Genomic DNA, 142,425 nt, shown 5'->3' on the forward strand with positions numbered 1-142,425 from the left:
AAGGAAAGTGGCGAACAAAGTACAACCAAGTTCAACTTTTTGTGGCATGACAAATGTTGTGTCTCTTAAGTTGCTCCAATACAAACTGGAAGTTCACACATGCGACTGCAGTATGTCACGAGCTGTGGCGACACTTTTTTTGCGTGACGAAGCGGGCTTAAGATTGTACAACAACTCGATGTCAAGTATATTTGACGGTAGCTATGTGGTTCACTCCTACTACCCATCTTGCAGACGGATGTGACCTGTGCCTTTTACTAAGAACTAGCATGGTTTCTTGTTCGAGGGGCGGATCGTAATGAGAAGAGAGGATAATTCAGCAACAAAATCAATACAGTATCCTGTCACTTCACCTCAAGCCACCGTCAGGTTTCTCGGGAAGAAGGTTTTGATGGCTGAAGTCATTCGTCCGTTGTCGATCAAGTGAGCCCACGCCCATTCCCTCTCGATATGCGGCCATACGCAGATCTTCATATTTCATTTCGTCATGGTTTCCGTGGTTGATTTCAGTTATGTTTTGTTCGTTAATTGTTATAAATTGTTTCGTTTCGTTACTTCTTTTGTTAAAATGTATAATAAATGATGAAAGATTAATTGAAACAGTGAGACAGGAGACTGAATTATACGACATGAGTGCACTAAATTAGTTGCCCTGTACTACGCTTAAAAGTGGATTTTTATACATACCACTATGGCATTTAATATTTAACAATGAAATGGATTGCAGTATGCTTTCAGGTTGTAAAGTGAAAAATGTATTGTAGCTAGAATCACATTGATTAGTACGTCGAATTTATGTATAGTTGTCGGGCATTTGTAGCATTTGGTAACGAAGTGGACTGAAACCATCAGACACTGCAAGTTCTTTGCTTAAATGTTTGATTGTGGCGGACTTATTTTTAGTAGCTCTGGATTGTGTGCAAAACAGTTTTGCAAGCATCAGGGGTCAATATTTGTGTGGTTTCATCAGCTAACCCAGTAGCAGTACAAATAAGACACTCGAACTGTTAAAATCTTCATACAAAGCTTAAAGAAAATCTATAAATCTTGAAGGGAAAGGTACTGAGGGAGATACGACTATTGCACAAACGTTTGCATTGGCCTAACAACTAAACTTAACCTTAAACAAACCAATATTTCACGGTGATGGCAGCGTGTAACACTGTGTAACTTTTAGTGAGTCTGGTTGCAATTTGGCGTAACATATAAAAAAAAGAAAACTGATTCTTCGACTTTCTAAAATATAAAATCCAGATTCCTCCTCCTCGAACTCATATTTTTCAGACCTTCAAATGTTTTTGTTTTTTGCACTTCTGTCTTCCTCCTCAAATATGTATCCTATCCCTGCAAGCTGAAAAGTATTTGAATCGAATAACAGTAATTTTTGTACAAATGTGAACTCTGTGTATATGAACTTTGTGCACCTCGCGCGTGAAAACAGTTGAACGCAATTCCCGCGAAAAAATCAGCTGCGGACAGCTATGCGAGCTGATATCACATGACTTGAGTTGGCTTGTCGCATGGAGGTATACCTCCATGGCTTGTCGTGACTGCTCTGACAGCGTCAGCCAGTATGAATCGGTATAATTACTGTTACATTTTCTATAGCTGTAAGTGTGTGAAAGATTTTTGGATGAATAAAGAAATAAATGTTATATGTTGACAAATAGAACGCTATAAACATTGTGGTTTGAGAGACCAACATTGCATGAATTTGGGTTATATGCGGGCAATAGCTAGTTCACGAGTATGATGTAACAATTGTGAAACTAAAAATGACAGGTATTCGAAATGCCTACGTTAATGAATATAATAAAATTGTAAAAACCAATTTGTAACTGCAACAGCATTTGATGTTGGCTGCCTTGGATTGTGCGTACCAGCCAGAGATCACTAATATAAACTTATTTAGTAAGTATCACTGATGTTATGTGAATGGGAACCGGATTGTAGATTGTAAACATGGCAGCGCCTGTAGGGATTGATGGGCTGGATCCACCGCAGAATCCTGATACTCACGGAGCTTCTCATGGCAGGCTTGATCCCCAGTTTTCACCTCAGATGGCAAGCCACCACATATGTGAAATAAATGAAAGTGACATTTTGAATTGTTACTTTATTGTTAGAAATTCAGTGTTATTGTTTGCTTTATTTTAGCCTTACCGGCTTACGATGGAAGAAGTAAGAGTACTAAGACAATGCAACCGAGATAGTTTCTATCAGAGATCGTTACCTTTCGCAACAATTTTGGGTGGTACAACCTATTTAGCCGTGAAGTCAGGTGAGTGTAATTGTCAAGAGTGTGTTCAGATGAAGTAAACAATAGTGTTGTCACATCACGAGAGAGAAAATATTTGCTGTAGCGCCTAAGGAAAATACTGTCATTGGTAAAATAAAGCAGTTTTTATCAATTTCGTAACAGTTTCGTCAAGTTACATCATTGTGAATGTGAGTTTACTTCGTAGTCTAAAACTATCAGAATGTTCTAGAAACTAACATAGATTATTTTTATTAATTTACGCATACAGGGATTATCTTACAATGCTGTAGGATTTGCCATAATAATAATAAAATGAAAATAATTAGCGCGAAATACACAGGGCCTACCCACAAAATGTAAAAGTATGCTTTTATGGGGGTAGAACAGGTTGAAGGGCGTGCTCTTCTTGAAAGAATCATCCAGCATTTGCCAGATGTAATTTAGGGAAGCCTATGTCAGGATGGCCGAAACTCTACTGTCGGTTATGAGGTCAGTTTCAAAACAGCTGCTCTCCTTCAGTTTGTATGGTTCCTATTGTACAGGTTTTTTTAAATTTATTTATTTAGTCCTTCAAATCCTATATGTATAGAATATATACAAGGATATTGGACATGTTTAGGTATTTACAAGATAAAATACAGTATGTATTGCAATCCTAAGGACTAGATATTGAAGTAATTTAGCAAAGATTCATACATAGGTACAACAAACATTACAGGCAACATACAAAGTAGAATGTTAATAATGCATCTTTATTTTTGTTGTTCGGCTCTCATATATTCTGTCAGACTGTAAAAACAATGATCAATTAAATATGCCTTTACTTCAGCCTGAAAACTACAGAGTTTACCTATTGATTTAATATGGTTAGGTAGCTTATTGAAAATCTTTATCCCAGTATGTAGTGTGCCTTTTTGGCACAATGATGTTCTCACCTGTTTCATATGAAGGTCAGATTTTTGCCTTGTATTGTGTGCATGTATATCTTCATTTTTTAGTAAGATATCTGGGTGTCGATCGATATATTGTTTGATGAAAACTGATGTTTCGTAGATAAAAATGCAAGGAAGAGGAAGAACTGGCAGTTTTTTTAATTTGGGTCTGCATGATTTTGTATTGTTTACCCCTTCAATAATTCTTAGTATTCTCTTTTGCATCCTGAAAAGTTTAATTTTGTTGTTGTATTGCCCCAGAAGATGATGCCATATTTAATTACAGAATGCACATAGGAGTAGTATACATTTAACAGGCTGGCTTTGTTGCAAGAAGTTTTTAAGATCCGTATTATGTAACAGGTTGTGCTTAGTTTTCTTTGCAAATATTCAATGTGTACCTCCCATTTTGTGTTGTTCTGGAGCCAGAGTCCCAGAAATTTAGTGCTGGCAACACTTTCAAAAACTCTGTCCCTGAGTTCTGTTTCTATGTTTGGGTGGTGTCTTCCTTTTACATTATAGAAATTCAGTGCTACTGTCTTTTCTTTGTTTATAATTAGCTTGTTGTTGCTGAACCACTGTTCTACACTGTTCATTGTTTGGATAGTGGAGTCTTTTAGTTTTTCTTCTGTTTTACCACTAATAAGGAAGCTTATATCATCTGCAAATTGGAGGGTAGTTTGGCAATACTTGTTGTACATAAGATCATTGACATAGAGGAGAAACAGAATGGGTCCTAATGCTGATCCTTGAGGGACGCCATATTTCACATTTTCATATCCTGAATAGTAGTAGCTGATTTTGTTATGGTCAATATGTTGCACTTCAACCACCTGTTTGCAACCACATAGGTATGTCTTGAGCCACTCATTGGATATACCTCTAATTCTTAATTGGTCAAGCTTCTGCAGCAGGGCATTATGGTCAGTGACGTCAAAAGCTTTAGATATCTCAAGACATATGCCTGTCACAAACTCACTTGCATCCAGTTTAGTATAGATTTCATTAAGAAATTCAAATATTGCACTTTCAGTTGAATAGCCTTTCCTGAAGCCATGCTGTGAAGGAGAGAGAATTTTATTTTTATTTAGGAAATCAGACAATATCTTATAAAAAAACTTTTTCTAAAATTTCTGAAAATACAGCCAGTAGGGCTAGTGGTCGATAATTTGAAACACATACTGGATTTCCTTTTTTGAACAGTGGTTTTAGTTTTGCTGTTTTTAAGCATGAAGGGAAGGTTCCTGATACCAATGAACTGTTGCAAAAATGTGTCAAGGGTTCAACTAAGGCAAGACAGCATTTTTTAATAATTGCATCTGGTATTCCATCAATTCCACATGAGTACCCTGTTTTCAAGGTTTTTGTAACTGATAAAATTTCTTCAGTATTTGTGTGTAAAAGGAACAAAGATGTAGACACATTTCTCATTGATATTCCCACAATTTGCTCTTGACAACTTACAAACATAGTTTTGCTCTTCATTACTGCACAGATCAAGTACACTTGCTGGCGACTCCAGAACCTTAAACGTGCTTCAATAGCCTAACTCCAATTTGTCCAGAAACCTGACTCTGTGCCCATAAACATACTGGTATGCCTCATGCTTGTATTTGTACTTGTCTTCATTTCCTCCTGTTAGTCAGCTGGAAAAAACTGACTCAGCATTCTCCCTCGTCCCATAATGAGTAACTCAGGAGAATGACAATACATTACTGACCTCCACTAGAGAACTCAATAGGCCTACATGATTTTCTTGTAAAAACTTTGTAATATGGCAGTGTGTTGCAGTTATCTCCTTTCATCATTAACCAGTACTCTGAGTCCACCATGTAGTCCTTTAGTCTGTGGTATGCATCACTTTTGAAGTCTGTTTTAACTGCTTTTTATTATATTTTAATAATGTGATTCAGCTCCTTGGGCTATTTAAAATACAGTTTTTTCCCTGATGGAAAAAGCTTTTGATGTTTACTTGTTTTCCTTTGGTGAATTTAAGTCTGAACTGGTTCCTGTTCAGTGATTATGTAGAGAACTGTTAGCGAAATATTTGGCAATGTTTTTTCTGATATGGACACAGATTGATTCATGTACTCACTTGGTACAATAAGGATAGCCATTTTCAACTGTTTTATTCAGTGAGCCTGACTGATACTTCTAGATAGTTATTATTCTTAATGTACTTTTCCTGCAGTTTAAAAAATGTTTCCATGTTTTTTATCTTCGATCCTAAGAAAAGAATCACATAGCTAAAAATACGGTGTATGTAGGCACAATATGAGTGCAAGACATTGACTCACAAACTGATGGTAGTACGGTAGAACCCGACAAGCAATTACTGATTAGATACTGTTTACTCAATAGACTTGTAGTGAAGAATTCCTTGAGCATATATAAGATGATAGAAAATGAAGTAGCTATAGTTTGATAGGTTACATCATCACAGATGTCAGCTTGATCTTACTAATAAAACCTAAATCTCGTAGAAACTGATAGCACATGAAGGAGTAGTTAGGATAGGCCGACTATTCTTTCTGTAGAATTGAATAACTTGGTTGCTTGCTGTTAGGGGATCCACAGTTTGTCTGGCATTTACCAAAAGGGGTGTGTGTGTGTGTGTGTGTGTGTGTGTGTGTGTGTGTGTGTGTGTGTGTCAATGTCATACATTGTAATTGAACAAGACAATAAAAGTTCTGATAAATTAGATAAAGATCTCCGATAGATCGAGATGACAGTTAGTCGTCCTCCACTGAAATGCTGCACAGAATCTGCAGAATCACTGCCACTGCCATGGTTAACTTGCATTTCTTCCCTTAGCAGATTATCTTCACTCCCATCTATGCATTTGTTACTCTGCATGTCTTAAAGTCATTTACAATTGATGCACTGGATACGCATGTGCAAGGGGCCTGAATCCATTATGTAATTAGCGATAGGCCTACTGAAGGCTTCATCAGTTTACCAGTAAGTGTCATGGCTTGACCACCTTAAAGTAACTAATAGGTGTACAGCTGCTTCAGATCTTTAAATGGCTCATTCACCAATGCATCTAACACTTCTTGTTATGAAGTCGTGCCTCCTGGAATGATGACAAGATCTGTGTTCAGTTTTAGTATTCCTGCTTTTACTGTGGGTGTCAGATGCCCCTTGAAAGCATCAGGGATCCACATCTTAGCCTTCTGGTCCAGTGCTCCAGACTGTATGGAGCCAACCTGCAACGAACTTGTTAATGTATCCTTGAAATGAAATAAGACACCAGGCAGCAGCTTTTCCCATTTCAATAATTTTGAAATGTCCACTCTGTGGGCCACTGAAAGTTTTTGTAATTGGCTTCACATTTTTCAAACATTCTTCTTTTCACCACTTCCTAAAATTGGCTTATGTCACTCCACACTTCCTTGAAGCTGCACAATTGTTTGTTCTTTCTGCATGGTGAAAACCATGATTTTGAAATTTGCATCATAGCAACACCTGTTGAAAAACTTTATTTTAAACTATGTTGTTCCACGCTACGATCTATTGCACACTTTACTATGTGGTTTAGAGGTGTGATGTCCAAAGTAAAATATTTGTCTCGACAAACAATTAATGCTATCATACCACAATGCTCTAAGTGCATGTATAAGTTCAAGGCTAAAGTAGTAGATGTAGCACAGAGTAGACTTATGGCTTAATGGAAGCTCAATGTTTATTTTGTCACGAAAAGAAACTCGACATTATGTGCCATGACTGCAAGAAGACCCCCGACAGCTGGGTGTGATATTTCAGGAAATAACCTTGTCTTGAATTCAGAGATATATGTTTATTCATAAGTAGTGGTGATTTTACTAAATGAGCACAGACTGCAGGCAACAATACCTAAAGGGTAAGAAGCAAAAGAGTCATAGGTGCATATGGCCTGAAAGTCTTTCCAATGAAGGTATACCCACTCTAAGGCTGAGTTAAAAGATCTTTAACAGTGCAGATTTCAGTGATTTAAAGTGCACATGAGAACACACCAGGGAAGTTGGAACATTCTGTCTGTACTATTGTTCTAGCTCTGCACTCAAGAGAGCGTTGAGTGTGATGCACCATTATATGGTAGACCTTTGCACTACCAAAGGCATGTGTTTCAGAAGGGAGGCACAGTCACCTGCAGTAAGTGCAGATATGCCTTGTTGTGGGGTATTGTGGAAGAATGATTGGTCACATGATGCTGTTAACAATAATCCTTTCCCACCCATCAATGCTGAACCAGTATTGATGGTTCGCTGCCACCAGGCCTGGGGGATTCTGTGTAGTAAATATGTGGGTTTTATGAAGGTTGACGATATTGCCCTTTGTAAAGATAACCTCATCAAAGAACAGGATGGTTGACAGAAATCCCAGCATAATGGAGGCCTGTGCAATAAACCATCAACAAAACCTCTGCCACAGTGGCAGGTCTGTACTTAATAAGGGCGGCATTCATTGTAAGTAATATAGATAGTGGCAGTTGTCGTGGGAAATGTTCCACACAAGTGTCTGGCTGACCCCAAGCTGGAAGGCCACCTGTCTATGATCACTGTTAAATATCTTTTGTCTCTACCTTAAAGTCAGTGTACCTCCTTTGGAATGCAATCCCGGCCTTATTCCCTCAGGTGTCATTTTCTGCAGTTTGGCCTCATTTTGCAAAAGCACCCAGTATACACGTATTAAATCTACTGTACATAAAGATGTTATGGATCTATTGAACCCACAAGTATCGGATGTTGGCTTTACCTTCCTCAGCTAGTCTGGGTCAGGGCCAGTGGCACTCACTGTGCTATTTATCTACTGATGGTAGGTTGGCATTGTGTCAATTTCAGGTAGCAAATGGGACGATACTTTCATGTAACAGATGAGAGATGAAAATATAAATTTCTAGCATTCTCTTCTTTGCTGTTGTCAAAAAGTTTGACTTTTTCCAAATATGTCATGAATTACAAGGTTGTGGCTATGTTGGGACCTAACAGTACAGCTTCAGTTGCAGCAGCTGAATATTTGTAATAAATATTTCCACAAATATTCAGCTGCTTTTTAAAATATGTCACAATTTACAAGGGTGTGGTTAAGCTGGGACAGAGACAGATTAAATTTATTATCGTCATTTTCACAATTATTTGATCGCTTTTTTGCCAAGTATGTCACAAATCGAGGCTGTGGTTGAAATGGAATGTGAGGGTTTGGTTGTGAGTTAGCAAGCAAATAAATGTGAAAGCTAAAATACCTCATTCCGGTGACACAGATCTGTAGCTTAACCCAAGGCCGAGATTAGGTTAAAATGCAACAGTTTTACTCGCACAAAATAAATTTAAAATCTGTGTTGTGACACAAATTTGAGTATTTCGTCCAAATATCACAAATTAAGAGTTTGTAGTTAGTTTGGGACCTAATACCAGAGCTTAAATTAAATTTATAATCTTAGTTATCAAAATATTCGTCTGTTTATTCCTCTTGTGTTAAGATTTTGGAGGTTGTCGCATATTCACATGAGAATGTGACAATATTATATGAAACACGCCGTCTGCTCACTGCTCTCTCATTGGCTATATAGACCCAGTAGGTAACACACCCTCTTTCTTCCCATTGGGAAATACGGAAGCGTCCGATCCCGCCCGTCTGCTTTGACCCATGATGTCACAAATATGGCGGAAAGACCATAAACCACGATTCCAATATGGTGCATATAAAGTCATTACATACAAATTAGGACGACGAAAATACATCAAAAAACAAACACACACACACATTCCACAAAAAGCCTAATGACACCAATGGGACAAGCGCGGGAAATAGGGGTTTTTTTGGTGGGGTCAAACTAAATATAAACAAATTTCGACACCCACCCAAACAAAACCACGCAAAACGACGAAAAAAACCGACATCACAAAACTCCCCAAATACCACTAAACACAATATCATCTGGAATCAGACACGTTCCTGGATCTATATAGCTCAACAGCAGCTCCCGATCTCAAATTGGGATCGTTCACTTCCCTTAACCTGTTATCCTTAAGACATCTCCACATACAGCCTTTCCTGGTCCGACACGCCGGAACTTTAAGTAAGCCTCATTTCTTCACGACATACTGAACACTTCACGACTTCATCCAAAAATCTGAATAGTTGAAGAAATTTTATTAGAGACAACTCACTGTCCCCCATCATAGCCGACAACCGAAAACTGTTGACCCTGTCAGTCATATCCAAACCTACCAAAGACATAAAAAAAGCAATTTACCAAAATTCACACACGACGCCACACTCGCAAACCCAAACCAAAAACATCACTTAACACACCACCAGAGAGCACCACCGATCGCATCAAAATGACACCTACTAACACGCTACTCTCACAAACTAAATTACGCGCCGTCATGACGTCACACACCACAACAGCCTTACGTCACGTGTTAGAGCCGACGCGTGGGATCGGACGCTTCTGTCGTCCCTCAGAGTTAGCGCTGACAACATTGCTGCACTAACTATTTAAGTATGCTACAGCCCTGGTCTAGACATTTACTGCTTTCCTCTAATGTTGCTTATAGAAACTGACTGAATTTGAAGAGTGAGAATATTTGAAGAGTGAGAATATTTGAAGAGTGAGAATATTTGAAGAGTGAGAATATTTGAAGTATGTTTTCTATTGTGTACATATAGTTGCTAAAATTGGACAAAAAATTGTATCATATCCTCCATTCATTTCTACTACATAACAAAACATACCTGTAACTATACATACTACTTCCCGTGTTTGTAGGTTACTTCAAGGCTCACCCTCGTTTCGGTGCCACCCCAAAAGTCATTGTGGCAGGCCTCTTGGGTTATTTTGTGGGGAAAGTATCATACCAGAGCAGATGTGCTGAGAAATTGATGCAGCTTCCCAACAGTCGCATTGGAGAGGCTCTAAGGCAAAGGAAGAGACAAGGAAATCAAGAAATGTGAGGACAGGTTTTAACTGTAATTTTTACAATATACTAATTGGATAAAAAATATACTGTAATTTTGAGCATTAGTTTGCCGTACAATGATAAACCATTTCTAATGATGACTCACCAGCTTGTTATTATAAGCTCATTATTTGTTTGATGTTTTGTGTACTGTTGTACTATGCCAGTCTCTTTAATTATACTTCGAACTGTAGTACTTGCTTCTAAATAGTGCTCTCTAACACGAGGGCAGAATTAAATAGAACTAGGGGGAAATAATGGGTTGTATGTGTGAATAAAGTGTCCGGTACCATGGACTGACAGATATGTGTAATCTACAAGCAATGGTGGGGGGAGGGGGGGTTTATGGTCACCATTCCATGTAATTTGATAAATTACATATGTATTTTGAGTCATCTACATGTAAAGCCATATTTTGCTAACCAGTGGCCACTGTGAAGTGCTTGGTAGAAGATAATTTCCATTGACCACAACTTGGGATTTCTTCCTTTCCGTTCACATAATAGAGTGCTGGAAGAATGACTGCTTGAAAGCTTTTGTGCATGCTGCAGTTAGTCTTATTTTGTGTTATTGCAGGCCATACAAGAACAGTGTATATGGGGCTGTAGTACATGTATATTCATTGCTTCATGCTTGTTCTTGAAACATTGTAAGCAGACTGCTTTCACAGATTAATTTCTGTTACTCTCTTAGACTGTCTATTAGTTCAGGTTTTTCAGCATTTCTGTGATGTTATTGTGTGAGCCAGATAATTGGAAGTTAGAGATTGAACAGTTGCATGTAGATGAATTCAATTTAATGTAACATAACTAAAGAAAGGGAGAGTAGCTATATACACAATAAGTGGAGTGAAGTCACAGGCCATACACCACAGTGAATACCACATTGACCACCTAATTTGAATGCTGCACTTCAATAATAGACTTGGAAATATACAGTACAACAGTTCTGACAATCTGTAGTAACAGCAAAAAGGCATAAAGGAGTTACTAATAATACTTAGTTGAAATAACTGAGAAACGATGGTATGTGGTGATTTCAATAGAGAGTTCACCTTAGATAGTTCTGATCAAGGATACCTGGAGTTACGTTCGTGTGACTACCTCAATAACATTCCCAACAAGAATGGGACATAGTGCTACAGTGACTGATAATTTATTTGTCAGTATGTCTTTACTGAAATAGATGTTAGCCCCATAATATGTGGTTATTTGTTGATGATGGTCAAATGGCAACTATAAAGCATTCTCATCAGTCATGTTAAAATAAGAAAGGAAAAGGAAAATTTCACAGATTTCTAAATGGTTACTTAGTTTCACCATTAAGAGTGACTTAATGCCATGAAAAATTAGTAGTAATTCACTAAGGATACACAGTAGACAAATTTATTTTCTAAAGATATTATTACAACCTTATGAACCCAGTTATTCCTCTGCAACATGTGAGGGGCATTGCAGTGGAAGCAAAGAGAAAGCTTGGTTGATTTATGGGATGAAAATACCATGTACTAGAGAGAGAGAGCTTTATTCAGTGCAAAGGGCTAGCTCTAAGTAAGGCTTAAAAATACATTACAAGCAGCAGTATTGTAGAATTCTTCAGTGTGTTCTGAAAAAGCCATACACTATATACTGTCCTCAAAAAATTTGAAATTAAGACCAAGGCAAAGACAATTTGGACATGAACTTAGCAAGGCAAATGATATTAAAGTGCCAGATAAGTATAGCAGTGAAACAAATGGTATAAAATTAAAATCATTGGCTCCTAAACTCTTCATATCTGTAGCTGAAAACACAGGAATAACAAAAATATGTCCATCAAAAGCAAACCCCATTGACTTGTTTATGTAGGCAATCCATACTCCACCATCAGAGATTAGTATTGCCAACTCATCGCTTTGAGAGATCATGAAAATCATTGGTCTCAAAAAAGTAGTTACTTTTCTGTGTGTACTGGTATCTCAGTCAAAGTACTAATATCTTGGGCTGACTTTTTTTGTGTAATCCTTGGGTTAACTTTGTAATGAGTCTGAGTCAAGGTGCACTTGCTGGAAGAGTGAAGTATGCGCTACAGCAGTATACAAATGTGGAGATAAGCAGCAGATCTCTAATAATAAGCTGAGCATCTGACCTCTAATTATAATTTTCACCTGCCTCAAGATGACTGGGTGTTTGTGTTGTCCACATCATTTCATCATCATTCATGAAAGTGGCGAGATTGGACTGAGCAAAGGTTGTGAATTTGTACAGGCACTGATAAGCGTACAGTTGAGTGCCCCACAACCCAATCATCATCATCATCTAATTATAAACCAATATCCCTCATTCCATGTTCTAAAAAGTTTGAGAAAGTAGCTCACAGCAAACTATTAAACCATCTTTCTGAGAATAACTTCTTTACAGCAGCTCAGTTTGACATAGGAATGCAGTGTATGATGATGAAAACTCAATTATGGAAGAACTAAGCAACAAAATTTATCTTGTTGGAATTCTGTGATTTTCCATGTCCTTTGATTATGTAGATCATACAATTCTGATGGGGAAACAAGACTGGTGTGGCATCTTTGCATGGATGGAATCATAATAATAAAAAAAGACTCTTCAGTAACAGTAATACCTGCTGATGACATTAGTAAATTGATAAGAGGCCCACATGCAGCTGCACCAGACACAGCAGGGGAATAATGGAACAGGTTTATGATTCGTTTACAGAAAACAGTGAACCGTTAATCTTGCTGAGCTCGTATTATGCAATTAGAGATACAATAAAATCTCCTTTTTACGCTTTTCAACAGACCGACTCAAAAAAGTGTAAAATACAGAAAAACATGGAGACTGCCAACTTTAGTGTTTTAACCAGTATTGCTTTACATGCAGTATTGAACGTAGTTTTATGATGATTATCAATAAGAAGCAGTACATTACATGAATATCTTTTTATTGTATTTTCACGAAAGGGTATTGCTTGCACCTTTTATTTTCGCCATTGGACATAGTTGGAACGAAGAAGGAAACATGCATTTGTTTGTGTTAGCACTCACCCACTGCCTTCGTGATTTCCACAAATGTGCCTTAGTACCATGCGACTCCTGGCTCTTTATAAAAATTAAAACTGTTCTTACAGGATAACATTTTGACTCCATTCCTGACACTGAGGGGTCCACGACAGAGTAGCTGAATGCACTTCCAAATGAATCCTTCCAGAAATGTTTCCAGTCAATGTTTGGGATCAGTGCATTACTGGCCAAGGACAGTACTTTAAAGGAGATTAAATCAAATTCCATGTACTTTGTTTCTAATAACATTATTTACCATAATTTCTAATCACACCTCGTATGTGCAGATAAGAAATTTTATGTGTCTGTTAAAGCCTGATCGGTACATACAGCACTGGGTGGACAATTCATGCTAAGTCGTTCCCCAGTGACCACTCTCAATGAGTATCAGCACGTCAGCTATTACAAATGAAAGTTTCTCTCTTTTGGTACTAAGGAGGAATTTTCTGTCTACCATAATGTGCAGGTGGCAGAACAAGAAATAATATCTTATTGGGAACTATGTGGTTGCCAGACTCTCAAGTCAACTGTCAAAGAACGTTATCGTCCAGGGTGCCAGAGCCACACCTTCTGATGTAGTTGGTAAATTCTCTAAGCTTTCGTGCATCTATACATCTGTTATGAAAGGATACTATATCTATGGAGTAGGAAGCCAGATATGGGTCCTTAGGAAGTTTTGGTAGGGTGTTGCCCTGTTGGTTCATGTTGTTGTTGTTGTTGTGGTCTTCAGTCCTGAGACTGGTTTGATGCAGCTCTCCATGCTTCTTCATCTCCCAGTACCTACTGCAGCCTACATCCTTCTGAATCTGCTTAGTGTATTCATCTCTTGGTCTCCCTCTACGATTTTTACCCTCCTCGCTGCCCTCCAATACTAAATTCGTTATCCCTCGACGTCTCAGGACATGTCCTACCAACCGATCCCTTCTTTTAGTCAAGTTGTGCCACAAGCTCCTCTTCTCCCCAATTCTATTCAATACCTCCTCATTAGTTATGTGTTATACCCACCCAATCTTCAGCATTCTTCTGTAGCACCACATTTCGAAAGCTTCTATTCTCTTCTTGTCCAAACTATTTATCATCCACGTTTCACTTCCATAGATGGCTACACTCCATACAAAAACTTTAAGAAACGACTTCCTGACATTTAAATCTATACTCGATGTTAACAAATTTTTCTTCTTCAGAAACGCTTTCCTTCCCATTGCTAGTCTACATTTTATATCCTCTCTACTTCGAACATCATCAGTTATTTTGCTCCCCAAATAGCAAAACTCCTTTACTACTTTAGGTGTCTCATTTCCTAATCTAACTCCATCAGCATCACCAGACTTAATTCGACTACATTCCATTATGCTTGTTTTGCTTTTGTTGATGTTCATCTTATACCCTCCTTTCAAGACACTGTCCATTCCGTTCAACTGCTCTTCCAAGTCCCTTGCTGTCTCTGACAGAATTACAATGTCATCAGCGAACCTCAAAGTTTTTATTTCTTCTCCGTGGATTTTAATACCTACTCCGAACTTTTCTTTTGTTTCCTTTATTGCTTGCGCAATATACAGATTGAATAACATCGGGGATAGGCTACAACTCTGTCTCACTCCCTTCCCAACCACCGCTTCCTTTTCATACCCCTCGACTCTTATAACTGCCATCTGCTTTCTGTACAAATTGTAAATAGCCTTTCGCTCCCTGTATTTTACCCCTGCCACCTTCAGAATTTGAAAGAAAGTATTCCAATCAACATTGTCAAAAGCTTTCTCTAAGTCTACAAATGCTAGAAACGTAGGTTTGCCTTTCCTTAATCTTTCTTCTAAGATAAGTCGTAGGGTCAATATTGCCTCACGTGTTCCAACATTTCTACGGAATCCAAACTGATCTTTCCCCGAGGTCGGCTTCTACCAGTTTTTCCATTCGTCTGTAAAGAATTCGCGTTAGTATTTTGCAGCTGTGACTTATTAAACTGATAGATCGGTAATTTTCACATCTGTCAACACTTGCTTTCTTTGGGATTGGAATTATTACATTCTTCTTGAAGTCTGAGGGTATTTCGCCTGTCTCATACATCTTGCTCACCAGATGGTAGAGTTTTGTCAGGACTGGCTCTCCCAAGGCCGTCAGTAGTTCCACTGGAATGTTGTCTACTCCCGGGGCCTTGTTTCGACTCGGGTCTTCCAGTGCTCTGTCAAACTCTTCACGCAGTATCATATCTCCCATTTCATCTTCATCTTCATCCTCTTCCATTTCCATAATATTGTCCTCAAGTACATCGCCCTTGTATAGACCCTCTATATACTCCTTCCACCTTTCTGCTTTCCCTTCTTGGCATAGAACTGGGTTTCCATCAACACTCTTGATATTCATAGAAGTGGCTCTCTTTTCTCCAAAGGTCTCTTTAATTTTCCTGTAGGCAGTATCTATCTTACCCCCAGTGATATAAGCCTCTACATCCTTACATTTGTCCTCTAGCCATCCCTGCTTAGCCATTTTGCACTTCCTGTCGATATCATTTTTGAGACGTTTGTATTCCTTTTTGCCTGCTTCATTTACTGCGTTTTTATATTTTCTCCTTTCATCAATTAAATTCAATATTACTTATGTTACCCAAGGATTTCTACTAGCCCTCGTCTTTTTACCTACTTGATACTCTGCTGCCTTCACTACTTCATCCCTCAGAGCTACCCATTCCTCTTCTACTGCATTTCTTTCCCCCATTCCTGTCAATTGTTGCCTTATGCTCTCCCTGAAACTCTGTGCAACCTCTGGTTTAGTCAGTTTATTTGCAGTTTCTTCAGTTTTAATCTACAGTTCATAACCAATAGATTGTGGTCAGAGTCCACACCTGCACCTGGAAATGTCTTACAATTTAAAACCTGGCTCCTAAATCTCTGTCTTACCATTATATAATCTATCTGATACCTTTTAGTATCTCCAGGGTTCTTCCATGTATACAACCTTCTTTCATGATACTTGAACCAAGTGTTAGCTATGATTGTTATGCTCTGCACAAAATTCTACCAGGCGGCTCCCTCTTTCATTTCTTAGCCCCAATCCATATTCACCTACTATGTTTCCTTCTCTCCCTTTTCCTGCTCTTGAATTCCAGTCATCCATGACTATTAAATTTTCATCTCCCTTCACTACCTGAATAATTTCTTTTATCTCATCATACATTTCATCAATTTCTTAATCATCTGCAGAGCTAGTTGGCATATAAACTTGTACTACTGTAGTAGGCGTGGGCTTCGTGTCCATCTTGGCCACAATAATGCGTTCACTATGCTGTTTGTAGTAGCTTACCCGTACTCCTATTTTTTATTCATTATTAAACCTACTCCTGCATTACCCCTATTTGATTTTGTATTTATAACCCTGTATTCACCTGACCAAAAGTCTTGTTCTTCCTGCCACCGAACTTCACTATTTCCCACTATATCTAACTTTAACTTATCCATTTCCCTTTTTAAATTTTCTAACCTACCTGCCCGATTAAGGGATCTGACATTCCACACTCCAATCCGTAGAACGCCAGTTTTCTTTGGTTCATATTGGATCTCATATTGATATATGCTCAGAAAATGGGCCCATCTCTTTAGTCTTAGCACTATTATTATTATTTTTTTTTTATCTCTCTCAAAGCCAGATCATTCTGTGTCAATTCAGACAGAAAAATTCTCACCTACCATCTCAGATTTGGGTGAGACTGGACTTACTTGTTCTCCTGTTAGCTATTTTCGTCTCTCCATTTCCATTTTATAGCACTACAAAGTGCATAAGTTTCATTGGTTTTAACATTACCATGACACAGATTGACACTTGCAAACATTTGGAAATTATATTACCTCATTTACCATTCAGATTGTAAAATTTGATGGTAATATTCACTGTAGTATAAGGATTGTAAAAGAAAAGGGGAAAAATACTCATACCTTTAAATGGAACAATTAAGACAGGAGAAGAAATGTATTTTTATCTAAGTAGTTTATATTGAAAAAGACATGGTTTCTACATTACACTAAATACGACTTGAATGGGAAAGGGTAATCTCTCATATTCTTTTTTGCAAAATAGCCTTAAACTATTGTCTTTTACTTAGAAAAATAAAGTTAATGGAGTGATTGCTCTTTTGTTGTTTTTTCTTTTAGCACCAGATAAATATTTTTAGTTTTTGCTTGAGAACTTAACATAAACTATTGACATTTCAGAGGTCCGAAATAATGTGGGGTTTAAAATGTAAGTGACTGAACTGATAAAAGGAACAGGCTCAACCAACAATATTGAAGAAAAAGTTAAAGTTTATTCAGTTTTTTAAAATAGCAGTGCTTGTGGTAAACATAATTTGTTTCAGAAACTTTTTAATATTTTCTCCATAGAGAACACACACTCCTCTGAAAATTCATAAGTTCTTCCAGTGATGTTTTAAGTGGTTCAACAACAATAAGCATGTGAACTGGAACCAGAAAATTTCGCCTCACTTCTGCCAACGGAATGACGATAAAAGATCTGAAGAATGCATGAATTGTACAGCAACATCATGTCCTGTCGTATTTAGTTGAATGATTATCCCAAATTACCACATATTACAGTATTTTCAAGCTATGTACATATCTTTATGCGATGAAGTTTCCTTCTCATGCAGAAGGTTGACATCCGCGCAGTCTGAAGCATCTTGTCGTGGTCCACATGGCTATCCCCCCCCCCCCCCCCCCCTCCTCGGAGGTTTGAGTGCTCCCTTGGGAATTGTTATGTTGTCCTTAGCGTAAGTTAGAATAAGTAATGCATAAGCTTAGGGACCAATAACCCCAGCAGTTTGGTCCCATAAGACCTTACCACAAATTTACAATTTTTTCCAAGGTTGACAATTTATTCCTTAAATTATCTTTGAAGATGGGCTCCACATCACTGCTGATCTCCTTTCTTCCAAGTTTCCTAAAGAATCTAATTATTTAAAGTTACCAGTACCAAGGGGAAGTGCATTGGAAGTGGATGACAGAATGGTGGAAGGGGAGGCTGTGGGGGAGAAGGTGTGGATGTAAGATGAGTGAAGGTAGGGTCCTGTAGCAAGTTGGAGGTGGGTGAGGGGCTGGGCATTTGTAGCCAGGAGGATTTGTAAGGACAAAGGATGTGTTGCAAGGGCAAATCCCCTCTATGTAGTCCAGATAGCATGGGTAGTGAAGCAGCCAGTGAAATAAAATTGTGCTCAGCAGTATGTTCCACCTCTGGGTGGTCAACTCTGCTCTTGGCCGAACACCAGTTTTCCTGAACTGCATACATGGGAATTATCCTTGCAACATATCCTTCGTTCCCGTAATGTTCCTGGCTTCAATCTCTACTAATATTAGGATAGAGGAAAGTTTACAAAACCTGTAGGAAGTCAAATATTGTCTGCATTAGATAAATTTCTTTCAGCACTTTAGTGTTAACATCACCAAATTAAGTTTTATTTTATGTCTGAAAAGTCCATAAGTCTGATACATTCCTCCCTTGACAAAATTCATGCACTGCCTGGAATCAGAGGTGTCCATAATTTTGAACAGAAACATTGTTTAGGAAACATGGAAACAAGGAAGATCAATAGTGACAGGGAGCTCACCTTGAAAGATAATTTAAGGAATAAATTGGCATCCTTTCTAGAGAAGAAAACTGATCCCATAAGGTAATTTGGGATAATCATTAAACTGAATACAACAGAAGGTGATGTTACTGTAAAGTTTGTATGTCATTGAGAGCTCTCACCTTCATTTTTTTGGCCCAAGTGAGGTGATATTTTTCTGGTTCCAACTCTTCATGTGTCCATGGTCATTGAACCATCTAAAACACCAACTGGAAGAATATAACAATTTTCAGAGGAATGTGTATCCCCAGCTCAAAATAATATTACTTTTGCACATTACATGAACTGTGTGACACGTTTAAAAATTAAATTAACTGTAATGTACTTTTAAATATTGTTGGTTGTGAGCGTGTTTCTAAAAGTTCAGTCACTTACAATTGGAGTTTTACCACCAATGTATTGTTCAGGTCTTTTGAAATTTCAAGGTTTATTTTAGGTTCTCAAGAAGAAATTTAAAAAGTTTCTTTTCGAGCTGGCCGGTGACCTTTCGATCTGTAGCCCTAGCCTCTTACCGTCTGTCCAATGGAGTGTGCATGACGACCTGTGTGGTAGTGACCACTTTCCGATCTTTCTGTCACTGCCACGGCGTCACTCTTCTGGGCGCCCCAGCAGATGGGCTATGAATAAGGCTGACTGGGACTTGTTTTCCTCCACTGCCGCTATTGAGCCTCCTCTAATGACGACATTGATGCGGTGGTTCACTCCGTCACCACCGTCATCGTTACTGCCGCAGAATCTTCCATTCCCCGTTCTTCTGGGTCCCCTCGGAGGAGGACTGTACCTTGGTGGTCACCTGAGATCGCTGAGGCGATTAAAGATCGCCGGCGGGCGCTACAGCGTCACAAGCGACATCCCTGCATTGAACACCTCATCACCTTCAAACGGCTGCGTGAGCGGGCCCGCCGCCTTATCCGCCAAAGCAAGCAGGAGTGCTGGGAGCGGTATGTGTCCACCATTGGCCTCCATGTCTCTCCATCGCAGGTCTGAGCCAAGATCCGACGCCTCTATGGCTATCGGACCCCTGTCAGCGTCCCTGCGCTCTCACTGAATGGAGCAGTTTGTACAGACTCCGACGAAATTGCCAACAGCTTGGCAGAGCATTTTGCTCTGAGTTCCGCTTCTTCCAATTACCCACTGGCCTTACGCTCCATGAAAGAGCGGATGGAACGTCGGAGCCTTTCTTTTCACACCCACCATCCTGAATCTTACAATGTTCCATTCAGTGAGTGGGAATTTCACAGTGCCCTCGCCGCTTGTCCTGATACCGCTCCTGGGCCAGATAGCATCCACTGTCAGACGCTGAAACACCTTCCAGTGGACTGCCAGCGACGGCTCCTCGACCTTTACAACCGCATTTCGGTTGAGGGTGAGTTTCCGTCGCAATGGCGGGAAAGTATTGTTATCCCCATTCTGAAACCTGGGAAGAACCCTTTGGAGGTGGACAGCTACCGCCCCATTAGCCTCACCAATGTTCTTTGCAAGTTGCTTGAACGGGTGGTGAGCCAGCGGTTGAACTGGGTACTGGAGTTACAGGGCCTTCTGGCTCCGTCTCAGGGTGGGTTCCGTAAAGGCCGCTCCGCCGCCGACAATCTGGTGAGCCTGGAGTTGGCCATCCGTACTGCCTTTGCCCGCTGTCAGCACCTGGTCGCTGTCATTTTCGACATGCGGAAGGCGTACGATACGACATGGCGTCATCACATCCTTTCTATGCTCCATGGATGGGGTCTTCAGGACCCTCTGCCGATCTTTACCCGCAAGTTTCTGTCATCTCGTACCTTCCGCGTGCAAGTCGCGGCCTCCCATAGTTCCTCCCGAGTCCAGGAGAACGGGGTACCACAGGGATCTGTCCTCAGTGTCTGCCTGTTTTTAATTGCAATAAACGGGCTTGCTGCAGTGGTGGGAAATTCTGTTTCTGCATCCCTGTATGCTGATGACTTCTGCCTTTACTACAGCTCTATTGGCATTGCAGCTGCTGAACGTCAGCTATAGGGCACTATCTGTAAGGCACAGTCTTGGGCTGTAGCTCATGGGTTCCAGTTTTCGGCAGCCAAGACCTGCATTATGCATTTCTGCCGGCGACGCACTGTTCACCCGGAGCCACGGCTTTATCTTGACGGTGCACTTCTTGCTGTGGTGGAGACACACAGGTTTTTGGGTGTAGGTTTTGATGCCCGGTTGACTTGGCTGCCTCATATTCGGCAGCTTAAACAGACGTGTTGGCGGCATCTAAATGCTCTGAGATGCTTGAGCCACACCAGCTGGGGTGCTGACCAATCTACCCTGTTACGGCTCTACCAGGCGTTAATCCAGTCCCGTCTGGATTATGGGAGCCTGGCTTATGGCTCAGCTTCCCCATCTGCATTGCGGGTGCTGGACCCAATACTACACAGCGGGATACGACTTGCCACTGGTGCCTTCCGCACCAGCCCTGTGGACAGCATACTTGTGGAGGCAGGTGTCACTCCACTGCGATTGAGGCGGCAACATTTACTGGCCGCTTATGCTGCTCATGTTTTTAGCTTGCCCGGGTATCCTATCTATCGTCTACTATTCCCAGAGTCGCACGTCCATCTTCCAGAACGTCGGCCCAGGTGTGGATGTACGATCGCGTTCCGCGTCCAAGAGCTTCTCTCCGGGCTTGGGGCTTTACCTCTTCAGACTCCTTTTAGGGCACCTCTGCGTACACCCCCATGGTGTATGCCTCGCCCTTGCCTTCAGCTGGAATTGGCACAGGGCCCGAAGGACTCAGTCCCTCCAGAGGCCTTCCGCCGCCGCTTTCTTTACCTCCTCGCAACGTGTCAGGGCTCTGGCATTGTTTACACTGATGGCTCGATGGTTGCTGGTCGTGTCGGTTATGCGCTACCAACGTACCCTAGAGTATATCCGCTCCTGCTCAGGTGAGTCCTTCGTGATCTGTAGCGATTCCCTGAGCGGTTTACGAGCTCTCGACCAGTGTTTCCCTCGTTCTCGTCTGGTGATGGCTATCCAGGAGTCCCTGCATATTCTTGCCCGTTGCGGCCGCTCTGTGGTCTTTGTGTGGACCCCCGGTCATGTTGGTATCCCGGGCAATGAACATGTTGACCGCCTGGCGAAAGAGGCCACGAGTAAACCATCTGTGGACATTGGCCTCCCAGAGACTGATATGAGGGCAGTCTTACGCCGCAAAGTTTTTGTGCTATGGGACGTTGAATGGCGCGAACTGACCACGCGTAATAAACTCCGTGCTGTCAAGGAGACGACAGCTGCGTGGCGGTCATCCCTACGAGCCACTCGCAGGGACTCGGTAGTCCTTTGCTGGCTCCGTATTGTCCACTCCCGGCTGACACACAGTTATTTACTGCGGCGGGAGGACCCTCCTCTATGTCGCTGTGGGGCGGCTTTGACGGTGGCCCACATTTTGTTGGCCTGCCCCCTTTTAGCTGTGATCAGGCAGACATTTGCGCTGCCTGATACGCTCCCTGCCCTTTTATCTGATGACCCTGCTATGGCTGGCTTAATTTTATGTTTTATTCGGGCAGGGGGTTTTTAGTGTTTAATCTGAGTGTTTGTTATGTTCTTTTGTGTTGATTACGGCCATTGGCCTACGATGTTAATCTGAGTTTTTAATGTGTTTCTCGGTGGTTGGCTTTTCCTTTTTTGTTTCTATGGTCGGCCAACCACCGTCACACTCTGTGTGATTTTAGTTCGTCTTGTCTGGTCTTTGTCTAAGTTTCTCTTGTTCTGTGTCGTCTGTGATCTATTCTGTTACTCGTTTTTATTCTCTGTGGGTGTTTTTAGTATTTGGAAAAAGGGACCGATGACCATAGCAGTCTAGTCCCTTTAATCCCACAAACCAACCAACCGAGCCGGCCGGTGTGGCCGAGTGGTTCTAGGTGCTTCAGTCTGGAACTGACCGCTACGGTCGCAGGTTCGAATCCTGCCTCGGGCGTGGATGTGTGTGATGTCCTTAAGTTAGTTAGGTTCAAGTAGTTCTAAGTACTAGGGGACTGATGATCTCAGATGTTAAGTCCCATAGTGCTCAGAGCCATTTTATCTGTTGGGAAAATAAAGGGAACATACAGCATATCAGTCTTATTTTCCTAACTGAAAGACCATGCTTTGAGGATTATGATGCAGAAAAGGAAATTAGAGATTGTCCCTTTCCATTTATGTGATATTCAGTGTAACGGAGAAACCATGTTTTTTCACAAAGTGAACTACATAGATGAAAATATACAGTTTCTTTCCTGTATTGATGGTTATAGTCACAGGTATGAGGCTTTGTTCTTTCTATACTATAGAGTATAACCACCAAATTTTACAATTTAAATGATAAAGAAAGAAATGGTAACTTACTTTCTAAGTGTTAGCAAGTGTTGTTTTGTACAGCCACAGTGTTAAAAAAGACAAAACTTCCAAAAGTTGAAGTGCTGTAAAAAATTTAAATAGAAATAAAATGGTAAAATTTGGTATGGTTACTTACGTCTATAGGGAGAACCAATAAGCTGTGTGATACAAATCTGTGCAACATGCTATCATGAGTTCCTAAAGTCTCAGTTCTAGCTTTCTGCTCGATAGGCATTTTGTGCCACGGCAAGTTGTAAAAATCTTGACTGCTTGGTGCTCCACAGCGCTCAGATATTTATAATAATAATAAATAATAATAATAAACAAGAAGTGGTGTATGTATGAAGTCTGTAGCAAATCCCACTTTATCTGCAATGGTTTTGCAGAAAATGTTCCTTATACGCTTAAAAATGAAAGTTGTCGGAAACATGGAGGAAAAAAACTTTTTGGTCTTCAATGCAGCTCTTTTCTTCTAGTATGATCCTTCTGGCATGCCCTTTTGCCAGTATCCTCCACTGACGTTACACACATCATCAGTCTTTTTCAGTGAAGCAAACTGCATCAAATCCTAGTCTTACAAGAGTCCCGATTCTTCCAGTGTCACCATCATTAAACACCAAACAGGCATCATATGAGGAATTTTAGCAACAATAGCTGAGCAAAATGTTTTCTTAGGGTGTATGTTCCAAATGAGGTTTCGTGTTCCGTCATGTATGCATTTCTGTAGTAAATCGTAATTAATCACGCGGTCAATGTGCTCATAGCCTTCTCTACTCTACAAGTGTCTTCCCTGATGGGAGGAAGTAATAAAATATTGCAAACAATGACAGAGTTGTGTAAAAAAAGGATCAAGTCACAGTGCATTTGTTGATACTAGTTGGGTTTTACACCATTTGTTGTACAAATTAAATTATGACAAATGTAGACCAAATTTCCAACATGCTACAGAACTTTCTAGTTAAAAAAAGGAAAAAGACTTATTTTATCTACATCCCTCCTTAAGTCTATAAATCTTTAAACATTTCGTGCTATCTCTGATGATGATTTTATCATCATCAGTAATATTATTATTATGTCTCACATAAGTTATTTAATGCCAACATTGTCATATGCAACAGATTGTGACCAACTTGTCACAGTTGCTGGAGTTGAAACACTATTTATCATAGTACAAGACTTTATATGAGTTGTGATAAAGTCCCTGCCTAGAAGTAAGAGATATCTTTTGAAGAGACATGGTGTAAACTACTGCTTCAACCCTTTGAGGAAATGAGGTTCAGAAAATACTGTGATTCAGGAGGCGAGTAGTTCATTCTTGTTGAGTAATTATCTTTCATGTAAACCTTTTGAAAGATTGAAGATACCATTTTTTGGTGTTGCAGACTAACAATGGATCCAAGTTTTGGTGCTGGAGTGTCATTACCAACATTTGGAAGTTTGGATACATTCTCAGACGTAGGGCCACAACATGACTTGGATTCTGGATATCCAGTGAGTGAAGGGTTAGATGATACATACAGGCCAACTCTTGACTGTAAGTAGTTTCTGTATTTTCATGGATTAATGAATGCATAAAAGCCTGTTTATTACCTTTGTGATTTCTTCAATTTTCTTAATGGAGTAGAACATTTTTAATCGGTACAATGCATGGAATGTACTACAAGCATGTGGATTTCACCTTGTACAGCTTTTCCAATTAAATACCAGTCTCACTTTAATGTTTTCAGCTGGATCCTGATAACCATGTTATTTCCTGTATAAAAAGTCTCCCACAATCTGGCAATGGGGTCCTGATTTAGTAGCCAATGATCAGGTCAATCTCTTGTTATTTGTTGGGAAAACATACACTGGTAATAATCAGTTGCAGTTATATATAGAAAACAATATAAACTATTGAAGCATATCTGTAGAGAATAGGTTTACATTGATTTCGTGATTAAATTTTACTTTGCAGTAAATTGCAGAGGTTACTTTATGTCAAACTGGATCTTCTGATAAAGGCTTCATAGAAAGAAAGAATATTTGACCCTCAATGAAAAATATTTTGTGTTCAAATATGGTAAGAAAATGAGTCACTCTCATTTCAGTTTGTCATTCCTTCAGTGAAGAACCAACTAATGAGTTCTAGGTGAAGGCGGTGTAGTGTAATGTAAAATCATTCATAAGAATGAAGTTACTTAAGGACTGCACCATCACAGGTTCATCTACCGTGAAGTACAAGATACTAAATTTAATGACAGAGGGAGATGTCAAAGTGAAGTTAGATTTGTGGGTTTGATGTGAACGGAAGAACAGAGACCGCCATCAGAAGTAGTGTGATCTGGAATATTATTGTAGATTTATTGAGAATAGGCAAAATGAACTAAGTAAGAATCTGGAACCTGATCATAAACAGTAGAGGGAGGGAGGGAGGGGGGGGAGTAACAAATAGGAATGAATAAGTATACGAGAACAATTACATCTGAGACCAAGTGAACAAAACAGTATAACAAATAAATCTGCAGTTGTGTTTTAAAGAAGACTGTTCCTTAGAAAATGTCAGGTACACGAGATAACAATTGAAGGCTGCTTGCTGAAAAAGAGGAGAAAAATGTCCATGAGCAAGGTTGTGCAATTTTAATACACTGGTCTCACATTCACGAGCAAGACTGTTCAAATTCCTGTCCCACTATCCAGATTTAGATTTTAGATAGTCATTTCATATGAATGCTCATATGGTTTTTACGAGGATGTGCCCAATTTCTTACCCCATTTTTCTCCAGTCTGAGCTTAAACTCCATCTTCAATGGCCTCAAAGTCAGTGGGATATTAAACCCCAATGTTGCTTCCTCTGACAGGTTTACATAAGTGGAAAATTCTAGTCTGTCCTCAGTGTTCGGAGACAGTGGTTGTTGTGTGCGAGTTGTGGTTGTGTGAATGTGTGTGTTCTCTACTTCAGAAGGAGGCCTTTTGGCCGGAAGCTCAAATGTATAGCATTCTTCTTGTTGTGCTTGTCTGCAGCTCAACTCTGTATGGTCAGTAGCAATGTACCCTTTTTGTAATGTTGTTGTTATTCCATCCCGAATTTTCCATTGTGGTACAATACAAAATACTGATAAAGAAACAAAATGTTGTCAGCCTGTTGGTCCTATTTAGGTACATATTTTCAATATGTCTTAACTGGTAATGAATGCATTTGCACGATTCATTTGTGAAGTATGCTGTTTTGACCATATTGCTCTTGCCTATGAATAGTTATCATGGCTATGTGCAATAAATGTAGATTATCATATCCAGTATCGTATCTCGGTCATTGCAAACACAGCAGAAATACCCATTTTCAACAAATTAAAATCCTCCTGTACTTAAACACCACACTGCCGTGTTTTCTAATCATTTTCTGTATCAAGAACCTGACTTTGGAACAGTCTTCTTCAAAATATTAGAGAAATTAAAATCCCTTCAAACTTCAGAAGATAGATAATGGCCCATATATCATATTAGCTCTCTCTTCCATATTCTGGTCTGTAGCTCACTCTTGTTCAACCTTCCCTCCCCTTGTCTACAGAGTTTCTATTGAAAGTCTCTTCTTTCGAAACAACCATTGTCAATTTCATTTCACTCTTCTCCTATTTCATTCTCTCTTCCATTTCTTTCAGTACCAAACAAGACTTCAAAAGTGCATAATTGATCAGTATCATTCTTAATGGCTCCATTAATTATTATTATTGTCATTGTTATTATTATTATTATTATTATTATTATTGCCAACTATTATTTTTTATTAATAATGGAAATAATTTTCTGATCATTATGTAAATTTTGTGTGTGTTATTCCTCGGCAGATGTAAGAGAGGGCTCTTAAGGCCTTAATCTGATCAAGCTAAATAAGCGGTAAATAAATAAATAATCTGCTTATCCTTCAACATTGTCACAGATTGTGACCATGTCATATATTAAATGTGCAAAAATTAAAGCTAGCCTCTCTATAGTTTATTTTCATTTGTGTTTTAGCACCAGCATTTGAAGAAGAGATGCCTCTGCCTGAGGCACAGCAGCGTTCTACAACATATGAAGAACTACGTAGGAAGAACAGAGAAGAATATGAGCAAAAGAAAACAAAACCATACAGGTATAGCAAGAGGTGTTTCAAGAGTTTTGCGTGCAAAAACCACTTAAAGAATGTGGATTAAAATGTTTCGTGCTATGTATTGGATGACGAAGCATCAACGTGTTAACCCTCATTTCATAAAGATTGGGTTTCAGTTCTGTTCTTTTTCCTTTATCTTACTAATAATAAGAAGTAACAAAGAGTATAATATTCTCAAGAAACAAATTCACTCTTTTAGCTGCCACCTCTCTCTACTGGCAACCCATCATTTTCTTCAGTTTTAGTTGATAATTGAAAGTACATCTACATCAATACTCACTAATCACTAATCACTGTTGAATCCATTTCAGATGGTACTTGATATTATATGTCATGTTAAGGTTTCTTTCATTTTATATTTGTAAATGGAACATGACAAAAATGACCACTTAAATGCCTCTTTGTACACTTTTATAGTCTAATTACGGGAACAGTTCATAGGGAACTCTAGTGCATTCGTAGATTTTTCACTTAGCATTGTTCCATGGAGATTTGTTAGTAGGTTTTCACAGGATGTTTCGGATTATAATTCAGTTGTCAGTTGCAAATACATTTTTATTTCACTTTACTGCTTTTGAAAAATTAATTTGTCGTCTTCAGAAGCCTACAAAATAAGGAATGTTATGAAACTTCAGACCTTGGTTATACATTTATGCTAAGTACAAAAAAAAAGTGCATTACAGAAACTTAACTTAGTATTGATTTAGTAGATATCAGTATCTTCTTTGTAGAAGCATGATGCCATGATATGTCCAAAAATGTGTATATTACATGTGATTATATTAAACACAAATTGACAAATAGATGATTTACAGAACTAAATCATCTATGTACATGTCAGTCTGTTGTGCCAGCAGCAAGGAACATTTTATAAAAGCTTGTAAAAAGTATAATTAAGGTATACAAGGAAATTGTATATAATACTTGTGGAAAAAACATAGCACATAGTTATTATATATAAAGGGAATGGGCTAATTTTCACATTTTATGAGAGATGCTGTGCACTCAAAATAGTGTCTATTTTTAATACAAGTTGATCATTCAACAGATCTTGTGAATTGAGGTGGAAATGTTTATATATTTCAAATTTTTCTAAAAAGTTCATTTTGTAGCCCACGCGAACTATACGCAAAATTTCCATGTTGTGCAAGGATGGAGGAGGAAGAAGGTGTTTCTAGATTTTGAGATACTCTGCAAAAGTTGACTTACGTGAATTCTCACTTTCTTTATTGAGTGAGTGGTTCAGTTACTGTGAATTATCAATCTGTTTTTAAATCACATACATACATATTTGGATGTATCGTGGCATTGTGCTTCTGTGAAGAAGATACTGACATCTACTAAACCAATACCAAGTAAGTTTCTGTAATACACTTCTTATATTTTACATAAATGTATAGCGAAGGTCTGAAGATTTATAATATCCCTAACTTTTTAGTCTTCTGAAGATAACAAATTAATTTCTCAAAACCAGTAAAGTGAAATAAAAATAAATTTGCAACTGATAACTGAATTTTATTCTAAAATATATACTACAGTTGCTGAAAAATAACAGTTATGAATAAAGTACTTTCATTTATAGATGGAATATATTTTCCTCTTATCTTACCAATTAAACAAAGTATGCCACCCCCCAATTGAGCCTATGTGGTCATTCCATTTCATATATGTTCAAACTGTTACTCCCATTTATACCTGTTAAGTTAATTGGTTTTAGTTGTAACTCTTTGGTACTATAGTCATAGAATACTATGGTTTTGTAATTTGTGAAGTACATAGTTTTTCATTTGTGAACATTTGAAGCAAGTTAGCCATCTTTGCAGCTTTTTGATACCTTATCAAGATCTCAGCAAAAGTTTGTGTTTTTTTTTTCCCCTTTCAATTCTTTATAGACAACTGCTTCACCTGGAGACAAAATATAATCTAAGGATACTATTGATATTGTCTGTCAGGTCACTTAGATATAAATGAGCAATAAGGGTCCTAAAACACTTCCCTGTGTCACAATTAAAGTTTCTTCTATATCTTATCTGTAGCCAAGATAACATGCCCTTTCTACCTAGAAATCCTTGACCCAGTCACAAATGTCTTTCGATACCCCATATGATCATTTTTTCATTAATAAGCTCTGATCTGTATGGAGTCAAATGCCTTTTGGAAGCCATGTGTATGATAACATGCTTGGATGGCTCTTAATTCTAGTTAGCATGCCATTCTCCATAGACTTGTTTGTAAATGAGGGACTGATGACCTTGTAGTTTTGTTCCTCAGTCCCCATTTAACAAACTGTCGTAAAAAGAACAGTCCCTTGTTTCTTCTTACCACATAAACAGTGTGTAATTTGTTGATTTTATTTCAGAGGTATAACGGGTACTGATGAAGTGCCTACTGTAATTCGTCAACAAACACCATTGGAGGAACAGGCACCTAAAAGACCTACACCACCACCTTCATGGAACAAACCAAAAAACAAATATGGAGATGTGTGGGAAGAATAACATGTAGGTTGTTAATTTTTTGAAGAATGTTATTACGTGTGTTACTGCTGAGCTATTCTGCACAAAACCATTTTACATTGTAAGTATCGGTAGAGAATATAACAAGTCTCCTTGAATACACAGTATTAGATTAAGTTGAATCTGAACGTTAATTCTCTGTTTATGAACTCGCTCTCTCTCTCTCTCTTTCTCTCTCTCTCTCTCTCTCTCTCTCTCTCTCTCTCTCTCTCTCTCTCTCTCGTTTTTATGGCAACACTTGTATGGTGCTGTACTCAAACAACCAGTTAACTCCAGGGCTGCTGCAGACTAACAGTGTTACGTGGCCTTCAGGCTTTCCAAGTAGATTTGTTGCATATGCCACCCAATTTTCAGGTCTGCTGTATGACATATTGATCTCACAACATTTCATCATTTATGCACATACTACTTTCTCCAGAATCAATTTTCTGAACTGTACAAAAGATGACCCTCTTTCCTAAAAAATGTGTAACATCCAGGTGTGTGTGTGTGTGTGTGTGTGTGTGTGTGTGTGTGTGTGTGTGTGTTTGTAAGTGGGGAGGGGAGATTTGTAGAGGATAATCAAAGAACAAGTTATTACTTTAACTACTAGCATGTGGATTGATATTTCATACGTCTTACAAAGCAGTCATTCGAAGATCCGTCTGGGATTAATATCACGTACCTGTTCTTCACAGGTGCTGCTGGTCCATTTAGAGTTGTTGAGTGATAATAGTACGTATGATCAGGCTCTTGTTCAGTCCAAGTGAAGTGACAAATTGGAGAGCTTATGTAATGCACTCTGCCTCCCAATGGAAAAACAGATGTGTTTTGAGAGAGAGACTATTACCATGCTGCTATGGTGCTTAGAGATCATAATAAAATTGATGTTACTACTTGTGTACGGTTGCTCAGTTATTTTTGACATGTTAGAGAACATTTAAGTCACATCTGTCCACTGCATTTGCACAGTTGTCATTAAAATGTTGTTACTGTTTGGTGTTTCATCTTATGGGAGCGTATGATTGTTGCATGAAGTGAGTGGCTGAATAAAAGGAATTTCAAAGTACTGATTTCTTCAATCAATGTGGTTGTAAGGAAGCATTCCTGTAAAGTAGCAGCTACTGTTTAGCAGCTTACTGTTTGTTTTATTTGAGAAATGATAGCTGGTCTGAAAATGTTTCTGTAGGTCATCTATTTCTGGCTAGCACCTTTAAACTTATAATGATGTGCAGTGTATTTCTGACTTGTGCCAAAGTGTAATACCTGCCTGGCACATGCATGTATCCTTCAGTAGGGTTCAACGTAGCATTTACTTTATCGGATCTTATTTCATAGCTATTGCTAAGAAAATTAGAAACTAGGTACCTAAAAATGTAACATCTATGTTTGATCAAATTAGCATCTAGATTTTGGAAACAGGCGTAGAAAGTTCAAAGAATTTATCTCTATTATCAAAGTGTATTACAATCAATAGTTGTTAGTTGATTCATTAACTACTATTGTTCCTCCAGTAACTTTGAAGAAAGAAACAAAATTGACACTTGACAACTGAAAAATAGTGTTATAATGAGGTAAAATCCATTCATCATTATTATTTGATATTGTCCACGATAAACTCGGACCAAGTGTGTCAGTTACATCATTCTAAGTTCAAATAGCAGTCAAGATACTTATCAGATGATTTTTATTGTTCTGTTTTAGCTGCATTTCAACAAGTCTTGAAAAGACAATAGCCACTGGAACTGCATGTCATGTTATACCCAAAAATAGAAAAAATCTCAGCTTTTGTTTCTCTTAGCACTGTTACTTAAAATCACATTCACTGGCTCAGGTATCAAAGATAAAGACTCAAACCTTGTTTGGATTTGAGTCTTATATATTTATTTATCATATGATGATACAGAGCTTGGATCAAATACATAATTTTAAGAGTATACTGTGTAAGAAATGACAAGCAAAATACGGGTACAGAATCAAATGTCCAAAGTATTATGCTAAATTATGTACACATTACACAAGTTCTTAGCCTTCTAAGTCCAATCTGTTGATACAGTTGAGCCCTTCAGGTGATGCGTGGTGAATGTCATTTATTGATCCCCCGAAGACTCGTTTCAGGCAGTCACCAACAATGTGATTTATTGTTTGCGAGGCAGCCCCACAGTCACAATCTGGAGATGTTGCTTAGCCCCATTTGTGCTTTAGATATCTGCAGTTCCCTTGTCCTGTTCGGATGTGGTTGATGGTTCTACACTGGCATCTGGGGAGTGTGAAACTGGCATGAAAGGCTTTCCAACCAGATGACCGTTGAACACTGACGATTCTTCCCACTGACTTCTCCATACTTTGTTGATGTTAAAGTCGGAGGCTGCAAGATGTTGTGCAGTCCACCAAGTTGGTTTTTTTGAGTTCAGATCGTGATGTTGTGCTATTAATATATTGCTGTGTAGGGGTAGCTAGGGGTTCTTCTGAATGTTTCTCCAGATCTTCAGGAGAGCATCTGATCTTCGTAGAGCTGGAGGTTGGATGTTACTTAAAACCGGTAGTCTTGCAGTTTGAGTGCTATGTATGCAGCCTGTGATAAGTCACATTGTCTGGTTGAGTTGCACATCTATCTTGCTACAGGAAGCACGCTACATCCAAGTTGGACAACAGTATTCAGCGACAGAGCATGATAGTGCTAAAGCAATTGATCTTAAGGTTTGAGTGCTGCAACCCGAGGAGGTACCAGCAAGTTTCTGTATGATATTATTACGGGTCTTCACTTTTGTGGCCATGTTGGAGAGATGTTGTCAGGAAGGTAGAGACTCCGGTGTTATTCCGAGGTACTTCATTGTGCTGCAGTACTCCAGGGTTTGTCCACAGAGTTTAACTTCTGGTTTATAGTCAGAGTGTCTGTTCTGTAGGTGGAATACTGAAGTAACAGTTTTCTGAGGGTTTAGAAAACTGCTTGAGTCTTTGCTTCTCAGTTGAGTAAATTTGCTTTTTGCAGAATTAGCTGCTTTGGCATCATGTCTTTGAAAGCAGCTTGTTGTAATGTAGCTATTGCATGAAGTGATTTTTGTATGGCTGCAGAATCTTTTCTTTCCTATGTGATCCCAAAATTTAGTTTTTCAGAGCTGTTCCAGAAAACAAGTACTTTTGCACATACCTCCCACACTACCGAGTGCACGATGGTTGCTCATGCACAGTTACACACTTCATCGAGAACAAAGTAGCCTAGCCATTTTGTTTCATTATGTTAACATCGGAAATCATTATTTGTCCGTAATCACAAACAAAATAATTGAGTGACCTGCCAGTGTGAAATTCATGAGATAAGTGAAACTTACCAAGAGAATGATGAGTGAAGGTGTGGTGTGAAATTGGACTAAGGTGTTTAATGAAGGAAGGAAAAATTTCCACAATGAGGAGTGCATCTACTGTCTTTGATCACTGAAGAATTGGTGTGCTGCATTTATGAATTGGCGAATAACAATTTATGATGTGATGTGTCAATCTACTTTCAAAACACTTCATGATCTTTATTACATGCAATTGTTACTGAACATATGCACTACAAAAAGATAGTGCACATGGTGGGCACTGCAAACAGTAACTGACAGTAAAAAAGGAAAATGCTGGGACCAGCCTTTTGAGGTTTTTTTTGCAGGGTTATGTGACAGAAGGAAATGATATTTTGAAAAGGACTGCCACAGGCAAAGAGACACAGATTGTTAAAAGACACCTGAAAGAAAATGACAGTCACTGGAATGGCTCCCTGAACCAAGAAAGCAATGCCACCTCTTTCTTCAAGAAAAATAAAGTGCACCATGTATTGGGAATGTGAGACTGGGGTGTATTTTCCCTTCTTTTCCTGTTGGTGTTTATTTTGTAAGATTTTTGTTGTGGCGTAACAAGCGAGCTACGCCACACTGAGAAGGAAGCCGAAAGGCACACGTACACACACGCCGACTGGCGTCAAGTCTGGAACAGGATACGTATTGAATACTATAAAGAAAATGCGTAGCTTTGGAATATACTTAACTTTTAATGCTTCCTTTGGTACATCTCTCTTGACTATACAAATGAGACTCGTAAGATACATGCACTGATACAATTGGCGCCTTGCTAAGTCGTAGCCATTAACTTAGCTGAAGGCTATTCTAACTGTCTCTCGGCAAATGAGAGCAAAGGCTTCGTCAGTATAGTCGCTAGCAACGTCGTCGTACAACTGGGGCGAGTTCTCGTACGTCTCTCGAGACCTGCCGTGTGGTGGCGCTCGGTCTGCGATCACACAGTGGCGACACGCGGGTCCGACATGTACTAATGGACCGCGGCCGATTTAAGCTACCACCTAGCAAGTGTGGTGTCTGGCAGTGACACCACAATTTTTGGTGGGTCTTATACCAGCCCTAGCGGGAAGTTGTGTCCGTGGCTGATATAACAGGGCAATATTTTGCCTACCCCAATACACCGCCAGATGAAGATAGTATTATCTTTATCCTCTCTTCATTTTTGGTGGTCCAGATCCTTCTGTGACACCTTCCTGTCGATACAACTGCACTGAAGATAACTGGAATGCTTCCACAAGTTCTCTCTATTGCACTGCTAAATAAATAGCCACATTTCTCACAAACAGGAGTACATTTTGCCCAACATTTTCATTATTACTTTCCACTATGCAGCTAACAATTGCTACGGTAACATCACTCCCTTGAGTACATTCAAATGTTCATACACGCATACTGTAGGAACTGAGAGAAAAAACCAGAAAAACAACTGCCACTCTCCAATTGTTCATTAAGCCCTGGATGGTGCGTCGTTTACTCCATGGCTCTCGGATTCAGGCACTTGCTGCATCATGGCGCAAATGACACCCAGACGACCAGTGGTTACAATACCATTTCTGCTGGTCCCCTTCTTGCCAGCTCCACCACTACACCAAATTGACTGCATAGAAGAAAGGAAAATACACAGTTTCCCATTCCCACTACATTTATCCTTACCAGTTTACTCACAAGCATATCTTGTCGACAGCTTTCCAATGGTGTGTTGGGATGTTTAAAGACATAGAAGAATTTACATTGAATGATACAGAACAAAAGGTGTGATTACTGATTTGTGGTGGTGTTTTCCTGCATGACAATGTGTGGCCACATACTGCACATGTAACAACTATTGTACTTGTAACAATATTATGAGAAGGAAGGTTGTCACTCCCCATATAGCGGAGATGCCGAGTTGCAGATACGCACAACAACAAAATTCTCACAATTTTGGCCATTGAGACCTTTGTCAACAACACACGCACGCATGCGGACACAAATGGAAACGCAACTTACACACACGAGTGCAATCTCAGGCTGTGCTGGATTAATTTTACTGGGAACATTTCTGTCACCCTCCTTACAGTCTGGCTCTAGTTGCATCCGACTTACATTTGCATTTGTTTCAAACAATCGTGTTGGAAGAACATCCGCAACTGAGCATGAGTATTATAGCAGAGGTTTAAAATACCGCTTCAGTTGTAAGTTACTTTATTTTCACACAACCGGTTTTGGACTGTTATAAGCCCATCCTCAGATGTCATACTAGAAATAGCAAAAGACGGGAGATAATTTTCACATGCCGCAACACACATGAAAAACAAAAACTTTTAAAAATCATTTTGAAACTGCCAGTTGGGCTAGGTTTTGTGAAACGGATGTCAATGTGCAAGTGGCACCAGACAGTACTAGGTAATATATACAAATGGTATCATGACTCTTAAGCTGTGCTGCGGTCCCTGAGCACCACGTGTACCAGGTGTGGTGTGCTGCCTATGAGCACAGAACAGGGAGTAGCGGATGCGAACGAGGAGGCAAATTGGCAAACCGGAGTGGCAAAAGTGCTGCAATCTGTTGACGGAGAAAAGAACGCAGGACCACTAGCCCGGATGTTCAAAATTTGAATTTATTGGTTTACATTTAAAATGAAAGAAAAAACAAAAAAATTATATAAAAGATGTACGATATAAGCTGAAGGTGCATTATGCGTAGTAAAGGAGCGTATTGAACAGGTTGGTCCAGAACTGTGGTAAAACACAGTTTTTTTGTTTTTTGTGTGTGTTGCAGCATTTGAAAATTATTTCCCATCTTCTGCTATTTCTGGTACAACACCTGAGGATGTGCTTACAACAGTCCGAAACCAGTCATGTGAAAGTAAAGTAACTTGCAACTGTAGCAGTATTTTCAACCTCTGTTCCATTTTGTTTTCTCATCTCAGGAAATTTTTTGCTGTCCAGACTTTGCTAGTGATGATGAAATAAAGGTAAACATCCAAAACTGGTTTCAGTCACAGGTGGCCAAATTCGGTGAAGTGGGTATGTTGCAGTTAGTGCCAGGATATGATGCCTTAATTTGCAATGTGAATCTGTTGAAAAGTAGTTTAAGATCTGTAGATTTTTCTGTAATAAAATACAAATGAAAACAAATTGCTGATATTTGTTAGTTACATTCTTGATCACCTTTCTAGTTTTATCAAGTTTTGGGTATAGTTTAAGTGTAATGTCTGATAGTTGCGAGACCTTGAGGAAAATTAAATTTCCACCAGCTGACTACCATAATCTTTCACAAAAACCATGTGGGTGTAAATGCCATTTTCATCGTCACATCCCAACACAGGTTCTCTCACCAGTTTTGGATGAAAGTGTGGCCTTCATGGTGTAATCACGATGTCACTACAGTGTGGTCTGAGATCTGCTAAGTTAACTTTAACAGAGTGGGAGGGCGAAGATCTCCTCGGATGCTTACACCCAAACCTCCAGATGATAAGACTCTCAGATCGGTATCAAATGTTGTATGTCAGTAGAGTATCAACTGAAACACCAATTTAGTTCGTGCTATAGGCTGTCGTGTAGTAGAAGGTGCATAAACGGTAATTAAAAGTAACAACGGAACTAAGAAGCACAGGAAAAGCATATCACTGAGTCAGTGTTTTGTAGATTTCTAATGGGTGTGTTTGTAGAGCACATGGTTGTCATACCAAGGGTCCTACATTCAATTCCCACTGATGATTTTTTTAAATCTGATAATGCATGAAACTGTTGTATAGGAGAACATTTTCCTAACTTATAAAAGGACTTTTCGGAGTTTGTTGCAATGTTTCACGTTGTTAGTTGAAAGTAACAAACACATAGAGTACATTTGTGTAGGTAGGCATGGTGTTCTGTTGCACATGTCCATCAGAACTCCACACCTATACAAATGTACTCTGCAGGTTTGCTGTTTTCAACTAATGAAGCGAAAGCAGACTGCCAAAAGAACATTGCTGTCAACTCTGAAAAGTCCTTTTACAAGTGACAAAAATGTTTTCCTGACTGTCTTGGCTCTCGCACTGACCATTTTCAGGTACCCTTGTGAGACTTTTTCCCATAGAGATGTCACCCCTCCCCCCACCCTCATGGACTGTTCACTGTTCCCCAACTGTTCCAAAGGTCTTCATAAAAATTCTTCCAGAAGATTCTCGAACATTCCTGCTGGTGCTCGAGGGTGCTGTCTTCGCATAGCCGTTAAGGACTCGCTGCTTCTCAGCAGGGTGTGAGCAAGTGTGATTCCATTTGGAGTGCTGGCCCACACTCTGATGTCCACGTGACATCATGCCTTGTGTGTTGTTATTAGTAAAATTTGTCTCCTTTCCTCACAGCTATGTGACTGTTTGCATTAATAAAATTTTATAGCCATGACAACATCATTGTTTTAAACTTTGTATGAAACTTTTAGTAGAGTTAATAGTCTGTATTTATGGCATTTAAAACATGCTTACAGTATTTGGTAGCAACTTTCCAAATAGAACAGTTAGTAATTATTAGTAATTATAGCTAATGGAAAGAAAGTTTTACCTTCTTTATATTGCCGTTTCTTGATTACATTTTTTTGTGGTCAGTAATGCTGACTTTACAATGATTACTTCATTTGAGTAAGACATAGTTCTTGTACAGCATTTACCCAGTAAGTTGTGTTTATGTGTTCAACAGTGCAAAATGATCAGAATGTATCCCGTGATGACTTTTAAAGTTTCGTAACAAGAATTATGTTTAAAGCACTTTTGCAGACATATTCACAGCATCATAGGCCACATTATGTTCATGTGTTGTATCTAGTATTATACAGGAACAATATTATGGGAAGGATAGATTGCTCACATAAAGATGTTGAGTAGCAGATGGCCCATCTGCAACTTAACCTCTCTGCTATGTGGTGAGTAGCAATCTATCCTTTCCACAATATTGTCATTGTTCCATCTTGTATTTTCCATTGTTTGATTATACAGAAGCAGTTTGTCTTGCATTTTGTAGTTCGGGGAAGCTTACTGCGGCAGCGAATAACTTGCATTCTTATGAGCTTGGTACAATGAAAATTCTGCATAATGCTTTTGACGGACGACAGTTTCTGTATAGGGGAAACCGCTACACTGAGGTGACAGAATGCTTGAGATACCTCCTAATATCGTGTCAGCCCTCCATTTGCCTGCTGTAGTGTAGCAGCTTGACATGGCATGGACTCAGCATCATTGGAAGCCCCCCCTGCGGGTCCGGGGATTAGAATAGGCCCGAGGTATTCCTGCCTGTCGTAAGAGGCGACTAAAAGGAGACCATCCCCCTCACGGGGGTAGTTAGCGCCTGCGTCCGGGGACGGACGGTTTCCCGACCTATAATCGTGGTCTTTTTGGTTTTTCACTTCTCGTTTCTTCATTCCTTTTGTTGGTTCCTTTCTTTGCTCTTCTCCACTTCACTGTCTTCCTTACTCTTTCCCTTGACTTCTCCTTGCCTTCTCATTGCCTTTTTCTCCTTGCCTTCTCCTTGCCTTCTCCTTGCCTTCTCCTTGCCTTCTCCTTGCCTTCTCCTTGCCTTCTCCTTGCCTTCTCCTTGCCTTCTCCTTGCCTTCTCCTTGCCTCCTTCTCCTTGCTTTCTCATTGCCTTCTTCTCCTTGCCTTCTCTGGTCTCTGCCTCGGCGTTTGAGACAGTCTGTCCTCTTTCTCCCTCTCTCTTCTTTTTCCTCTTCTTCCTTCCTCCCTGTGCGTGTCTGAAGGCCGACCCACGCGTTCGCACGCGTAGCCGGTGACGGGGTAACGCGTAAGTCCCCGCCCTGGGTAGACATGTAAGGCACGCGCGTACCCCCTGGTAAAGGCCAGGCCCGGGGAGGGGTGATTGCCTGAGCTGATACCTTCTGACCATGCCGATTGGTCCCTCCGTCTGTTTCTCGGGAGGTGTGACCTGAGGTGTAAACATTCACCTAAGGCGGGAGTGCCCTCTGAGAGGGTCCCCACAAGGAAGGAGCGCGCCATCGGAGACGCTGGCAATCATGGGGGATTCCTCCGCAATGGATTCTACTCCATCGCTTTCGACTTCGACCCACAAACGGAAACGTGACCAGCCAACAGTGACAAAAATACTACCGCCTGCCCCACAGTTCCTCGTCGTTTCTCGATCTGAGGAAGGCAAGGATTTTTCCTCCGTCAACCCTTTCGTTATCCAGAAGGGCGTCGATGCCATAGCTGGATCTGTCAAATCTTGTACCAGATTGCGTAACGGTACCCTATTACTCGAAACTGAGAGCGCCTTTCAGGCACAAAAACTGCTTCGGGCCACACTCCTTTACACATTCCCTGTCCGGGTGGAGGCTCACCGAACTTTGAATTCGTCTCGTGGTGTGGTCTATACTAGATCCCTCGACGGCTTGACTGACGAGGAGATTCAATCTTTCCTCGCTGAGCAGGGCGTGACGGCTGTCCATAGGGTCATGAAAAAGGTCAACAATGACCTTGTACCGACCCGGACACTTTTCTTAACCTTCGATAGTGTTAAGCTGCCATCGCGCATCAAGGCGGGCTACGAGGTCATTTCAGTTCGCCCCTATGTCCCGACACCTACGCGCTGCTACCAGTGTCAGCGTTTCAATCACACTCGACAGTCTTGTTCCAATGCGGCTAAATGTGTCACTTGTGGCAGGGATGCCCATGAGGGTGACTGTCCACCTCCGTCTCCTCGTTGTGTGAACTGTCAGGGTGACCATGCCGCATCCTCCCGCGACTGTCCTGTCTATAAGGAAGAACGCTGTATCCAGGAAATTCGAGTCAAAGAGAAAGTGTCCACCTCGGCTGCTCGCAAGCTATTGGCTAGTAGGAAGCCCACGCTGCTCCCAGCGGGGAAATACAGCACTGTCCTCGCCTCTCCTCGGACTACCCGGGAGGTAGCAACCCAGACATGCGATCTGACCTTCAGCACCACGGTCGTCCGTTCGGCCAGTGCTAAGATCGCGCGGTCGACGTCTCCTCTTCCTCCCATCACCCCACAGACACCAGCCACTTCCTCAGCTTCTGCTCAGTCGAAGACCCCGAAGTCAGATGCACGGGCCTTCAAGAAGGAACCATCCCGTGCAGACTTCCTCCGTTCCTCGACCTCCCAGCCTTCGACCGGTACTTCCACCAAACGTCCTTCTAAAAAGGCGCATAGGAAGCACAGTTCTCCTTCTCCGCCGCGGCGCCTTTCTTCTCCTGCGCCACCCAGCGGTTGCCGCCCCAGGCCGTCATCCGTTTCGCCTGGCCGCACCGCTGGTCGCCGAACATCTGGCCGTTCACCGGCGGAGGAAGCTCCCCCTCCCGGCCATCCTCCTGAGATGGCCGATGACCCTATAGACCCCATGGACGATGACTGTCTGCCTCCTGCTAGCGGCGGCAGTGCTCGCTCGAAGCCAGGCCCTAAGCGGCCTTCGAGGTGACCCCTTCTCTCATCTTCCTTTTCTTACGATGGCACTTATTAACTGGAATATTCGCAGCATTCGCTCCAACCGAGAGGACTTGAAGTTGCTGCTCCGCTCGCATCGTCCGCTCGTCGTAGCCCTCCAGGAAACGAAGCTACGCCCATGCGATCAAATTGCCTTGGCACACTACACCTCTGTGCGTTTTGACCTACCCCCTGTGGTAGGTATCCCAGCTCATGGAGGGGTTATGTTGCTGGTCCGGGATGATATTTACTACGATCCCATCACGTTGCACACCGGCCTGCAGGCAGTAGCCATCCGCATTACTCTCCCAACTTTCACGTTTTCCTTTTGTACCGTTTACGCTCCATCGTCATCTGCCGTTACCAGGGCAGACATGACGCAACTTATTACTCAGCTACCTGCACCATTTTTGTTAACTGGAGACTTCAATGCCCACCATCCTCTTTGGGGCTCTCCAGCATCCTGCCCGAGGGGCTCCTTGTTAGCAGACCTTTTCAACCAGCTCAATCTTGTCTGCCTCAATACTGGCGCCCCTACTTTTCTTTCGGACACATCTCATACCTATTCCCATTTAGACCTCTCTATATGTACTCCCCAACTTGCACGCCGGTTTGAGTGGTATGCACTTGCTGATGCATATTCGAGCGACCACTTCCCGTGTGTTATCCATCTCCTGCAGCATACTCCCTCTCCGTGCTCCTCTCGTTGGACCATCTCCAAGGCAGACTGGGGGCTCTTCTCTTCCAGGGCGACCTTTCAGGATCAAACCTTCACAAGCTGCTATCGTCAGGTCGCACACCTCACGGAAGTCATTCTCGCTGCTGCTGAATATTCCATCCCTCACCCTACTTCTTCTCCACGTCGCGTACCGGTCCCCTGGTGGACCGCAGCATGTAGGGACGCTTTACGTGCTCGTCGACGTGCTTTACGCACCTTTCAACGCCACCCTACAGTGGCGAATTGCATTAATTATAAACGATTACGTGCTCAGTGTCGTCGTATTATTAAAGAAAGCCAGCTGGGCTGCTTTCACCAGCACCTTCAACAGTTCTACTCCTTCTTCTGTTGTCTGGGGTAGCCTGCGCCGGCTATCTGGCACTAAGGTCCACTCCCCAGTTTCTGGCTTGAAGGTCGCGAATGAAGTCCTTGTGGCCCCTGAGGCTGTCTCCAATGCCTTCGGCCGCTTTTTCGCCGAGGTTTCGAGCTCCGCTCATTACCACCCTGCCTTCCTCCCCCGCAAACAGGCAGAGGAGGCGAGGCCACCTAACTTCCGCTCCTCGAAACGTGAAGGTTATAATGCCCCATTCACCATGCGGGAACTGGAAAACGCACTTGGCCGATCACGGTCCTCCGCTCCAGGGCCTGATTCTATTCATATCCAGATGCTGAAGAACCTTTCTCCTGCGGGTAAAGGTTTTCTTCTTCGTACTTACAATCGCATCTGGATTGAGGGACATGTTCCCGCATGCTGGCGCGAGTCTATTGTTGTCCCGATTCCTAAGCCGGGGAAGGACAAGCACTTGCCTTCCAGTTATCGACCTATCTCGCTTACCAGCTGTGTCTGTAAAGTGATGGAGCGAATGGTTAACTCTCGATTGGTTTGGCTGCTCGAGTCTCGACGCCTACTTACCAATGTACAATGTGGATTTCGAAGGCGCCGCTCTGCTGTCGACCATCTGGTTACCTTGTCGACCTTCATCATGAATAACTTCTTGCGGAAGCGCCCGACCGCGGCTGTGTTCTTTGATTTGGAGAAGGCTTACGACACCTGTTGGAGGGCGGGCATTCTCCGCACCATGCATACGTGGGGCTTTCGCGGTCGCCTCCCTCTTTTTATTCGTTCCTTTTTAATGGATAGACAGTTTCGGGTGCGTGTGGGTTCTGTCCTGTCCGACACCTTTCGCCAGGAGAATGGGGTGCCACAGGGCTCAGTTTTGAGCGTCGCTCTCTTCGCCATCGCGATCAATCCAATAATGGATTGCCTCCCAGCTGATGTATCAGGCTCCCTTTTCGTGGACGATTTTACCATCTATTGCAGCGCGCAGTGTCCACGTGTCCTGGAGCGCTGTCTTCAGCGTTCTCTTGACCGTCTTTACTCTTGGAGTGTCGCCAATGGCTTCCGTTTTTCTGCCGAGAAGACGGTCTGTATTAACTTCTGGCGCTACAAAGAGTTTCTCCCACCGTCCTTACGACTCGGTCCCGTTGCTCTCCCACTCGTGGAGACAATCAAATTTTTAGGCCTTACCTTTGACAGGAAACTTAGCTGGTCTCCACATGTGTCATATTTGGCCGCCCGTTGTACCCGTTCTTTAAATGTCCTCCGTGTTCTCAGTGGTATGTCGTGGGGAGCGGATCGAACCGTCCTACTTCGTCTATATCGGTCGATCGTCCGCTCCAAGCTGGATTATGGGAGCTTCGTATACTCCTCTGCACGGCCATCCATCTTACGCCGCCTCAACTCCATACAACATCGGGGTTTACGACTTGCGATCGGAGCATTTTATACCAGTCCCGTAGAGAGTCTTCATGCTGACGCTGGCGAATTGCCACTCACCTACCGGCGCGATATACTGCTTTGTCGGTATGCCTGTCGGCTACTGTCAATGCCCGACCATCCTTCCTATCGTTCCTTTTTTGACGACTCTCTTGACTTTCAATACGGGTTGTATGTCTCTGCCTTGCTACCCCCTGGAGTTCGCTTTCGTCGCCTCCTTCAACACCTTCATTTTTCACTCCCTGCAACCTTTCGAGTGGGCGAGAGCCGCACGCCACCTTGGCTCCAGGCTCAGGTCCGCGTTCACCTCGACCTCAGCTCGCTCCCAAAAGAGGTCACCCCCGGTTCGGTCTACCACTCCCGTTTTTTGGAACTTCGTTCGAAGTTCAACAACATGACTTTCATTTATACAGATGGCTCTAAGACCAATGACGGGGTCGGGTGTTCCTTTATTGTCGGGGCACAAAGTTTCCAATACCGGCTCCATGGCCATTGTTCGGTCTTCACAGCTGAGCTCTTTGCCCTCTCCCAGGCTGTTCTGTACATCTGCCGCCACCGACATTCTGCTTATGTCGTCTGCTCAGATTCCCTGAGCGCCATCCAGAGCCTCAGTGATCCGTACCCGGTTCACCCTTTCGTACACCGGATCCAACGCTCTCTTCAGCAGCTGGTGGACGTCGGTACGCCGGTTAGCTTTATGTGGGTTCCTGGCCATGTCGGTATCCCTGGGAACGAAGCTGCAGATGCCGCGGCCAAGGCTGCGGTCCTCCAGCCTCGGACAGCTTCTTGTTGTGTCCCTTCGTCCGATTTTAGCAGGGTCATTTGTCGGCGCGTTGTGTCGCTGTGGCATGCCGATTGGGCTGCACTTACCGACAACAAGCTTCGGGCCTTAAAACCTCTTCCCGTGGCTTGGACGTCCTCCTCACGCCCTTCTCGGCGGGAGGAGGTCGTTTTAGCAAGGTTAAGAATTGGACACTGCCGGTTCAGCCATCGCCATCTGCTGACGGCTGCGCCGGCGCCGTTCTGCCCATGTGGGCACTTGCTGACGGTTAGTCACATTTTAATGTCCTGTCCCGATCTTAAAACACTGCGCCTCGATCTTAACCTGCCTACTACTTTAGATGCCATTTTAGCGGATGACCCACGAGCAGCTGCTCGTGTTCTTTGTTTTATCAATTTGACAAACCTCGCTAAGGACATTTGATGATGTTTTTTAATCCTATGCCTGTCAGTCTGTCTTTTATTGTGTTTTCCCTTTTAGTTGTTGTTGTCAACTTGTGCCTCGCGGTGCATTCTTAGAGTAGTCAGGGCGCTAATGACCATTGAAGTTGTGCGCCCGAAAACCACAAAAAAAAAAAAAAAAAAAAAAAAAAAATCATTGGAAGCCCCTGAAAAAATAATGAGTCACGCTGCTGCTGTAGCCGTTCATAATTGTGAAAGTGTTGCCTGTGCAGGTTTTTGTGCAAGAAATGACCTCGGTTATGACCCATAAATGACTGATGGGCTTCATGTCAAGCGGTCAGGGCCAAATCATTCACTGGCATTGTCCAGAATGTTCTTCAAACCAGTCATGAGCAATCGTGTCCTGGTGACACGGTGGATTATCATCCATAAAAATTCCATTGTGGTTGGGAACATGAAGTCCATGAATGGCTGCAAATGATCTCTAAGTAGCCAAACATAACCATTTCCAGTCAGACATTGGTTCAATTGGACCAGGGACCCATTCCATTTCTTATAAACACAGCTCACACCACTACCGAGCCACCACTAGTTTGCGCAGTGTCTTGTTGAAAGTTTGGGTTCATGGCTCTACCATAAGCTCTTACCAACTGAAATTGGGGCTCATCATAGCAGACCACAGTTTTCCAGTAGTCTAGGAGCCAATGTATATGTTTACAAGTCCGGGAGAGATGCTGCAGGTGATGGTGTGCTATTAGCAAAGGCACTCACGTCATTTGTCTGCTGCCACAGCTCATTAGTGCCAAAGTTTACTGCACTGTCCTAGTGGATGTGTTTGTTGTACATCCCACATTGATTTCTGCTGTTATTTCACCCAGTGTTGTCTGTCTGTTTGCACTGATAACTCTACATAAACACAAGTGAAGCGCATCAACCACTGCGTTGTCCATGGTGAGAGGGAAATGCCTGAAATTTGGTGTTCTCAGCTCAATCTTGACGCTGTGAGTCTCAGGATATTGAATTCCCTAACGATTTCCAAAACGAAATGTCCCATGTTGTTACCTCCAACTACATTGCACATTCAGATTCTGTTAATTCCTGTTGTGCAGCCATAATCATGTCGGAAATCCTCTCACATGAATCATTTGAGTACAAATGACAACCAACTTGTGTATGCAATACTACTGCCTTCTGTATTTATGTATATCGCTATCCCATGATTTTTGTCACCTCACTGTCTAAAGAGGACTTCCAGTTGACAATAATCAAATTTTACTGAAGACATCTTACAGCAAAATACAACTGTAGTCAAATTATCATGAAAATCTTTGAATTTATGCAACTCGAGCATCGCAATCCTAGTATTTTCTTTTAAGAATTCAAGCAAGCAGTTTGCTTCCTGTTTTTTCTGTATATTATTGTAATCATTTCTAGCTTCAAATGAGAAGGTTGTGTTATTGTTCATCTACATCTACATACATACTCCACTAGCCACCAAGTGGTATGGTGGAAGGCACTATTCGTGCCAAAGTCATATTTCCTCCCCTCTGTTCCATGCGAATTTCGCAAAGGAAAACCAACTATCTGAATGCCTCATTATGAGTGTGTGTCCTCAAGTTAGGGCTCATCAGCAAGCTTCTGAGTGTTATGAATTCTTTAGATGCCTGTATATGTGGGCACAGGGTCATATTCTGTGTCACTATTACATTCATTTTTACTTCAGTTTTCCGAGCATCTCAACAATGAATGCAATAGTCTGTACTTACATGGAGGGGTAGAAATATGTTTGAAACACCTTGGGTTTTTAGGTATTTTGATTGCCAAAGGTTTTAGTATCTGGCAGCTATCGACATTCATGCACAATAAAACAATAAGGTGCTCCTTGCTTTTTTTTTTTACTATCACATCAGTTTTCACCATCGAAAGTAGAAATCTTGTCTGGCATGAAATTAAAGAGTATGTCTGTTTCATCAGCATTAAAATGTTGTGTTATTCATAGCTGGTTGTGAGATTGGGGAGAGTCTGTATCTATTGATGAGGTACGGTGTGTGTGCTGGTCTACACTTCCACTCTCCCCTTATTCTGCTTTATACACAACACCGTGCCACTCTCAAAATTTATCATTTCAAGCATTGAGTGGTGGTGATGTTTGGTTTGTGGGGTGCTCAGCTGCACAGCCATCAGTGCTGATGACGACGACGATGATGACCATGAAATAATGAGGACCACACAAACACCCAGTCCCTACGCAGAGAAAATCCCCAACCCAGCTTGGAATCGAACCCGTGATCCAGAGGCAGCAACACTAGCTACTAGACCACGAGCTGCGGACATTCCAACTTTGAAAGCCTTGAAAGTTTCAACCCCTAACCACAAAGCCACTTGTAGAACCATTTCCTGTAAAGTTGTTCAGTTTATGGGGATATTTGTGACATGAGCTTGTTGAAGCCCAATTATTAAAACTGCTCTATTTCGTCATAGGTTTCATCAGCAATTTTCACATGCTTCAGCAGCTTCTATTATGGATGATTAGTTTTTCAGTACAGTGGTGAGTAGAAGGGGCCAGTTCCAGTTCCTCAGCTAGCTCCGTCCAACTCATATGAGGATTGGACTCTAATAATCAAAACTTTTTCTTCAGTAGAAATCTTTTTCCACGTCTGTGCCATTCACTGAAAAGTCTTCAAAACCTTGATACTGGTGACCTACACTTCTCTACATTTCACTGCCGTCTGCTATATCCACTGTTGTTTTCGCTACAGCTCATCAACATTTGCTTATGTTAAAAACAATAAAATGGCACCAACAAGACAGATAGCAAACACAATGTGCATTACATCTCAGGTGACTTGAACGCTGACCCTGACATGTGATGTGACTCAAGCCAGCATGACCTTTCGGAGCAAACCCACAGAAGGGAAAATGAAGCGTCTACATGCATTTCCTTAAATATTATAAAGAGGGAAATAATTGATTAGGGTTCCAGAAATAAGACAAATATATGAGCATTACATGGACAAAATCATTGTCTAGAGGAAACGTAGTACAGAGAAAAATTTAGCATTGTGTGTATGGATTGTTGTTCAGGACTGGAAAATATGGGCATAATGTAGAGGAATTATGGGGGGGGGGGGAAGTGAGGGGGGGGGGGAATATAATAAAGAGGTTTCACTGTACGTGGAACGATGAAGACACAGCATACCATTCTGTCTGTCATTTCATCACACAATTTCTTCTTCTTCTTTATTTTTATTTTTTTATAAATCTACAGTGAAACACCAGTTTTACATTTTTGTGTTGTACAGACCTTAAACATGCTAAACAGAGAAGAATTAACAATTGAGGAAAATGTTAAAACCTCAAAATATGAGAAAAAAATATTTAATTGGTGCATTTGATTAAAAATAGTAATCCTCTCCAATACATTGTAAAAAATCTGTATAAGGAAGGAACTTAAATGTACAATACGATGCTTATACAATAATTTGTGGTAGTGAATTTCATCACAGATGTGTAACAACAAGCAAAAGCTCATCAAAAATTGAAATTGATATTTGGGGGAAAGGTAATTGAGCTATTTTCCAACATGCTACAGTCACAAGTTATATGTGAAAACATGCTGTTTTGAGAGAGTTTTCCTTTGTGCTCATGCAGAAAAAAGCAAAAAATGATGAACATGGTGAATTAAACCGGAAATGTCACAGCAGTCAAGTTGTTAAACAATAACAAAAAATGCGGACATTTGCTTAATTACAAACTTCGTCACCATTGCTATTATTGTTTAACTTGTTTCTTACAAGGCACACTTCATATGCTTACCACCATTAAAGTGCTACTTTAGGCTCGATGAGAGAAACAGAGACATGAAAAAATGAGCTTACTCCCCCAATTGACTTCCCAAACTTCTTAGGAGTCAGCACAGTGAATTTCTGTATACTTCGTAAAATGTAAAAGAAAGCTAAAGTGCTACAGTTTTATTCCATGCCTTCTATCTATGCTACCAATCTTTGCGATCTACAGTGTGTGTTGAAAACTGTGTATTTGATTACTGTACATAGTTGCTGCACCTGTACAATGTCAGATTTGAACACAAAAGTTTTTAAAATGTGCTATCGCAAAACCCTTGTTCTATTTCTGTGTGACACCTCTGCCATAGCACATGATCTGCACAAAAGTGTATTATCAGTACTTCACAAGCTTCTTTAATCCGTATCTGCAATCCCATTGTTGAAGAGCCACTCCTCTCCACACATCCAGCAGGCGAGCTCATTTTAGTAAATGTCTAGAATAGCACCAGTGGCATACTTACTTGTTTCGTGCAGGAATGTTGTCAGCACTGCTGCGAGATGTGATGGAAGCAAAAGGTGTGTCAGCTGTTTGTGTAGGGCAGCCAATGAGAGAGCAGCAGGAAGATGACATGTTTCAAAATAATACATTTGGAAGGAAGGGCAACCATAGCTGTAAATGAGGGTTATTAATTTAATTGTTCCTTGTGTGAGCCACATTTGTTTAAAGTGTGCTATTATTTTAAACTGTTATATATATATAGAAGGAAACATTCCACGTGGGAAAAAACATATCTAAAAACAAAGATGATGTGACTTACCAAACGAAAGCGCTGGCACGTCGATAGACACACAGACATACACACAAAATTCAAGCTTTCGCAACAAACTGTTGCCTCATCAGGAAAGAGGGAAGGAGAGGGAAAGACGAAAGGCTGTGGGTTTTAAGGGAGAGGGTAAGGAGTCATTCCAATCCCGGGAGCGGAAAGACTTACCTTAGGGGGAAAAAAGGACGGGTATACACTCGCGCGCACACACACACACACACACACATCTATCCATCCACATATATACAGACACAAGCAGACACATTTAAAGACAAAGAGTTTGTGCAGAGGCAAAGATGTTGAATGACAGGTGAGGTATGAGTGGCGGCAACTTGAAATTAGCGGAGATTGAGGCCTGGTGGGTAACGGGAGGAGAGGATATATTGAAGAGCAAGTTCCCATCTCCGGAGTTCGGATAGGTTGGTGTTGGTCGGAAGTATCCAGATAACCTGGACGGTGTAACACTGTGCCAAGATGTGCTGGCTGTGCACCAAGGCATGTTTAGCCACAGGGTGATCCTCATTACCAACAAACACTGTCTGCCTGTGTCCATTCATGCGAATGGACAGTTTGTTGCTGGTCATTCCCACATAGAATGCATCACAGTGTAGGCAGGTCAGTTGGTAAATCACGTGGGTGCTTTGACACGTGGCTCTGCCTTTGATCATGTACACCTTCCGGGTTACAGGACTGGAGTAGGTGGTGGGAGGGTGCATGGGACAGGTTTTACACTGGGGGCGGTTACAAGGATAGGAGCCAGAGGGTAGGGAAGGTGGTTTGGGGATTTCATAGGGATGAACTAACAGGTTACGAAGGTTAGGTGGATGGCGGAAAGACACTCTTGGTGGAGTGGGGAGGATTTCATGAAGGATGGATCTCATTTCAGGGCAGGATTTGAGGAAGTCGTATCCCTGCTGGAGAGCCACATTCAGAGTCTGGTCCAGTCCCGGAAAGTATCCTGTCACAAGTGGGGAACTTTTGTGGTTCTTCTGTGGGAGGTTCTGGGTTTGAGGGGGTGAGGAAGTGGCTCTGGTTATTTGCTTCTGTACCAGGTCGGGAGGGTAGTTACGGGATGCGAAAGCTGTTGTCAGGTTGTTGGTGTAATGGTTCAGGGATTCCGGACTGGAGCAGATTTGTTTGCCACGAAGACCTAGGCTGTAGGGAAGGGACCGTTTGATGTGGAATGGGTGGCAGCTGTCATAATGCAGGTACTGTTGCTTGTTGGTGGGTTTGATGTGGACGGACGTGTGAAGCTGGCCATTGGACAGATGGAGGTCAACGTAAAGGAAAGTGGCGTGGGATTTGGAGTAGGACCAGGTGAATCTGATGGAACCAAAGGAGTTGAGGTTGGAGAGGAAATTCTGGAGTTCTTCTTCACTGTGAGTCCAGATCATGAAGATGTCATCAATAAATCTGTACCAAACTTTGGGTTGGCAGGCCTGGGTAACCAAGAAGGCTTCCTCTAGGCGACCCATGAATAGGTTGGCGTACGAGGGGGCCATCCTGGTACCCATGGCTGTTCCCTTTAATTGTTGGTATGTCTGGCCTTCAAAAGTGAAGAAGTTGTGGGTCAGGATGAAGCTGGCTAAGGTAATGAGGAAAGAGGTTTTAGGTAGGGTGGCAGGTGATCGGCGTGAAAGGAAATGCTCCATCGCAGCGAGGCCCTGGACGTGCGGAATATTTGTGTATAAGGAAGTGGCATCAATGGTTACAAGGATGGTTTCCTGATGCGGCAACAGTTTGTTGCGAAAGCTTGAATTTTGTGTGTATGTTTGTGTGTCTATCGACGTGCCAGCGCTTTCGTTTGGTAAGTCACATCATCTTTGTTTAAACATTCCACGTAGGAAAAATATATCTAAAAACACAGATGATGTGACTTACCGAACGAAAGTGCTGGCAGGTCGATAGACACACAAACATACACACAAAATTCAAGCTTTCGCAACAAACTGTTGCCTCATCAGGAAAGAGGGAAGGAGAGGGAAAGACGAAAGGATGTGGGTTTTAAGGGAGAGGGTAAGGAGTCATTCCAATCCCAGGAGCGGAAAGACTTACCTTAGGGGGAAAAAAGGAAAAAAGGACAGGTATTCACTCCCACACATACACATATCCATCCGCACATATAAAAAAAATAAAAAAAGACACGGTGAACTATTTCTCTGCAAGCCTCAAAGAAAACCGGTGAACTATTTCTCTGCAATGTGTTGCTACACAGTCAATCTGAACACTGAGTTAACAGATCAATGTTTTTTGAGTGAATCATGGGTGGAGGCAGGTGGATCAATGTTTTTTGAGTGAATCATGGGTGGAGGCAGGTGGATCAATGTTTTTTAATTAAATCATGGGAGGAGGTCAGTGGATCAGTGTTTATTAATGTATCAAATGCGCGACTATTATGAATAAACATTGAGCCACCTTCCTTCTCCCATGACACAGTTAAAAAACACTGATCCACTTACAGTATACTCACACAGATTGATTGTGTACCACCTCCACATTTGATACATTTTTGTGTTTCTGCAATTAATCAATGAGACATGCACCAACATCTGTCCACTTTATACACTCACTGCCATAATCACAAAACATTTTTCTAGAAACTCACTAATATACTGAAAAACGGCAAAGAAGTCAATGGTTTCAATTTCGGTACTACATTGCCCCTCTCCTCGCCTCTCATTGGCTATACAAAATTGTTGCACTGCCAATCTATGAGCAATCAGATAAGCACCACTGTGACTGCCAGTAGCCCTGATCTAGACTTTAAGCAGTCATTTTATGTGTGTTGTGTGGCTTGGTGGCTGCGTTGGCTGATGTAACAGGTCGCCAGCCAATAAGAGCAATTACAGTCTGGAAATGGCCAATGTTTCCTTGATTCTGACGGCACAGTTTCTTCAAGACTCAGGGTTTGAATTTAAAAGGTTGACGATTGGTATTATGCTGAATACAGTACATTAGAAATAGGCACAAAAAGATTTGGCTGAATTATAAGTGACACAAGAAAAGGTGGGGGCTGGGCCCATTCATCACATGTTGGCTCGGTCCAGAACATCGACTGGCCTGTTTTTCCACTGCTGCTGCAACCTAGCAGTAGTTGTATTATATTTGCATGATGAAGCTAAATGTTGCAAATTGTGTTGGCAATGCCGATCATGGATTAGGTTAGTATTTACTCCCTCACATCTCCTAAGTCTGCAACGGCCTAAAACATTCCCTTAATTTTGGCACCCGCGGTGCAAACTGCCTTTCTTTTGTGACACATATAACTTGTTCAGTCACATCGAATGTCAGTAGGAAGACAACTGGATGAAGTCTCATGGGATGTTAAGCAACATAGAATTGATGTAAACCTTATGAGGAAGAAATGTAAAAGTGCGAAATTTTTAGCATTGATCTTATAGATTATTCACAGGGGCTATGAATTTATGGTGCAGAATTGTGAAGAACATAAAATAGGAGAATATAAAATCGAAGTTCAAATTTAATAATATACATCTACATCTACATTTATACTCCGCAAGCCACCCAACGGTGTGTGGCGGAGGCCACTTTACGTGCCACTGTCATTACCTCCCTTTCCTGTTCCAGTCGCGTATGGTTCGCGGGAAGAACGACTGTCTGAAAGCTTCTGTGCGCGCTCTAATCTCTCTAATTTTACATTTGTGATCTCCTCGGGAGGTATAAGTAGGGGGAAGCAATATATTCGATACCTCATCCAGAAACGCACCCTCTCGAAACCTGGCGAGCAAGCTACACCGCGATGCAGAGCGCCTCTCTTGCAGAGTCTGCCACTTGAGTTTGCTAAACATCTCCGTAACGCTATCACGGTTACCAAATAACCCTGTGACGAAACGCACCGCTCTTCTTTGGATCTTCTCTACCTCCTCCGTCAACCCGATCTGGCACGGATCCCACACTGATGAGCAATACTCAAGTATAGGTCAAACGAGTGTTTTGTAAGCCACCTCCTTTGTTGATGGACTACATTTTCTGAGCACTCTCCCAATGAATCTCAACCTGATACCTGCCTTACCAACAATTAATTTTGTATGATCGTTCCACTTCAAATCATTCCGCACGCATACTCCCAGATATTTTACAGATGTAACTGCTACCAGTGTTTGTTCCGCTATCATATAATCATACAATAAAGGATCCTTCTTTCTATGTATTCGCAATACATTACATTTGTCTATGTTAAGGGACAGTTGCCACTCCCTGCACCAAGTGCCTATCCGCTGCAGATCTTCCTGCATTTCGCTACAATTTTCTAATGCTGCAACTTCTCTGTATACTACAGCATCATCCGCGAAAAGCTGCATGGAACTTCCGACACTATCTACCAGGTCATTTATATATATTGTGAAAAGCAATGGTCCCATAACACTCCCCTGTGGCACACCAGAGGTTAATTTAACGTCTGTAGACGTCTCTCCATTGATAACAACATGCTGTGTTCTGTTTGCTAAAAACTCTTCAATCCAGCCACACAGCTGGTCTGATATTCCGTAGACTCTTACTTTGTTTATCAGGCGACAGTGCGGAACTGTATCGAACGCCTTCCGGAAGTCAAGAAAAATAGCATCTACCTGGGAGCCTGTATCTAATATTTTCTGGGTCTCATGAACAAATAACGCGAGTTGGGTCTCACACGATCGCTGTTTCCGGAATCCATGTTGATTCCTACATAGTAGATTCTGGGTTTCCAAAAACGACATGATACTCGAGCAAAAAACATGTTCTAAAATTCTACAACAGATCGACGTCAGAGATATAGGTCTATAGTTTTGCACATCTGCTCGACGACCCTTCTTGAAGACTGGGACTACCTGTGCTCTTTTCCAATCATTTGGAACCCTCGAGTGATTCCAGTTGCTTTTCTATTCCTTGGACACTTATTTCGATGTCAGCCATTTTTTCGTTTGTGCGAGGATTTAGGTAAGGAACTGCAGTGCGGTCTTCCTCTGTGAAACAGCTTTGGAAAAAGGTGCTTAGTATTTCAGCTTTACGCGTGTCATCTTCTGTTTCAATGCCATCATTATCCCGGAGTGTCTGGATATGCTGTTTCGAGCCACTTACTGATTTAACGTAAGACCAGAACTTCCTAGGATTTTCTGTCAAGTCGGTGCATAGAATTTTACTTTCGAATTCACTGAACGCTTCACGCATAGCCCTCCTTACGCTAACTTTGACATCGTTTAGCTTCTGTTTCTCTGAGAGGTTTTGGCTGCGTTTAAACTTTGAGTGAAGCTCTCTTTGCTTTCGCAGTAGTTTCCTAACTTTGTTGTTGTACCACGGTGGGTTTTTCCCGTCCCTCACAGTTTTACTCGGCACGTACCTGTCTAAAACGCATTTTACGATTGCCTTGAACTTTTTCCATAAACACTCAACATTGTCAGTGTCGGAACAGAAATTTTCGTTTTGATCTGTTTGGTAGTCTGAAATCTGCCTTCTATTACTCTTTCTAAACAGATAAACCTTCCTTCCTTTTTTTATATTCCTATTAACTTCCATATTCAGGGATGCTGCAACAGCCTTATGATCACTGATTCCCTGTTCTGCACATACAGAGTCGAAAAGTTCGGGTCTGTTTGTTATCAGTAGGTCCAAGATGTTATCTCCACGAGTTGGTTCTCTGTTTAATTGCTCGAGGTAATTTTCGGATAGTGCACTCAGTATAATGTCACTCGATGCTCTGTCCCTACCACCCGTCCTAAACATCTGAGTGTCCCAGTCTATATCTGGTAAATTGAAATCTCCACCTAAGACTATAGCATGCTGAGAAAATTTATGTGAAATGTATTCCAAGTTTTCTCTCAGTTGTTCTGCCACTAATGCTGCTGAGTCGGGAGGTAGGTAAAAGGAGCCAATTATTAACCTAGCTCGGTTGTTGAGTGTAACCTCCACCCATAATAATTCACAGGAACTATCCACTTCTACTTCACTACAGGATAAACTACTACTAACAGCGACGAACACTCCACCACCGGTTGCATGCAATCTATCCTTTCTAAACACCGTCTGTACCTTTGTAAAAATTGCTGCTACTAATCATGATTTTTGTTTAATTTGTATCTTGCTCGACACTTTTCTTGGAAATACTTCCTATAAAGTAGTGACAGGACACAACAATACCATCTGATGGCCATTTTTGATGTGTTTTTTTTTAATGATTTATTTTTCCAAATTTGTTCTCTATTTTTTCCTCATGCCATAGTTTTCAGTGTAATGTTGAAAATTGAAATCATACCTATCAGTTATATTTTTTGCACAATATTGCTGTGTCCTTCAGTCATTATAAGAATTGGTATACCAGGTCTTGGTGCTGTTTTCAGTTATTTCTAACACACAGTCCAATTTCCAGTCTAAAAAAAAAGTTACTTACCTGGCGAATTTTCTCATGCAAAGTTCTTATACACATTAGATATTCATTCAGGAATTCAGGAGAGCACAACTATAATGTACCGTTTTCATCTTTACAAATAGAATATTTGCTTTTTCAAGAACCTCAGTCAGCCTTTTTCCAAAATGGTCTTTCCTTTCTTCTATTAACAGTTTTTAAGTTTTCAACGATTGAAGATGGCTGCTGTTGGGAAGCAAGAAGCCATATTTAGATGCGAACACAGTGTTTTTCAACATTATCTTCTTGTCTTATCCAGTTTGACCAAGGCAAAACCTGCAGAACACAATTCTTATTTTTATAGCATATAAACCATAACTAGAAAATTGCTCAGCTCTTTTATGTTCACTAATAGCGATGTGATACCACACTAGGTAATGCTATAAATACAACCTCTGACAAAGTTAAGTGAATAGTCCTGTAAGATGAACTATGAACTACAGTTACCTTACTGTCCTTTGAAATAGTCACCTCCCAGAACTATGCACCAGAGATCTGTGATACATGTTCTGGAAACTTTTCATGAAGTCTTCCTTTGGGATGGTATTCAGGAGCTGCCTCATGTGGTGTTGTGTCTCAGGAATATCGTCAAATCTCTTCCCTTTCAAAGCGAGTTCGAGTCGAGGGAATATTAGGAAGCCTGGGGGATTGAGATCTGGTGAGTATGGTGGATGCTCAAGTTGCACCACCCCCTTTTTTTGCCAGGAACTGTTTGACGATATTGGCTGTGTGTGGGTGAACGTTGTCATGAACAAAAAACCAGGAACCTTGTTGTGCGTACTGGTGTCATACCCTGTGTAGATGTTACATGAAATGGTTCAGAATTTCAACGTACTGTGCAGCATTCGTTGTTGTTCCCTCAGGTAAAACTTCCTTTTGGATAATGATGTGACTATTGAAAGAGATGATGAGCATCGTTTTGATGCAGCATGTTTTGGCTCTGACCTTTTTCCGATGAGGTGATGTTGGAGAACACCATTCCATGCTTTGCCGTTTCATTTCAGGGTTGTACTGGAGACACCAGGTTTCATCCTCATTGACAATACAGTTCAAGAAATTGGTTGTCACATCCACTGCTTTGACAAAATCCTGTGAAGTCTCTGAACGTGCCTGCTTTTGGTCATCAGTCCAGTGATGGAGCAGAAGACGACAACATGTTTTCCTCTTTCCTAACTCCTGGATAAGGATTTGTCAAACGGATTCATGGTTCATCTGCTATCATGTGCACAGATAATCGATGGGCGTTCGTGATTAATGTCCTCACTTTCTCAATGTCTTTGTCGCTGACGGTGGTTGCCGTCATCCACTACGGGGATTGTCGGAAACCCTTTCCCGGCCTTGTCGAAAACGGCCAAACCTCTCGTTCACACACATCATGGACAGTGCTTGATCGCCGTAAATACGTACCAGCATTGCATGCATTTCTTTCAGTGTCTTGCCAATCTTAGCACAAAATTTTAAATTGATCCTTTGCTCGTTCATTGTCCTGTTCTCAGTTGAGAACCAATACACTAAACAAGCAATTCATTCAACAGGTCTAACGCAGAACACCAACTATGCTCAATGGAACTACGGTGAGGGCAGGTTGTCAACACCGGCCGCTGCGCAGGTGCAGCGTTGTGAGCCGCCACTGTTGCCCGATCAACTGTTCTGACTTCATTCACCGAACTTTATTATCAGAGGTTGTAGAACCAAACTTAACTATCCACATTACTTCATTCAATGGTGGTAGGTCCCCCATTTCAGAGAGGTTCACTGCCATTTGTGGAATATATCTTGTACAGTCCCTTCACCCAGCTGACAGTTGGCATAACACCATAGCATCACTTACAGCTGCAAGTGCATTCTTACACACATTCTCTTTCTGAATAGGTATGTGCCAGATGTGATAAAACCAGTAACTACACCGCTCTCCCCCCTCCACCAAACCTCTGATTCTTAACAATCAAACTTCAGCTGAAAGCGAACTGTTCACAAATTTCATTGTCTGTGACATCACATCTCCTGAATTGTGTGTCATACAGTGATATAATTTTGCAGGTGCCTTCAGTGGATAGTGTTTGCAAAATGAGTTGTGACTAGAGCTGGTAGGAAAGAAATAATAAATTAAAATGTCTTTGCCTGATGCTGAAGTTTTACTGCATGATAGTGGAAATATAGCTAGGGATAATCTTAATAATCTTTTTTTCTTTCGTTATTTTGCAGGGAGTGTCAATGAGAAAAAGTTTCAGAAAGGTTTGAAATTAAGTGTAAAATTTGTTGGACATTTCTAAGTGCTCTCATTCTTGAGTACTGCAATAATATAGTTTGGGTAATTTAAGCAATGCAAATTATACTGCTGCAATACATACACACAGTTTCTAACTTTAATACTTGTCTTATCGTATTAAAGGTTTAACTTAAGATTTTTAAATTCAGTCGGTAATTTCATGAAATACTTAAAAATCAAAATTTTGTTGCCCTTGGAAGCCATTAAATAGGCAATCTGCAAATGTAACTAGATTAGCTTCTAGCAGTTTAGTATTAGGGATTGATGCATAAGTTTATAGTATTTTTGTTTTTGCGTGTTAATATTGTGGTTGCTATGGGTTTGTCTATTGGTTGTTATGTTTTACATGTAGTTCACTGTTGGAGATAGTGACTGGAGCTGTGGATGCTAGAAAATGGAGTGCCAAGTGGAGAAATCAATATGTGTCCGACATGCGCTTCTGTTTGATTTTAGTTGAGGGGTAACAGCAGTGGAAGCAGCCAGAAATATTGTGCCCTGTATGGAGATAGTGCCATTGGACAGAACATGCCACGAAAATGGTTTTCTTGTTTTAAGGAGATCGTTTTGACACTGATTCTCTAGGGTCAGAAACACCTTCGGGGTTTGATGAATGTTGTTTAAATGAATTAATCCACAATGATCTTGGTCAGTGGACTCGAGAACTGGCAAAGATGATGAACTGTGATGATTCCATCACCATGTGACATTTGCATGCAGTATGGAAGGATCAAAAATGGGTGTGTGTATGCCAAGTGCTCTAAGCCAAAATCACAAAAATCAGCAGGTGGTCATGTGTGCATCTCTGTTTGCTCATCCTCAATTGGCTTGTGAACAACACCGACCATTTCTATGCTATTTCATTACAGGTTTTATGCAAATATAAGGAAAAGAAAGGAGTGGTTGAGCCCAAACAAAATGGCAACTCTCCGTAGAAAGACCTTTGCACAGTCACAGAAGATTATGTTATGCATCAGGCGGCACAGTGACAGTGTGGTATATTGCAAATTGCTTCCCTGAGGTGTAACCATTGCTGCTGACATTTATTGTCAATGATTGAGGCATCTTGTGGACACGGTCCAAAAAAATGACCAGGAAGATTGCGTGAAGTGATGCTCACAATAATGCCCACCCTCATTCTGCTAGACTGACAAAAAACATTATACAAGAGTTGGATTGGGAAGTCATTTTGCACCAACCTTATTCGTGTGATCTTGCACCCTCAGATTTTCACCTTTTCCACACTCTGTCAAACAGCCTTCAAAGAACTTCCTTAATGGATGAAAATGTGCTCTGAATATAGCTTGACAAGTTTTTTGCTTCAAAACCACATGATTTCTACAATCACAGAATCAAAAAGCATTGATAGACTGTTGTAAATAGTGAAGGAGAATATATTATTGATGACTAAAGTCTCTGTTACATGTATGTATTGTCTTTATTAAACTTGTGGAAAAATGCTATGAACTTGTGCACCAACCCTATAATATAGACACCAGTATCTGTAAATATTTACACCTGCCAAAAGCCTCAGTAACCCACTTTTTACCGTGTGGATCGCTGTAGGACATGCAGCAAGTGAATCATTGAAGTCCTGGAAGAAAACGTTCGCCTGACCAGTAATGCTACCTCCTCTGTCCTGGACGCTTTTGCCTTCAGATGTTGCATGCCAAACATGCCAACATTCAGCTGTCCAATGGAACATAAAAACATGAATCATCTGAAAAGGCCATCTATCACCACCAAGAAGAGCGTAGCGTTCCAAAGGATTGGAAAAGGGCACAGGTCATCCCCGTTTTCAAGAAGGGACGTCGAACAGGTGTGCAGAACTATAGACCTATATCTCTAACGTCGATCAGCTGTAGAATTTTGGAACACGTATTATGTTAGAGTATAATTACTTTTCTGGTGACTAGAAATCTACTCTGTAGGAATCAGCATGGGTTTCGAAAAACACGGTCGTGTGAAACCCAGCTCGCGCTATTCGTCCATGAGATTCAGAGGGCCATAGACACGGGTTCACAGGTAGATGCCGTGTTTCTTGACTTCCGCAAGGCGTTCGATACAGTTCCCCACAGTCGTTTAATGAACAAAGTAAGAGCATAGGGACTATCAGACCAATTGTGTGATTGGATTGAAGAGTTCCTAGATAACAGAACGCAGCATGTCATTCTCAATGGAGAGAAGTCTTCCGAAGTAAGAGTGATTTCAGGTGTGCCACAGGGGAGTGTCGTAGGACCGTTGCTATTCACAATATACATAAATGACCTTGTGGATGACATCGGAAGTTCACTGCGACTTTTTGCAGATGATGCTGTGGTATATCAAGAGGTTGTAACAATGGAAAATTGTACTGAAATGCAGGAACGATCTGCAGCGAATTGAAGCATGGTGCAGGGAATGGCAATTGAATCTCAATGTAGACAAGTGTAATGTGCTGCGAATACATAGAAAGATAGATCCCTTATCACTTAGCTACAAAATAGGTCAGCAACTGGAAGCAGTTAATTCCATAAATTATCTGGGAGTACACATTAGGAGTGATTTAAAATGGAATGATCATATAAAGTTGATCGTTGGTAAAGCAGATGCCAGACTGAAATTCATTGGAAGAATCCTAAGGAAATGCAATCCGAAAACAAAGGAAGTAGGTTACAGTACGCTTGTTTGCCCACTGCTTTAATACTGCTCAGCAGTGTGGGATCCGTACCAGATAGGGTTGATAGAAGAGATAGAGAAGATCCAACGGAGAGCAGCGCGCTTTGTTACAGGTTCATTTAGTAATCGCGAAAGTGTTACGGAGATGATAGATAAACTCCAGAGGAAGACTCTGCAGGAGAGATGCTCAGTAGCTCTGTACGGGCTTTTGTTGAAGTTTCGAGAACATACCTTCACCAAAGAGTCAAGCAGTATATTGCTCCCTCCTACGTACATCTCGCGAAGAGACCATGAGGATAAAATCAGAGAGATTAGAGCCCACACAGAAGCATACCGACAATCCTTCTTTCCACGAACAATACAAGAGGGAATAGAAGGAAGAACCGATAGAGGTACTCAAGGTACCCTCCGCCACACACCGTCAGGTGGCTTGCGGAGTATGGATGTAGATGTAGATGTAGAAGAGTGGCAGTATTGGCACGCCGATTTCTGTCTTCATTGCTGATAAACAGTAGTCTGCATGGGTGCTTGAACCAGGTGCCTGCTGCGGAGGCCCATGTGCTGCAACAGTGTCCACTGAATGGTCGTTGAGGAGGCATTGTCAGTAGTCTCATTGTCCATACGGGTGATCAGTTGCCCACCACTTACATGTGTATTTGCCAGTACCTGTGCTGCACCACAGTTGCTACAACTCTGGTTTTGGGCAGTGATGTTTTGCCACGAGTGGTATACTTTAACCAAAGTGACACAAGAACAGTTTACAAACTTAGCCATTTCAGAAATGCTTCCACCTTTGGCTTGGAAACCAGTGATCATGCCCTTGGATGTCAGATAAATTGCTTCGTTTCTGCTTTGACAATGACTACAATGTTTTCCACGCCCTACTGGCATACTTTATATCCCCTCTACTGCTAGTGTTGTCGCCTGCAGTCTAAAAGTGCTTATTGCATGTTGACACCGAGCATAGGCAGTGGTCACATTAATCTAACTGGACCGTGTAGTAGGTTATTTTGAAGCACTAATTTATCGCAGATGTTACTTTTTGAGATTGCTGTAACTAAGTACACAAACTAGAGTTAGAATCGAAGTACCGTAGATGAGATATATGTAAAAATTCATCCCACTAACCAGATCAGCCAGTGTGCTTTCATTCTATACACTTAGAATGGCAAAATTGGTCCGTACGTGGGGTCACCTTCCCATTCCTGGAATTTATGCACTAACCTCTCTGCTGTTTCAAGAAATGGGAATAACTATGAAGACCACTTTGTGATTGCAGAAATAAAGAAAAGTAGTATTTTTCCATAGTCAGTGTTAAGAGCATTTTTATTTATGTAACTGATTTTAAGATATTAAATCTCATTTCCAATAATACAGTGTTATGTATTAAAAGGAACTGTACTTGTCTTATTTGACAAAATGTACAAATGTTTATTGCAGTATTTTCTGTATTAAGATCTAATTGTTCTTGTGGGAGTGCAAGTTTTTACAAAACAGAGGGTGAGAAATGAGGTAATCTAACTTATTTCAAATGTTTGTTTTCCTTATTTTCAGATTTGCTCCGTTGCGGTCTTCATGTGCAGATTTTTTAGATTGTCTTTTATGAGGTATTCGGCAATAAATTGTTTGGCTATATTTTAGCAGAAAATATTTTTGAGTGATTGTTATTATGATGAATATTTGCAATTGACCAACATATATGGTAATTTTCCACAAAGTTATTTCAAATACATTGATACAATCTTATCTTCTGTTTACTCCAGTATTTGTTTATTGTCCAGGATACAGAAAAGAATGGTTTCAGCAAGAAGGTTTACCCTTTGAAACAAAGTTTTTTGTTTGATGTTTGCAGATGTAATTCTCATTGTCTATTGGCTTTAAACTTTTATTTTTATACTTGAATCCTTATTGCTGTCAAAACAAATATGAACACCAGTTAAGCAAGTTTCAAAATGAAGTTGAGAGCAGTAAACCCTGCCTCCTAATGTGTGTTAACTATAATTAAATCTTGTGAAATTTAACACATTGCTGTTTTTATCTGTCCTCCATGATTGGATGAAGAGAGTAGCTGAAGTTACAGGAAGCTGTATATAATATATTTATTGTTTTGTGCTTTATCCAAAGTGCAGTCTTCAGATTTTGGTGAACTTATTGTATGCCTTTCAAATTGTTTTCATGCTGCAGAGATTTCATTTTCTTAAAAACTGTCAAGTTTTGGGTCCGATGCCGTAGTATGGTGACGTTACTCATTTTTCATTGATGAACAAGTAAGACTGCTTAATACAAGGCCTGGCATAAGGTTAAGCACCTGGAAAACATGGTCAGATGCCAATGTAACTTCGTAAATGTACATGTACACACCATTGGCGATTATGTAACTGATTAACATTGCAGTTCTCAGTGACAGGTAGAATGCACATCAGACTGCATTAGTGTTGTTCTTGTTTAGTGTTATTACCTGGCCCCATAGGATATGTAAAGTGCAGGAACATCATCAGATCTTGAGTGATCATGATGATGATGATGATGCATAATCATGTGTGAAAGTGCTATAAAGTACCTAACAGTGTTTGAAAGGGGCATCTTCATGGGTCTCCATTTGGCTGGCTGATTGAATAGTGCAATATCCAGATTTGTAGAGCACTCGGTTATGATAGTGGCCTGGTGTTGGACTACAGGGGAACATGAGGGCAGGCATATTTGTCAACAAGAATCCAGTCAAGCATGAAATGAAATGAATGTATGGCATCGTTGACCAGGAGGTCCCATCTGGGGAAGTTCATCCCCAAGTGCAAGTCTTATTTCAGTTGACGCCACGTTGGGTGACTTGCGCACTGGTGATGAGGATGAAATGATGAGGACAAAACACAACACCCAGTCCCCGAGTGGAGAAAATCTCCAACCCAGCTGGGAATTGAACCTGGGTCCATTTGCATGGGAGGCGAGCATGTTACCACCCAGCTAAGCAGGCGGACTCCAGTCAAGCATGTCTGACCAGCACAAGGGTAAATCATTTCACAAAGTGCATCTTAACCCCTTCACATCTGTGTTTGTCATATGAGAAAAATCAATGGACTCTGCAACATTCTGTTCTTTCTGCACCATTGGACAGAGACTAGGAGCAGTCAGACTAGATTACCATCCCATGCTTAGGCTGCTGTTTACACCACAACACAAATGACTGCATTTGGACTGGTACTGTGACAGTGAATTGCAACTGTTGATGGACAGTGTCACATTGTGTTCAGTTATGAATTGTGCTTGTACAATACCCCAGTGAACATAATTGCCAAGTATGGAGACAGCCTGGAAAAAGATCACTTTCATCCAATGTTGGCGAGGCACAGAAGTATTACTCATCCATCCTGTTATGGGTGGCCATCAGGTATGTCTTCTGGTCATGGCTGCTAGTGATTGAGAGAACTGTGACGGCACAATGGTACGTAACTGATACCCTGCATCCTCGTGGTCACCTTTCATGTGACAGGATTGTGGTACCATTTTTCCACAGGACAACACTCATGTACATGTGGCACATGTCACTATGAACTGTCTGCATGATGTTAAGGTACTCCTGTGGCCAGAAAGTTCTCTGACAGAACAAGTGTGCACCAATGCAGACATCAATCTATCCAGTGCCAGTATCTAGGATAGTTACAACATTTGTGGGCCAGCTTGCCTCACAATGGGATACAACTACTTTATGGCACCCTTCCCAACCAAATCAGTGCATGAATACAGGCCAGAGGGTGTGCAGTGTCATACTGATAAGTGGACTACCACTGCTAATTTCTTTGTAAATTTGATTTGATTATGCAATCAGTGAAATAACATCACAGAACCTTCAACAAGTGAAGTTTCATTTTGTTTCCTCGTCCCCTCGTGGGTACTTCACCTTCCTTATCAGGCAGTGTACAAAAGCTATTGGTGACCTGCTTGGGAGCAGCAATGCGTCATCCACTCAGCTACTGGTGTAGAAAGTGCCCATATATATTGATGATGTACGAAACTTATTTCAGAAATTGGAAATTGATTTCCTTGTGAGAAGTTTCATGTGAACTGTAGGAAGAAATTTCCTATAAGCTCGCTTGCCCCAAGGGTGACTTCAAATAGCTCTAGTGTTGCTGGGTGTCGGTGTAGTATTGAAGGCAGTAACATCAAGTGAGACCATACAGGAGGTTTTATATTAATTTCAAGTTCTAGTTTAGAGCAGGAAACTGCACACAGTGAGGCAGTGAACACTGCAAACATCTGTCTGTGCAAGAAAAAAAAAAATCATGTTAATATGCAAGATGAATCCAGTGTTTTTAGTTGTATTCCCAATGGCATCCAAGATGTTGTTAAAAATAAGATAAAGCTCCAATTTTATGATGATTTTTTTCAAAGGGCACCACATTCACCATTGCCTGTAGAAATTATTTATTTTACAATTGCAATTTCAGTCCTTTTGGGCCATTGTCACCTGGCACTGCAAAAGCTAAAAGAATACAAAAATGTAGCACAATGTGTGTAACATCATGAAATGATGTAAATTATGTTAACTGTTACCATTGTGAACATCTTGCACATAAATAGCTACAAACCAATATTCTAACACACTTTTTACATGTGCACTAAGACTGTTGGCGTGAAAATACATTCACAAGTGAGACTGTCTGTGGTCTTCTCAAAAATAGTACATTTCAGAGATAATAATTTACGTGTTATATCATAACATCTTTTTATGTCTGTTGAAATGTACAGTTTCCTTAGCTGTCCTCAATTTCCTAATACTGAATTGCAGAACCCCATCACAATTAAATTTTCATCTCCCTTAGTAGAGCAAATAAATTATTTTACATCAGAGTTTCTTAATATCATCATTATCATCATCATCATCATCATCATCCTCTGCAGAACTAGTAGGCGTGTAAAGTATACTAAGTATACTTGTACAAATACAATGGGTCTTGTCCTTGCATCTGTCTGAGCTACAAAAAATACGTTCACTGTACTGATCACAGTTGTATATCACATTCTTATTTTATTTTTTTTAAATTAAGACTATTTAATTTTGTGTTGACAGCCTTGTTCTCAATTGGCCAGAAATCCATTCTGTCACTGTATCTTACCAATTCTCACTGTATTTCTGCTTATCTACTTATCTTTCCAAATTCTGTAATCTACCTACCCAATTACGCTATTGTGTGATCTGACATTCCACACGATTCATGGAATGTTAGAGGAGTATTTTTTATGACTATATTGTTTTCAATAAATCCAGTCCAGATATTCTAATGGAGGACAATTTTACCCATTCAGTGGAGTTGCGTATCCTCGGAAATGTAGCGGCTGTAGTTTCCCCTTTCAGCCGTTGGCAGTACCGACATAGTCATGCCATGTTGATTATTGTTACAAGGTCAGGTCAGTAAAATCATCCAGACTTTTGCTCCTACAACTACTGTAAATGCCGCTGCCCCTATAAAGGAATCATGTACGGACATTTTGGACCATCAGTGTAGGCATTACAGATGACTATGATTATCAGGATCAAATCTTCACATAATAAAGAACTGAATGGAGAAGAGGTGGATGCTAATTGACGATGAATGCTTGAAATTGGTAAATGGAAAATACGCAATACAAAGATGCTGACAAGGTACACAAATATTGTTAACATTTGTACTGGTGTATTACAATGAGGTGACAAGTCATGAGGTAGTGATGTGCACATATACAGATGGCAGCAGTCCTGCTTTCACAAGTTATAAAATGGCAGTGCACTGTTGGAGCTGTCATTTGTTCTGAGGTGATTAATGTGAAAAGGTTTCTGTTGTGGTTATGGCCACGTGACAGGATTAACTGACTTTGAACGCAGAATGGTAGTAGGTATTAGACGCATGGGACATTCCATTTTGGAAATCATTAGGGAATCCAATAACCTGCAATCCACAGTGACGAGTGTGCCAATAATACAACATTTCAGGCATTACCTCTCACCACGGATAACACATTGGCCAACAGCCTGCACTTAACGGCCAAGAGCAGCTGTGTTTGCGTAGTGTTGTCACTGCTAACAGACACGCAACACTATATGAAATAAATGCAGAAATCATTGTGGGGCACACAAAAAACATATCCATTAGGACAGTGTGGCAAAATTTGGTGTTAATGGGCTATGGCAGCAGATGACTGACACAAGTGCCTTTGCTAACAGCATTACATTTCCTCCAGGGCCTATCCTGGACTCGACTGCATCTGTTTGTCCCTAGATTATAGGAAAACCTTAACTTTGTCAGGTGAGACCCAGTTTGCTGGAAAGAGCTGATGGCAGGATTAGAGTGTTGTGCAGACCCCTAGCAGTGGCTCCATAATGTTGTGGGCTGTATTTATATGGAATGAACTGGATTCTCTAGATGTTTGGCTACTAGTAGCCATTCATGGACTGCATGTTCCCAAACAATGATGGAATTTTTGTGGATGACAATGAGCCATGTCACTGGGCATTGTGCCAGGCAGAAGGAAGTCTGACACGATATTAGGTGGTGTAACTTTTGTCACCAATAATCACTAATCTTGATGTAAACAGAATTTACTCAGTAATAAATCATGCCGTCTCTATGCTACATGTTATGGAAAGATGTAACTGGAAAAAAACTAAAGAATTAGAAAAACATAAGTTGAAACATTAGGTGACAAAATGACTTTGTATTTAAAGTACAAAAGTAAGGTACAGAATGGTAATCAAAATACTAATCAAAAGGTTCTATACACGTCATAATTTGTGATGCTGGCACTAAATAAGAATACAGTTCCTATAATACAATAAGAAATCAGTACAAGACAGGAATAACTCATAACTAAAACCATGGTAAGATTGACACATAAACCTATGTATATGGATTAAGGACAGTGCGTAACTGTTGTGTACATAGTTCCGCATAGTCAGCGCGTACACATCTTTCCCACTAGAGCGCGCACCGCTAAGCACAACAGCGCAGGCGCAGCGCTCGTCCGTCTCCGCACTACGAGATGGTGCTGTCATAGAGACGGACCAAATTCTGCTTCCGCCGATGTGCGTATTAATATGTAACGCAGCCAATGAGATTGCTGCTAACGTAGAACCTTTTCTCCTCCCGGATCACACTCGCGCAGTGATGCATGAATGTGCGAGGTATTATAACGAGTGTACAGACCTCCGATTAGTCGGTCTGCATTAGTATGCATTTGTCTGCATTAGTCTGTAGCAGTCTGCATTAGTCTGTACCAGTCTATAGTCAAGTTTCAGTCTGTGCCTAATAAGATTATCATATTCCTGTACATAGCCATGAAGAGAAATGTATAGACCCTTTGTCAAGTATCAGAGATATGTGAGAATAAGATTAACGTACCAAGACCAAAGGAACTTCAGATTGTCAATTGTAAATAGCATCCAGAATCAAGTTAAGTAAGAAACTTCCTGGCAGATTAAAACTGTGTGCCCGACCGAGACTCGAACTCTGGAAACATCCCCCAGGCTGTGGCTAAGCCATGTCTCCGCAATATCCTTTCTTTCAGGAGTGCTAGTTCTGCATGGTTCGCAGGAGAGCTTCTGTAAAGTTTGGAAGGTAGGAGACGAGGTGCTGGCAGAAGTAAAGCTGTGAGTACCGGGCGTGAGTCGTGCTTCGGTAGCTCAGTTGGTAGAGCACTTGCCCGCAAAAGGCAAAGGTCCCGAGTTCGAGTATCGGTCGGGCACACAGTTTTAATCTGCCAGGAAGTTTCATATCAGCGCACACTCCACTGCAGAGTGAAAATCTCATTCTGAAGTTAAGTAAGGTTTATGATTGTTATTATTTTAATAAATGTGTCTGAAAATAATCAAGTTCTGTTTAAAGTTGGTCACCGTCAATCTGCTACTCTAAGCGTGCAAGTGGCGTTTCTATCATATGACCTAACGGCGGAAGATAAACATGCCACGATAAGACCACGAGACATATTGCTGACACTCGCCTACTTTGTTAGAGCGACAAATCAAATAATCTGATGGTATGTGTACCGAAGGTCTTACAGTATGCACACCACAGTAACAATAACGGGGAACCATACACTAACGAAAAGAGAATGCTAACACTTGGTATCAGTATTCTAAAAAATCACAAGCTCTCAAAGCATCTTGCTACTAAAAGTATTAAATATTAACTGAAAAGTGAAGAGGGGATCTGAATGCTTACACTTACGGACAGAAATGTTTAAATAGGGAGAAAGGATTAATGAACAGTCTTCAGGTAATTAGATTGGGAATTGGAGGATAAAGTAATATTTCATGAGAATTTTAATGTTAGTTTCTGGATACATTTGAGAGGTGTGGATGTTGTTTTCACAACCTCACATGCATGTGTTAGCACTGTCAGAAGGCTTTACAATTACTGAAAGCAGATTCCATTGTTTATTATGTATGTAAGTTTCAGTTGTGAGCTAAATAACCACATTATTTTACTACTATATTATGCAAATAATTCAGTGTGAAATGCATAAAGGCGAGATCACATGAGACTGAAAACATCAAGAGTAAGTAATCATAGAGAACTGAATTTAAAGGATGGAAAAGAAAGAAATACCACACACAATTCTGATACATTGTTCTCTTCAGGTACGTACTCAAAAGTTATTATTTTCATGAGCTGCAAAGAGCATACATTGCTGACATAATTAAATTGCAATAAGTTTTTGGAAGTAAAAATTCGTGCTGTTTAGACACCAAATCAAACACATTAAGGCAAATTCATACTGGCTGTCACACCACATCAAAAAAACATTTCAGAGTGCATTTCAAATGGTGGCATTCACTCTTTCATCCAAGTGACTATTGTGTCACGTCAGTGTTTCTCGGGAAGAAAGTTGTGATGGTGTCATGGTCTGCTAAAATTGGGAGTTAACCTGCTATCATTGCACATACTATGTTATAGTTGTGAATTTTGTGTCTTGTTAATTTCTATCATACTATTTTGCTTTGTTTTCATTACAGATTTCAAATGTTACATGGCGACTTTTTTTTTAGTGTTCTTACAGACATAAAAACTTTTTTAGGATTTACAAAAACAGAATATAACTGATGTCCACATTGTGCATAAAAAACATCATTAGTTGATGAAGCAGTTTTCATTAAACATCATTTTAAGTAAAAAAGCCAACTTGAATGAATGAGAAAAATACAGTGGTTAATTACATTAGACATGTAAGCAAAAGAAACATAATGGATATGGTAAACAGGTTCTGTTTATTCCCTTGTAAATATTGTTTGACGTGTTTGTTTGTTTCACTGGCAAATAAATTTCAATGTTTTGAAAGGTTTTGCTTCTCAGCACTGTACCACACAAAATTGAAGAACATATGTTATGAAGTTTGCTTTGGCCATTATTAAACTTTATTGTTGTTACTTCCTCAATTGTGAGACTATACTCCAACTGAAACTTCCTGGCAGTTTAAAACTGTGCTGGACTGAGACTCGAACTCGGGACCTTTGCCTTTCGGGAGCAAGTGCTCTACCAACAGAGCTACCCAAGCGTGACTCACGACCCGTCCTCACAGCTTTCTTCTGCCAGTACATCCTCTCTTACCTTCCAAACTTAACAGAAGCTCTCCTGCAAAACTTGTAGAACCAGCACTCGAGGAAGAAAGGATATCGCGGTGTTTCTTTCAATGATGGATGTGCCTTTATTTGCGTATACATTACGAGAGGTACTGTAGCTGTGCTCCTTTCAAAGGCATAATTTGGCTAAAGCACCTGGGTGCTTGTATTTGGTGTGTTTTTCTAAATTATAAACACATTTTAACTAATGTTCTATAAATAAATGTTGCTCCGAAACACTAGCACATTGAGGATCTCTTGAAAAGGTACAATTTATTGATATTAAATGTCAAGTTATGAGTTACCGGTGTTAAAAGTTTCACAAAGCATATGACACAGGACGTAGTTATCATTTTTACATGAGCACTGTGGTGTGTGAGTAATGTTTGCAGTGGTTGATGAACAGATGGAATAACAAATACAACTATTCTGGTTTGCTTCGTGCTACCAGCAAAACTTTTATTGTTCACCTCCACTTTCTGGGACTTGTCATTGTCAGTAATTTCCAAAAAAAGAATGATGCATGGAAATGTGAATTATCTAGTAAAAACAAAATACCTTTCATTGTCTGAAAAATACCGCCCATATGCAGACGATATATATTGTAGGAGTGGTACACACATATTCCATCTGAATTTTTCTCATTATTTCAGTTACTTTCAAGAGAAAGAAAGAAGTTTACTTTTCTGTCAGTGAATTGTAATTTTTCATACAAATTAGAACATATTTCGAACAACTAGCACATTCATCTACCAGTGGATGAGGAACTGCTGTGGTACTTTTTGTAATGCATACAACTGGGTAAATAACAAATATTTAGTTGACAGTTCCTCACTTTCAAGGAAAGAAAAGACAGCAATGGCTTCCAGATTTGCAATGAGTGAACCAGGTGAACATGTAGAACTTCTTTAATTCGTCTGCTAGAATAACTTATCAGTCACGGTGATACCTTGGCAACAGAGATATCTATTGATGCCTTTAAGAAAGCTGCTTCAAATGATGCAGGAAGCCTAGGGTGATGAGTGCTTCAGCCATACTCAGTGTAACGAATGCTTCACACGGTTTAAATATGGCCAGATAGAAGTTGAAGAATGCCATTCAATGTCTACTGACGATGCTCATGTCAGGAATATCAATGACATTGTGCATTCCAGTCGGCAACTGTCTGTTAGAGAGACTGCAGGAGAATGCAACTTTCAGTTGAATCATGTCATGAAATCCTGACACAATATCTTGAAATACATTTGTGTTGCCGCCAAGTTCGCCCCATGGCTAATGGGTCAAGACCAGAAAGACCTTTGCCTTGCAGTCTGCGAATAGCTTTTTCAGTATTCACAATGGGTTGGGAAAGATTCTCCAAGACCATAAGAAGCTCGTCAGGTCAGGTCAAATGTGAGAACCATGCTGATAGTTTTCTTTGACTCGAACGATTAGTTCATCATGAATTCGTGCCACGGGGACAAACTGTTAATCAGTGGTACAATCGGGATGTGTTAATTATAAGAAGGAAGCACCTGAAATGTGTTGAGACAATTCATGACTCTTGCATCACAATAGTGCACCCAGACATTCATCCCTGTTGGTGCATGTCTGTAGCACAAAAAACGAAATCCCTGTGCTGCCTCATCCTCCGGACTCTCCAGACTCGGCTGCTGTGGACTTTTTTGTTTCCAAAGTTGAAAACCCCATTGAAAGGAGGATGATTTATGACAGAGAAGACAAAAGAAAATTTACAGATGACACTTCACGCTATCCAGCAAGAAGTGTACCGAGACTGCTTCTGCAAATGGAAACAGTGTTGGGAAAGGTGTATCAATTGTGGAGGGGAGTACTTCGAAGGACACCATGATCAGTAAATAAAAGGTGTGCCTAGAAAAATATTTGGACGAAGTTCTGGAATTTTTTGAACAGACCTTGTACACTGCATGACCATAATTCATGATCACTTTACAAAGAATTTCAGTTTAGTAAATGCTCAAAGTTTTGACTATTAACTTTAACGCATTTCTGAAAACACATTTCAAAAGACAGTGGAACACGCCTCAACATTTTTTGCTGATTTCTGCACAGACGTTCCTAACTTGTTGACATAGATTTTTGGGTTGGCATTTCTTGATAAACTTTGTCCTTCATGTATTCCCATAAGAAAAAGTCTGGGGGCATGAGATCTGAAGAGCAAGCAGGCAAATGGACAGGTCCTTCTGTTTACCTTCAATGAAGTATGGTCTAGTGATGCGTAATCCCAGAATTCCACACCAACCATTCATGTTCCACTGCCCCCGATGCTCAGCTTCCTATGACCACCTTGGATTTTCCATTGACCAATAATGCTTATTATGTTGGTTCACTTGAACATGATTGGTGAATGTTGCCTCATCAGAAAATAAAATGTTTGATAATGTTTCAGTTTCAATTTGTACTAGAGCCATTTGTTAAAATTCAACAGGCTTCTGGAAATCATCCCCATGAAGGGCTAGATGTAGACTAATGTGGTATGGATTGAATTTATTACGTGTAATTATTAGAAGAACACTCCTTTGCGAAATTCCTGAATCACGTTCCAGTTGACGGGACCTTATGTGTGGATTAACAGTAAATGCAGCAAATACAGTGACTTCCAAATTTTCCCCAGTAGCAGTTCTTTGATAATGTTCTCTTGTTGCAACACCTCCAGATTCAGAGGATAAGTTCACAAGTCGTTGAACATTTCTTTCAGGGTACCGTTCTCCTTGTAAGTTGCTAGCTGATCTAACGCTCTTACGAACTTAACCATAAATGTAAATCATATCGATTCTCTCATTAATCATGTATTGAGCATCCATGATTACAAAACAAAGTTCTTATGCGGTTTAAATTGGCTTTGTATACACTCCTACCGATGTCAACAAATATGTCAACAAATGAGTATTGTAATGAGAATATAACTAAAAGATCAACAAACCAGCTTACTTAAACAAATTAATTTTGCTCATCGAATATCAATAACAAAATAAAAGTAGGAAGAGAGAAGTCATAGTTTGTGAAAAACATTTGCTGTCTTATTTATCCAATATCACACCACCTATAACCACTAGCAGATAAACATACGGCAACATTTATACTCAAAATTGAGTGCCCTTTCCATTTCCATAGAAGGAAATACACTATCCTATTTAAAAAAAAAAAAAGTAATTTGACACTGAAAAACATTGTGCATTGTGACTCTTATGTCCCCTTACGAATACCACAAATTTTGTATGAAAACATTTTAGATTTCCCCCTTCGTTTCAGAGCAAAATGGCTGTGACACTATAAACGTCTCACCTTGTGTATATCTCAAAGGTAAATGAAAGGTTTGAGTGTTAGCTTTTCTAGTGTGATCAGAACTGAAGTTGATACCTAGAATTTACATGAATTAGCGACTTATAGGAAACTGTTGTAAATTATAAACTGGTATTGATGGAAGAATCAATATCAGTTAAATGGTGACTCCTTCAGAATGATAATGATATGGCATCACTGGGAAGCAGGTGGAGGATAGGACGGGAATTGCAGTGTTGCGAGTTCCAAACTTAATCAACTTTGGTTTGATCAAAGTACAGAAAAGTGAATTGTTGGTTCATAAAAAAAGAAGAAAACTAAAATATATTGTGTGTCAGTGAAGTGCAGTGTGCTAAAACTTGAACAACGTATAGAAATGATGTAATAAAGTAAACATGTCATTAATCCAAAGACTGTTTTGTTTTGAACACCTCAGTGGAGGTGCTACACCTTTGCCTTCCTCTTACATTAGAGCTGACTTACTCAGCCAGTTATAGGTGGGGGGGGGGTGTAGTCCAATGTAGATTCTGAATCAGCGTGCTACTCAATGCAGCAGCTAAAAAACCGACCAGTAAAGATGCTTTAAAATAAAGTGAAACCTGTCTGGTCTAAATGACTTCTATTATAGTGGCAAAAGTCAGAATATATCCCAGTATTAGTTGTACAACTGAAAATCCTGAAGAGAAGCTACAAAAACCAGGAAAGACAACATGAATATTGTGTGTGTGCACCCCATATTTTCCATAATATTCAATCGAACTGATAGTCAGCTACATTGCTGCAGTCTATGTCTGTTTCTGATTTTGGCTGGTCTTAGAGTGATGATGATGGGATCAAGCTGTTCATCAATTAAAATTTCCCTCTCCATATCATCATCATGTAGCCACTCTGCATGCCGAACACATTTAGCCTGTGATGAAGTTGTTTTGCTGCCCTGCCCATATGAGCCCCATCAGACTGTGTTGGCAGTGATACCATGGCAAATGCAGAACTGTATGTCCATGTTTCTGTGTACTGCATTTGAGACCCATGAAGCATTATGACATGCAACAATTCAGCACGAGCTTGGTTGGCAACATGCAGTATATCTTTCTGCTTGCAAGCCACAGCATGATATCAGTTTTTTTGTACTTGTTGTGGGTACCTTGTCAGCAGCAGCAGCCGCAGCAACAATGTTAATTTCCGAACTGCTAAATTTTACCCGAAACACTAATTTGTCTCATAGAATGTCTACAGAAACAGAATGAACATGAGGCACAATTATTCTTCCACCTTTACCAACTGTGGCTTTAAAGCCACCTCAACCATCACTTGTTTTCCAACATGCTTTCTTTGTATGAATCTGTATTACCCATGTTTTGCCCAAGTAAAAAATGTTCTGACTGGTGATTTTCTTATTTCAACAATATGTCTCAATGCTGTGCCCATGAAGCAATGATATCACTAAGTTCCATTAAAAATTTTCTTCCATCATTTGTGTGTATGTAAAATATTCTTTGCATTGAGGTAATATTGACTTTAAAAGTTACAGTTTCACACATTTGCAATATTATCTTTTTGACAGTAGGAAATTCTCTTGTATTATATATATTAAGCATGTCAGAGCTTTAATGGTCACACTGGCTGTAATGTTGAAAACGGAGCACCCAGAAAACTACGAAACACTCACTCACTGCTAAAGAATGTGTGACATCATGTGCACAAAATGAGCCTAGTTCAGTCAGCTTTGTTTGTGACTGACTGTAGGTGAGTGGCTTTATCCCTCAGTTTTATGGCCGGTAGTGGCAGACAGGGCACACATACACCAATGTGGTGATAGATACCAACAGCCACTGGCATGGGTACAATGACCAAGACAGTACCCAGCCATATGACTGGCAGTTGGTGGACCTCATCTCATTTGCATGCTGAATGTGTCACACATTTATGTGGCTCTGCATAGTGATGCGAAACGAAATGAGCAAATTTGTTGGTAAGTAAGTTAGTTAGTAAATTCGTGTGGCACCATCAGTTGGGAGGCTGCCGAACCTGTGTTACTGTCCTGCTCCGAGAATAGCTTGTTTGCTACCATTTTGTGAACTTTGCAAGTAGAAAGAGAATTTTTTAAATTTTATTAGAATGTCTGAAAACAGATTTAATGAACTATTAAAGAAAACTGAAAGCCACACAAAGGCTATAGAAAAACAGTGCACAGGAAATGAGAAGAAACTATGGTAATATTAAGGTAAGCTTTTTAGTACTGAGTGAATCTTTACTTAAGATCAGTAAATTCACTCAAAGAAATGCAAAGTAGTGATGAAACAGCACTATCCCCAGTTCTGCCTTTATGTGATGTTTCTTGGTGCGACTGGTGTAATGTTGTGCTTTTCGGTGTACAACCAAGTTGTTGATAGCATTTCTATGCACGCTATTTCATCGACTAACCCAGTGATTGGGTATATGTCCTTATTGTGAACAATTTTCTTCATACGTTAAATGAAAAATTGTGGAAACTTGTATGTGTGTATGTATGTATGTATATATTTCATTCTGACACAGTCCGTCCAGTCATGACTGGACTCAGATCTAGTGATAAAGTCATCAAACTAGGTGTTGCAAGGTGTGGTGTTACAGTAATCGCTGTGTACACACTAGCAGTGTTGATGTAGTGCCTTTATTTACCAGTATAACGTGCCTGACTGTGAACAACACCTTTGGTGCCTTTATTCAGAGCTTGCACGGTTATTCTGAGAAGTGCTCATTTTCTTTGCGTTTTCCAGCTCTGGTGGAGATCGCGGAGAGACATCAATAAACAGAGTGCCGGACACCAAGCTTTCTTTAAATAGAAACTTCCGCTGCAGTTTATTAGGTTTTGTGACAACTTTAATTTTGTAGACTTCTTAATTACACTGTTCTAGAAACTTTTTGCACCATAATACTGGTCTCCGTTTTCCTTTCTTGAATGTATTCTGGCAATGCTTGGTGATACATTGCTGCCTGTGATGAGAAGTAACGCCTGAAATGTGGTGTTCTGGGCACACTATTGACAGTGTGAATCTCTGAATACTGAATTCCCTAACGATTTCCGAAACGGATTATTCCATGCCTATAGCTCCATCTGCATTCAAAGTCTGTTAATTTCCGTAGAGCACCCATAATCCTGTCGAAAATCTTTTCATATAATCACCCAGGTACGAGCGACAGCTCCGCCAATGAATTGCCCTTTTATATCGTGTGTTTGCGGTCCATCTGTATATGTCCATATCGCTATCCGATGACTTTTGTCACCTCACTGTAAAGCCGTGTACACGTCTAGTGACAAAGTATCTGAACATGAGCTGCAGGACAACTTGCGCCATGTTGCTTGCATAACACTTAAAACGCAATTGTGAAGAAAAATGCTGACCTGGTGCTGAGAGCAACGTAGCAACCCTCGTGCTGGAAGGATTGACGTCGTATCAGAAGTTGACAACAGACAGTGTCATCCCTTCTCTGAGTTGATAGTAGCACGGCTGACCATCATTTCAGCACTCGACACGGGTTTCTACACTCCTGGAAATTGTAATAAGAACACCGTGAATTCATTGTCCCAGGAAGGGGAAACTTTATTGACACATTCCTGGGGTCAGATACATCACATGATCACACTGCCAGAACCACAGGCACATAGACACAGGCAACAGAGCATGCACAATGTCGGCACTAGTACAGTGTATATCCACCTTTCGCAGCAATGCAGGCTGCTATTCTCCCATGGAGACGATCGTAGAGATGCTGGATGTAGTCCTGTGGAACGGCTTGCCATGCCATTTCCACCTGGCGCCTCAGTCCCAAACATGCTCAATGGGGGACAGATCCGGAGATCTTGCTGGCCAGGGTAGTTGACTTACACCTTCTAGAGCACGTTGGGTGGCACGGGATACATGCGGACGTGCATTGTCCTGTTGGAACAGCAAGTTCCCTTGCCGGTCTAGGAATGGTAGAACGATGGGTTCAATGACGGTTTGGATGTACCGTGCACTATTCAGTGTCCCCTCGACGATCACCAGTGGTGTACGGCCAGTGTAGGAGATCGCTCCCCACACCATGATGCCGGGTGTTGGCCCTGTGTGCCTCGGTCGTATGCAGTCCTGATTGTGGCGCTCACCTGCACGGCGCCAAACACGCATACGACCATCATTGGCATCAAGGCAGAAGCGACTCTCATCGCTGAAGACGACACGTCTCCATTCGTCCCTCCATTCACGCCTGTCGCGACACCACTGGAGGCGGGCTGCACGATGTTGGGGCGTGAGCGGAAGACGGCCTAACGGTGTGCGGGACCGTAGCCCAGCTTCATGGAGACGGTTGCGAATGGTCCTCGCCGATACCCCAGGAGCAACAGTGTCCCTAATTTGCTGGGAAGTGGCGGTGCGGTCCCCTAAGGCACTGCGTAGGATGCTACGGTCTTGGCGTGCATCCGTGCGTCGCTGCGGTCCGGTCCCAGGTCGACGGGCACGTGCACCTTCCGCCGACCACTGGCGACAACATCGATGTACTGTGGAGACCTCACGCCCCACGTGTTGAGCATTTCGGCGGTACGTCCACCCGGCCTCCCGCATGCCCACTATACGCCCTCGCTCAAAGTCCGTCAACTGCGCATACGGTTCACGTCCACGCTGTCGCGGCATGCTACCAGTGTTAAAGACTGCGATGGAGCTCCGTATGCCACGGCAAACTGGCTGACACTGACGGCGGCGGTGCACAAATGCTGCGCAGCTAGCGCCGTTCGACGGCCAACACCGCGGTTCCTGGTGTGTCCGCTGTGCCGTGCGTGTGATCATTGCTTGTACAGCCCTCTCGCAGTGTCCGGAGCAAGTATGGTGGGTCTGACACACCGGTGTCAATGTGTTCTTTTTTCCATTTCCAGGAGTGTAGTTATCACAGAGGGAGCGCAACAAAATATGTTTTCATCCATTTTATTTACACAGCGGCGTGCATTCGAAGAGAAATATTGTGCTTTTAATGCAATTCCTGGCTCTCATTCAAAAAGAAATGATGTACTTTTAAAGCATTTTGTGGCTCGCATTTGAAGAGAAACGGCGTAATTTACTTGCGATTTTTACGGTGTGCTGTTGTGCTGTAGCACGTTAGTCACCACTGCAGTAATTCGTGTTTTTTTTTCTTTTTGTTTTCTTTTTTTTTTTAAGGGAACAGTGCTGCAACAAACCATCTTGAATTGGTGGAGGTCTAAGGCGGTGGTTAGTTGGCACAGATGTTTCCAATGTGGTCAGACAAGCCCGTATGACAAAGGACTATGTGGAAGACTCTCTGTCTGTGAGCTGCTGCAAATGACAAGAGTTGTGGAGGTTCTGGTGCTCGACGGTTGGCGTGTAACAGTTGAGGCAATAGTGAAATTCAGCCGTGAATCACTATTCATGGGTACGAACTTGAGCGTGGCGATAGTCACCCTAAGCGTGTTGGATCCCACAACTGCTTACACTCACAACCCCCTAAACCAAGACAGCAACGGAAGTGATACAGTCGTCAGGCTGTGTGACGTTACGAGTAGGTGGCTTGTGGAGCATGAGCTGATGGACTGGCTGTCAATATGGTGGCCGGGTAGGACTGGCCCCAGATAGGGAGAGTGATGAGTGGATGTGGGATTGTCCAGGGCGGGTCCATTCACGCCTGTGTGAGGGAATTGTGACAAGAGACAGTCTCAACTAGAGGGAATGAGATATAAGATGGATATTGCATTTTCACGGAAACCACGCTATAGATCTTACCAAAATGACTCAGCAAAACAAAAACACCTAAAAAATCGCGTCATGAGACGAGCTCGTTGCAGCTTTATCATATTGACTGCCTCATGCATAGTGATGGATGTTTCTCCAGCATGCCAGGTCGTGGTGTCAGAAGTGAGGTTCTGCTGTGGCTTCCAACGGTCTCGTAGCAGTCAACTTGTTAAGCAAGATTATACAACAAATGTTAAGAAAGCTGATACTGTTGTTAGTTATGAATACTCCACTGGACAATAGAAATTAATAGTAAATAAACCGCTGGAGCGACCACGTTGTATGAAATATCAAATGAAAGCTGACGACGTCAGAAAACACTATAGTAGGCTACATTTCAAACTCTGGATGTATGCAAATCCCGTCAGATCATCGAAGTTAAGCGCTGTCAGACTTGGACAGCACTTGGATGGGTGTTCGTCCGGGCTGCCGAGCGCTGGTGGCAAGCTTGGTGCACTTGCGAGTCCAATTGGGTAGCTACTTGACTGAGAAGTAGCGTCTCCGATCACGAAAGCTTACAACATCCGGGAAAACGGTGTGCTGACCACCTGCTCCTCCGTATACACATACAGTGACGCCTGTCGGCTGAAAGTGACACGGCGGTCGGTCGGCACTCTTTGGCCGTCCGAAGCCTGTTCGGACGGAGTTTATGCTTGCAGAAATGCCATAGCCATAAATCCTCCACAAACTGCGCATAACATGGTGTAAAAGTTACCTAGTTATCACCTAATGATCTCAGGTAATGACTACATTTCATTTTTAGATATACTTCAAATGATTATGTATGTAAATGACCAATGAAAAACGTTATTATAATCGCTACGGAACTGCAAATAATTCAAAGTAAATCATTTGCACGAAATAACATGTACGTAGAAGCCAGAACGTCACACTTTCTTCAAGGTGGTAATATGTATTTTACAATTTTAAATAAATTAATTACAGAATTTTCAATGAGCGATTTTATATTCGAACTGGTCGCCTCAACTACGATGGTAGTCAGCTGTAAGTGAACTAAAGCGTAATGAGTGTGTTACAAGTATATATGTGTTTGGTTTAATCTTGTAGTAATTGCGCCAAAATGCAGTCGTACAGTGGTGAGAAGGTGATTTGCAGCAAGGCAGAATCCAGGGCCACACAAAATAAACATCGGCGCAGCTGTTCACACCAGCATTAGCGGGTGCTGCAAATAACAACTTGATTGTTAAAGATGGAAGGGAACGCTGTTCATTTGTTTGGGAAATCGTTTCGAATGAAATTATCATAGGCTTAAGGTCAGTACGATTGGAGCTTGAGAGATCGACAGTTCAGTTTCGGTTCGAGATTCAATCGTTCGGAAGTAGTAGTGGGCAGTCGGAAGTTGGCCACGAGAAATGTGGTAGCAAGTCCGTGATCTGTTGAATACAGTACTGCTCGTCCCACAAGTCACGTGAGACGCCTAACTTACTGATTAGTAAAGAGCCTATGCTTACAGAGCAATGTTAAAAGTTTTCCGTGAGAGTGATTATTTATGTGAACGTGCATCGGAAGTTTGACTGTCATTATCTGAATATGGTAAAGATTAATTTGAGGCTTATTTAAAGTGGTTTAATTCAGCAATACAGGGTTATTACAAATGATTGAAGCGATTTCACAGCTCTACAATAACTTTATTATTTGAGATATTTTCACAATGCTTCGCACACACATATAAAAACTCAAAAAGTTTTTTTAGGCATTCACAAATGTTCGATATGTGCCCCTTTAGTGATTCGGCAGACATCAAGCCGATAATCAAGTTCCTCCCACACTTGGTGCAGCATTTTCCCATCAATGAGTTCGAAAGCATCGTTGATGCGAGCTCGCAGTTCTGGCACGTTTCTTGGTAGATGAGGTTTAAACACTGAATCTTTCACATAACCCCACAGAAAGAAATCGCTTGGGGTTAAGTCGGGAGAGCATGGAGGCCATGACATGAATTGCTGATCATGATCTCCACCATGACCGATCCATCGGTTTTCCAATCTCCTGTTTAAGAAATGCCGAACATCATGATGGAAGTGCGGTGGAGCACCATCCTGTTGAAAGATGAAGTCGGCGCTGTCGGTCTCCAGTTGTGGCATGAGCCAATTTTCCAGCATGTCCAGATACACGTGTCCTGTAACGTTTTTTTTGCAGAAGAAAAAGGGGCCGTGAACTTTAAACCGTGAGATTGCACAAAACACGTTAACTTATGGTGAATTGCGAATTTGCTGCACGAATGCGTGACGATTCTCTACCGCCCAGATTCGCACGTTGTGTCTGTTCACTTCACCATTAAGAAAAATGTTGCTTCATCACTGAAAACAAGTTTTGCACTGAACGCATCCTCTTCCATGAGCTGTTGCAACCGCGCCGAAAATTCAAAGCGTTTGACTTTGTCATCGGGTGTCAGGGCTTGTAGCAATTGTAAACGGTAAGGCTTCTGCTTTAGCCTTTTCCGTAAGATTTTCCAAACCGTCGGCTGTGGTACGTTTAGCTCCCTGCTTGCTTTATTCGTCGACTTCCGTGGGCTACGCGGGAAACTTGCCCCCACGCGTTCAACCGTTTCTTCGCTCACTGCAGGCCGACCCGTTGATTTCCCCTTACAGAGGCATCCAGACGCTTTAAACTGCACATACCATCGCCGAATGGAGTTAGCAGTTGGTGGATCTTTGTTGAACTTCGTCCTGAAGTGTCGTTGCACTGTTATGACTGACTGATGTGAGTGCATTTCAAGCACGACATACGCTTTCTCGGCTCCTGTCGCCATTTTGTCTCACTGCGCTCTCGAGCGCTCTGGCGGCAGAAACCTGAAGTGCGGCTTCAGCCGAACAAAACTTTATGAGTTTTTCTACGTATCTGCAGTGTGTCGTGACCATATGTCAATGAATGGAGCTACAGTGAATTTATGAAACCGCTTCATCATTTTTAATAGCCCTGTACTAGATACACTGCAACTGCTGTTGGCCATTAGAGTGCTGGAGGATGTTAAATATACTTGTTTGGTGATATATGGTGAGAGTTTAACTGGCAGTGGCCCTTAGTGGTTTATTATTATTATCTTTACTTTCTCAGACGTTAAGTCTGGTGAGGAATGGAGTGACGCGGACCTTTATCAAGCGTCACTTCCTTTTTGCTGTACGGTATATGTTATATTGCATTTAGGAACTTTCGGGTAATTGAACATGTATCAATAATTACGGATTTCTGTAATTGTATATATATGTTTGGATGTAGCTGTATTGCATTGATGTATTGGTGGATATTGTGTGGTATGACTCCTGTAGTTGATAGTATAATTGGTATGATGTCAACTTTATCCTGATGCCACATGTCTTTGACTTCCTCAGCCAGTTGGATGTATTTTTCAATTTTTTCTCCTGTTTTCTTTTGTATATTTGTTGTATTGGGTATGGATATTTCGATTAGTTGTGTTAATTTCTTCTTTTTATTGGTGAGTATGATGTCAGGTTTGTTATGTGGCGTTGTTTTATCTGTTATAATGGTTCTGTTCCAGTATAATTTGTATTCATCATTCTCCAGTACATTTTGTGGTGCATACTTGTATGTAGGAACGTGTTGTTTTATAAGTTTATGTTGTAAGGCAAGCTGTTGATGTATTATTTTTGCGACATTGTCATGTCTTCTGGGGTATTCTGTATTTGCTAGTATTGTACATCCGCTTGTGATGTGATCTACTGTTTCTATTTGTTGTTTACAGAGTCTGCATTTATCTGTTGTGGTATTGGGATCTTTAATAATATGCTTGCTGAAATACCTGGTGTTTATTGTTTGATCCTGTATTGCAATCATGAATCCTTCTGTCTCACTGTATATATTGCCTTTTCTTAGCCATGTGTTGGATGCGTCTTGATCGATGTGTGGCTGTGTTAGATGATATGGGTGCTTGCCATGAAGTGTTTTCTTTTTCCAATTTGCTTTCTTCGTATCTGTTGATGTTATGTGATCTAAAGGGTTGTAGAAGTGGTTATGAAATTGCAGTGGTGTAGCCGATGTATTTATATGAGTGATTGCCTTGTGTATTTTGCTAGTTTCTGCTCGTTCTAGAAAGAATTTTCTTAAATTGTCTACCTGTCCATAATGTAGGTTTTTTATGTCGATAAATCCCCTTCCTCCTTCCTTTCTGCTTAATGTGAATCTTTCTGTTGCTGAATGTATGTGATGTATTCTATATTTGTGGCATTGTGATCGTGTAAGTGTATTGAGTGCTTCTAGGTCTGTGTTACTCCATTTCACTACTCCAAATGAGTAGGTCAATATTGGTATGGCATAAGTATTTATAGCTTTTGTCTTGTTTCTTGCTGTCAGTTCTGTTTTCAGTATTTTTGTTAGTCTTTGTCTATATTTTTCTTTTAGTTCTTCTTTAATATTTGTATTATCTATTCCTATTTTTTGCCTGTATCCTAGATATTTATAGGCATCCGTTTTTTCCATCGCTTCTATGCAGTCGCTGTTATCCAATATGTAATCTTCTTGTTTAGTGTGTTTTCCCTTGACTATGCTATTTTTCTTACATTTGTCTGTTCCAAAAGCCATACTTATATCAATGCTGAATCCTTCTGTTATCTTTAGTAATTGGTTGAGTTGTTGATTAGTTGCTGCCAGTAGTTTTAGATCATCCATGTATAGCAAATGTGTGATTTTGTGTGGGTATGTTCCAGTAATATTGTATCCATAATTTGTATTGTTTAACATGTTGGATAGTGGGTTCAGAGCAAGGCAGAACCAGAAAGGACTTAATGAGTCTCCTTGGTATATTCCACGCTTAATCTGTATTGGCTGTGATGTGATATTATCTGAATTTGTTTGGATATTAAGTGTGGTTTTCCAGTTTTTCATTACTATGTTTAGGAACTGTATCAATTTAGGATCTACTTTGTATATTTCCAATATTTGTAGTAACCATGAGTGGGGTACACTATCAAAAGCTTTTTGGTAATCAATGTATGCGTAGTGTAGAGACCTTTGTTTAGTTTTAGCTTGATATGTCACCTCTGCATCTATTATCAGTTGCTCTTTACATCCACGTGCTCCTTTGCAACAGCCTTTTTGTTCTTCATTTATAATTTTGTTCTGTGTTGTATGTGTCATTAATTTCTGTGTAATGACTGAAGTTAATATTTTGTAGATTGTTGGTAGGCATGTTATGGGGCGATATTTAGCTGGGTTTGCTGTGTCTGCTTGATCTTTAGGTTTCAGATAGGTTATTCCATGTGTAAGTGTATCAGGGAATGTGTATGGGTCTGCAATGTAACTGTTAAATAATTTAGTTAGATGTGAATGTGTTGAGGTGAACTTCTTTAGCCAGAAATTTGCTATTTTATCATTTCCAGGGGCTTTCCAATTGTGCGTAGAATTAATTGCTCGGGTGACTTCATGTTGCAAAATTATCACTTCAGGCATTTGTGGTATCATCTTGTATGAGTCTGTTTCTGCTTGTATCCACCGTGCATGCCTGTTATGTTGCACCGGGTTTGACCATATGTTGCTCCAGAAGTGTTCCATGTCTGTTATGTTTGGTGGATTGTCTATTTTAATGTGTGTGTTATCTATTGTCTGGTAAAATTTCTTTTGGTTTGTGTTGAATGTTTGGTTTTGTTTCCTTCTATTTTCACTTTTTTTGTATCTTCTAAGTCGTTTGGCCAATGCTTGTAACTTCTGCTTCTTTTCATCTAATTGCTCCATTGCTTCTTGTTGTGAGATTTTACCTAACCTTTTTCGTTTTTTGTCTGATATTTCATTTCTTATAAATTGTGTTAGCTGTCCGATGTCTTTTCTCAGTTTTTCTATTCTGATCTGTAGCCTGTGTTGCCATGCTGGTTTTGTGGGTTTCTTCTGTGTGTTGGTTGGTTATGATCTCTGCCTAGTGTGTATATTTAGTGTAGTGAGTGCTCCTACATAAACCAGTAGTTGTAACTCTTCCATTGTTGTATTATTGTATTATTATTATTATTATTATTATTATTATTATTATTTGCTAATCTTTAGTCTGCTTTTCAGGGAGTTGTCAGCCCTTGTAACGTATCATCGTGTGTCTGTATTGAGAAAGATAAAATATTGTTGCTCAAACAAAAAGAAAAGTATATTCCGACATGTTAATAAATTGAACCCCACCTATTATCTTCCGATGTAAGAAGGAAATATATACGATAAAAGAAAGTAAGAATTTACTAAAGAATAATTACTAAATTAGAGAGATTTGCCAAAACATTAGAGCCTTTAAAGCTAGTGGAATAACCAAGATGTCAAAACGTGGCTATTATTTACAAATGAAATGAAGTTCCCAAAACCAGTCCAAAAAACATAGTCATTCCGAAGGAAATAACTGGAATAATTAGCGGGTTATGAAAAGAAAGTGAGATTTTGAACAATTAATATTACGAAATATTTTGTAATGATAGCAAAGAAAGAGATTGTCAATAATCGGTCGGGCAAGGATTATATCACAGGCAAGTAGTTAAATTCATCGCTGTCTTAAGAGACAAGATTTGTACTCTTTAACAAGAATTTTTACCTTCATGCGCTGTAGGAGCACTGGAATAAAAATATTGGGCTTGTTTTCTTGAAGAGCATTACTGTAATAGAACAAAATTTTGTGAATATTTACTCCGCTGGTTGGTAAGTTATATGAAGTGAAGTAAAGTATGCAGCTGACAGCCATTTAGATGGTCGTGCATCGATGTTACTGTAGCGGCACCACCGTTTCGGATAGGGAAAGTTAGTTTTGTGCGATATTTGGAGCACGAGTTACAGCCAGGTGCAGGCCAGATTGCAGTAGGTTATGCATACCAGCAGTTGTGAAGGCAAATAGAGGCCACAGGGGCGTAGAACTGCCGGAGAGGGGGCACATAGCAGTTTCCACGGCATTAATTACAGGCAGAAGAGGGCCACTGGCCAACCTAAGTGTTATGCATACGTGACGCGAAGCAGTGCATTTGGCAAAACAGAGGCACACAACTGAGTATAAATAGGTGCTGTTTTCTAATGAGATTGATTCAAGTGTGGCAGCTCTCCTGGATGGCGGGGTGTGTCACACCACCAGGCTACACAGAGCAACAGGTGGGCGACAGCATCCCAGTCCACGGCAGGTCATTGGTTCGACCCTCTGAGGCCAACGCGGGGTCCACAGCCAGCCAGCGGTGGGCCACACTCTAACTTGCTACCGCAAGCGGTCGCCTCGGCTCCCGACACATGGCGGAGACTTGCCGAGGCGAGGGCCACAGTTTCGGGTGCCGGATAGCGGGGTGCTTGTTTGTCGCCGTGATCTCAGCCACGCCCGTGAGAAGGACGCAGCTGGCTGCCCGCTGCTCACACCGAGCAGCGCTGAGTCAACTGCTGGCACAGCCATCCTAACATCATTGGAACTCAGCGGGCTGGCCAAGGCCGGCACGACACAGCATTGTGTTGCACAGGCCACTGGGGTGCTTCCTCAGTATTTCGGGGCCCTGTGACGCAGACCGAGGTGAACGGAGCACTGTAGTGGAAACAAATAAATTTGGAAAGTTCTCACAGAGTTTTAATAGGGCAACTACTGGACCATCCATTACATTACCAACGGCAAGAATTATGTGTTATTGAGTTACTTAGTCTCAAGTCGGGCTTTATGTAGGACACTAATATTATTTACACGATTGAATATTACGTTATTGATAACACCAAGTTTCATTAACAAATTATGTTATCGTCAAGTAGGTATTTCATTTGTGTGGAAGATATATTTGAGAGGTATTTCACAGAGCATTTTGATGACAGGTAACAAGAAGATTTGGGACTGGATTAATTTATATTGTATATGCTCACCATTCTTGAATACTATTACGAAGTTCTAGATGAATTGTGGTACATCTTGAGAGTTAAGCATAGAAAAGGCTCAGGTCAAAGTAACCACAGTCATTGGAGTAGTTGCACTGTAGCAGCGATTGTATGGCAAGGTCCTGCAATCTTCTAATAGAAAAGCAGTCAGTGCAGGATTAGTGTTTCGATCTTTACTGAAGTATTATGAGCGCTCCTTACATTTGAAGCTGGCGCAGCTAGTTCTCAAGTGCAACGTTGTATAGCAGTATGTGCCGAAGTGCTTCAGCTAGCTTAGACGATTTGTTCATTAGATTACGCATCATTAAGGTGAAAGTCTTTCTTAAAACAGCGTTTCTTTGTAGAAGTGCTGTTCGAGAAAAACGCCTAAACTTTTCTGTCCGCAAAGTAACTCCTTTACGATGTTAAAGAACTTAAAAGTTTTCCAACTTGTTTCACGGACGTAAATAGGATTTATTTTATTTTTTTCCTGGTAATCGCAATCTGAACGATGACAGTGCAGCCTGTGGTGGGAAAAGTTACACATGTAACTGTTTCGAACGTTTCGAAGCACCAGGCAACCGTTCTAGGCAACTGAAACCCTGGCAGCCAAGTCAGTGAAGCTACTGCATGTTCTTTGAGTGAGCCAACACACGGAACACGACGGTCTTGGTTATTCGCTTACCGTTTCCTTCGTGTTGACAGTATGCGTGTGTGTGCAGTGCGTCCTGCCGTTCGTTGCGAGTTAGCATAGAGGTTAAAAGAAAAAAGAAAAAGAAAAGGTAAGATGACCAGTAAAACAAACTATTTTTCTTGTTCTGCATATAAAAAGCTAAAACTGGCCAATAATTCTTTTGCGACTGGAAGGTCAGGAATTCCGACGTTGTCGATGGATGATAAAAGTGGAAATGTAAGCCTGAACACTGAATCCATCTGTGAAAATACAGCGAACAAAATGTGCATAGCAAGTCAAATAATCATCCAGAATGTTGGACTTTTCATCAAGAAATAGCATTTTGTGAGAAAAATAGCTGGTTAATCGTTTCTAACAGAAAAGTCGGTTATAAAATTTGCAAAGAAGGAGGAAATTTAAGTGTAGAAAGAAGCAGGACGTGAACATTGCGTAACCTTGGGCCACTGTATTTGTGTCATCTTCAGGTGATTCGAGTAAAAGAAGACAGAATTTCTTTTCGGACAAAGTTTAAACATAAGATTCCGTTTATCAGATTGCTGTCCAAATACTATTTAGTGCTAGAGAGAAGACTAGGACATCTCGAAATGAATAGGAGGTGACAGCAAATATATTTCGCACTTCTTTTTTTTAAAGTCACGAAAAAGAGTCGACATTTCAGTAAATTTGAGACCAAAACTGACGTGCAAGAACTTAGTAGAATTGGCTTGGGCTGCAGGCTACTTTTTACATTCTGGAAATACGTGTTTCACCATTATTGATCACACTGCACAAAAAATGAAAAAACACAATGATTTAAATAGTTACTGAGACAAGATGTAAAATATTATTAATTATTGATGAGAGCACACCATTAAGACAGTTGTCATCTGAAGTCATTTATTTACAATCCTGAGTCCAAGACATGAGAGAGCCCACAAAGGTATTTGTAAGACATCGCTGAATCGTCTGGCTGGAATACATGGGATTTTCTAATGAGTTCCTGATAGGGAACCTCATTTCAATTGCAACAGATAGACCAGCAGTGATGATGGTATTAAATACTTAACAACCTATATTGAAAACTTCAGTAGTTTGCGCTTCATTTTATCTAATGTGGGAGTATCTCAAAACTTAGGGCCCTGCTTAAAATACTTGACAGTAGTTTCTGAGTTTGAATGTCCATACGAAAAGACTTGAGACTGCTTACAACTAAAACTATTTTGCAGGAGTTTGAGACTCACCTGTGATGAATTTGTACTTGTTGTCGCACTGATTATTTAGGATAACGAACTTTTGTTTTATGTCGAGGTTAATAGTCAGGACTTGTGCCGTATGAATTTGAGTATTTGTCTTTGAGTTTTGTCATTAATGGGCTCTTAAACAAACTATTAAACCCCGTGTTCCATTTACACTGCTCTACTGCACTAGATAAATTATCATTTTGTAGGGAAGCAGCCTACTCATGCCGTATAAAATTCACATCAGTCTTTCCATTGTGTGCCAGCTTAGTCGGCTGTAACTAGCTCTGACGTCATAAATGTTGCGCAATACTTCAAAAATACTAAATCAATGTGTGTTGAATATCAGTTCAATAACTTGAACCATTTTCGAAATTTGGACGTTTTTCTGTAAAAATCATTGGCGCAACAGAAAAGAGCTAGAAACTTAAAAATTTATATTTAGATTCCTTTGCATAATAATTTAGTAGAAACAGTATTCTGGATCTCACAAATTAAAATTTTAGTTGAAATTCATGATTTTCTGGTTTTTGTCTTAGAAATTAAGGAAGCAAGATAGATTAAGTAGGCGAATAAATAAGGCTAGGATGTTTAAATTTAAGTAGAAGGGAGATCCGCTATAATCATAAAGATGTGAGAAGTTTCAACTAAATAACTATAAAACTATAGCGATAGCATATCTCCAAAGGGCAAGTTCAGAGCTCGTCTACTGTGTGTAGTGAAATTAAATTAATTATCTCGCCCAAAATATTTGACTTAGTCACGTCAGACTTTTATTATGATTACTTACCTGTGTGCTGATTGCACATTTAAATTGAGAGCTTCATCGGCCATCAGCAAAGGAAGCAATGATTTATTCAATAACTTAAAGTGGTGCATTACTAGCCCAGCGGCTAGTCGGGATAGCAGATTTGTTCAGGCGTTCCCTTAGCCGTCCGCACCGCGGTTTTACAAGTAAGAACGCTGCGCGAAAGGAAGGCACCAGTTCTCTCCAGACGCTGATTAGCGCACCACCTGTATCATTGCTATAAACAGCCTCAGATGCCGTAATAAGTTACTCGGGATACGCGTAACCATGAAATCGTTTTCGAGTGAGGTGTTTATTCTGGGATGACTTTAATGATCTATCTTTAGTTTGCGTATCTCGTATTTTCACGTGCCGTCGCGGGACAGACATTCTACCATTATTTAGCGTGGCGTTTGATGAACGTTATCATCAAATTATGGCGAGCATTCACTTAAACATTTAATTTGAACAGTTATAGTTGCATCAGCGCATTAGACTCTGAACTGCTCTGGTAGTTGGATTGTGTGAATTCTTTTTGGTCTGTGACTTTCAGAATATAGTGAACATTTTAGAGAGAATCGTTTTTGATTATGAATCCCAGGCAATCTCCTAATTCCTCAGAGCTATAAGCTGTAGCTATAAATGTATTTCTCAGATGAAGTGGGCACTAGGAATTCTAATTACAGGCTTCACGTTTTGCTAAATCACTTTCTGGTTGCCAATATTGTAGTTAGAGAGCCAGTGTTGAGAATGGCAAACAAAAAAAAATAAAATAAAAGTTAAAAAAAAATCATATATCAATAATTATTCCACCTGCCGCCCCACAATTTATCTTTTATTTTAATTTGAATTCGCAATTGTTTGAGGCTGCCTTCCCGAAATGTGTAAACTTTTTGCAGTAAACGGGTATTGGATTTAAGCAATTATTATTCCCTTTCGAAAACATAATTAATCCCAAGGGATTTATCTGTGCAGTTTATTTATTTATAAATTATTTCGCTAACCTGCCTATTAGATTGTGATGGTGTAAGGGTCAAATATTAAGTAAATCCATGGATTTCATTGTGCTGGTTCACGACCGATCCCTACAACAGTGAAGCGAGCCAAGCTAAAAGTCTAGGATACGAATTGCTCGTACCCAGAGCAGACTTCGTAACGGCTAGTGCAGGCATAAGGCCAATCAAGATGAGTTTTTTAGCTGCCTAATCTCCATGGAAGAGTGCTGGATGTTTCTATGTGATCCTGACACAAATATGCGAAGAAAGCAATGGAAACATGTGGATGCATCATTGCCAGAAAAAGCAAAGACCTAACCAGCACCGATGCTGAGTACTTTTTTTTGGACTGCTATGGTGTGGTGCTAACATTACGCTCGCAATGGCCAAACTGTCATACGAGCATACTATCGAAATCTCGTGACAAGTTTGTGTATGCTGTCGAGGCGAAGTACTGAGGGACCTTATCCAAGGGAGTATTTTTGCTCCATGACTATACTGCAGCTCGTTCTGCTTCTTTGGGCTGTATTTACTTGCCCCACGTAATCTTTGTCTTTCCGTGAATGAAGAAACCATTACATGACATATTTCCAGAATGGTGACGAGGTGATATTTGATGTGGAATGTTGCCTGGACACCCAAAATGCAGACTTTTGTAACTGAGGACACCCTCAGGTCATCCGTCTTGTGCAAAACTGTGTCGCACTGGACGACGAATATGCAGAGAAGTGCTAACATTATCACTAAGTTTCATGATCACAACTTAAGTTTTTCGAATCGATAATTAAAGCTTTATAACCACTACACTGACAGATAATTTTCGGTGCTGGGATATTTGCTTTGCGTATTCTTCATATGATACGTGCCACATAGCAAGTCTTGACAGCTTTTTTAATATAAACTTTTCCACTTCCAGAAGATCTATGATAACAGCCAGATATTTATTTACACGCTATTTTCTTTAGTCTGTTATCTATATAAAAGACCAGATTCAATGCTGCACATGAATTGGCATGATTATAGCACATAATATGTAACATAATTTCAGATGTGTTAGAAATAACTTTGCACGTTTAAGGGGGAAAATCTGCATAGGAATAATAATAATAATAATTGAAAATATAGTCTACTTACTATTATTCGGCCATCTGCCACACAGATACCTGTTTATCCGGAATCCAGAAGGCACACGTTATTGGTCTGTTATACTATGCAGCATTGGTATACCACAAATTTTGTGATTTACAATTGTAGAATACACTGCTATACAGCATACAGATAAAGCCTTTACAGAAAATTACACAGTTGGAAGCATGCCGTTGGACGGACGGGCTCTGTCTGTGTAGCGCGTCCCCTGCCCCTTAGATCTCGAAACGTTGCCAGCAGTGGCCATCTGGCTGGACTTTGGGCCCAATGGTTGGTTGATAGCACTGGGCGCAGGTGCGTTTTCATGTGCATCTCACACGTAACAGTGGCCACGTCTGATCAGCCGCAACTGTTGCTGTGTCATGAAATATACTCGCAGTTACAGGTATGGACAACCATTAACTGTGTAATGGAATGACAATGAAAATTTGTGCATGCATAAACGTCCGAAGGAACAATGCTTCGTACTTCTTAAAAATACAGGCACTGCAATAACGTGGTTATCTGCCGATACCAGGCAGCGACTTTCAATTAAAATGTCCCTCCCCTGTACGGGTATTACATAATGTATACGAGTGCGGATTGTGATGCATGAACAACGACATATGGAAGTTTGGGTCTGGCCTTGACTCGTGCACGGAAAAAAGAAAACAAAAAACAAAACAAAAACTTAATATACTTCTTAACCACGTAGCCCCTGCAATATCGTCTTGTTGCGTCATTGTAGTGCATCATTGCTGTTACCCCGCTGACATCCTTAGGTAGATACTGTTGATTGGTGATACAACACATTGCACAGCAACCTTACATTCGCTCTGCATCATACCAAGACCGTAGCGTCTGCTCTGTGCCTGATTGCAAAAGGCAGTGGCCGCACTGCAGTCGCCGTCAGAGATGGCGGCTATGTGACTGCGACCCCAGGCAGCATATTGTCTATGAAACTAGGGATGGGCTATGATCGCGCTCGAGAAACGCGCGACGCGAAGGCAATTTCTCGAGAATGTCTCCGGTACGCTCGAGAAGTAGACAGTGCTGTGCTCTCTGAGAAATTGCCCAAACCTTCAGTACACGAAGCACTGAGCCACAGCGGTCGTACTCGTACGTGCGTGCACGGAAAACTTTGAAATTCTGTGATTGATATCAACTATACTACCGTTATTAATGTGTACTGTTGAGTGGTACTTAAGTAAACAATTTAGTGAAATCAAAGTGACCTAGAAATTAGAATATAAATGAAGAACTTGGTTTAGTTTCGAGAGTTACATACTGGCAAACAGCGGGGAAAACAGCAGAACAGAAGAGACAATGACCGTGAAGTCAGCAAGTTCCACATAAACGGGCGCTGTCGATTCAGCCGTCAGGGCATCGCCCGACCGGCTCACGTGTTTCTCAGTTGTCGCATGTGAGCAAAGGCCCTCGCCTACATTCCAAGAGCCAATGACCGACGTTAAGAAGATTCTTCGAGAAGCTTTTCAACGTGACAGAAGAGGCAATGACCGGCTCACGTGTTTCTCAGTCGTCACATGTGATCAAAGGCCCTCGCCTACATTCCAAGAGCCAATGACTGACTTTAAGAAGATTCTTCGAGGAGCTTCTCAACGTGACAGAAGAGGCAATGACCGCAAAGTCGTTCACCTCCAGTAAACTGAAGTGAATAAATACGCGAGACGCTGTGGACCAGACAGACGGAGACGGAGACGGAGACGAAACGAGAGACGAAGAAGACGATGAAGTGAAGAAGCGTAGCAGTAGTTTTCAGTCAGTTTCGGTGCTGAAGACAGTCATGCAAGAAGAGACTACATCATGCACAGACGCACCAAGTCCGTCGCTGTAATGGAATAGCAAGCAGCAGCCTTGGCGCCAGAAGACAGAAGTTAAAAGGTATTTGAAGTCTGATTTTTACATACCCGGGTGACTCGTGAGGACGGGAAGGAGACGGCCTCACATCAGCAGTCACCTGTGAGCTGGGATGAAGATCTGACAGCCGAAGACTGGCAAGCGGGAGTCCGTTGTTCGAGTCCAGGACACTGGCCTACCCCCGCCGCGCCGCTCCGCTGGCCGACGCACAACACACGCGGCCGCTTAGAGAAGAGAAACACTGGGACGCCACATCCAAGGTATCACCATCCGATGCACGACTTCGCTCGCAATAATTAAACGGGCCACCTCGCGCTGCGCGTCTCCAGTCAGCTGGGCGAGACGGCGACACGAGATACACACTGCCACGCGTAATCAGACGCCGCCGCCGCCGCCGCTGCCGCAGCAGAAGACTTCGCAAACGACACAGCTGCCGCTCTCCGAGCCAGAACATCGAGTAAGAAACAGTTGTACAAATCTTCAATGAAAGTTATCTTACGTAAAAATGATGTTTCATTTGACCTCATACCCGAGCCAAGAAAGAACCCACCCTGCCCACAAGTCGTTAAGAGAGAAAAATTAATTAATTTAGTATTTTCACCCTGACATAATGCTTTAGAATGCTCATCCTGACAATTGACTAGCATCAAAAGAGAAAATCCAGTTACATTTAGTAGCACAATTGTTACATTTGGTGTCAGAAGTGGGATTCTAGAATTCCATCTTTTAGATGCTGTTCTAAAAATTCATCCAGTACTGGCTGTGATGCGGAACTCTATAAGGCTTCCTACAAACTGGGGGGGGGGGGGGGGGGGGGCTATTTCCTGTTGGTATCCTATGCTGTGTGATATCTGTTGATGGCAATGGACCTTCTGCATTAAATAAATCTTGGAACTCAACTAAAACGGCTTCTATCGTGTCTCTATCATTTCCTTTCAAATGCTCAATCTTCTGGCGTAATGCGGTTTTATAGGCGTCTGGTTTCTGACCATCAGTCATATCTGACCAAATGAAATCTTCTTCTTCAAAAGTACTGACTGTAGCTACTAATATTCCCTTATGCAACTCTTATTCCTCCACTCCGAAATTGTCAATATGTACCGGTACTTTTCTTTCTCCCTCAGCGTCTTGAGCCCGTACATCACTCCTACGTACAAAACAATGTGATACATCTAATTCCTCATTTTCCTCTAAAGGCTCTATTAGACACACTGTATCTGTAGGTACTTCGGGGTCAACGGTCATCCAGAAAAGTTTTCCTGAGCCAGACGGTATCTGATCCCGCGAATCAACCTTCAAGGACGTTGCACGCAGTGTAGTTGATTTCGCCTTGCGGTTTGGGAAATCTTGCGGCAGCGGGCCCTTTGCAGCGGTGTCTCCTAGCAGAAACACTATTCCGCTAAGTTCTACAGTTTGCTGTCTGAGGTCGATTTTAGCGTGATTTTTATTCAGGAAATCCAACCCTAGGATCGCGTCGTACCCGTCGGTTACCTTTGTTACCACTTCTACATCTTCTTGAAATTGTACACCGTGAATATAGAAAATCAATTATGTACATCCTAACGACTTCACTGTACCTCCTCCTACTCCACTCAATCTATACCTTGGAGGGTCATATTTCTTCTCTCCAATACATTCATTACTTACTATTGATACGTTTGCGCCTGTATCCACTTGTATCCTTGTCTCTTTATCCCGTATGGTAGCAGATAACCAGCATTCCGCCTTCACATTCGCCTTAATGGCATGAAATTTTATTGGGAACGCCTGGCGGCGGCTCCGACATTCCCGTTTGAGTTTAACTGATTTCTATTTCCAAAAACTTTCTTAGACCTGCATTCCTTGAATGTGTGACCTATTCTTTGACAATTAGTGCATTGAGGTTGTCTGCAGTTTTTTGCCATATGTCCCTGTCGATCGCACCTAAAACATCGTACTCCTGCTGAAAATACATTTCGCTTCACCTTGTATCTGGTGGCAATGTCTATTTCTTCGAAAGCCGTCGCCACAGATACAGCTTCCGCTAAATTTTTAGGAAACTCTGCCCTGACACGACGGGACGTTTCAGGAGGTAACCCACGTAAAAATGTATCCAGAGCTCTATTTTCTGCCTCTTGTAAAATAACCTTATTTGCTTCATCACTGGTTGTCAACTGATAGGTGTTAATATTAACTTTTCTAATCCTATCTACGAAGCTTTCTAACGACTCGTTTTGCCTCTGAGTGATAGTGTTTAATTTTTCCCTATAAAATCTACAGCTGTTCTGTTTTTGAAAACGTTTAAGTAATCCTTTCTTCAATTCCTCAAATGTTGGAGCATTCCGTAATTCTTCATGGTATAATACGTGTGCTTTAGCCTCTCCTAGCAATCTTAACTTTGTCATTTGTAAGAGCTGTTCATCTGACCATGATCCTAACTTTGCAGTTGCTACTAAATCATCAAAAAAGGCTGTTATGTCCTCGCCAGGTTTACCTGAAAAAGGAGTTACTAAGGCTGCTGCTGAGGAATCTAGGATGGGAGGGATTGAACTGGTTTGCCTAACCTCACTCAACTGTTTGAATAATGCATTATTATCACTTTTAAGCTGTGCTATTTGATTAACTAAGCTCTGAATAGCTTCATCAGTAGAAACCGCTTGTGGTGCTGACTCTGACTTTGTTCGATTTCGTGTCATCATTTTACAAACTGTTAGTTACACAATCTTACCACACTGATTGAAAAGGATGTTTAAATATTTTCGACAAACTCTTAAAATTATGAGAGAAAATACACTTGTAAATAAAGAAAATATTACGACTGCTATGTACACCTCTATCCTTCCCACATTGAACGATACTTACTGTGGACCTTTAGTGACTGTCATTCACGCCTCATATTGGGCCAAGGGTTTTTTCTCTGACACCAAATGTAACAATTGTGATACTAAATGTAAATGGGTTTTCTCTTTTGATGCTAGTCAATTGTCAGGATGAGCATTCTAAAGCATTATGTCAGGGAGAAAATACTAAATTAATTAATTTTTCTCTCTTAACAACTTGTGGGCAGGGTGGGTTCTTCCTTGGTTCGGGTATGAGGTCGAATGAAACATCATTTTTACGTAAGATAACTTTCATTGAAGATTTGTACAACTGTTTCTTACTCGATGTTCTGGCTCGGAGAGCGGCAGCTGTGTCGTTTGCGAAGTCTTCTGCTGCGGCAGCGGCGGCGGCGGCGGCGGCGGCGTCTCATTACCGTGGCAGTGTGTATCTCGTGTCGCCGTCTCGCCCAGCTGACTGGAGACGCGCAGCGCGAGGTGGCCCGTTTAATTATTGCGAGCGAAGTCGTGCATCGGATGGTGATACCTTGGATGTGGCGTCCCAGTGTTTCTCTTCTCTAAGCGACCGCGTGTGTTGTGCGTCGGCCAGCGGAGCGGCGCGGCGGGGGAAGGCCAGTGTCCTGGACTCGAACAACGGACTCCCGCTTGCCAGTCTTCGGCTGTCAGATCTTCATCCCAGCTCACAGGTGACTGCTGATGTGAGGCCGTCTCCTTCCCGTCCTCACGAGTCACCCGGGTATGTAAAAATCAGACTTCAAATACCTTTTAACTTCTGTCTTCTGGCGCCAAGGCTGCTGCTTGCTATTCCATTACAGCGACGGACTTGGTGCGTCTGTGCATGATGTAGTCTCTTCTTGCATGACTGTCTTCAGCACCGAAACTGACTGAAAACTACTGCTACGCTTCTTCACTTCATCGTCTTCTTCGTCTCTCGTTTCGTCTCCGTCTCCGTCTCCGTCTCCGTCTCCGTCTGTTTGGTCCACTGCGTCTCGCGTATTTATTCACTTCAGTTTACTGGAGGTGAACGACTTCGCGGTCATTGCCTCTTCTGTCACGTTGAGAAGCTCCTCGAAGAATCTTCTTAAAGTCGGTCATTGGCTCTTGGAATGTAGGCGAGGGCCTTTGATCACACGTGACGACTGAGAAACACGTGAGCCGGTCATTGCCTCTTCTGTCACGTTGAAAAGCTTCTCGAAGAATCTTCTTAACGTCGGTCATTGGCTCTTGGAATGTAGGCGAGGGCCTTTGCTCACATGCGACAACTGAGAAACACGTGAGCCGGTCGGGCGATGCCCTGACGGCTGAATCGACAGCGCCCGTTTATGTGGAACTTGCTGACTTCACGGTCATTGTCCCTTCTGTTCTGCTGTTATGCCCGCTGTTTGCCAGTATGCAACTCTCTAAACTAAACCAAGTTTTTCATTTATATTCTAATTTCTAGTTCACTTTGATTTCACTAATTTATTTACTTAAGTACCACTCAACAGTACTGAAGTATTAGTATATGTCTCATAAGACAAACATCGTAGAATTGTTGTTTAAAACAAAGCACAGAATTCGCATGAAACAGAAGCCTTATTCTTACAAAATAAACTACCTTCTACATTCTGCATGTGTGCATGCATGCTTAAACATAAAAGAGAAGTGCTATAGCCTTTTATATACATAAACTGCGTACATGCGTTTACTTACTGAAGAAAGAAAGGAAACAAAAGTTGTTCAGCAGAAGGCATTTTTACATCCCATTGTTGCACAGCCGTCGATTTTTGTTTAGAAATATGATTTTATTAACCAATTGGCCATTTAGTCTGCTCCTTTGTTTGTTTATAAGTAGTCCTGTTTTCGAAAATATTCTTTCACTTGGAACAGAAGTTGCAGGTATTGCAAGATATTTTTTGCCACGACAGCTAGACCTGGGTAACTGTTTTCATTTTTTTCCAGTAGTGTAGAGGATTATCCGTGCGTTGTATGTACGGTTCTTCCAAATATCGTTGTACCTCCAGGTCTATGCTGTCACAACCGCTTTTCATTAGATTTTTATTGGAAACCTCTTCATCGAAAGAAGCCCATAAGGAACCACTGGAGATTTGTACGAAATGGCACTCGTGGCTAGTGTCGTTAGCTGCCGAATGAGTAGATCGTATGGCCTCTACCACGTTTGTGCACTCTGCAATTAGGCTTGCAATGTCATGTTTTTAATGAATGGGACTCGTTAATGGTAGCGTTTTGAATATTGGGTCGAGAACTGTACTTAGTTTGTTTCTATTAATCCTAGCCGGGCTATTAGTGAGTTGTGCAGATGTTGCTGTAGCACTTGCGCTGTCGTGGTAGCCCACTTCCCATCGCATACGGTTAGGATTAGTTGTCTGATTATTGGAATAGCTTTCGAAAGAGAGGTATAGTTTTCAGTTAAGATTTCACTTTTTACCACTTCAAATGGCTCCAGTACACACAAACATTCGCTCAAAATTCGTCACTCATAGCTGTGAGGCTCTCTACACCTGAATACAACGATGATAGACAGACTGCAATGCATTCCTTTTGCTCCACTAGACGTTGTAGCATATAAAACGTACTGTTCCATCGGATTTCGGTTTCCTGATTCAATTTATGAACAGGTTTTTTCATTAGATCCTCATTCTCATGGAGTTTCTCATTAGCATTGCAACTTGTTTTAATATAGCTAACAATTTTTCTGGCCTTTTCCCGCATTATGCAGAGCTCGCTGTTGCTGTTCAAATAACTTTTCACAACTAAATTGATGGTGTGTGCTAGAAAAGGCACATGTTGCATATTTATGTTGCCACTGTGAATAAGTTGTACGGCTGCCATCATGTTACTGGCGTTGTCAGTTGTGATGCTTACAACTTTGTTTTCAATGTTCCATTTTGAAATCATGTTATCTAACGCCTCACAAATATTTAGCGCTCTATGCTTTCCCGTGAAACGGAATGTCTCGAGAGCTAAAGCTTTCAGGCACCAATTAGTGTTAATGAAATGACCAGTTACAGCAATATATGTCTCACTATTGAGTGAGGTCCAAATATGGGTCGTTAAAGAAACACAAGTAGAATCTTTCACGGCCAAGCTTACAGCCTCTTTCTGTTTATGGTAATCGTCCTCAATCATGAGGCGCAACTTTTTTTGATTTGGTATCGAGTATTGTGGGTCCAACAGTGAAACAAAACGTCGAAAACCAGTGTCCTCGACGACTGAAAGCGATTAAAAATCGTCTGTTATCATGGCCACTAGTGCTTCATCTAGCTGTTGGTGTCGTTTACTTCCCTCTATGAAGAGAAACGGAGTAAGATTAAAAAATCAACGTTTTTTAAGCGTGGCGGACCGCTTCGGACACTATCGGAACTTTTGCACGGAATTCACCAGTTGTTCAACACATACCTGGATATTTTGTCTGCATCGCACGATTGGAAGAATGAGCATCTGTATCCACGGACGTCGCTGTTTTATTGCTCGATAAATTGTGCAGTTTAAGATGTCTAATCATGGCCGTTGTATTTTTTGATACATTACGGAGATTTTTTACGACAAATGTTGCAATTCACGTTATCTCCATCCTCCGTAAAGTATTGCCAGCACCATGATGTTCGTTTTCGAGTGTCCATATGGATTTGAATAACAACTTTACTCGATAGAAACCTGAGACATACTAGTTACGAGCACAGCGAGCGTGTTTGTCTAGCGGCGGCATTCGATTCAGAAAACAACAGCGGCGCGGCGAATGTCGCAGCCAACTGGCGCGCAGCGGCACACGCCGCCGAGCCGTTTCTCGTGAGCTTCTCGAGAATTGCTTGACAAGGGGAGGCCGCCAATTGTGAAATTCAGATTCGATTCATATTGCGCATAATAAAAGCTCATAGCCAGAGGTGTAATGTGGCCAAGCACCAAGATGCACTTCTCAGCCGTTGTCGAGAAAATCGACAGTTAAAAGAAACCGTTGAGGTGAAATACTCTCTACGACTTGTAACTTCCTACAGCGTCGTGGCGCAGCGGTAAGCGCTCGGGTTCGTAATCCGAAGGTCACCGGATCGAATCTCGCACCATGTAACTTTTTTCTTTTAGTATTTGTTATTTGTAATATATATATATATATATATATATATATATATATATATATATATATATATATATATATATTCACGGCAATCAGTTGCAACAATTATGCATATAATAAGTTGCTGAAAGTCGTTTGTCGTGGAAAAACTGGCGACTTCGAACATGATTATGTTTTCTGCAAACTAAGTTGTATTTCACAAATGTTAGTAATTGTCTTCATAATGTTTACACGTGTAGTTAACGGAAGACGTAGAAACGATATTCCGAAACGAATACGTATAGTGTAAGTCAAACGTTCGAATTAGAGACCCCATGATATATATATATATATATATATATATATATATATATATATATATATATATATATATATTTGAATTACAAAAAACAAATACTAAAAAAAAATTGCATGGCGCGAGATTCGATCTGTCGACCTTAGATTCACAAACCCAAGCACTTACCGCTGCGCCACGACGCTATAGGAAGTTATACATCGTAGAGAGTATTTCACCGCAACGGTTTGTTTAACTGTCGATTTTCTCGACAACGGCTGAGAAGTGCATCTTGGTGCTTTGCCACATTACACCTCTGGCCATGAGCTTTTATTATGCGCAGTATGAATCGAATCTGAATTTCACAATTGGCGGCCTCCCCTTGTGAGAACTAGAGGCTCGAGGAATTCTCGGTGCGGTCGAGTCGCCCGCGCCTCGCCATCCCATCACTGTATGAAACTGCGTGGCTATGGTTGAGCAGTTTCTCTCGGCAACTACACTTAATCTTAGAAGTTGTAATATCATCTGGGTTGAATCTCGAAAGTGGTGATAGTAACAGTTTCTGCCGTAGCAATCGTAATAATCCAGAGATGCTCTGCACATGGGTTTTGAATCTCCACCAGTCTTCCCCCCCCCCCCCCCCCCCCATCCCCCTCGCCTCATTATGAAATACACTCCTGGAAATTGAAATAAGAACACCGTGAATTCATTGTCCCAGGAAGGGGAAACTTTATTGACACATTCCTGGGGTCAGATACATCACATGATCACACTGACAGAACCACAGGCACATAGACACAGGTAACAGAGCATGCACAATGTCGGCACTAGTACAGTGTATATCCACCTTTCGCAGCAATGCAGGCTGCTATTCTCCCATGGAGACGATCGTAGAGATGCTGGATGTAGTCCTGTGGAACGGCTTGCCATGCCATTTCCACCTGGCGCCTCAGTTGGACCAGCGTTCGTGTTGGACGTGCAGACCGCGTGAGACGACGCTTCATCCAGTCCCAAACATGCTCAATGGGGGACAGATCCGGAGATCTTGCTGGCCAGGGTAGTTGACTTACACCTTCTAGAGCACGTTGGGTGGCACGGGAGACATGCGGACGTGCATTGTCCTGTTGGAACAGCAAGTTCCCTTGCCGGTCTAGGAATGGTAGAACGATGGGTTCGATGACGGTTTGGATGTACCGTGCACTATTCAGTGTCCCCTCGACGATCACCAGTGGTGTACGGCCAGTGTAGGAGATCGCTCTCCACACCATGATGCCGGGTGTTGGCCCTGTGTGCCTCGGTCGTATGCAGTCCTGATTGTGGCGCTCACCTGCACGGCGCCAAACACGCATACGACCATCATTGGCACCAAGGCAGAAGCGACTCTCATCGTTGAAGACGATACGTCTCCATTCGACCCTCCATTCACGCCTGTCGCGACACCACTGGAGGCGGGCTGCACGATGTTGGGGCGTGAGCGGAAGACGGCCTAACGGTGTGCGGGACCGTAGCCCAGCTTCATGGAGACGGTTGCGAATGGTCCTCGCCGATACCCCAGGAGCAACAGTGTCCCTAATTTGCTGGGAAGTGGCGGTGCGGTCCCCTACGGCACTGCGTAGGATCCTACGGTCTTGGCGTGCATCCGTGCGTCGCTGCGGTCCGGTCCCAGGTCGACGGGCACGTGCACCTTCCGCCGACCACTGGCGACAACATCGATGTACTGTGGAGACCTCACGCCCCACTTGTTGAGCAATTCGGCGGCACGTCCACCCGGCCTCCCGCATGCCCACTATACGCCCTCGCTCAAAGTCCGTCAACTGCACATACGGTTCACGTCCACGCTGTCGCGGCATGCTACCAGTGTTAAATACTGCGATGGAGCTCCGTATGCCACGGCAAACTGGCTGACACTGACGGCGGCGGTGCACAAATGCTGCGCAGCTAGCGCCATTCGACGGCCAACACCGCGGTTCCTGGTGTGTCCGCTGTGCCGTGCGTGTGATCATTGCTTGTACACCCCTCTGGCAGTGTCCGGAGCAAGTATGGTGGGTCTGACACACCGGTGTCAATGTGTTCTTTTTTCCATTTCCAGGAGTGTATATAAAAGTAAATTAATCTGAGAAAACCACTTTTTTGCCTTCGAGGGTAAAAAAAGTGCAGGTGCATATATGGTAGACACCTACATACACCATACCGTAATGTGCATTGCACCAATAAATTATTCATCTTGCCCGGTGAGCTACATAAATCAGTTACGATTGTTATTTCATTGACCTCATTAAACATAGTAGTAAGATGTAGTTTTCTGTGTTTCATGGCCGATATTGCTAGTATTAGTGTAGTATAGCAGTTATGCACCAGTCTGGTGATAAAATCAATCGAGACATTGAACGCTCATTCTGTGAGTATTCATCTAATAATATTTGCGGACCTGTGTCGTCGTGGTATTTTTTTCAAAGATTATTTTAGTTGTAACCTAGAGCGTAACCATATATGTTTAATTTTCACCAGTCTCCAGGAAATACAGACAGATATTTACACTACAAAGTGCAATTCGTGACAGATGTCACAAATCAAGGTAGCCTATCTTTCCTAGGAAATGATGTATAAGCCCATTTCTGACACAAAGTGCGAAGATGTGTAGTTTGTGCCCTATCAGGGTTGGCTGTGGAGTGGACGTAAAGGGATGGAATAAACCATAAAGGAAAGGAATAAGACAGTATTTACTTTTTAGGAATAATGGTTTATTCATGTATGGGTTATAATAGGACTGACCCAAACTGTATGCCAGGCCATCGACCAGTCTTCGGGACATGGGAAGTGGTCACATTAGGAGCGTGGGCTTGAACATATGCCATTCAGGCCTATATTGGAGTAAGGGAGTAAATATGTCGTATTTAGATGGTTGCCAGTTAACGAGTGTGAGTGGCCTGGGCCGAGACTCCTAAGCAGCCACCAGTAGCCCACACCTGATCCCTCCCCCAAGTCTCCTTTTGACAACACACGGATGCTCTAGTTGCATTTCAGGAGAATGAACAACCTCTACTGGAGCTGAACTATCTTGCTATGTAGGCCGTTGTTAGTTGTAAAACTTTTAAATAAAATTTTTAAATTACAAAAAAATGGATCAACTGGCTCTGAGCACTATGGTACTTAACATCTTAGGTCATCAGCCCCCTAGAACTTAGAACTACTTAAACCTAACTAACCTAAGGACATCACACACATCCATGCCCGAGGCAGGATTCGAACCTGCGACCGTAGCAGTCCCGCGGTTCCGGACTGCAGCGCTAGAACCGCACGACCACCGCGGCCGGCTTTTAAATTACAATGCTTGTGTCCTTTCGCATATTTATAAAAATCACTTGTACTCTAAACCCAGTGATTCTGTACATATCACCTACATCTGCATCTAAATCTATACCCCGCCAACTACTGTGAAATGTATGGCTGACGATACGTCCCTTTGGACCAGTTATTAGTGTTTTTCCCATTCAGGTATGGGGTGCGAGAAGAATGACTTTAAATGCCTCTGTGCATGCTGTAATTAATCTGATCTTGTCATCATAATCCCTACGGTAGTCATATGTAGGAAGTTCTAGTACATTCCTGTAGTCATTATTTAAAGCCGGTTCTTGAAATAGCATGTTATTCTGCTGTAATGTCATCACAAGCTGATAGCAGTCGTCCTTCTAGTGACTGACATAATGCAATTTTTAACTCTAGAACGCTTCAAACTGTTGCTCAAACCATCGTTACCTGGTCTCACCATTATTTACGTGCTTCATCGAAATTAATTTCACTTCTCCTGGACTACGACACTACATTCTACCTTTAGAAACCAGTCTGTCCTATTATAACATACGTACTGAAATGTATAGACCCAGAAACATTCTTTCAAAATTTTTTCAACGATAGTGCAGCACACAATTAAAAAAAAGTTAATATCGACTTGCTACTCTTACAAGGGAATGGTCCAATCCGACATGTCGAAATGCAACATTAAATTTTTTGTGGAGGAAGAATACAATGAAAGAAAAGCACTGTTAAAATCTTAGGTGCTAAGAGGCAATACAAGTGTTTTTTAAAACCAGTTGAATTTACTCGTTTTTGTCGCATGAAGAATCGATTATGATAGTGATTTGTACAGCCCTTCCTGCCTAGTGTACGACTGGCCGTGACAAGAATGCGTAGTGGCATGTAATGCTGATATACGAATGAAACAAGCGAATTTGAAGCACCTAACCCATGTGGAAAATGTCACGTATCATTAACGTTTTGATTAAGAAGATATTCTTATCGCCAGCTAAACTGTTGCATACATGCAGTAACTCTTACAAAGGTGTCTAGCGGAGGAAAATAAATCAAGGTAATGTTGGATATTACATTACAGATGACTTCCATCAACTGTGACTTTAATTTATTGAGATGAAGTATTTCTTACACATGTTTTTGTAACGATTCCTGTGACACAGTTCGTACGATAATTTTTGAATAATTTGTATTTTAGTAAAAATGAAACAGTTACTTGCTTATTACATTACCGAGCGAGGTGACGCAGAGGTTAGCACACTGGACTCGCATTCGAGAGGACGATGGTTCAAACACGCGTGCGACCATCCTGATTTAGGTTTTCCGTGATTTCCCTAAATCGCTTCAGGCAAATGCCGGGATGGTTCCTTTGAAAGGGCACGGCTGACTTCGTTCCCTAATACGATGGGACCGATGACCTTGCTGTTTGGTTCCCTCCTCTGAATCAACCAAAGTTACTTGCTTAATCCTCATGTCATCACAATAAAGCGATGTGTCATTTGAAACAAACATTTTCCTTACACCAGGCACATATGACGAAAAAAATGATTGCTTTCAGCCATGTCAATTTAATTACTGGTTTTATTTAGAGAGAGTTGCGGTGAACTAAGAAATGGTCCTGGCTGTTGCTGTGCTCGTCGTGGTGCGTACCGAGCATACTTAGAGCAATTCATAAAATTTGCCGATGCAAACTGATAACGCACAAATTAAGAATATTGATCTCCTGATAAACATCAAATGACACGGAGTTATCGGAAATTATATTGTTCGGCCATTTCCTTAAAAAATATTTTCCACATTCGGAAAAATTCTTTATGGAAAGTCACATTGGCTGTTCCGCGTATAATCTGAATTATATCAACAGTCTTTTCGTCGTCCTCCAGAAAGACTGGACATCGTTATGTGGCCCAAAATTTCAACAAATACAATGAATTAATTTCTCCATCTATTTAGAAACCGTATCGAATGAAATGTTAAAAATTATTCTTCCCTATTTTATCAAATTTTGATAGGTTGGTTATCAGATTTTTTTCACGTGAAAGTCCTTTTTTATTTTTGATCCGAAAATGCCCTGAGGTCCCTGAAGACAGATATAAAGCTGTGGGGACAGTAATTCACGCATACTTATCACTGTCATTATTGTGTATGAGTCTGTTCAAATGGCTCTGAGCACTATGGGACTCAACTGCTGAGGTTATTAGTCCCCTAGAACTTAGAACTAGTTAAACCTAACTAACCTAAGGACATCACAAACATCCATGCCCGAGGCAGGATTCGAACCTGCGACCGTAGCGGTCTTGCGGTTCCAGACTGCAGCGCCTTTAACCGCACGGCCACTTCGGCCGGCTATGAGTCTGTCGTAGTATTAATCGATTGCACAGCAGACTCTGTATTTCTTTAACTCAAAAAGATAAAATGCGGTTTGCTCGCATTTCTTTCACAAAACTTGACTGATCAGTGTTAGACACAGCAAATGTGGGGATAACAGCAAGCTTTGTCTTCACGCGAACTACGAATTTATGAAATCTCCTCTACACTTTTACTCGAAGTAAACTTCGTTGTTTTGTGACTTCCTATGCTATACGATAACTTGAATGTGCGTAACCAGATAGAAGAAGACTTATAATGAGTAATGTTCATGTCAGTTGTGATTCGGAGGACTCAGTCTCGCAGATCTCCGTCGGTAACAATGCATTGCCTGTCATGAACAGTTCTGCATGATTCTTATCTCAAGAAAACTCCTCTAAAGAACTGTTTATCATGTTATTTATTCAAGTATCTGGTCTTATGTTGGTTATTAATGGGGAATAGCAGCCACCCTGTACAGTAAATCGTTTGGATAGTTTTTATTTCACAGTTTTGAGAGTTTCATTTTCGCGCATATTTATTGCTTCATGCATATCTTCCATTTATACCGTTCACCGTCAGATTTTACGAAGCAAAGCGGGGTTTACACACGGCTTATCATTAAGCGGTAAGCACGATGAATATTAATTGAATTTTATTTCCACTGTAAATACTTACTCTATTGCAAAAGCAGCTTGTAATTACTATGGATTTTAAATGAGTTTCAGATTTGAAATATCTGCGGACAAATGGTTCAGAAAAGTTATCAGCGAGGACTGAAATTTGCTTTAAAAATTACGGTCGAACCGAGTCCTATTATCTACTTACCGATGCGCCGTCAGGCAAGGATATGCGTCTGCCACATTGTGCATGCTCAGTCCGCTAAAACTCCACTTGGCGAGCTACAAATTTGGCAATTTTCAACATTTTTTAAAACACTTGCAGTGCATCTCAGTAGTTAAAATTTTGACAAGGTATTTCTTTCGGTGTATTCTTCCTGATTAAAATTTTTCACGGTATATTTCGACATGTAGGATGGGACCATTCCTTTGTTAGCGGTAGTGTCAATAACTTTAATGCCAGAGGCAGATACAAGGACTTCCAATACTCCAGGTTTATTCTCAATATTGTTATAAAATTCTTGTAAAATGGCTCTGACCTCAATCTTCGTATCAATTAAAACTTGGGCCTTTACACTGTATATCCCAACTGGGTTGATGATTTGTTCACATATTTCTGTGCTCAGACCTTCCACAATATGTCTTGCTTTGTTTTCATGACACTCCACTAGAGGCCTTTTGATTTACTGTTTTTTGTATTAATATATCATTTTTCAGTCTCACCTACCCATGTACTTTATTATGTTGGCACTGATGCTGTATTTGTCTGTTTCAGTTGAGTGTTTTTTCACTATTTTCCCTTTTATGTCTTATGCTAGTTTTCTAATATTATACGCCTGTGTCACTGCAACATCTGCATCTTCAATTGACTCATCTCTTTTAGGCAGGTCAGCGTACACTTGTATATTATAGATGTTTGTTTTCCTCTGTGACTCCTACACGGTCATCAACCTGCCCTCTATTCTGTTCCAGAGAGCTATTCTCACTCAAAAACACTTTGTTAACATGCTGATGTGACTAAATTGTGACGCCAGAGCAGAGATATCTTCATCTGCTGCATGGTGTGGCACGCTCCTTCCTACACTCGTTCATTTCATTTGGGTTGGGTAGCGTATTCCTATGATCACTGCTCCATTAGCTTCCCTTCTCGCTTATCTGTCACAATATGTTACCCCGATAATATTTGTCCTAGCTGCTTCAACCTATCCACCAATCAATGAACCTGTGTAACGGACGCTTTGTCCTCCACTAACTTTTCCATAGTAAAACAGCGTTCACATTGCAGTGTGCAGTTCTTCTTTAGAACACCGTAGCTTTAACGATGACCAAATTCACATTTCTGATTCCTGCTGTTTCATTTTTGCATATGCGAGAGTTCTATCCTATACACATGTCTAACTTTGCATTCCCTTCATGAACGTTGTGGACCTTTGTACTCTCCTCTGTGACTTCGTGACACATATTATCTTGTAGCTCTTTTTTTAAATCGTATCTGCCGTAGATGTATTTAGACTTCATCGTGTGTTAAAAACACCTTCCCGAGACCACTTGGTCCTTAGAATTGTTATTGGTTTGCCACTCACCCTTCTGCAGTATTATTGCTGCTGCCGCCTTTGGCCTCAGACCTAGAAGGGGATCCCTACTCCTTCCCTCCGATAATTTCTCAGGATATTAATATACACTCATGCTCATAAATTAAGGATAATTGCAGAATGTGGTGCCACACAACATGGAACTACACAAAAATGGCGCTAAAAGCATAGGCACATAGGGAACACACACGACACAGATCTGTAAGTCCACGGTATTGGTGGTAAGTTGAGAAAACCGTCCCGAAACACAAGTGCTACAAAACTCCATTGTTTCCTGCGCATGTACTCCGACGTCAGTATGGGATATGATCACCATGCACACGTACACAGGCCGCACAACGGGTTGGCATACTCTGGATCAGGTGCTCGAACAGCTGCTGGGGTATAGCCTCCCATTCTTGCACCAGTGCCTGTCGGAGCTCCTGAAGTGTCGTAGGGGTTTGAAGAAGTGCAACGATACGTCGACCGAGAGCATCCCAGACGTGCTCGATGGGGTTTGGGCCTGGAGAACAGGCAGGCCACTCCATTCGCGCGACATCTTCTGTTTCAAGGTAATCCTCCACGATGGCAGCTCAGTGGGGCCGTGCGTTATCATGCATCAGGAGGAAGGTGGGACCCATTGCACACCTGAAAAGGCAGACGTACTGGTGCAAAATAACGTCCCGATACACCTGACCTATTACAATTCCTCTGTCAAAGACATCCATAAAGGTCCCTTTCAAGGACATTAAGGGGTTGGTATCTGGTACCAGGTACACGCCAGATGGAAACCCATCGAGAATCACTGTTCAGACTATACCTGGACTCAACCGTGAACATAACCTTGGACCACTGTTCCAATGACCTTATACTGTGTTCTTGACACCAGGCTTTACGGGCTCTCCTGTGACCAGGGGTCAGTGGAATGCACCTTGCAGGTCTCTGGGCGAATAAACCATGTGTGTTCAGTCGTCTGTGTGTATGAAGACAACTGTTCCAGTGGCTGCGGTAATTTCCCGAGCAAGGCTACCTGCAGTACTCCGTGGCCGTCTGTCGGCACTGAAGGTGAGATATCGGTCTTCTTGTGGTGTTGCAAACTGTGGACGTCTCGTACTGTAGCGTCTGGACGCGTTTCCTGTCTGCTGGAATCATTGCCATAATCTTGAGATCACACTTTGTGTCGCACGGAGGGCCCGTGCTACGACCTGCTGTGTTTGACCAGCCTCCAGTCGCCCTAGTATTCTACCCTCATAACGTGTTCTTTGAGCCATTTTCAACACAGTCACAATTAGCACGTCTGAAAACGTCTGCACACTTACTCACTGCACCGTGCTCTGACATGCACCAACACACCTCTGCTGCCAGCGCCACCGTGCGACGACCGCAGGTCAAATGCACCGCGTGGTCATACCCCGAGGTGATTTAAACCCGCAAACCACCCACCAGAGCGTTGTTTCACCATGTATCAGCATTATCCTTACCTTATGAGCATGATTGTAGTAGTTGACATTTTTGTTCCTACCACGTTTTCTGTTTCGATCTCAACCACAAGTGAAACATGTAGAAGGCGTGGTTCGTTGTCAATGTAACTTCGTATATGTGCGCACCATTGGCAGGTATGTAAATGATTAGAGTTTTAATTTCCTGTGGCAGATACAACAGCCACCAGAGTGCATAAATGTTGTTCGTGTTTAGTGTCGTTACCAGCCCTGGTAGGTTATGTAACGAGCTTGAATAGTGTCAGATGCTGAGTGGTAACCCTGAAGCACACAGAGATGCCGGATACTCTCGTGAGATAGGATTATCAGCACCCGAAAGTGTTTTAACGGGGTCTCATTGTGGGTCTGTATTTAGCCAGCTGGTCGAATCGTGCAGTTTAGTAATTTCTCGGACATTCAGATACAACAGTGGCCTGATGTTGGACTGCATGGGAACATGATGGCAGGCATAATCGTCGACACATCTGACGATCATAAGGGAGGATAGCCATATTGTGCACCAAGCCCATTGTAACCACCTGAAGTCTGCACCTGCCATCAGAGAAGAGAAAACAAGTAACAGACTGCCTGAAACATTCTGTGTCATCTCACACCATTCGGCAGGGACTTTCAGCAGCCAAACTAGGGATTAATTGTCCCATGCGTAAGCTTCTGTTAACATCATAACACAGAGGATTACATTTGGAGTGGCGTCGTGACCAGGAAGCATGATGAATGAGGTCAGATGGCGTTCAGTAACGAATCACTGTTCTGTACTAGCTGGATGACCATTGTCGGGGAGTGTGGTGGCTACGTGAGGAGAGAACACATTCTTCCATTGCTTAGGAAAGGAAATGCGGTGTTAACTCCTGGCGTCATGGTCTAGGGAGCCATCGGATATCACTTGAGGTCACAGCTCGCAGCGATTGACGGAACTGTGACTCTGATGGAACGTTACGGCCATCCTGTGTCCTCACGTGTTACCTTCCGTGTGACATTATCATGGTGCCGCTTAACAACAATATGGGAATTTTTGGTCCGCCTTGATGCAAAACACTTCTGTTAGTTATTTATTTATCGCCCAAACTAGTTTCAACTAAAATATCGCGATCACCGTTGGGATCTTTAATTCTAAAACATGCTGAAATAGCGTAGTTATAGACATTGTGAAACATTATTATGTGTGTACTGTTTGTTTTGTAAATATTGTTTTCCGTGAATAATTTCATAGTACTTTTTTTACTATACGTCACAGCATGGTATCAAGATTGTTGTCGCTGTTTGCGGCGTATTTTCTGTGTTTTCCTGTTGCCGTTTTTCGCGGCATACATGATGTCATCTGCAACTGTGTGACCGTCTATTTGTAAACAAATACAAAACGTAAACTTATGTATGTCAGCGTTCTACAGATGGAATTGCGGTAGTGTTGTAGATAAAGTTTTGGTGTGTACTAGGCTGTTACGCAGTTTGTTGTGAACTCACGTTTGTTGAGCGGCTTGCAGCTTCTTCCATACACAGAAAAACGTAACGTTCGCTCTTCGTTCATAAGCCAAAACATAACGCCACCTTACTGTTCGCGTGTGTTGCGAGAAATGTATCGCATGTGGTGAGAAGGCTATGAAAATTGTAGCGCAAGTTCTGACGACTTCTGCTCCTTATTTATGTCTTGCGTGTGTGATGGGAGTGATTCTTTAGCGTGTGTGTTTTGTGTTCTGTGTCAGTTTTCTCAGAGTGGTAAAGAGTGTGTAGGTGCAAAGTGTTGTGTTTTCGGAGATTACGTTTTCCCCTTCCGCTATAGTCTTATTTATATAATAATTTTCTTCTATTGTTAGTTGCTGGTATAAACTGTTGCTGTGTTTCAGGATTTGTAGATCACGCTCGATATTAGTGGGTTATGGTTTTTGTTCATTAGGTGTTAAGCGAAAGTGGAATGTGTGCTGTCATTCTTTAAAGCTCTCATGTGCTCTATGTACCTCGTGCAGAAATTTCTGCTTGTTTGTCCTATGTACTGCGCCTGACAGGAGCTACGTGTGAGTTGGTATACTGCAGAACTGCTACATTTGTCTGAGATTCTTTTGACTGGTCTTAGCCTTCTTTGAACAGTGTTATTTGTTCTGAATGCTATTGGGGTCCCTTGCTTTTTCAAGATGTTTCCAATTCTGTGTGAGATTTTATTGTTGTATGTAAGTGTGTACCATCTTTTTCTTTTCCCTGATGTGATGTGGTCTGCTGTGTTGTCTGTGTATTCTGCGTCTGGGTATTCAGATCCTTTGGCTGTACTCTTGAGTGGGTGGCGACTGATTTTGTTTCATTTTTACCTTGTTCCTGAGGATGTCTATGATGTCTGTTTTGTAATCGTTTTCAACAACAAACAGAAAACATAGAAAATATGCCGCAAACAGCGACAACAATCTTAAAACCATGCTATGACGTATAGTAAATAAGGTATTGTGAAAGCATTCACAGAAAACAATATTTAGCCGGCCGAAGTGGCCGTGCGGTTAAAGGCGCTGCAGTCTGGAACCGCAAGACCGCTACGGTCGCAGGTTCGAATCCTGCCTCGGGCATGGATGTTTGTGATGTCCTTAGGTTAGTTAGGTTTAACTAGTTCTAAGTTCTAGGGGACTAATGACCTCATCAGTTGAGTCCCATAGTGCTCAGAGCCATTTGAACCATTTTTGAAAACAATATTTACAAAACAAACAGTACACAGTAATTATCGTTTACAATGTTTTATGACTATGATTCTTTTGCATGTTTTGGAATTAAAGAACCTACTGATGATGGCAATATTTTTCAACAGGTCAATACTTCTCCTTAGATGGCACCGGTTCTATGAATTGACTTTATGATGTTTACGTCACTCTCGCGGCCAGCAAGATTGCCACGATAGAAGATGTCTGGGGCCAGCTTGGATGTCAACTTCTTTCTCCTCTCCTTTTTTTGTTTTGTTTTTTGTTTTGGTGGGGAGGGGGGGGGGGCGTTGGATGTACCTACTGGAGTCACGAAGCAGTTACTTCCACAGCTACCAAGTAATATCCAACTCTGCCGTACCGATGTTGGAGTTCGCGGGACCAAATCTTTGTCGTTCCTTTGACATTTATATGAGGTGGCGCACTGTTTAGCACAATGGACCTGCATTCGGTAGGACGGCGGTTAAAATACGCGTCCAGCCATCCAGATTTAGATTTTCCGCGATTTCCCTAAATCGCTTCAGGTTAATTCCATGATGGTAACTTTGAAGGGACCGATTTTCTTCCCCATCACTGAAATAATCTGAGCTTTTGCTCCGTCTCTAATGACGCAGCTTCAAACCATTGTCTTCTTTTACTCCTTCTTGTTAATGCTGGGATGCCGATTCTCTTATGAATTAGTCCTTGAATTAATGAAATAAAATGCCATGCCATTACAGGTTAAGTTTAATCCGCACGGTTTTGATACTCCTGTCAACGCATTTACCTCCTCGGTCCTTTTGTCAGTAATCAGCCTCGTAGGTAAATCTCTTTCACAATTCTTTATATAATCTACAGGATACCATTTCTTGTGCAGCTCTAAAAGTAACTGCTTCTTGAACTTCCAGGTAGTCTACTATTATGCACAATGACCACTTGAGCAGTTTTAACACCATGCTAGACAGTCGTTACACTCTTTATGTTTCCAGAAACCGACGTGTTTTCCGACTTCAACTTTTACTTCGTAAACCTCAGCTGTCATATTTGAGACCTTAGCCAAATTGAACTGATCTTTTGCTGTTGAAGGGAAGATAGTTTAACATTTGATATTTAGCTGTAACTTTAATTTTCTCTTTTTTATGAGGTTATTAGTCGTCACCCAATATAAGTTCCATTTCACTGAGAACCCAGCTCAATATCTGCTCCCATTCGGCGACTCATAGAACTCAGATATCAACAGTAGTAATGAGCAACCCTGCCTGACACCTTTCCTCAGTTTGGACGCTTGTATCTTCCCATCAATGCTAACTACTCGAGTCCCCTTCGAGTTAAGATAATAGATTCCACTTCTGTCCCTGTACTTGATTTTACAGTGCCTATTTAAAAAAAATTGTGAAGTCCACACAGTTAAAAGATTTCCTTAAATTTTTCGTCTTTTATTAATTGCACTGCTGAAATTGCTCTATGAGTGCCTCTGTTTCTCATAAAATAAAATTAGTATTCCCCCAATCTTCCTTCAGTTTTCTGTTACATTCTTTGATAAAATACCCTTTGTCAGTATTTTTAAAGCATATGGAAACTGGAAATTTGTGGTAAGTTCCTATGGGACTAAACTGCTTAGGTCATAGGTCCCTAGGCTTACACACTACTTAATCTAACTTAAACTAACTTAGGCTAAGGACAACACACACACTCATGCCCGAGGGAAGTTTCGAACTTCCGACAGGGGTAGCCGCGTGAACCGTGGCAAGGCGCCGAAGACCGCACGGTTACCCCGCGCGGCTGAAGCATATGCTATTAGGAGCATATGACACTCTGAAGAATATGATACTACTACTGTAATTTTGATATATACCCACTTTTGCTTACTTTTGCTACTTACTTACATTCTTTTCAAAAAAGTGATGGAACTCCTCAGTTCCATGAATTTAATTTATTGGCACATCAGTTAATGCTCCGTTATATTGCGTGATTCCAATAAGATTCACGCTCGTATTTAATCAATATTTGGGCAATACTTCTTTCCGACTTCGTGCAAAAGTTTTCAGATTCACAAAGTATTCAGTGCCTCCTATCATCTTCTTGCGCTTTGTGCTCATTTTCAGTCCTCTTTTCTTCTGTAAACTTGTAAAATTTCTCCAGGTATTGTTTCCATCCTTATTTTCTGCTTCCATTACACAACTACATTTTCCGTTTAGAATTATTAGGTTGCTTGTTCTGTGTTTCCAAATATTATTGTTATTGAGGGTGTCTGCAGCATCTACTTCATCCTATTTCAGTTTTGTATCTGTGGCATGCCATATTTCCTCTGTTCCGTTTTTCAATATTTCTACGGCTAATTTTATTTCTCAGTAGCATTTATTGTTGCTGTTTACTTGCAACATTATGAAACTTTAGTCGTTTCTTTATTATAACAGTATCTCATCTGTTATCCATGTTTTTAACCCTTGTACCTTGTATTCTTTATTGTACTTACTACGTCTCTTAAGGCAGTTTTATCTGTTTTTGAACATCATTTCTTTTTAGTTAGATATTGTCAAGCTACTACTAACATTAAATTATGTTTAATACTTTGCACAAACCAGAATAGTTGTTGCTAGTCAGCTGAGCAACTTTAGCCTTTTCGCTGGGTGCTCACTATGTGATTCAAATGGATGTTTTATAATCCTTAATTCAGAAATTTCTTATTAAACAAACATAAAAAATTAGACAGAATACTACAGATCTTTCATGCAGCGGCTAACCTTCTTATGTAGCGGTGCAGAACTCTGCTTTTGCCTCTCAATAGTAATAATATACGTTTTTCTTTATAAGAAGTTATTTGTTTGTTTTTAGGATATTTAATATGTTCGTTTTATAACTGACTTCATGCTCTTTCAGTTGGCATACGTATGTATCTGTAATTTATCTTTGTTATTTTTGTTTTATACTGTTTTACACATGAAAATTAATAACACTACTAATATTGGTTGCACAAAACTAAACTAAACTCCTCCCGAACAGGCCATGAAGGCCCAACGGTAACGACCGGCCGCCGTGTCATACTCAGCCCATAGGTGTCACTGGATGCCGATATGGAGGGGCATGTGGTCAGGACACCGCTCTCCCGGCCGTATGTCAGTTTTCGAGACCGGAGCCGCTACTTCTCAATCAAGTAGCTCCTCAGTTTGCCTCACAAGGGTGGTGATAATTTTATTTGAATCGTTTCTTTATTGCCGGCCGCTGTGGCCGAGGGGTTCCAGGGGCTTCAGTTCAGAACCACGCGGCTGCTACGGTCGCAGGTTTGAATCCTGCCTCGGGCATGGATGTTTCTGATGTCCTTAGGTTAGTTAGGTTTAAGTAGTTCTGAGTCTAGGGGGCTGATGAACTCAGATGTTTAAGTCCCATAGCGCTTAGAGCTATTTGAACAATTTTTTTCTTTATTACGAATTCGTAGCAGTATTGTGTCTTGTCTGGAAACAATTTTAGTATTTTTAGTGAATATTTGATACTTCATATATCGGCACAGACTCTCGTCATGGTACTGACTTGCTTTCAAGCGAGCAGCAGTGGGGAGATCGTAATGACGCGTGAATTCCAAGAACCAGAAGCACAGCCAGCCGGCCGCTCCTCCACACCTGTACACGGCTAGCAGCAGCACCTAACGTACCTGATATAGCTGTCTGCTGCAGTTTGCTGGCTACGTAATACTCAGCTGAATCTTCCTTTTTATGATCAATTAACATATATGACGTATAGCTTGTAACGTTACAGAAACCAGTTCCATTATTTCTTTTTTGCATGTTCTTCAAAGGCTTTACATTTTTCAACATGCACTGTTACCAACGATTCAGCTGCTTTAACTTCTTGCATTTAAACAAGCATTTTATTCGGTGCTAGGGTGTGGTCACTATCAATGTTAGCAACTGTATAGCTATTACAGATCTTAAATTGATTCCCGAATATTTATTTTATCAAAAAATAGCCAGCTATACTGTTTGATTCCCTATCATCGTATATATACGACGTTAGGGAATCAAACGACATACAGGGTGATCCATTGATCGTGACCGGGCCAAATATCTCACGACATAAGCGTCAAACGAAAAAACTACAAAGAACGAAACTTGTCTAGCTTGAAGGGGGAAACCAGATGGCGCTATGGTTGGCCCGCTAGATGGCGCTGTCATAGGTCAAACGGATATCAACTGCGTTTTTTAAAATTGGAACCCCCATTTTCTATTACATATTCGTGTAGTATGTAAGGAAACATGAATGTTTTAGTTGGACACTTTTTTCGCTTTGTGATAGATGGCGCTGCAATAGTCACAAACATATGGCTCACAATTTTAGACGAACAGTTGGTAACAGGTAGGTTTTTTAAATTAAAATACAGAACGTAGCTACATTTGAACATTTTATTTCGGTCGTTCCAATGTGATACATGTACCTTTGTGAACTTATCATTTCTGAGAACGCGTGCTGTTACAGCGTGATTACCTGTAAATACCACATTAATGCAATAAATGCTCAAAATGATGCCCGTCAACCTCAATACGTGTAACGACATTCCTCTCAACAGCGAGTGGTTCACCTTCCGTAATGTTCGCACATGCATTGACAATGCGCCGGCGCATGTTGTCAGGCGTTGTCGGTGGATGACGATAGCAAATACCCTTCAACTTTCTCCACGGAAAGAAATCCGGGGACCTTAGATCCGGTGAACGTGCTGGCCATGGTATGGTGCTTCGACGACCAATCCACCTGTCATGAAATATGCTATTCAATACCGCTTCAACCGCACGCGAGCTATGTGCCGAACATCTATCATGTTGGAAGTACATAGCCATTCTGCCATGCAGTGAAACATCTTGTAGTAACATCGGTAGAACATTACGTAGGAAATCAGCATACATTGCACCGTTTAGATTGTCATCGATAAAATGGGGGCCAATTGTCCTTCCTCCTCGTCCCGTAATTTCTCTTGTGCCCAGTGGCAGAACTGTACACGACGTTCAAAGTCGTCGCCATGCAATTCGTGGTGCATAGAAATATGGTACGGGTGCAATCGATGTTGATGTAGCGTTCTCAACACCGACGTTTTTGAGATACCCGATTCTCGCGCAGTTTGTCTCTACTGATGTGCGGATTAGCCGCGACAGCAGCTAAAACACCTACTTGGGCATCATCATTTGTTGCAGGTCGTGATTGACGTTTCACATGTGCGTGAACACTTCCTGTTTCCTTAAATAACGTAACTATCTGGCGAACGTTCCGGACACTTGGATGATGTCGTCCAGGATACCGAGCAGCATAAATAGCACACGCCCGTTGAGCATTTTGACCACAATAGCCATACATTAACACGATATCGACCTTTTACGTAACTGGTAAACGGTCCATTTTAACACGGGTAATGTATCACGAAGCAAATACCGTCCGCACTGGCGGAATGTTACGTGATACCACGTACTTATACGTTTGTGACTATTACAGCGCCATCTATCACAAAGCGAAAAAAGTGGTCCAACTAAAACATTCATATTTCTTTACGTATTACACGAATATGTAATAAAAAAGGGGGTTCCTATTTAAAAAAAAACGCACTTTATATCCGTTTGACGTATGGCAGCGCCATCTAGCGGGCCAACCATAGCGCCATCTGATTTCCCCCTTCAAGCTATATAAGTTTCATTCTTTGTAGTTTTTTCGTTTGACGCTTATGTTGTGAGATATTTGGCCCGGTCACGGTCAGCGGACCACCCTGTATATATATAAGTCCTGCCAAAGCTAATCTTGTACTATTATTTCTCTTCATTCATACCAGCCGGCCGGAGTGGCCGAGCGGTTCTAGGCGCTACAGACCAGAACCGCGCGACCGCTACGGTCGCCAGTTCGAATCCTGCCTCGGGTATGGATGTGTGTGATGTTCTATGGTTAGTTAAGTTTAAGTAGTTCTAAGTTGTAGGGGACTGATGACCTCAGCAGTTAAGTCCCACAGTGCTCAGAGCCATTTGAACCATTCATACCACTTGCCGAGTTCGAACTATCGCGGTATTTTCTGTCCCCACTTTCAGTAACGACCGTTGTTATCCCCTTTTACATATTTTACGAGCTCTTTTCTATTATCCTACGCTTTTACAAGAGTCATGTCTTCCGCATCTGTGGTTAGCATGTTCACTTATAGGGGTTGGACAGAAGTATGGAAACACCGCGAGAAGTGTATGCTTGATCAAAAATGCAGATGCTACCCAAGCCTGCTGGTTAGACTGTTGTATTGGATCACGAACGGTGCCAGCGGGATGTCTTCAGCACTTTCCAAGTGTTAGTCTTGTTCAGAACAGTGTTCTGTGTGGTTTTGAGTGAAATTATGTCGGAGTTAAGTGAATTCGAACGTGAGCAACATGTTGGTGCTCGTATGGTGGGTGCTTCCGTAACCAAGCGAGCCCAAGTATTTGGCGTTTCAAGAGGCACCGTATCGAAAATTTATACCGCATGCAGGGTGAAAGGTCTCTGTTGGATTCCTTTCATGTTTAATTTCTCAAATTTGTTGTCTTTTATGGAATAAATTCCTCTTCTAAATTTATTATGGCGTTTCTGACTATCTGGGAGGAGACTGAGTAGTGGAACGTGTTACTTTTACACGTAAACAAGAACGATCTGTCACACTACTACACTTTAAAACACAGTATATATGTAATTCATGTCACACAGTCTCATACGGAACCTACATCCGCTTTCTGTTATATACTGTATATGATAAGATACTGTCATCCCCCTTCCCTTCTGTGTGAGAGGATGAATGATCAAATGTGTTTGTAGTTGCATGCTTGAGGGTAGCAGACAAGGCTGTCTGCTAGAGAACAGTAGGACCAACGTCGGAACAGGTAGCTACGGTTCCTAAAAGCAAAGAGGTTTCTATTCTTAGTATGGTCCGGTCCGTCCCTTGTCATGTTGGTATAGGAAGCTGCCCCTCTGGCCCCTTCCGTTTGTCTTTGTGGGCCACTCTCAGGAAGCACGCTGGGTAGTAGGCAGTGGCAGTCTGGTAGTAGCAGAGTTGCAGTCTGGCAGTAGGCAGTTGCAGTCTGGCGGTGGCGAGCGTCTGAAATGGTAAGATCTCCGGCGAAGCGCGTGTCTGCTAAGTCCGTAGGACAATGGATTTGTTAAGTTCAGCCTAACTGAAAGTTTAATCACCGTGATTTCGGGTTTAGCTCGAAAATATCTAATGCTATCTTAAATTGCAGCGGAGTGTAATTCTCGTGTCAAGTTCAGATTATTTTGCCGTAGTTGCTTTGTCATTACTTTGTGAGACCAGTACCACGTGCTTATATAACTGTTTGACCCGTCAGGTTAACAGTAAGACGTTAGTAACCAGTTCAAGGTTTTTCTTTTGTCAATTGCTTTTCGATCTAATTTATTTTTATTATCTAAATTATTGTGGAGTTATACGCTTTCTGTAAACCAAGTTGACCACGTGAAGCATGTGGTGTAATCATCAAAGTAGCCCTCAGCTATTCTTCTTGGGAAGATTTCACAAAGAGTTAATATGAATTTAGTATACCAGTGTGTGGTAATTACATGACGGACAGGATTGTGCTACGAACGTAATTTCTTTGACTGAAAATTTGAATCTGTTGGTTGTGGTTAACTTTCTCTTGCATGTGTTTCAATGTTCTTTGTGTGTTGTTTTATGAATGCAGTGTTGTATCCAGTCTCCCAATCTTGGCTCCATATTTTATGTGTTCCGTAAGATTCCAATCTCACATTTTCACAATCGTAAATAAGGCACCAGCTCAGTATAACTCACGTATAATATGCTGAAATTTCGATGATAAATCTTAAAATAAATTTCCAAATATAAACTGATTTCTTTCTTTTTATTTAAATTCTACTTATATATATATATATATATATATATATATATATATATATATATATATATTGCCGGTTGTTGTATGACTGTAAAAGATTATAATCAATGTTAGTCTGATTGGTAATGTGGTAAACCTAGACTAGTTACCAGCAGAAACAGTTGCTTAGTAATGCAAGATTAACTTCCCCAGACAGCTCACGGCTTTCAACCCGGTTTCATTGTCCATCAGTACCGTTAGCCAGCATACCAAATCAAGTAACAATAATACACATGGCGACCCTGTTCTGTGATTCCGCTAGACTCTGGAATCTCTGAAACGTTAGATTGCGAGCGTGTTATAATCTTAATTTTTTTCCCTAAAGCGCTCAAACAACTTCTGCATTGTTTCTGAGCAGACTTTCAAAAGATTCACGGCGTTGTTGATCGGCGTTGTGTTGTTTGTCTTGTTTTGTTTTCTATATTTGTGTGTTTTATATGTGTGTGTGTTTTTTGTTCTCGCTTGTACATTGCACTGTTTCGATCAAAGATAAAAATTTGTTTTGCGTGTGAAAAAGTGCGTACTAGGTTGGGTATCTTTCGTGTGACTGTCGTAATTTTTGAGGGACACATTTATTTTGATTAGTGTGTCTCGTACCGGGTATAAATTGCACTAATGCAGACACGTAACCAAGCTAAAAGTAAGCGGTCCGACAACTTAAGCAACATGGACCAAGGGGATAATTTGATTTCGAATGTTAATGCGTCGGGCAGTTCCGAAAATACAATGGGAAATACTTCAGACGAAATGCAAAACAGGACGAATGGGCTCACAGCAGAGCCAGAAATAAATTTGCCTCCTACTAACCAAATTGATTTGGCAGAACTCTTGAAAACCTTATTGCAACAAAATAAAGAATCATTTGAAAAATCGTTCCGAGAACAAAACGAATCATCCGAAAAATCGATCCGCGAGCTAGGCGAACAAATGACGCAGAAATCTGAAAAATCTATCCGCGAGCTAGGCGAACAAATAGACGAAAAACTAATCCAGCAGACAAATAAAGTCGACAAGTCGATGCAGAGAGTGTCCGATGATATCTCACAAAGAATAAACAATCTGGCAAGTGAAATAAAAAGTGATATTATGAAAGAATTAGGCCATACATTTGAACAAATCGATGACCGTCTGCAAGCCCTAGAACAGAGCAAGCGGAGTGGCGAGGCCGAGTCTAAAGAAAGCGAAGAACGGCTACTTAGGAATTTCCAAGAGCTGAGGGAAGAATGCCAAAGGGAACACTAGCAGGTACTCTCGAGGGTCCAAGAGGCGGAAACGCATTGTCCCATGTCCATTAGCAACACAATAGCGGACAACAGTTTAGCGATCCACGCGTTGGAACAGCAGGTTGAACAATTGAAGCAGACTGGGGCGGAGGACAAGAGACAAATAGATGATAAGATTGCGGCATTAGCGGACATTGTAGGCACGATGAAGCTGACGGAAAGCGAGAACAATACTACACCGGTAGCGGCTGCAGAGACCGAAGAAGTGCGTTCGCTTCTTAAATTTCAGAAGGGACAGTTCGAAGTGAACAGGCAAAACAAAGCTGTAACAGGCGAATTAAAAGAACGCGTGGCGCATCTGGAAAACCGCATGGCGTGTGATTCCGAACTCGCCAATAGCACTAAAAATAGCCGTACGAACAGTGCAGAGAGGGACTCCGGCCACAAGGGAGATTTTGACGACAGGGATGAATGTATCTTGAGGGGCAGACATGAGACGAATAGAAACATACAAGGGCCTCGCCAGGAGGAAATGCGGGGATTTGATTTAAAACATTTCCTTACGGTGAGAAAGTTTGAGATATTCCGAAATTCGCAAAAAGGAATACATCCACGAGCATGGCTCGAGCAATTTGAGTTCTGTCTTCCTCCCGACTGGGCAAGTTCACATAAGATAGAATATATGTGTGGCTATTTGGAAGGCGAGCCGGCGAGTCGCATGAGGTCGGCAGCGCGTCACTGCAACTCCACTCGGGAGTTTCGACAAGCCTTTCTCTCCGCCTATTGGTCGGAAGCGGCACAAGATAGGGTCAAACATGGCATAATTATGCTGCCAAATTTGCACCAGTCTGGTTTCGGCAGCCCTGCACGCCTATTCGACCACATGCTGCAGGCAAATCAATTTTTATACGACCCATACGGGCCTGCGGAACTAATTAGGATATGCATCACCAAATTGCCGATGCACTTGCGCCACGTCATTCTTGCGGGACGATGCAAAGAGGACGTGGAAACGTTTAAAACACTTCTCCAAGAGTTGGAATATAATACAGCAGAATTCCCGCCTAATCAGGCACAAAGTTATTACGGGGCATAGCAGCGCGATCGCAGTCGTGGCCGTCGTACTAATCAACGGCGTGACTGGTCGTCGCGACGCGAACGGAACAATAATCGGGACAGGCCGTATAGAAACTGGGGTAACAGTCGCGAACACAGGTGGAACAACAGAAATGATAGAGGATGGGGACAAGATCGTGAACGCAACAGGTACGGCAACCAGCATCGTTACTACGATGAACACGGTGGGAATAGGACTGTAGGCGGAGCACCACGTGATGTTGAAATTCGGCCGGCCAACCCTAGACATAATCGGGCAAATGGAAATGAACGAAACCGGCAATGACAAACGATCAGTGCAGAAGGCGCCAAATCGGAACAAATGAGCGACATGGCAAATGAGTACATAGGATTTATAGAGAGGAGAATGAATTGATTAGTTTACATTTGTGATAAATGCATTTTGAATAATATGTTGGTATAAATAATGATAATGATGTTTCTATGTGATTGATTGAAGTGATGTTTTAATTTTTTTCTTTCCTTGTGCAGTTAGGATTTAGTTTGATTCAAACGCGAAGAGAAAAGGTTTCTTTGTGAACGAGTGAAATGCTGTTTATGTTTTTTTTTTGTGTAAATTGAAAAGAGTCGCTCCTGAGAGAAGCAAGATCTGTGTCGAATTAATGCAAAAAAAAAAAAAACTCAGGGGAATATCCGATCTGTGGGTATTATGGGTCTGGCAAACCCAGGTCCCCAGCTGTTAGTAGCCGTGTTTCCGATTTTCTGTTTTCAGTGCTACTATCTATCTATTACTATTCTATATCTGTCAGTGTAAATGAGGATCTCTTACTATAGTATGCGTGCTGTATGAATATTTTAAGATAGGAAAACTCAGGGGAATATCCGATCTGTGGGTATTATGGGTCTGGCAAACCCAGGTCCCCAGCTGTTAGTAGCCTTGTTTCCGATTTTCTGTTTTCATTGCTACTATCTATCTATTACTATTCTATATCTGTCTGTATAAATGAGGATCTCTTACTATAGTATGCGTGCTGTATGAATATTTTAAGATAGGAGAACTCTGAGAAAGGAATGAGTAAGTTTGGAATCTTGAAAACAGGATGTGATAATACGATTGTTTAACCAATGGCTTCCCAATATGCGATGATATGTTAATATTGATGATATATGTCCTTTTTTGTTCTTTATAGCTGAGTACGTAAAGTGCTGTCTGCGGATTTCGTAAGTAGATTGATTCCCTTCAAGGTGAAAGAAGAATTGTGGTTTGTGTAATTTACGTGGCCCTGAAATATTATTGTGGTAGTCAAATACGAGCAGTTTTTCAGCAGATGGAGAATGGAACGGAAATATGGATCCTTTTTGTAGTCTTGATTGATGTTGAGCCAAAGCCTAAAAAATTATTCTGCGTTAATACTTGTCCTAGAGAAGCGACGTTTATGTGTTTTGCTGATGCTGTGAGCATTACAGCCTACTGTTTTCGCTGGTGCGGGATGCACTGCAGCCTATATGATTTGTACTGAGGAAATTTCCCTCTTGAAGGTAGAGGATGATTAAATAATTTTGATTATGGGACGAAGGAAAGCTTGGTTTAAGGTAATAAGGATGAAGCAAAACATTTGTCATTTAAACTACAGGAGGATTCGAATCTTTTGTGTCTGTTGTAAGTTCAATATGTTAAGGTGATACTGTTTTACAGAATAGAGGTGACCACAATTTTTGCCATTCATGAGAAATGAATCCAGAATAACCACCACAGGCGAAATAACTGATTTGGAAGCGAAAGGTAACTTAAAGAAGGAACGAAATCGCAGCAAAATGGGTAAGAAAATGTAGTATAACCTGTATAGTGCAGACATTTTTTTACCGTTCTCAGAGTCATCTGCGTGATTAACTCTTGTGATAACGTAATTTTAGATGAAATTTTCTTACTGTTTTATGTGTGAATATATGAGTATGATAAAAGTATAATTGCGAGTCTCTTTTCAGGTGTGTGAACTGGTATAAATTTTTGGCGTGTAAATAACCATTGTTCTTTTTACTGTGTATGTTTAAGGAAAGTTTCTCCATATTTATCTTGTGACAAGACGTATGCCGCGAGCGTCAAGAAGAGGACGAATTAGAACGATGTTGTAGTGGTATATACACGGTGTTGAAATAGCATTGAAGTAGCTTGTTGGATTAATTAGTAAGGGATAGAAGTAGAATTTTGAGTAATGCATGTTTATGGGTAGTTAGTTTGTAGAATAGACAACAGGTGTGCATGTGTGTGTGTGTGTAAATAACATGTGAACCCTATGCTGTCCTGACCTATACTTGCACAAGGCATAATCCTATTCATTTTAGTGAATTAATAAGTAGCATTTGATTTCTTAAAACGTAAGTGAACCACATTAGTGATGTGGATTTAAATATTATATTGTCAGTTCATTTAATTTTATTTTTTTTACATTGTCAAGTCATTTCACTTTTATTTTTTTTACATTGTCAAGTCATTTAAATTTTATTTTATATTGTCGATTCATCTAATCTTTTTTTATTTAAAAAAAAATTAAGTCTCACGTTTGTTCTAAAAAATTGTGAAAGACAATACTAAGTGGTATTATATATGACATTGTGTAATCACATAAGGATGATGAAAAATTTCTGTGAATGCAGTTGAGAACGTGAAAACGAACCGGCAAAACTCTTACGAGACAGGGGGAGCAGCCAGACTAGTTGTAAACTGGCGGGTTTCCCAGCGGGACACGCTGTCAACCGGGACACTTTGGGAGCGCGGCCGACAACAAAAGAAGGGCTCCGGCAAACACTTTCCCTTGTACCTGGAGCTAATGGGCGGCTGCCCCGCGCGACCCTTCGTGAAGGCGTTGACCTGAGATGGGCGAGCGGTCCACCGCGCGGAAATCCATCTGCTGGCAATGCACCACACGCACGCGACCGTGACGAGACGGCTGCGGAGAAACAACGCAAAGGGCGTGGAGCCTTTTGACAGGTACTGTCCAAAGAAACTTGCAGACGTCAACGACGCCTATCGACATTTCCTGAAGGATGCCTACTGTCAAGCGACAGTAAATCATGGTTCGATGTTCTCTGGTCGCTAAGGGTGGCACAAAAGAAGAGCCACTAAGTGCCATCCTTGCCCAGGAATATGAAACCGGCGAGCCAATTGAGGATAACTCAAGAATGTAACAACACAAAGGGCGTGGAGCCTTTTGACACATACTGTCCAGAGAAACTGGCAGACTTCAACGACGCCTATCAACATCTCCTGACGGATGCCCACTGTCAAACGACAGTAAATCATGGTTCGATGTTCTCTGGTCGCTAAGGGTGGCACAAAAGAAGAGCCATTAAGTGTCATCCTTGCCCAAGAATATCAACCTGGCGTGTCAAACGAGGATACCGCACGAATTTGACAACACAAACATGGAACCAAATCGAGATGTACGTGACACGGGAGAGACTTCATGAGAGGGCAGAGACGGCGGGATTGCACGCAACAGATGGACAAAAATCCCTACTGACAGCTGCGGCGACGAACCCCCTCCCCTTATATTGTGCCTCGGAACAGTGGAACTAGTGAGTGTATCAGTGAACAGTGATTATACGGTTCTTAGTTCAATGCATATACGTGTGATTCTGTCACAGAAACTTTGACTCGTGTGTTTTGCAGGGACTCGATTTTTTGGTGTTTATTAAACTCTGACTCTTGTATTGTGCAGGTGTTCTATATTTTTTTTAAACTTCGACTCTTGTATTTTGCAGGTGTTTTATTTATTGGAGTTTTGTTTTAGATGTTGACTATTGTACTGTTTTATTGATCAATGTTTGTTCTTGTGTTATGTATTAGATTTGTGATATTTTGTTTCGTAAATTCATTGCAGTGGCATTGCTTCGTTTATCAGTCAGATTGCTATTCATTCTCATTGGACTGTGATCGATTAGCCTTTGCATGGGGCATATTTATTGTGAGGAACCCCTTAAGGGTAACAATCACATAATTATTGTAGTTTCAGTATAATGACACAGTGCTCATTGTTTGCTAGCTAATTGAAATATAGTAGAGTGATTAAATTAGTGCCACATAGTTATTTTAATTCTACAAATTATTAGTTTTGTAAGATATAGAATTTTTTTGCGATAACCACTTTGTAAAACATGTTTTTTTTTTCTTATCAATTTTTTTGCTTTTGCGAATTGTGCATTGTAATGTTCTGCTTTATAATACTGATGTTATTTCATGTTCTTTTTTTAATTGCTGTGGCACCTTTGCTATTTTCATAAATTTTGCTTGTTAATTAACAGTCATAAATTTTCCTGTGATGAGTTGGCTCTTGCAATGAGCAAATACTGGTGAACTCCATAAGGGTAACAACCAGAAATTGTTTGCATATTAATGACACAGGAACCATTGTTTTTACTTGCTGACCGATTTAGGTCTACACGATCTTTTAAATAGGTGTCACAGATTGTGTGTTTTTTTTTCTCTCTTTGAAATTGGTAGATTGTAAAGATGTTTGAAATTATTGTGTTTTAGCAAGTAGCTGGTGACCTTTTGCCTTTTCTTTACACTTTTGGTTTAAGTAGGGTGTGAGAAGCCTGCTTGGGAATGTCCTAGCATGGCCAGAAAATTCCCTGCACAGTCTTTTCCTGGAGCGTTGGGGTTATGAAAGGTCTCTGTTGGATTCCTTTCATGTTTAATTTCTCAAATTTGTTGTCTTTTATGGAATAAATTCCTCTTCTAAATTTACTATGGCGTTTCTGACTATCTGGGAGGAGACTGAGTAGTGGAACGTGTTACTTTTACACGTAAACAAGAACGATCTGTCACACTACTACACTTTAAAACACAGTATATACGTAATTCATGTCACACAGTCTCATACGGAACCTACATCCGCTTTCTGTTATATACTGTATATGATAAGATACTGTCATCCCCCTTCCCTTCTGTGTGAGAGGATGAATGATCAAATGTGTTTGTAGTTGCATGCTTGAGGGTAGCAGACAAGGCTGTCTGCTAGAGAACAGTAGGACCAACGTCGGAACAGGTAGCTACGGTTCCTAAAAGCAAAGAGGTTTCTATTCTTAGTATGGTCCGGTCCGTCCCTTGTCATGTTGGTATAGGAAGCTGCCCCTCTGGCCCCTTCCGTTTGTCTTTGTGGGCCACTCTCAGGAAGCACGCTGGGTAGTAGGCAGTGGCAGTCTGGTAGTAGCGGAGTTGCAGTCTGGCAGTAGGCAGTTGCAGTCTGGCGGTGGCGAGCGTCTGAAATGGTAAGATCTCCGGCGAAGCGCGTGTCTGCTAAGTCCGTAGGACAATGGATTTGTTAAGTTCAGCCTAACTGAAAGTTTAATCACCGTGATTTCGGGTTTAGCTCGAAAATATCTAATGCTATCTTAAATTGCAGCGGAGTGTAATTCTCGTGTCAAGTTCAGATTATTTTGCCGTAGTTGCTTTGTCATTACTTTGTGAGACCAGTACCACGTGCTTATATAACTGTTTGACCCGTCAGGTTAACAGTAAGACGTTAGTAACCAGTTCAAGGTTTTTCTTTTGTCAATTGCTTTTCGATCTAATTTATTTTTATTATCTAATTATTGTGGAGTTATACGCTTTCTGTAAACCAAGTTGACCACGTGAAGCATGTGGTGTAATCATCAAAGTAGCCCTCAGCTATTCTTCTTGGGAAGATTTCACAAAGAGTTAATATGAATTTAGTATACCAGTGTGTGGTAATTACATGACGGACAGGATTGTGCTAGGAACGTAATTTCTTTGACTGAAAATTTGAATCTGTTGGTTGTGGTTAACTTTCTCTTGCATGTGTTTCAATGTTCTTTGTGTGTTGTTTTATGAATGCAGTGTTGTATCCAGTCTCCCAATCTTGGCTCCATATTTTATGTGCTCCGTAAGATTCCAATCTCACATTTTCACAATCGTAAATAAGGCACCAGCTCAGTATAACTCACGTATAATATGCTGAAATTTCGATGATAAATCTTAAAATAAATTTCCAAATATAAACTGATTTCTTTCTTTTTATTTAAATTCTACTTTTATATATATATATATATATATATATATATATATATATATATATATATATATATATATATATATTGCCGGTTGTTGTATGACTGTAAAAGATTATAATCAATGTTAGTCTGATTGGTAATGTGGTAAACCTAGACTAGTTACCAGCAGAAACAGTTGCTTAGTAATGCAAGATTAACTTCCCCAGACAGCTCACGGCTTTCAACCCGGTTTCATTGTCCATCAGTACCGTTAGCCAGCATACCAAATCAAGTAACAATGATACAAGGGAAAGCGGAAAAACATCATCCTCTAAGTTACAAAGCGGGCGAAAGTGTGTGTCGAGAGATCGTGTATGTGGAAGAGGACTTTGACGAAAAACGAGAGGACGGTAGCTGCGAAAGTCACAGCAGAACTGAATTCCGCCATCGCGAACCCTGTCAGCACCAAATGAACACGAAGGGAGCTCCAGAAGCAAGGAATTGCAGGTAAGCTGGAATTCTAAAACAACTCTTCAGTGATGCAAATGCCCTTAACAGGAAAACTTCGTGCTGAAGCCATAAGACCTGGACTATGGAGCAATGGAAGAATGCCATTTGGTCGAATGAGTCTGGTTTCACACTGTTTCCAGCTTCTGGTCGAGTTCACATCCCAGTAGTGAAATATAGCGGGGGTTCGGTGATGATTTATGCAGCCATATCGCGGCTTTCCATGGAAAACATGGGCACTCTACAAGGTCGCATTGCTGTGTTGGCAGAAGAGCCAACACCGTATTGCTAGAGGAGACCGAAATGCACGCGTTTAATTACACGCAGACTGGCGTGAGGTCTGGAACATTACAAGGAAATGAGAACTTAGAAAAACGGACGCAGTTGCTGTAATACTTAACTTTAATCCATAATTGTAGAACATCGCTCTTGATGATACATGCTTCACAATATAAATATCAATTGAATACGGCGCCTTGCTAGGTCGTAGCAAATTACGTAGCTGAAGGCTATGCTAACTATCGTCTCGGCAAATGAGAGCGTAATTTGTCAGTGAACCATTGCTACGAACGTCGGCTGTACAACTGGGGCGAGTGCTAGGAAGTCTCTCTAGACCTGCCGTGTGGTGGCGCTCGGTCTGCAATCACTGACAGTGGCGACACGCGGGTCCGACGTATACTAGCGGACCGCGGCCGATTTAAAGGCTACCACCTAGCAAGTGTGGTGCCTGGCGGTGACACCACACGCATTACTGTCAAGGGTTATGTGACCATTGTATCTGATTATGTTCATCCTATGGAACAGTGTTTGTTTCCCAATAGTGATATCGCGTTCTGAGACGACAGCGTCTCTGTTCACACATTCGAATCATTCAGAACTACATCTACATCTACATCTACATCTACATGGTTACTTACACACTTAAGTGCCTGGCAAAGGGTTCATCGAACCATTTTCATACTACTTCTCTACCATTCCACTCTCGAATGGTGCGTGGGAAAAAGGAACACCTGAATCTTTCCGTTCGAGCTCTGATTTCTCTTATTTTATTATGATGATCATTTCTCCCTACGTAGGTGGATGTCAACAAAATATTATCGCATCTGGAAGAGAAAGTTGGTGATTGAAATTTCGTAAATAGATCTCGCCACAAAGAAAACAACCTTTCTTTCAGTGGCTGCCACCCAACTCGCGTATCATATCAGTGACATTCTCACCTCTATTGCGCGATAACACGAAACGAGCTGCCTTTCTTTGCACTGTTTCGATGTTCTCCGTCAATCCTACCTGATAAGGATCCCACACCGCGCAGCAATATTCCAGCAGAGGACGGACAAGTGTAATGTGGGCCGTCTCTTTAGTGGGTTTGTCGCATCTTCTAAGTGTTCTGCCAACAAAGCGCAGTCTTTGTTTCGCCTTGCCCACAACATTATCCATGTGGTCTTTCCAATTTTAGTTGCTCGTAATTGTAATTTCTAGGTATTTAGTCATATTGACGTCCCTTAGATTTGTGCGATTTATCGCATATCCAAAATTTATAGGATTTCTTTCAGTACCCATGTGGATGACCTCGCACTTTTCTTTGTTTAGTGCCAATTGCCACTTTTCGTACCATACAGAAATTCTCTCTGGATCATTTTGTAATTGGAACTGATCGTCTGATGATTTTACTAGATGGTAAATTACAGCGTCATCTGCAAACAATCTAAGGGGGCTGCTCAGATTATCACCTAGATCGTTTATATAAATCAGGAACAGCAAAGGGCCTATGACACTACCTTGCGGAACGACAGATATCACTTCTGTTCTACTCGATGATTTACCGTCTATCACTACAAACTGTGACCTCTCTGAGAGGAAATCTCGAATCTAGTCACACATCTGAGACGATACTCCATATGCATGCAATTTGATTAATAGTCGCTTATGAGAAAGAGTATCAAAAGACTTCTGGAAATCTAGGGATATGGAATCGATCTGAGATCCCTTGTCGACAGCACTCATTACTTCATGGGAATAAAGATCTAGCTGCGTTGTACAAGAACGATATTTTCTGAATCCATGTTGCTTATGTGTCAATAAGTCATTTTCTTCAAGGTAATTCATACTGTTCGAGTACAGTATTGCTCCAAAATCCTACTTCAAATTGACGTCAGTGATATGGGTCTGTAATTCAATGGGCTACACCTTTTCCCTTTCTTCAATATTGGTGTGACCTGTGCTACTTTCCAGTCTTTAGGAACAGACCTTTCGTCAAGTGAGCGGTTGTATATGATTGCTAAGAAAGGCGCTATTGTGTCTGAAAGGAACCTGACTGGTATACCATCTGGACCGGAAGACTTGCCTTTCTTAAGTGATTTGAGTTGTTTCGCAACACCTAAGATATCTACTTTTATGTCACTCACGCTAACAGCTGTTCTGGTTTCGAATTCTGCTTTCCTTAACACGAGGACGAATTGTCGCTTTTTCAGTGACCACCATGGACATCAGATCTCCATATTACTGAGCCTTTGCGACCTACTTTGGAGAGAACGGTGCATGATCGCTATCCACCTGCATCATCGTTATCTGAACTTGACACTATTTTGCAGGAAGAATGGTATAAGATTCTGTTTAAAACCGTACAAGACCTTTACTTATCCATTCCGAGACGACTGGAAACTGTTTTGAATGCCGACGATTTTCCTGCACCGTACTGGACATGGTAATGTGTTATGTTCTTGGTTTTTGCACATTTTTGTCCACCATCTGTATATGATTATAAGGGTCAGGCAAATGAAAACGAAACTGATGAAAAAAGTAAGTAAACCGTTTATTATTTCAAAAGTAATAGCGATAGCTGTTGATACATTTATCCCACTGTGAGACAAGACGCTCATTGTGTTCATGGAAAAACGTTTGCGGTAGCCTACAGAACCATGGTTTGCATGCAGCTCTTCGTTCGAAACAAATGGACGCCCACGAGTGCTTTTCTCCTCTCTCTTCTCAGAGATCACAGGCCCTGTAGACCACGCGCTGCATCAACGATCTGCTTCCACCGCCTTCTATCTTTCGCAGCCTCTCTCCACCCTGCGGAAATTCCTAATGCTGCGATGTCCTTCTCTATGTCATCTTTCCACCTTGTACGGGGTCGGCCCAATGGTCTTGTTGCCTGGAGAATTCCTTCAAACGCTTTCTTGGTGATTCTGTTGTTTTCCATTCTATCCACATGTCCAGCCCATTGCAGTCTCCTACTTTTTAATTTCTGGATGATAGTGGTTTGCTTCATTAACTGATAAATTTCATTGTTCTTTCGAATTCTCCATACGCCATTCTCCAACACAGGTCCCCAGATTTTTCTCATTAATTTTCTTTTGGAAACATACAATTTTTTATTCTTTGTAGGCGTCCAGCTTTCTCAACCGTACAGTACTATGGGGCAGATGACAGTGTTGTATATCTTCATCTTTGTGGTGATTGACAAAGCTTTACTTTTGAGCGAGTTGCTTAGTGAGTGCAAGCATCTTGACCCTGAGGCTATTCTTTCATTTATATCCATTGTTATGATATTTTTACTGTCGAAACGTGATCCAAGATATTTAAACTGGAGAACTTTTCTGAATTTAGAATGTTGGTCAATTTCAAAGTAAGGATTTGGGTTTATGACTCGACCTATTTCCCTATATTCGGTTTTCTCTTGGTTAATCAAAAGCCCCATTTTGCTGGCACTGTGCCTGAGAGATCTGTACATGTCTTTCAGTTCTTCTTCAGTTTCACTCAGCAACACTACATCATCTGCATAAGCCAGGATTTTTACTTCACTGTGTTCGAATCGGAGACCATTGTGTAGTTGTAAATTACTCTCCCAAACCACTTTCTCTAATGCTAGGTTGAAGAGGACACATGAAAGAGCGTCTCCCTGTCGCAAGCCTGTTTTAATTGGAAAGGTGGGGTATATGGATCCTCTGAACTTCACTGCTGCCTGGGAGCCATCCATGCACAGTTGTATCATCCTAATGATTTTCTTCGGGACTTATAGAAATCGTATGCGAAGAGATCAGGACCATATCGAGGATGTGTAAGGGCTTCCCAGCAGAACTTTTGCAGCATAGTTGCAGGCACACCAGCTCCGGGAAAGTCATGATGACCTTTTTCTGTGACTACAAGGACCTGCTGCTCACTTTCTGGAACACGGCGACTCAATTAACGCACAGCGATACGTGGACACTTTGCGAAAACTGAAGCACGCAATCAGACCCAAACGCCAAGGAGCGTTCACCGACAGCATCATTCTGTGGCAAGATAATTGTCCGCCCACGTGTAGCCAACGTTGTTGCGACTACGTTGCAGTATTTTCGCTGGAAAGCCAATAGTCACATACTTCACTCAGTCCGGATCCCTGCTCATGCGATTCCCGTATTTTTGAAACTCTGTAGATTAGCTTCGGGCGAAGAGGTGTACGCCTGGGTATAATATTGGTTCCGCAGGCAACTGCAAATATGTTTAAATGAAGGCACTGATCGCCTTGTCTCACTCTGGCATAAATGCATTAATAGTTACGGATTACTTGTAAATAATAAACAGTGTACTTACATTTTCCGGCCAACGGCCTTGCCTTAGTGGTAACAGCGGTGTTTAAATGAAGGCACTGATCGCCTTGTCTCACTCTGGCATAAATGCATTAATAGTTACGGATTACTTGTAAATAATAAACAGTGTACTTACATTTTCCGGCCAACGGCCTTGCCTTAGTGGTAACAGCGGTTCCCGTCAGATCACCGAAGTTAAGCGCTGTCGGGCTGGGCTAGCACTTGTATGGATGACCATCCGGTCGCCGGCCGCGGTGGTCTCGCGGTTCAGGCGCTCAGTCCGGAACCGCTTGACTGCTACGGTCGCAGGTTCGAATCCTGCCTCGGGCATGGATGTGTGTGATGTCCTTAGGTTAGTTAGGTTTAAGTAGTTCTAAGTTCTAGGGGACTGATGACCACAGATGTTAAGTCCCATAGTGCTCAGAGCCATTTGAACCATTTTCGAACCATCCGGTCTGCCGAGCGCTGTTGGCAAGCGGGGTGCACTCAGCCCTTGTGAGGCAAACTGAGGAGCTACTTGATTGAGAAGCAGCGGCTCCGGTCTCGTAAACTGACATACGGCCGGGAGAGCGGTGTGCTGACCACATGCCCCCTCCATACCCGCATTCAGTGACGCCTGTGGGCTGAGGATGAGACGGCGGCCTGTCGGTACCGTTGGGCCTTCCAAGGCCTGTTCGGACGGAGTTTAGTTTAGTGGTTTAGTTTACTTTTTTCCAACCGTCTCGTTCCCCTTCAACTGGCCGTTATACAGCTTTTGTGGGACATCCATTCGTGACTGTTCTTTCTCTTTATTGCATAAAACCCGCTACTCTATTACCAGCTTCCGTACTCATTATTTCTACGCCTGTTCTACCATTGTCGGAATCGGTGTGAATAATCATTTGATACCCACTCCAAAAATCTCCCTCTACCCTTCTCAATGATTCGTAAAATATGCATCTGTATTGTTTTCAATTTCACCTTTAGACTTTCTAGTTTTCCACTACATCGTAAGGTTAAAAAAATCCCCGTGACCACCGTAACAGGCATTTCGTTTTTTGTAGTATTACTCCTATCGAGTACATTCCACCCTGAGATGTGAATAGGGGACTGTTTTATCTCTGCAGTATTTTGCCGGGAAGGAAGCTAATGTGTCATTTTTAGCAGGTAAAGTGGTGGTAACGCTTTTCTTTCCTTGATGTCATCATACTTGGTTTTTAAAATTCTTGGTGAGTCACTTTCTTGGTTACGTACTCTTTCTATTCAAAGTATATTTATAGATCTGACTCCAGAGTTGTTTTCTTCAGAAGTTATGGTCTTCTCACTATCTGAGGTTCCGTCTATTATTATGTGTTTTTCTTCCTCTATTTCTCATTCTCTTGTAACTTTTCCGGCATACAGTTGAACAATAATGGCAGCAAACCGTCTCTTGTTTGATTCCTGTTACAATTTGGAAGGATCTAGAATTTGTTCCAAGAAATTCAACTTCAGGTTCTATATTTGTAAGAGTTCGTTTAGTTATCTCTAGAATTTTCCTATCCACGGCAAATTCCTTCAGTGTTTTGAGGAGTGCGTCTCTGTCTGTTGAATCATATGCCTTTATAAAATCAACAAATATTAGAACTGTTTTCTTATTTGATGTTTTCATGCGCCTATTTACCTGTTTAAGGTTTAAAATTTGCTCTGGATAGGATCTGTTACTCTTAAATCCAGCTGATCCAGCTTGGTACTCTGAAATTTTTTAACTATTGGCTTCTGAGTTGTAAAGCTTAACACTATCTCGCTAGTCAAAGCTAGGCTGGTGACCCTTATTTAGAGTGATTGTACATCTGTAGCTGTAAGCAGAATTAACCCGGGTCCTCCAATGAACGTTTTCGATCAGTCTGTGGAGCCGTACGTCGCGTAATTTGGCTCACACGCCACACATCGCCAACAACGCGTGCATCATGGGCACGGGCGAGAGTGTGATTTTTCACGACCGCACGGAACTTGCGTCGCACGGGCGAATGGTACGTATCACACTGTATAGATAAAATGTAGACTAAGATTCTGTACTAGACGTTTTGCGAGCTCTGACAAAAAAGAAACACTGTTTCTCGCATTACTAAGAAATTATGTGTCGTGACTTGTTAGAATGCGACTGCGCACGGTGACAATTATTGAACTATATGGAAAAGAACGTAAATTAGTTATAAACTACGGGGTGCACACACTTTATTCAACATATAAACTTTACTATAGGTATTCGGATTTAGGTTATGACATGCTCGACATGCCTGCCATCATTGGCGATGATGTGGCGCAGACGAATAGCGAAATTCTGCAAGACCCGCTGAAGTGTCGGAACATCGATATTGTCGATCTCCTGAATGGCTGTTTTCAGCTCGGCAATGGTTTTGGGATTATTGTTGTACATCTTGTCTTCAATACACACCCATAAAAAGGAGTCGCATGTGTTCACATCCGGAAAATATGGCGGCCAATCGAGGCCCATGGCAGTGGCCTCTGGGTACCCTAGAGCCAGAATGCGGTTCCCAAACTGCTCCTCGAGGACATCAAACGCTCTCCTGCTTCGATGGGGTCGAGCGCCGTCTTCCATGAACCACATCTTGTCGAAATCAGCCACTTTGGATAACGGGGATGAAATCATTTTCCAAAACCTTCACGTACTGGAATGAAATTTTCACTCTGCAGCGGAGTGTGCGCTGATTTGAAACTTCCTGGCAGATTAAAACTGTGTGCAAGTTACGCAGCAGAATTTCTGTGAAGTTTGGAAGGTAGGAGACGAGGTACTGGCGGAAATAAAGTTGCGAGGATGGGTCGTGAGTCGTGCTTGGTTGGTAGAACACTTGCCCGTGAAAGGCAAAGGTCCCGAGTTCGAGACTCGGTCCTGCACACAGTTTTAATCCGCCAGGAAGTATCACCTGCACGTATTGTTCGGTAGTCGCCGTACCATCAAGGAATACCGCACCGATTATTCCGTGACTGAACATTTCACACTACACAGTTACCCGTTGAGGGTGAAGAGACTTCTCGATCGCGAATTGTGGTTTCTCAGCCCCCCAAATGCGCAAGTTTTGGTTACTGAGGAACCCATCCAAATGAAAATGGGCTTCGACGCTAAACCAAACATAATGCGCATACTAATTCCCATCATACCTCGCGGCCGACCGTGCAGTTTGAACGTCGTAACGCAACCCGTTCAGGACTTATGACGATTTAATTTCGTATAGTTCAATTACTGTCACCCTGTATTTCAGTCTTGAACTGTGTCCTTATGCTCTGACAGATTTTATCAAGACCGATGAACACTATGGGATTTTCGCTGGGAAATAGCGTATTGAAGACTGACATACACATATATACACACAAAAAGTTTGACGCTTCAGATTTGTTTATTTATCGGATATGTTGCATTAGAGGTGGTCACATTCAAAGGTGGATCAATTCGAGTCCACGCATGTCTGAATTCGTTTCTTCCACTATCCAAAACATTTCCGCATTCGTTTTGCGTGAGGCAGTGCACAGATTCCGTCTTTATTGCATGTTGTTATTGTGGTCTTCAGTTCGAAGATTGCTTCACACTAGTCTATCCTGCGCAAGCCTCCTCATATGTGCGGAACTACTGCATCCTATATCCATTTGAGAATGGTAACTGTATTCAAACCTTGTTCTTCTTCTGGAGTTTTTACCCCCACATTTCCTTCCATTACCATATTGTCAATTCCTTGACGCCTCAGGATGTATGAAACATTCATTTTTTAGTTACATTTCGTCATATCTTCCTTTTTTTCCCAATTCGATTCAGTACCTCTTCATGAATTACATGATTATGTAATCGTGTACTTTCCCGTAGCACCACATGTCAAAAGCTTCTATCTTCTTCTTGTCTGAGTTGCATATCGCCCACGTTTCACCTCCACACAAAGACCTTCAAAAAAGACTTCATAACGATTAAATTTGTATTAGATACTAGCTGAGAATCCAGCGTTGCCCGGATATGTATTTATTGCAGTCTTCTATTAGTCCATGCCCTCCACGCCCTCTCTCCATCCATCTCCTCCCGCCCCTCTCCAATTCCATCTTCTCCTAGCACCTGTCGCTGTCCATCTTCTCCTTTTTCTTTCCTCTGTTCATCACCTCCCCCTCCTCTCTCTGCCTATCTGTTCCTCCACCCAGTCTCTGCCCATTTCTTCCTCTTTCCTTTCACTATCCGTCCCCTCCTCTCCCCTCTCTCTGTCCTTTTCCTCATACCCTTCTCACTCTCCATCTCCTCTTCCCTTCTCTCTCCACATTATCACCCCCATCTCAATAGGAGGCTGCTGGCCCTTATCCTCACAGTATTTATTCCCAGGTCGTAACAAATATATATAGCAAATTTGACTCAAATCGTTGCAGGGGTTTAGGATGAGTTTTTCACCAGTGGCTTTGCCCGCGTGCGTACGTAGGAGATATATTTCACATACACTCCTCGAAATTGAAATAAGAACACCGTGAATTCATTGTCCCAGGAAGGGGAAACTTTATTGACACATTCCTGGGGTCAGATACATCACATGATCACACTGACAGAACCACAGGCACATAGACACAGGCAACAGAGCATGCACAATGTCGGCACTAGTACAGTGTATATCCACCTTTCGCAGCAATGCAGGCTGCTATTCTCCCATGGAGACGATCGTAGAGATGCTGGATGTAGTCCTGTGGAAAGGCTTGCCATGCCATTTCCACCTGGCGCCTCAGTTGGACCAGCGTTCGTGCTGGACGTGCAGACCGCGTGAGACGACGCTTCATCCAGTCCCAAACATGCTCAATGGGGGACAGATCCGGAGATCTTGCTGGCCAGGGTAGTTGACTTACACCTTCTAGAGCACGTTGGGTGGCACGGGATACATGCGGACGTGCATTGTCCTGTTGGAACAGCAAGTTCCCTTGCCGGTCTAGGAATGGTAGAACGATGGGTTCGATGACGGTTTGGATGTACCGTGCACTATTCAGTGTCCCCTCGACGATCACCAGTGGTGTACGGCCAGTGTAGGAGATCGCTCCCCACACCATGATGCCGGGTGTTGGCCCTGTGTGCCTCGGTCGTATGCAGTCCTGATTGTGGCGCTCACCTGCACGGCGCCAAACACGCATACGACCATCATTGGCACCAAGGCAGAAGCGACTCTCATCGCTGAAGACGACACGTCTCCATTCGTCCCTCCATTCACGCCTGTCGCGACACCACTGGAGGCGGGCTGCACGATGTTGGGGCGTGAGCGGAAGACGGCCTAACGGTGTGCGGGACCGTAGCCCAGCTTCATGGAGACGGTTGCGAATGGTCCTCGCCGATACCCCAGGAGCAACAGTGTCCCTAATTTGCTGGGAAGTGGCGGTGCGGTCCCCTACGGCACTGCGTAGGATCCTACGGTCTTGGCGTGCATCCCTGCGTCGCTGCGGTCCGGTCCCAGGTCGACGGGCACCTGCACCTTCCGCCGACCACTGGCGACAACATCGATGTACTGTGGAGACCTCACGCCCCACTTGTTGAGCAATTCGGCGGTACGTCCACCCGGCCTCCCGCATGCCCACTATACGCCCTCGCTCAAAGTCCGTCAACTGCACATACGGTTCACGTCCACGCTGTCGCGGCATGCTACCAGTGTTAAAGACTGCGATGGAGCTCCGTATGCCACGGCAAACTGGCTGACACTGACGGCGGCGGTGCACAAATGCTGCGCAGCTAGCGCCATTCGACGGCCAACACCGCGGTTCCTGGTGTGTCCGCTGTGCCGTGCGTGTGATCATTGCTTGTACACCCCTCTGGCAGTGTCCGGAGCAAGTATGGTGGGTCTGACACACCGGTGTCAATGTGTTCTTTTTTCCATTTCCAGGAGTGTATATTTGACTTATTTCACACCCGTTCGTAAATATAGTTCACATGTATGTTAGCGGTTTTTGCCCTGCTGTTTCATTTTTATGCAGTTCAATGTTTATTGCGTCGTATCTCCTGAACTATCTGTCGTACAATGATATATAATGTTGCAGGTACATCCAGTGGCATATGTGGCTACTGTCTGTCGTGCTTGATGCGGCGGTTTTACTGCATGAACAGCGAAAAAGTAGTAAGCGAAAAACTTTTTTCTTTTTATTGTTCTTTGGGGGTTTCGTAGAGGTTTGAAATTATGTGAAAAGTTTGTTGCAAGTCACTATGTGCTCTCGTTCTCGAATACTAGATGAGTAACGTATGGGTATTCGCCCGTTATGGGCTACGCTGCTTTTTCATCCCTACCTCACCCTCGCTCCGTTGAGATTCTTTCCAGACAATAAGTGATATGTGTACCAACATTCGTTGAAATCGGTCGAATTTTTTCGAAGAGATGGAAGATACATACACCCATAGGCCTATACAGGGTGGTCCATTGATAGTGACCGGGCCAAATATCTCACGATATAAGCATCAAACGAAGAAACTACAAAGAACGAAACTCGTCTAGCTTGAAGGGGGAAACAACATGGCGCTATGGTTGGCCCGCTAGATGGCGATGCCATAGGTCAAACGGATATTCATTGCGTTTTTTTAAAATAGGAACCCCCATTTTTTATTTAATATTCGTGTAGTACGTAAAGAAATATGAATGTTTTAGTTGGATCACTTTTTTCGCTTTGTGATAGATGGCGCTGTAATAGTCACAAACGTATAAGTACGTGGTATCACGTAACATTCCGCCAGTGCGGACGGTATTTGCTTCGTGATACGTTACCCGTGTTAAAATGGACCGTTTACCAACTGCGGAAAAGGTCGATATCGTGTTGATGTTTGGCTATTGTGATCAAAGTGCCCAACGGGCGTGTGCTGTGTATGCTGCTCGGTATCCCGGACGACATCATCCAAGTGTCCTGACCGTTCGCCGGATAGTTACGTTATTTAAGGAAACAGTAAGTGTTCACTCACATGTGAAACGTCAACCACGACCTGCAACAAATGATGATGCCCAAGTAGGTGTTTTAGCTGCTGTCGCGGCTAATCCGCATATCAGTAGCAGTCAAACTGCGCGAGAATCGGGTATCTCAAAAACGTCGGTGTTGAGAATGCTACATCAACATCGATTGCACCATACCATATTTCTATGCACTAGGAATTGCATGGCGACGACTTTGAACATCGTGTACAGTTCTGCCACTGGGCACAAGAGAAATTACAGGACGATGACAATTTTTTTTTCACGCGCTCTATTTAGTGATGAAGCGTCATTCACCATCAGCGGTAAAGTAAACCGGCATAATATGCACTATTGGGCAACGGAAAATCCACGATGGCTGCGACAAGTGGAACATCAGCGACCTCGGCGGGTTAATGTATGGTGCGGCATTATGGGAGGAAGGATAATTGGCCCTCATTTTATCAATGGCAATCTAAATGGTGCAATGTATGCCGATTTCCTACGTAATGTTCTACCGATGTTATTACAAGATGTTTCACTGCATGACAGAATGGCGATGTATTTCCAACATGATGGATGTCCGGAACGTAGCTCGCGTGTGGTTGAAGCGGTATTGAATAGCATATTTCATGACAGGTGGATTGGTCGTCGAAGCACCATACCATGGCCAGCACGTTCACCGGATCTAAGGTCCCCGAATTTCTTTCTGTGGGGAAAGTTGAAGGATATTTGCCATCGTGATCCACCGACAACGCCTGACAACATGCGTCAGCGCATTGTCAATGCATGTGCGAACATTACAGAAGGCGAAATACTCGCTGTTGAGAGTAATGTCGTTACACGTATTGCCAAATGCATTGAGGTTGACGGACATCATTTTGAGCATTTATTGCATTAATGTGGTATTTACAGGTAATCACGCTGTAACAGCATGTGTTCTCAGAAATGATAAGTTTACAAAGGTAATGTATCACATTGGGACAACCGAAATAAAATGTTCCAACGTACCTACGTTCTGTATTTTAATTTAAAAAACCTACCTGTTACCAACTGTTCGTCTAAAATTGTGCGCCATATGTTTGTGGCTATTACAGCGCCATCTATCACAAAGCGAAAAAAGTGGTCCAACTAAAACATTCATATTTCTGTACGTACTACACGAATATGTAATAAAAAATGGGGGTTCCTATTAAAAAAAACGCAGTGAAAATCCGTTTGACCTATGGCAGCGGCGTCTAGCGGGCCAACCATTGCGCCATCTGGTTTCCCCGTTCAAGCTAGACAATTTTTGTTCCGTGTAGTTTTTTCGTCTGACGGTTATTTCGTGAGATATTTGGCCCGGTGACGATCAGTGGACCACCCTGTATACGTACATCCACTTTTATTATATCTGTGGATTAACAAATTTCAGAAAGGCTTTTCTTGCTATTGCCAGTTTGCGTTTTAAATCTTCCTTACTTCGGCGATCATCAGTTATTTTGCTGCCCAAATAAGAAGATTCATATACCACTTTTTGTGTCTCTTTTCCTAATCTAATTCTCTCATCATCGCCTAAGTTTTGTTCGATTTCACTGAATTACCCTTGTTTTTGTTTTATTGATGTTCATCTTAAATCTCTTTTGACGACTCTATCCATTACTTTATGCTGCTCTTCCATGTCCTGAGCCGTCTCTGACAGCATTACAATGTTATCGCCTGCAGTAAATTGCTGCTTTGAGACTTCAGTTCATATTGTGCTATTCGTAGCAAAGCATTCTACGAGTCGTATAGCTGATGATGGTGCACTGAACATTGAAACCAGTGGTGTATTAATAAAAACACTTT

At 41.6% G+C, this 142,425-nt stretch overlaps 1 protein-coding gene across 4 annotated transcripts; it reads left to right on the forward strand.

Annotated features, from left to right (window-relative positions):
* The first annotated feature begins 1,925 nt into the window (after positions 1 to 1,925).
* On the forward strand, positions 1,926 to 62,097 carry LOC126259832 (OCIA domain-containing protein 1-like). 4 transcript variants are annotated; one of them, XR_007546564.1, is made up of 7 exons: positions 1,926 to 2,064; positions 2,158 to 2,281; positions 9,950 to 10,130; positions 24,511 to 24,662; positions 27,122 to 27,239; positions 29,617 to 29,834; positions 61,661 to 62,097. XR_007546564.1 is itself a non-coding variant. In XM_049956876.1 (7 exons), exons 1-6 carry the CDS (start codon positions 1,963 to 1,965, stop codon positions 29,753 to 29,755), a joined length of 816 nt encoding a protein of 271 aa, XP_049812833.1. In that variant the 5' UTR covers positions 1,926 to 1,962; the 3' UTR covers positions 29,756 to 29,758; positions 61,661 to 62,096. The 4 variants fall into 4 exon arrangements, 2 of the variants coding, with proteins under 2 accessions (XP_049812833.1, XP_049812834.1); XR_007546565.1 differs by lacking the exon at positions 61,661 to 62,097 and adding an exon at positions 30,451 to 30,652; XM_049956876.1 differs by having other exon boundaries at positions 29,617 to 29,758; positions 61,661 to 62,096.
* Positions 62,098 to 142,425: the final 80,328 nt, after the last annotated feature.

This window comes from Schistocerca nitens, chromosome 5 (assembly GCF_023898315.1).
Source record: "Schistocerca nitens isolate TAMUIC-IGC-003100 chromosome 5, iqSchNite1.1, whole genome shotgun sequence".
NCBI lineage: Eukaryota > Metazoa > Arthropoda > Insecta > Orthoptera > Acrididae > Schistocerca > Schistocerca nitens.

Bases quoted from the DNA above. Each gene is read 5' to 3' on its own strand.
- LOC126259832 (XM_049956876.1), top strand. From the start codon at position 1,963: ATGGCAGCGCCTGTAGGGATTGATGGGCTGGATCCACCGCAGAATCCT. The intron at 2,065-2,157 runs GCAAGCCACCAC...GCTTTATTTTAG, and splicing joins CCCAGTTTTCACCTCAGATG to CCTTACCGGCTTACGATGGA. The intron at 27,240-29,616 runs GTATAGCAAGAG...ATTTTATTTCAG, and splicing joins AAGAAAACAAAACCATACAG to AGGTATAACGGGTACTGATG.